Source organism: Cavia porcellus, unplaced genomic scaffold (genome assembly GCF_034190915.1).
Source record: "Cavia porcellus strain 051 isolate PalLab524CR breed Dunkin Hartley unplaced genomic scaffold, mCavPor4.1 scaffold_9, whole genome shotgun sequence".
NCBI classification, from domain to species: Eukaryota; Metazoa; Chordata; class Mammalia; order Rodentia; family Caviidae; genus Cavia; species Cavia porcellus.
In genome coordinates, this window is record NW_026947492.1 from 85,301,310 (window position 1) to 85,445,488 (window position 144,179).

Sequence of the window (144,179 nt, forward strand, 5' to 3'; positions counted from 1 at the left end):
CAAAAGTTTAACCGTTTCACAATGTGTAACCTCAATTAGTTTTACAGAAATACATTGTAAGTTTCACTGGGTCACTTCTAGATTCCATTTCAGATTTGCACCTGTGTTTAGATAACACTGAAATGTTTTGACCCGAGGTAGTCCAGAGCCAGGAGTCCTGGAAGGTGAGTTCATAGAATTTTGATTAATTTTCACCACTATGGATTACCAAGACTTTAAATATTAATAGTACATTGTATACACATTTTAGAAAATTAAAATGACAGATTTCAGATAGTAAAAATGGAAGCGTATCTTCCCTTACCCTATTCTATGGAAGCTACCAATGCTATTTTGTATATATCCTTTCTAAACTTTATGGTTCATATGAGCACCTGTGTTTTTATAGAGAAAAGATAATATTTTGACAGTTATTTACAGGGTTTTTCATATCTCTAGGCATGCAACATTTAGTCAGAACAAGATGTTTATTAGCTGGAATAACTAAGATTTATTTTAAAAAGCATATAAATGCAAAGTATAATACCCATCTTTGTTTTTAAATACTTACCTTCTAAGATTCAAAATGGTATGTGTGGGACTCCAATAGTCTTGAAGTAAAGGCAATACACATAGTGAAAGAATAAGTTTTTATCAAATTCATTTGGATACTAAACAAGAGATTAATTATAAGAATCAACAGGTCCACTTCTAGCCAAAACTTGGACACAAATGTTTAAATTGTAGTTACTGATAATAGCACAGAGGTTTCTCATTGGTAAATTATATGGTGTACATTTTTATGTCATTTAGATGTGCTTCCAAATAAATCCTTTCAGCTTCCATTGAACAAATCAAGAGTTCAGTCTAGGATGCTGCTCACAGATTTCTCCCATAGCACACTGCAAACAATTTAAATTTGTCATTGAAGCTTACACGAGACAGGATTTCATATTAGGAAACAGCAAGGTATAAACAAGGTACTGTTACAGAGAATGGTTATAAAAATGAAGTCAGAAGAGAAGCATGTATGGATGAGACATAGATGGAAAGTTTCCCTTTCTAAGCTTCAGTATAGAGAGCACTCTATGTCCTAATAACACATGAAAAGACAGGCAGACACTGTCAGTCCTCTCCGTCTTACTCACATAGAGGTCTCTTGTTCTTCCAGCAGACAGTGTTCCTAAAGGTTGATAGCACTCTGTCTTAGTCACTTCTGTCTCATTGCTGAGACAAAATACCCAACACCCAAATTTAGAGGGGAAAGGTTTATTTCGCTCACAGTCTGTAGAGGTTTCCGTTGGCTGGCTCCAAGCAGGATGGCACAGCAGACAGGCATTGCAAAGGATGAACAGTGCATGGAGGGCAGAAGGTAGCAGAGCAACAAGGGCTCTTTCTGTCACATATATTTTACCCAGGCAGCTTAGGGAGGTAGCAGTCATACCTTTAATCCTAGCATTGGGCCCTGAATCAATCCCAGCAGCACACCCTCTAGGGCCAGCCACCTGTGAAAAATCCCCACCTAGGACCACATGAGGCGTTGGGTGGACATTGAGGCACAAGCAGCACACTCTGAGTACTTGCATTCCCCTACCTCAGTGACTTTTTTCTTGTTACTTTTAAGTGCTGGTTGAGAAGCTAGGAGCTCTGAAGGATTTTTATTCCTAGAAGCAACTCACAATCCAAGAGTGGCGGAAGTTGGTGGATCATGACTCTGTCTTCTTCATCTCTCCATGTAATAATTCTAAGCTTTTTCAAAACAGTCCGTTGGAAGTTTTCTTTGTTGAGCTGAATTCTATTCTCCCATCATGATACCTCATTGGTTAACATGTTGTTTATTCCTAGAACCCCTTCCTCAGTCCTTAAAATCCCATCCTAAGTAGACAGACATCCTTACTGCAATTTTTACAAATAGGAGAGCATGGAAAGCAGGGAAAATGTTGCTTATCTTTCAATTTTGGAATCTAACAGGAAATTAGGACGTTGTCCAGAGGGTTCATATTAATATAGTCAGCCTAGTACATGTCAGAAGGAGTGAGTGGTTGGATCAGATGCCTGTGTGGTTGTCCTTTGTGAGTCTCCCTTAATATTTTGTGGAGCACGTCTTAAAATGAGAGCCTGAGGACTGATATTGAGTCCACTGGAGAAGGACCACGGTGCTGGGTGGAACATACTGACAGTTGGACACTGAGCCAGGGTATTGCTGGGAACAGAACATAAATGCAGGGGATTTTGGCTAACAAAGTCCCAAGGAGAACAGCATTGACATGTAAAAAATGTTTGTTTATGCTAAGAGGTTTATCCAAATCAAATGAATATACTATAATTTCTCTTGCAAAGAATACCAGCAATGCTCCTAGGGATGCGTGTTAAAAAGCTTATTACCCAAGAAACAGTCAACAGAATCCAACACATTCCAAAACCAGAAACCAGACAGCCATCCTGAACCAGAAACCAGACAACCCCCCCCCAAATAAACTGGAACACCATATTTAAAGCACAAGCATAGAGGAGCATGGACTGTACAAGAAACTGAGCGCTTTCTTCTAAGAATTACTGAAATCCACCTGAAAGTACTTTTCAGTGATTTGGATGCATTTAAGCTGGAAACCATAGCAATTCTAATTCTTCTTGATGACCAGCAGGGGGAGATCATAATAAGAATATTGTAATTACAGACAAAAATTGCTTTTGCTGCTTATCTCCATTTCTAGTCTAAATTAAACAAGCACCTCAGTTTTACCCAGATGCACTGTAATATACACCGAATGTGTGCTCTACAACTTAATATTTTTGCCAAGAAGTACAATTGAATGTCCACATTAATTTTGAGTGACTTGCATTATTCCCCATGATGTAAGGAACCATTTTTCTTTTACAAACTGATGTTAGTTTATTTTCCATATCTGCCTGTTGAAAACATTGCTGCAATGCACAGAGTATTTCCAACATCACTTTTCTGCTCCAGCCACAGCGCCCTATGTATTTGTGTTTCTAAAGATAAGGATATTTTAGTTGGATTTGCAGAGTGAAATTACTGCTCAGATCGTATACAGATTTGCATGTATGCATGTGCTTTTATGTATTTATTTTGAAAATTATCTCTGCAAAAGTAAAAACACATGGCTTAAAAAACCTAAATTTAACAAGTATGACATCTGGTATTCATACACTATTGGGTCTTATTCGGAAAACTTCCAGCCATCCTGTAATTTCATCTGTAAGCACCGAGGATGTATGATCTCAAAATTATATCCTTTATCATACCTAAGACATTTAATGTTTAAGATAAACATTGGAAGTTACTACCTAATGCTGTGGCTATTACAGGTTCTCCTCTGTCTGCTTCCTGACTGGAACATGCATTGGGAAGAGAAGGGTATTGTATGTGTTTTCTTAACATTTTATTTTGAGCATTTTCAAACATACGAAGAGCTAAAGTAGTCTAATGAGGTGACAGAGTATACATAATTGCGTAGGTTTGACTCTTTAATAATTTGAATTAATCATTCTCCTCTGTTCTTTGGTGTAGTTGATGGACCATCTGTTGTTATATCAGGGCTGGCTATCATACTTCTGACTACATCAACACGAACCTTTTAAGAATGAGTTTGTTACTGTTTACTCAAAATATGTTTACCACAATTAATAGAATTAATCAAATTTAATAGATTAAGCAGTGATTAATGTAATTATAATATATCCAATTGTCCATAACATTTTATTAGTTTTTAAAACTTTACATTTTGAGGTAATTTCACATTTAAAGAAGAGTTACAAATATATTACTGGGTTGTTTGCCATTTAGCCAAACTTCTACTTTAAAATTTAACTCACTGTGGTACAATTTTCAAAAGAAGGAGTTAATATTGATACAATCCCATGAATTCAATCACAGACCTCACTTTAACTATCAGTGCCCCACTAGCATCCTGTTGTGTAGCCCAGAGGTCTAACCCAGGACCCACCATGCCCTTTCCTTGCTAATTATCTATGCACGACTCAGTCTACATCCCTTGTGCAGTTTCTGTCTTCAATCATTTTGATCCTTTGGTAGGTTGTACCTCAGTTTGAATTTGCCTGATATTTTTCATGATTAAATGAAGGTTCTGCATTTTTTTGTAGAATACAAAAATATTTTTAAAAACCTGATGTGCTTGTCTCTCTGCACCATGGCGGGGGTACATGATATCAGTATGCATTGTTGTTGGCAATGTTAACCGTGGTTTTTTGGTTATTATTTTCTACTTGTACAAGCATGGTATTGGTGGAGAGTGATTCTTTTAATCTTTGTATATGCCCAGCTTTGTTATGTTCTCCTCTTTCATTTGAGCCTCAGTCACTGTCACAGTTCTAGGTAGGACTGACCCCATCTTGTTCCTCCCACATTTGTTAATTGGAATTTTTCAATTCATTTCCCTGCATTTAATTTATCCAATGATCTATGATATCAGCACGAACTTCTAAATATCAGTGCTGTTTCTTCTGTTGCTCAGACTGTTTCACGTTGGGGCCATGAGAGTGTCTTCAGGTTTGACATTTCCCATAATTTGCTGAGTCCTCTTTTCTGTCAGACCACGCAATACCCAAATCCTTTCGTTCAGTCCTCAGGACCCACTGAGGTGACACTGCAGTCATTTTCACTGACATTTTGTCACTTGCTTGCTCTCTTAAGGGACAAAGCTGGCAAATAGGTGCACGTGTTAAAACATGCACACCGCTTTCTAAATTTCTCTATTATCTATCAATTATCTATCCATCACCTATCTATCTGATTTATTGTTACCTTCAATTTCAATTTGTCATGAAGGAACTCATGATTGCCTTTTCATTTTTAGTGACAATTTCTTTATCTAACAGTGAAAACCCATGTTCTTGTTATCTAAATTATAGTTATTTCCCTATTTCTAATACACACATAAGGCATTTCAGAATAGCCAACTCATAACCCTATGGAAAAACAGATTAACTCTTACAGCACATACTTTGCCTTAAGCCTGAGTATGTAGTCAAATTATGTACTTTTCAAGAGGTACACACATTATAACTTTTTTCCTAAGAAGTTCAGAAATAGTACAGAGATATGCAAATATAGTTGGTGTACAGTACCACACGAAGCTCCCTTCTGCAAATTCCCAAACGCTCATCTCTCCTAAAGGTAACTATTATTGCTTCACCACCACAGAGTAGTTTTTCACCTCTTACTGTTGTATGTGTGAGAAACATACGTATTAGTATTGCAAATGTAACTTTTTACATTTAAGCTTCTTTCAGTGTACTGAAATTTATTCATGAATACATTTTTTCATTGCTACAGATCATTTAAATAATACAATTTAATTCTCCACTATATTGTAATTAGGCTTTCAGATTATATTCACTTTGGAGTTTTAGGAATTAAGCTGCTGAGATTCTTTGTGTATTTGGGGGACACAAATACTTAAGAATTGCCCAGTTATAAGATAAATGTGTTAGGATTTAGTAGCTTGTGCCAATTTTTATAGTTTTGAAACACTGTTCTCTTCCATTAGCAATGCATATTATTTCACTTGCCTTTCATCCTTCTCAACTCTTGGTATTATCAGTTTTTTCTATAGTTTCAGTAAGTACGACCCATATATTTGCCTACTTTGCATTTGTTTCAAAGATGTTGATAATATTGCTACAGTTTTGGGCTGTTTGGAGAGTGTCATTTGTGAACTGCATGGCTAATTTATGAAACACTTCAAAAATTATATCTTTTGTATTTGATTTACAGAATTTTTTATATGTCAGGATATATGCATTTTATTTTGGAAATATTTTCTCTTTATATGTGTCATACATTTTCAAATTTTTAAGGTTCTTTTTGATTAACAGAAGTTTCTAATTCTAAGGAAATCAAATTTATCTACAACTTCTTTCAGGGTTACTCTTTGGCATGCTCCATATTCTCCTGACTTTGGCCATCGATATCTCTTATTATTTACTGTTAATTATACATCAGTTCTGTCAATCATTGAAAATAATTAACTTTTATCTTTGTCACTTTTCTCTGTGTAAGTTCACTTTCTAATTCAAGCATCTCCAGTAATAATATTTTAGTTTCCCCATGTTTTAAAATAATTTTGTTCATTTTCTCCTATATATTTTAGATGTAGAATTCATTGGTTTTCATCATTACTAGTATTATTTACATTCGCATACAGAGTGATTAGCGCATTTTCCAAATTTTGAGATGCATTTACTTTTGTTTTCAAATGTTGTCTAATATTCACTGGGATTTCCTCTGAGCCACGCTGAGCAGCATTATGTAGCTTAAATTTTGAAAATTTGGGAGAGTCTTCCTATCACTTCTTGTTCTTGAAGTCTATTTTAATTCATTATAATCAGAAAACATTTAAATAAGGTCAGTCCTTTGAGGTTAGTTTAATCAGGATATTTCCCTTTTGAAAAATATTTCACCAACACTTGAGAAATAAAGTGTGTGTGTGTGTGTGTGTGTGTGTGTGTGTGTCGTGTAGCCATTGAACGTAGTGTTAACTGTCAAGGAGAATAATTGTATCATTTAAATTTTCTGTGTTCTTACTGAATTTTTCCCTGTTTGGGCATAAATCATTGAGAACATGTCAACACCTCAAAATAAAATTATAGGTTTACCAAAGGCCTTTTAGTTATATCAACATATACTTTATATTTTTCTATATACTGTTACATAAATGCACAACTAGAAGTTACATATTTTATTATAAATTATCTCCATCTCTAGAATTCCATTTGTCATACAACCTACTTTGTGTGACATTTATATATATATATATATATATATATATATATATATATATTAAATATTTTAGATTTTCCAAGAAGTCTTTTTCCATCTTATTACTTTCAGTCGTCCTGAGCCCTGAAATGTGGGATTTTAATACAGGTCTGGTCCTCCTTGGTGAACCCCTACATTTAAATGTTTCTCCAAAGTTTAAGTCTATTGCAAGCTCGGCTGAACTATTCTTTTCTTTATACTATTTGTTTTTGCTTTCTAGTCTCTGATTTCTTCAAGAGGAATACTCACCAAAAAATCATGTTTATTTTTCCTAGCTACTGGTCTTCTGATGTTTCCTTGCCCCTATATTTTCAGATACTTTAATTCAAAATTGTAAATATTTTTACCCGTCTCCCCCCACCAATTGTTCTAAGGTAAAATAGTCTAAACCAAACTCGGGCTATTATTGATGGAAAATGTGACTTTTATTGCAAATTATAAAGAGAGTAGTCTAAATACTATCTTCCCATTAAAAGTAAATGTTTTCTGTGTGCTTCCCAATTTTTCCTGTTAATTTGATTTTTGATTGCTTTTTATTTTTTGTTTATATTATTTCTAAGTTCTTTAGATGTCTGGCTTTCTTCTTTTTTAACTAGCCTAATAAAAGGCTATATATTTTCTTTTTCTTTTTGGTACCAGGCTTTGAACTCATGACCTTGCACTTGCCAGTCAGGTGCTTATGCACTAAATCCCCAGCCATAAGGCTGCCCACCAGATGTAATTAGTGTAATCCACAAAAGAAGGAATGAAATATTTTTGGAAACATGTGAAGAAATTTACCTCCTAAATTCCATTTTGATTACATTTTTGACCCATGATATGTCCTAAAATGTGGTATGGCTTTCCCAGCCACATTTTATCATTTTTTTGGAGGGGAGGTTCTCTTTTTCTTTTTTACTAGTACCAGGGATCAAACTCACAACTGCTTGCTTGCAAGGCAGGTGCTTATGCCATTGAGCTAAATCCCCAGCCTATTTTGTCATTTTTTAAAATTTTATTTTATTGTAGGTAGAGAAAGCTACCTGGTTGATCTTAGGCATTGAAATCAGTTCATTTTGTCTGTTTTTATGAATTGGCATTTAACCAAATCCTGCAAATATGAAGAACATGCATGAAAAGAAATTCCTCTTCTTCAGTTCTGAGCATACTTTATGAAAGCAAATTAAGTCTCTTTTGCTAACCACGTTGTCCAAGTGCTTGCTGACTTTGGCTGACTTTGCTGCGGGTCTAGGAGGCAGTTTCCACAGTGCCCATCTAGGGAAGGTGGAACTCGATTTCCAGGAAGTTTTTTCCTTATGTGACTTCAGGTTACATTTGCCCAAGATGCAGTCAGCAGCCACTTTTTCTGAACACCTTTGAGGATCGGCATGGAAAGGTGTCCAGAGGACTGCAGTCTGTCCTCACTCTCTTCTAAATCCACTTGCTCCTGCCCAGCAGTAGACACAGAGCATGAGTGAAGTTGGCTGCACCTATGCAGCAGCAGTAGCTACAGAGAAACAATCCCTTTCCACACACCGCTTCTCAAGTGCCTTGTTCCAGCCCTGCATCAGCACCCTGGCACCACTGGCTGCCATGTGTCCACTCAGAGCAGTGCTCCTGGAGGCCTCGATGGTGTACTCTGACTTTCTATTCTTCAGGCCATTGCTCCCCAGATTTTCTACAATTTCCAAAGCCCAATTTCCCACAACAAACCTCTATTTCCCTTCTAATATTCATAGCAACTTTCCTTTGCTGATTAAATTCTACATTAAACTTCATTCTAGAGTACAGAAAACATTTAGCATGTGATGCATGCACCTTGACTTCTCACCCATCTGTAGGAAACACAGATGGGTGTTTGAAAATATTTTTCAAAACATATCTCACACAAATGAAACTTAGTATATTGGGAAGAAAAAATACATTTAATCTGATCTTTTTTAATAAGCAGAGACTCAACGTCTAGTGTTCTTAGACAATATGGTTTCAATAAATTTACATACCATAGGACTAAAGCATTTCTGCAAGTTTAGAAACCAGACTATGCATGCCTTGATATAATTCCCTAATAAGCTGGACTGATAAATTGTTTGCACTCAAGATTGTGATGCCTTAGTTTAGGCAATTTATCATTCAAGGAAGTTTCATCACCTCAAAAATTTAATGCTGGAGAGTTTAAAAGCTACTATCCCCCCAGGGGCTGTGTTTTTAGAGCTGGGAAGGGGTCTAGGGGCACACACTGCTAATAAGAGGTCTAGAGCGTCAGTGACTGTGAGTGGGACTGCTTTTTGAAAAGGTGGGACTGGAAAATCATTGGAAATTATTTCAACATGTTGTTTTCCTTCTTGCATCTTTCTGTTCATCCTCATTGTCTTCCAAAGCAGAACAAGCAAGAAACAGTAAGAACAACAGTAAGAACAACCTTTCCAATTTATCTGTGCCATCCAATTTCAGATAACAATCTACAACTGTTTATCAAATATGTAATTTCCTGAGCTCTGCTATGTATGTACATGTATTTTACTGTCTCTAAACAACAAAAAGAATTTTAAAAACTTTTTAAAACATTCAGCCTCTGAACAATTATATTGGCATAACTCTAAGCATAAATTGACTCTATGTGAAAATAGTTTAAAATTATTACTTTATTAAATGACTGAACCTAAACCTCATATTAAGGACATATTACTCAAATCAACTTTCTCTGCGTACCTGTATATCTCTCTTTCAAAAAAAAGGCAGAAGAAAGAAATCAAAATCAGAGCAAACTTAATTTCTAGGTCATTTTCTAGGTCAACTCAAAAACTTTGGAAACATATCTCACACAAATGAAACTATACTGTATATACTTTTTTTTGTCACTTTCCTCAATTTTACATAACACTTAAATAACTATCATAATTAAATTATTATTCATGAAAGTTGAGTAGGAAAATCTGCCTAGAAAAGGAGTAACACAATAGTTAACAGTGATTTCTTGTGGAAGATTTCTGAGCTTGGGCAATGGCGTTTCTTGCAATGTTTTTCTTAATAATATCCTTCAATTGCATCATAATTATCACCAGTAAAAACAAGCATGAAAACCCTTCTCTTAAAACATTAGATTCCAAATTGAACAAACAGTACAAATTCTTTACCCTCAATCGGAGTCTGTCAATGGAGAACCATGGTTCCTACTAATCATGTCTGAAACTACAAAATCACCGGGGAAGCAACGTTTTGTTTTGACCCCTCCTACTTCTCAGTTTGAGATTCCTCTAGCATCTCTCTCACCTCACTAGTGGCTAGTGCAGGAGATCTCACTTTGCTCATACACAGTTTGTACTGACCCAGCATAGAGCTTCTCTTTCTCTTTAATCTTCCTCTTCACTCCCATAGATTGCTTTAGCTTGGCTCAAAGAAGGCCATTAAAGCCACATCCTGAGATGCAGCAGGATGAAGACGGCATTTTATTTCATTACAACAGTGCCTTCTGGATGGAATTGCCTCTCTAGAATGATCCAGAAGTTTCTGCTTCCTGTATACAAACCAAGTCGATGAACACAAGGAAAAGAGAAGATTATTTGAAAAAAGTTATGTGCTCTTTTGGTTTGGATATCTAAAATTTTGTCACACAAGACCTCAAATATCCCTTGGAACATTTCTGGGAAAGCAAACAAACAAATCAACAAAACGTGGTTTTAATGGGAGGTAAAAACAATTGTTAGTTACTGTTAGTAACTGGTGTTTGAGGATCAAATGCTCTTAATTTAGACTTCCTGCAATAATCAGTGAGTTTTATTAGAGGACACAATCTATCTCAATAAATTTGGCTCCTGATTTGGGTTGAAATACTTTCTAATGTCAGTGTTTTGCTGTATAATCCACTAAGCATGGAGAAGTGCAACAGGAAATCATAAGGTGAATACAGACTTGGTCAAGAACATCCTAAGAGGATAGTACCAATCAATCATAAGAATTACCTATTTTTCTTATAAATTATTTTCACTTTTGCTAGTTTCTCTACATGGTGTAGAAATCCAACAATTAGTTTGTTTTAAATTGCAGTGTACATATAACTCCAAGTTAAATTTGTTTTTATTTTACATTGTAGTTCTATAAATACCTTTAAACCATACAAATTAATGCCTATGCCCTCAAAACACAAGTTTTCTATTATTTCTTGTATTTATCAGCACTGAGGAAGGAAACAGAATGAGCTGTGCACTGTGTGTGACATTGTCATCATGCTGAGTTTGATCCTGCAGGCCAGTGAGCCTCCATCGAGGCTTAGCTTGTGATAACTGACAATGAGGAACACATCACTTCTGCATATGAAATCCTACTTCTATGTGTTCATTTCATGTAGAAAAATGTTCATAAAATCCAACCAGTAGTTGATAAATCAGAATTAGAAATACTGGGGTAACTGTTTCATAGCTTTAGAAAATAAATCACTCTTAGTTCTAAGTATTTAATATTGATCAGTAATTAGTACTATGTGTCACATATTAAATATCAGCAGTCCTATAAAATTTATTAGTATTGTATAAAGAAATTCCAGTTTAAAAAATAACATCATAAAGTTTTCTTTGGATGTGTATGATAAGAGAACAGTATTCCTTTGGAATTAAATTCCAATTTGAAACTTGACACTCAAACAATATATAATTGGATTGTATCTCTCACTCTAGTGGAATTTATATATATACACATATATAAATATATATTTATATATAGGATATATATTATATATATATGAAACAGGAATGAGAATTGTTGTGCATATGTGTAAGCCTAAATTTGAGAGGAATAATTCAATAAATATATTTTTCAGTTAACAATCAAGTTTATCACCTTTTCCTTACTTGGCTGAATTTTTAGTGTTAAATTCTACAGAAATGTCTACACTGCATTTCTCTAATATTTGGCATGTTGCAGATTATAAAATTAACAGTCAACACTATCATTTCATACATGTTAAAGGTATAGGAAGAAGGCACTGAATATTATATAAGATGCACCAATATGAAAATTTTGTAAACTTATTCAAAGACTTGGGATTTCTTCAAAGCAAAGAGGTAACATTTTTATGCACAGTTGCTATCTAACTTATACACAGAGTGCTCAGGAAGGCTTCATGATATAAAATAGGCAACATAGGAAAAACCATAATTTTCAAAAACTCAACCACTTATTGAAATGAATAAATTAATCAGTATGTACCACTTCTTTATAATACTTATCATTTGCTTGAAGACTATTTGCCACAAATCTTGAAAATACTGTTACCAACACTCTACCTTTAACAGCCATAATGTTACTTTTATGTTGAAACTCAAACATTTGGGCTTTTGGAGAAAAAATTATGGTTACTGCATGTGCTCAGAAAGAGCATCTGGGATTCTAATGACAGCTTAACTCAGACCACACAATTTCAGGAATAAACTCCTGCTCTGATGTTTATTGAACACTGCTGAATGTGTGAGTTTTCTTATGTTATGGTTCTGATTTTTCATTTGCATAATTTAAAATGCCAGGATTTATGTAACTCAGAAGGCCTCTTTGCTCTGCTTCTTGGAATATTTTTCTTTTTTTGATGTGAGGGAGTTAAAAGCAACACAATAAAAGACCATAAAAATGTGCAGATGTACTGGAAAGTGGAGACACAGCCCAGGCCTGCGTTTCCCCCTGAGCTCATCTGCTCTGTGATTTGTGTGTTCTGATGCTTCGTGCACCCTAAACCCCCATCCAGAGCACCGCGGGAGACAGTATCTGGGAAGGGACTGGCGCATGGTATGGACAGTGGTACTCCTCCAACACCTGGCCTTTTTAAAGTACATAAAAACCGTGAGAGAAAACAAAAAGAAAAGGTAAATGGACACGGTTCCTCTGGCCTCTGGTCCTAACCCCAGAGAAAAAGTGGAGAAACAACCAGCTGCTCCCCCGCTACGCTGATTAAATCGTGGATTTAGCCAGCTGCATTTTGTTCTCCTCGATCATGACATGCTTGGCAAATTCATTAGGATTAAGACCCAGTTTTTCTTTCAGTTTGTTGAGTTCAAAGTCATGAAGAATCCTGACAGTCATTAACTTTTCCCGTTTGATTCGGTCCACAACATCTTTCGGGACATCAGGTATCATCCAGGCCAACAAAAACTTCACCAGAAACACAATGTGCTACAGGGAAGAAAAAGGAAAAGCAGAGACACTGTTAGACTTGTCAAAGTCTTCAACAAGAAGTGCTTACAAATCTTTTCACTCCATTTTTAAAACAGAAAGTACAAGGATAACCAAGAAGCTACACGGTTCCTGTCGTAGGATTTTCATACACACGCTGACATCAAATGACTGAAATATGCTGCTGTAGAAATTGCAAATGAACATGATTATTGAATGTCTTTATCTGTGATCTCTTTCAAAACCTAATAAAATATCTGTATAGAAATTGGGCTGATGGGGAAGAAAGTTAGGATTTCCTCTTGCAGTTGGTGATATGGTAGTTTTTAGTGGGAACTAAAATGACAGAAACAGTTTATTTTAAAAACTTAGGAAAACTCAGGAACAAGGACAGCATGGACGTTTGAAGACAGTACTTTAGGGTGGAATTGAAATGAAGAGAGTTGGTCTAAATTTGTATGAGAAACTATAAAATCACCAGGGCTTCTCCCACCTGTGGCCAGGTATGAGGTTGTTGGTTCCTGAAACCCCACTCAGGACGCAAGAGAACAGCTTATTTTTACACTGGAAAGCTTCACACTCAGGAATGCACACACAGTCAAGGCTGGAGAGGGGCACATACTGAAGACAGAAGTGTTTAAAGCCTTCAGTTCCGCACAGTGAATCCCTGGGACCCGAGTTCACTACCTTCCTCAGTGCACAGGCAGCCAGGAAGTCATCAACAGACAAGAGGTTGGAGGATTTTCCCTTGGATAAAATAACCCACACTTGTAGAAGTGGAAACACAGGTACCAACTTTTTATAAAAGTACACAAGTACCAACTTGAGCTGGTGGACTCCCTGCCTTTCTGTAAAACTCATCAAAGTGACCTTCCAGTGCTCACAGGAAGAGTACAACCAGGATGAGCCGAACTAACAACTATGCAATACATTCCCTAACATGAATATGCAATACAAGAGGAAACGGGAAGGAGAGATGATCAATGCACAAAAAAAAAAAAAAAAAAAAAACCACAAAAAACAAAACAAAACAAAACAAACAAAAAAACACCTTTCAATCTGTATCTTTATAAAAAAAGAGAAAAAATGGTTATTAGCATTTCAAAAGAGGAAGTGTATTATCAAAAGAACAGAGGTAGAACAAAGAAAGGAGATATTCATCAAATAATTCCAACAACTTTCCTCAATTTGAAGTGTGAGGATGTTTTTAAAACTAAGGGTCTCAGGGATTACCTGGGATGACTGTCAAATAGTGGGGAACTTTCTTGTCAGGTTTCATAAAAGCAGGATTAGTGAGAGAATTTTCAAAGTTTACTGAGCTTAAAAAAAGAATGTCACAATCAGAGACTGGAGGATCAGACTCACCCTGCCTTTCACAACACTACAGAGTAAATGGAGTGATGAATTAAAAAAATTAACAATATCTACATGAATTTGGCATGCTTTTTAGGGAAAACAACTTTTGTTGAATTCTATAACTATTACATATAAGAAAAAATTGATATTGAAGATTTCAAAATTGACTATGCCTAATTTTTTCCTGAGAGAATTACTGAAAGATGTGCTCCAACAAAGCCAGCTAGTAAACCAATGAAAAAGTTATATATATATATATATATATATATATATATATATATATATGGATAACGAAAGAGACAGAAAATCAAATTCAAATAAGGGAACTACATTCAGAGTAGTATACATGATTTCTAATTATTATAGGGTTATAACTAGACTTTGACTGACACTCAACTCTAATCCCTTATTCAAAACTCTGATGATGAACAGAAATATTTCAGAGTTGAGAGTGATAAAATATTACAACTGTGTTTGGTGGAGACTCTGTATCAAAACACCTGGATATTTCTGCCACAAAATAAGTAGCAAGTCACTCTAAAGGGAATAAGTAAATCTATCCATAACCTTAAGTCAGGTTAGATCAGGTAGAGACACTTAATAAATTATCACAATTCCATTCTTTGAGACACTCAATTTAAGAATAAAAAAGTTATGAACTTGTACAAGCAAAAACTATGCTGCCATTTTGCTGAGAAGAGAAAGATAAATTTCTTTATGTATATGTGTATGGACATGTGTTTGTGTGTATTGTATGAATGTGTTTATAGTGTGTAAGATCTGCCACTATACCAAGTCAAAAATTAGTATCTAAAACTTTAAAATGAAGTGCATAATATTTAAAATTTAAAAATCTAAACATAATATCTAAAAACACTGCAAGGAAATTTAGCCAGAGTAATCTGTAAGAAAAAAATTAGTTTTGAAAGTTGAGATGCTTACCTTTATAGATAAATTTTTGAGGATGCAGATAGATGTACAAGCCTGTTCTCTGTTATCATGTAGGACTATTTCATTTTTAACACATCTGTTTAATCTTGATAATAATAAAATAAATTCAACAGCACCAGATGGGACTGCATGGGCTCAGGCTAGCATTTCCGATTATCACTGTGTTGGGTTTTCTTACAGCTTGAAAAGCTGCCTGACTTTTATTTCTCTCTCCCTATTGCTCTTGCTGTAGTGTAGTTTGTGGCAACCTCTTGTGAGTCCATCGGTACCACCTTTGCTTTGCTGAGCTTTCCTCCTCTGCGTGTTCTCCACGATGTCACCAGATATGCCACAAGCCAGGAAGCTATGGACAGTAGACACCCTGGCTTGGGCGTGTGGCACGTGTGATTGATACATGGTGATTTTTTAAAGTCACAGCAAAACACATATTGCCACTAACCCACTTCAAAGTATTCCCTTCCCTTTGTAAACACTTATCCTCTAGTTTTCACCATGTTCTGAAGCAGTTCTGGAAGTCCTCTTTCATGAGTGTCTTTAGCTGCTCTGTCAGGGCTGTTCCCATGTCCCGAATGAACTCAAAATCTCTCCGTCATGGCCATTGTGACTGAGGAAGATCAGAAGTGCTGGCAGTAGTGAGTGGGCTAGATGCGGGGGCACTGTGATACTTTTCACCAGCCGGCCTTTCCATGAGATGGGCCATGGCAGTGGCGTTCACAGCATTTGTGATCACGCCTTGTAACAACACCCATGAAAGATTTCCAGAACTGCTTCAGAAAGTGTCAAGAATGACGGAGTAAGTGTTCGAAGGGAGCTGGACTGTTTTTAGGAGGGCTGATGACAAAGTATTTTAATATGATATATTTTATTTAAACAATCATTATCCCTCGTAATATTGCTCTAAAACCTACCTCTGATATCATCTGATCAGATTTAAATCAAATACCTATGATCACTGAGTATCAGATCCAGTTGGTAAAGTTAAACTATTAAGTATAATTTGCAAATTTTTATGAGTTACAATACCTGCTGGAACCAGGACACAATAAGCGTTTGCAAAATGCTCTTCCCTTTTCCTGACATTAAGCAAAAAGGCTGCATTTTCCTCTTCCTTTTCTGTCACCATGGTGTTTTATTCAATAGTAAATAAATAATAGGCAGCCCCGTTGCGCAGAAAAATTCCCTCCATCGCCTTCTATCACAGCAAATAACTCCATCGAAACAGCTTATTGAGATAGTGCTAAATTTCTGCTTCACAGGTAGCTTTACAAACATGTGTCTAAAAGAAGGCTGGAGAGGAATGGGAATAAAGTGAGGAACACTCACTTCCATGATGATGATGAACGTCATCTTGGCGGCCAGCACGTGCCAGAACTGCATGTTGTGAAGGTATTTATTCTCATCCCCAGGAGGATTTCTGTAATCTCTGTATCTGGAGCAATGGGCATAAGTACAATAGATTAGGAGTAGCTTCAGTTAAAGGGAGACTGCACCTACACTCTTGTTATTCATTAACCTCAGAAGTCAGGCAACAGGAATACAACATTACGATGCAGGACATTTTCCTCATCATCTAAAATCGTGGCCACGTGACCCCTGTGTGCTGTGTATCTCTGGAGAAAATTAAAGCTGAAACTTCTCTCGTCTTGCAAAGAGAAACTTCTCAAATAAGTTATAAAACTTTGCAATCCTCCATTTCCTTTCTTTCTAATCCGCAAGACTCTTAGCTCTATTCATCCCTCTGCCAAAAGTGATTATCATCATGCATTAAATGTGACATTTGATTCCTTATCCTGTTTGACTTTCCAAGAATAGAACTGCTATTATTGATCATTTTCATTTTCCTCACCCTCTATTTTCTCTTGGAAGGGTTGACACTGCATTACTCTATTATTTTAAGACTTTTCTTGATACTTAACTTCTAAACTCATTCTCTCCTATAAAGTTTCTAGATGTTGATCCTCTTCAGTGGCCTTAGTCTCACTAGAAAATAATAAAATCTATAAATCTGCAGTAGTGCCTATACTGAATCATCATGCTGTGAATCTTTTATAAACAAATGTAGACCACAATAATGTTTTTGTCTACTTGTCTTATAACTTTTTTTAAAAAAATCATTCTTTTCTGGAATCCTACAGGAAGCACTTGGTGTAAGTGATCTTGGTGTTTGTCTGTCTGCCTGCCTCTCATTTTAAAATTTTGTAGTATAAAGATCCTCAAGTATACTGAATACTAAAACAGCATTTCACAGAATCCTATTTCATATTCCCTACTAAGAAAAAAGAAACCCACATTTAAATGGGATACCTGGTAAATGATCAGATTATTATATAATTGTTTGCTTCTCATTTTCTTTTTTCTTTCTTTTTATTTATTTTTGAGGTTTTTTTTTTTTTTTTTTTTTTTTTTCTGGTACCAGGAAGTGAACTTGTGAACCTGTGACCTGTACTTGCCAGGCAGGTGATTATGCCACTGAGCTAAATCCTCAGCTCATTTTCTTTTCGACGGATACATAGCTAAATTCAAATAATGCACATAATATGAACATGGTGTATGATGCTTTGACATTACAACTTGAGACCAAGAAGCATTTATTGGTGAAGAAATTTTGGGGAAAAAAGTAGAAAACAAGATGCCACAATCATTACCTGTATCTAATATTCTATTCTTTTGTACAAGTAAATCCTTGTCATTATAAGACATGAAGGTATTAAACAGCTTAAGAAACACATTTAAACAGTGAGATTAAAATCTAGAAAAAACACACACCTGCAAGTGACGACATCCCGTTTATCCAAAGGTACAGTGTGGTTTGGAAAATCAGCGATCAGGAATACCGACAGACTGTTGTTGACATAGCCGGCCAAAGGCTCTGTGGTATTTGTGGAGTAAGCATAGTAGTAAACTAAACGGGGGATGATGTCCGACGTAAACGCGACAATAAAAGCCTGAGTGACAAAGCAATTGTAAGATCGTGAGCTGTGAGACGCTAGATCCGTGTATCTTTCAATCCCATGTCCTCCTGGTACATTACAATTAATCATAGTACCATGCCACTGTTTGGTCTGCAGTGGGAAACAGCTCATTTATAGCACTGAATAACTATTCCAAGATCTCATAGCTAAAAGTGGCTAAGTTGAAAATTTAAACCAAATGTGTCTGTCTCCAAAACAAACAAATCAACAACAACCTTTCCTTTTTATATTTCTTAATTTTCCATTTGTGTAGCTATATAGAACGTTCTACTTGTGCTCTATGATCCCTAACTGAATTCTCTCCGCAGGGCAAACTCCCTAAGCCCCAAGTGTGCTGGGTCCTGTTGATGGGAGGGAACAGAAAGACAAAGGCCTTGCACTGGGAAACTTCCCTCAGTCCACTACCGTTTGGCTTCACGGGATATTAATTTCTAAAACTTTCTGGGGCTCTTAAATCATATCGACAGCTTGTTTCCTTTAGAATAGAGGAGTGCATTTGAGACCTTCTCGTTCTACATCTATATTTTTAGTGCTAAAATTTGTAAGTTTATTATTTCTTTTATGGCTGCTATCCATTCACATTATCTATTCCTTCCTGAATGAATTTGGCATTTTTGTTTCCTATAGAAGTGTAATTTCCAAGATACCAACGCTTAGAATAAAGGAGTTCATAGCAGCCTTCCATATTTTTCAAAGTTTTGCTTGATTTATATCTTTTCAACAAATCAATACTTGACAATTATTTTTGGCTCTGAATTTGACTTACAATGTTTATGTTTTTACTACTTTCATGGCTTAGCTCATGTTTTCTAGGATTTCTCTTGTCCTCTGTTTTCTTCTTCTTAAATAAATGCACTTATAAATATGGATTTTGTTATAATTATAGTTTTGCTATTTTACATATGTTTTCATTTTATAAGCTCTGCTTCTATAATTTTAATTCTATTTTTTCTTGAAGAAATAGTAAAAATGTTAAATAGTTGGGTTTTCTCTTTTGATTACCTTCTTAAATTCAATATTTAAAGCATAACTCCAGATGAATATGCACTATAGGATTTGTAGTTTTGGAAATGTAGTATTCTATTTTTATGTAAATGCACTATAGACATAAGTACATGCTTGCTCTCTGATTGTGGTTTATAAATGCACATATAATCAATCTTCAATGGGTTATTCAAGTATTTTACATCAGTACTTATTTTTTACCTTATTGTCACATAGTAAGAAATGCTTTTATGAAATTTTAATAAATGGTTTTATAATTGTTCTTGTATTTTTAAGAGTCTGCATGTCATAGGTTTCTCGTTATCATTCAGTGCATAATAGTTTAGGATGTTTTGTTTATGGTCCACACCGGGAGAGAAGAGCATAAACAAAGTGAGTTAAGTATCATTCACATGTCTCCATTCCCAAGGAAACCCATAAAGTGCGCAGTAACCAGGGAAACAGGTCCACTTACAGGGAAACAGGTCCACTTACATTAGTTGCAACGGACAGCACCGCCAGGCCAGCCAGAATGTCCTGCCAAACTCCGATGCTGTGCGCTTTGGCAGCTACAGGTCTCCTGTACTGAGTGGTAAGTTTCCAGGCATCCACACGGATCTCTACGATATTATTCATGAGGGCAAAGAGAGGAGCCAAAGGGAAAGAGGCCACAAACAGTGTGACAAAACCAAACTGGATCACTGTCGGGAGAAGAACAAGAAATCATAAACTCCTGATTGTAGAGAGAAAGGGATTCTGGTCATGCCTGAATTCTCTCATTGGGAAGAGACCAACACAGACAGACAATTCGTGTCACCTTCCATCCCCCTCCTAGCGAGGGAGGCAGTGGTTTATTTACCTTCTAGAACTGGATGGAGGGACTAAGACCAGAGTTCAGTTCTATTCTTGTTCTGCCTTGTGAGAACCACTTGTCTGAAGAAAGAAGCGGTTCTTCTTTGCCTTCTGTTATGTGCTAAGTTTAAATCCACGTGGGCCTGGTCATTATGTTTTTACTGGCAATTGAATTTGTGTTAGATAATGAAGTATCTCTTCTTGCAAATCTATCCGCTTTTTTGAGCAAGATGACGACTGATTCATTTGCATGCTTTCAATCGCTGGTGTGTGTGTGTGTGTGTGTGTGTGTGTGTGCGGGTGGGTGTAATTTTTCATTTATATACATTATAACCATAAATCTGCACAAACCAAAATGGAATAAACCAGACATAGAAGGTTAAATATCACGAAGTTTCTCTTATGTGAGAAATTTCAGGTATATATAACCTATAAAGCAAAACATCAAAAGGATGGTAGAAAACAGAAAGATAAAGTTTCAGGAGATGGGAAAGGGATGTAAGGGTAGGGGGATGAGGAAGAGGAGAGAAGGGGAGGCAGAAACTACCAAGGTGTGGTGTGTGTGAGTCACAATACCCCTCAGCGAATATATTCATCATGTCTTACAAGCCTATACTAACAAAACATTTTTTACAAATACAAATTCTATGGAATAAGGTATTTGTTAAGGCCCTAGTATTCTACACTCTCTCTTCCTGAGGTTTTTTTTTTTTTTTTTCCTCTCCCTTCATTGCTGACTTCTCATCTTTGTTCTTCCGTTTCTAACAATGCTTGGACTAAGGAAACCCGTGTGACTGACAGCCTGGACTTTCCACACAAGTGAAGGAATAACAAGACAAAAATGGCTTTTCCAGTAAGGAAGAAATTATTTCCACCTACCCTCTATTTTTAAATAAAACCTCAGTATCTTTGGGCTTCAGGTTTTATTGGGAGACTCCATTGGTCTTGTTATTAAGTTACAAATACATATTGACACTTTTCTATCTGGCTTTGTTTACTGGACAAATAGAAAAAAAGGGGATTCAAATCAAATTCTTTAGCTAGAATCTTTGTGGCTCACAGAAACTTAGTTGGATTATCTAACTTTCAGTTTCCTCAAAAAGTAAAATATGCCAAGTAAAGAGTAAACAATTATTTCAAGATTAGAGATGATATAGCAAAGTTTCTAGGATAAATTAATTTAGCTGTATCTCATAAAATGGTGGTAAATCTTATTATGAAAACTTCCATGTCCTGTTTTAATTTCAATATTAATTCTACGCATTTCTTATTTTCAGCCTAAATCTAACTTACAAAAATTTTTTTTAGCTGTGTTTCTTTTCAGCCCAGCCTAAAGGATATACATTGGAAGATTTCAGACTTTGGAAATGCTTTTTTTTTAAACATTTTCTTTCCAAGCAGTAACTGAGGCATAGGGGAAAAAGCTAATTAAAAGATCTTAGAGAAAGAAGTTAAAATGTCATTCTTACTTGAGTTTGTTAAAAAATACTAGTAGTTAATTGATAAGAAAAGATGTCTTTAAGGTGGATATTTTTTGGTGGTGGTGCTGGGAATTGAACTCAGGACCCTGTGGTTGGCAGGCAGGCACTGTACCACTGAGCTACATCCCTGGCCCAAGGTTGGTGTTTTGAAAGTAAACTTTATTCCACATTCTACTTAGTAGGATGTTATGAATCATTCTATTGATCTCCATTCATTCATCTTTTTACCCACAATTCAATGGCATCAGGTAGCTACTGTATACATGGCAGAAAGAAATATTAAGGGATAGAAAATACACTTATTTCATTCAGGTGCTTCATAGCAAGAATTGAAAGTTACCTGTTTCCAAGTACTCGTAGAATAACCCAAGTTGTCCAAAGCTCTGCAGGTCGTGATCTTGCTCCCAGCGACTGTACAGTTTCTCAGAGTTGGTCCGAGCTTTCCGACGTCTCCACCAATTGAAAACCAAGCTGTTGGAAGTGATGAAAGTGAACACATGAAAGAGAGCTAAACTGAAAAACGTCAGGAAGTTAATGTGTTAAAATCTGAAATAACACCAAGAAAAGGTCAATAATTTAAGATCAACCCACAAGGAGATACACAACCTGAACTAAAGTGCAACTCATAATCTAGTGTTCTTTTCATCACACCTGTCCCTCATTTTTTACTTCTATGGTGATTAAGAAAACAAGAAACTCTTGACTGAACTCACTGACCAATACTTACTCAGAGACATTGTTCTACCTATCTGTTTTATGTCAATATCATGCTGCTTTTGTTATGATGACTCTGCAATATATATATATTTTTTAGTCAGGTGTTGTGGTTCTACCAGAATTTTAGGGAACGTCTGGGTCATTATAACCATTCTGAGTCCTTTGTGATTTCATGTAAATTTTTGGATTCTTTCCCCTAGTTCTTTGAAAAATGTCATTATATTTTGATAGGGGCTACACATACTGTGCATGAGACTGGCAGTAGCATCATCATTTTAACAATATTAGGAAGCATGAAGGTCTTTCCTTCTTCAAGGATCTTCTTTAATTTCTTCAGTCTTCTATACATGTTGTTGTGAAGGTCTTTAACCTTCTTGGTTATACTGCTTCCTAATTAAAGCATTTGAACTTTGTAAATGCAATTATTTTCCTGGCTTCTTTCTCAACTAATTAACTATTGGGGTACAGAAAGTCTGTTGATTTTTAAGGCTAGTCTGGAGTCTTGATACTTTGGCAAAATTATCAGATATATAATTTTTGGTAGCTTTTTTTACAATTTTCTAGGTATAGGATGATATCATGTATAATCAAGCATTGTTTGACTTCTTACATTCCTACTTGTATCTTTTTTAGCTTTACCTTGCACAGTCATTGGTTAAAATTCCTAGTGCTGTATCGAATAAGAGTGGTAAAAGCAGATGTATTTGTTTCTGAGTTGAGAGGAAAAGTGTGTTTTTTCTGTTCAATATGATGTAAACTGAGATTTTCAGAACACGCATCCTTATGTTGAGGGATGATTCTTATGTTGAGGGTTTTTCTTATGAAGATATATCGAATTCTCCCAAAGGCTTTTTGTGTATCAAATCACAAGATTTTTTTATCACCAAATCTACTTATGTGGTATATTATGTTTATTTTGACTCATTCTTGAAGTCAACTTGATCGTGGTGTATGAGATCCCTCTTTACATTTCTATTTGTATTGATTTGGGTTTCTCTTTCTTTGGCTAGTGTAGCTAATGGATAATCAATCTTACCATCTTATCTTTTTTTTGGGGGGGGGTACTGGGGATCGAACTCATGACCTAGCACTTATCAAGCAAGTACTTGAGCCATTGAGCTAAATCCCAGCCACAATCTTATCATTTTAAAGGATCAATTTGTTGTTACATTGAACTTTTGTATTTATATTTAGTATCTATTTCAATATTTTCAGCTCTGATATTTACTATCTCTTTCTACTGGGCTTGGTATGGGCTTATTACTATTTTTCTAATGCCTTGAGATGTCCCTTGTATTACTTGTATGAGTTCTTTCTCATTTGTAATGCAAACCCTCAGAGTTATGACATTTTCATTTGCTTTTGGGAATTTTAAAAATTTCCCTGTTGATTTCATCTATGACTGATTGCTCAATAATGAATTGTTCAATTTTCCCAAGTTTGCCTCATTTCTTTAGTTTCTCTTGTGAATTTATAGTTTCATTTCATATTGATCGATATGATATGAGATTATTTCTTTTTTATATTTGTTTGGTTTATTTTGAAGAATCCTCATGAGTTGCTAAAAATGTGTATCCTGTAGTTTAAAGGGATGCTTAGTAGATGTTATGCCCCTTTGTTCTACTATGTGGTTCAACTCTCACACTGGTTTGTTAATGTTTTGTCTGAATGATCCATCTTTTGGTGACAGTAAGAGTATAAAGCCACCCAGTATTATTGTACCGAGGTTTGTACCTATCTTTATGGTAAGTAATGATTGTTTTTTAAAACTCAGCAAACCAGATTTGGTGAATGCACATTTATAACTGTCACATCTTCCTGGTAGAGTATTCCCTTTGCCAAGTGGACTTCATTGTCTCATCTAATTCTGGATGTCAGCCTGTGGCTATGACATCAGCTACGTCTGCTTCCTTTCAGATTCCATTTGCATGGAATACCATTTTCCATCTCTTCCTTTTCAGTCTTTATGTGATTTTCCTGGTGAGGTATGTTTTTTATGGGCACCTGAGTCAGTTTCTGCTGGAAAGTCAATCTTCCAGTCTGCACCTCTTGGGTGAAGAATGGAGACCATTCTCACTTAGGGTTATTACTGAGAGGTATGCATTAATTCCAGTCATTTTCTCGTGATTCTCATGTTGGAATCTTTCCAAATGCTCCTTTACTCATCTGCTCATGCTGGTCTGTGTCTAGGATTTCTTTGGCAATTCTGATTGTGTGTTCAGAAATGTCTTTAGTTTGTGTTCATCCTTTGTTTCTTAATTTCTGAATAATAGCTTTGTTGGATTAGTAAGCAATATGTACAGTTATTTTATTTCAGGATTTGAAATGCATCATTCCATGGCCTTCTCAGTTTCTGCAGAGAAATTTGTAGTTATTCTGATGGGTTTGCCTTTGTAAATGACTTCCCATTTCTCTCGTAACACTTTCAATATTCTTTTCATGGCCATGTTACTGACCTTTGAAGTGTTACATGACATCAAGAAGTTCCTTTCTGATCCTGCCTTTTTGAGGTTCCATCTGTTCCCCTGTCCCTGTATGTCTGCATCTCTTCTCAAATTTGGAGACTCTTCTGCATTATTTCGCTGAATAGATTTTCTGTGTCTTTCATCTATCCCTCGGCTTCTTCTTCCATTTGGGAATTTGTGTTTTTTAATTGTGTTCCAGAATCCATGGACATTTTGTTCATACTTTATTATTTCTCATTTATAATGTGATAATTCATCAGCTTTGTCTTTTTCCTTTTTATAGCTTTGTCTTTTGAGACTCAAGTTCTGCCCTGTGCTTGATTTAGTTTATTGGTGAGGCTGTCCACTGAGCTTTTTATTTCCAAGGTTTATGTTTCAATATTTTCCTGTATCATTATCTCTTTGTTAAATTCCTTTTCCATGTTATTTAATATCTTCCATATTTCATTTAGCTACCTATCTTCTTTAACGTCATTATCCTTTAAAAGTATCAGTTTTATGAATCTTCATCCAGCCTTTCATCCATTTTTATATTGCTGGATTCAGTTATTGATGAGTTTTGAACTCTAGAGGAATTGCAGTGGCCTCACTTCGAATACTGGTGGTGTTTCCACACTGGAATTTGCACATCTGTTGGAACAGCTGCAGCCTCCAGTCTTATGTGAGGCTCTTCTTAGTGAGCAGCCTTCTTTTGAGGGATTGGTACCCAGTATCAGCCAGAGAAGAGAAAATAAACTGCAGAAACCATGGTAACACCGAGACAAACCAAATGCTGAAATGTGAAAATCAATTTAAAAGCAACAACTACACTAAGAAAGTATTGAAAAATAAAAAGAATGTTAACATAAAGTAGCCTAAAATGATAAATTAATTAGGACTGAAGAAATGAAAATAAAGTAATAGTGATGACATGGAAGGGGTAAGGAAAGGGGAAAATCCAAGAGGCAAGATTTTCTTTCAAAAATGCAGAAAAAGTCTCAATAAAGAGATAAAAATTCAGTTAAAGAATTTTGAAAAGTAAATTAAACAGAAGTAAGAAATGAGAGATCCCTCCAACGTTATTCTTCTACATCAGTACTTTGGCTGATCCAGGTCTTTGGCTTCCCACAGAAGTTAGAGAATATATTTATTTATGTTTACAAATTCCTATAGCTATTTTGATTAAATAACAGTAAATCTATTAAGTCAATTCAAGGACAACAGGCATCTTAGCCATACTGTGTCTTCTAAGCCATACAGAACATGTATTTCTCTACATATGATTTTTCTTTCACCCCATTTTGTAGTTTTCAACATACAAATTCTGTATGATACTTAGACTTGCACCAAAGTGTTGTGATTTATTGGTGCTCCAAGTTCTGTGTTGACCAATATTTCTTACACCTGTCACTTTCTTACATCCTACAACTTCCAGTAGATCATTCCATGATGGTCAAATAATGAAAACTATCAGTGTTTTAATCTCTAAAAATGTGTATTTCACCTACAGTGTTCACAATAGTTGCCATGGATATTGAAAGCTAAGTTAAACATTTTTACCTAGCATCTTGAAAATGCTGTCTTTTAATATCTAATACTACTGATGAGAACCTTGTTGGTAGTGGCATAACATGCTTTTGTAGATAGTACATCCTCTGATAGATTTCAAGATTATCTGTTTTTCTTCAGTGTTCCATAGTTTCTTCATATGCATCTGGGTGTCAGTTTAATTCTATCTTATATTATTCTTAGAATTTTTTTTTCATCTTTTTTCTTGTAAGATTTACTCAGTTTCTTTTCCTGAAAAATACATGTACTTTAAGGTAGAAAGTTGTTATCTATCCTATTGCAGATTTAATTATTAAGTTTATTATTGTTATTAATTATTCTGCAGTGTAAGCAGTTAAAAACGGGAATTTTTGCATACTAGGCAGGTGTTCTACCATTGAAACGCACCATCTGTCCTTCAATTTTTAAAAACCATATATTGTATGGTACAATGCAGGGATAGCTTAGTACATTTTCAAGCTCACTAGTTTGTGTTTTATTTGCTTATGCTTGTTTGTTTATTGCTACAGTGTTCCAGCCACACTGCAGACTGACCTTGAACTTTGGATATAGCTCAGGCTCACTTCAAACTCATCATATAGCTCAGGTTGGCTTGAACTCACAATTCTCCTGCCTCAGCCTCCCAAATGGCTGTGATTACATGTATGTGTTACCATTCCTTATTTATTCATTCTTAAACCGTGCCTAGTTTTGACTTGGACTCTGAAATTGTCTCATCTATTGTACTTAGTATTTAAAGTGACATTTTTATTTATATACAACCAATTGCTTTACAGATTTTTTGATACTATATCTGTCCCACTTTTAAAGACAATATCACTTCCTTTTATGTTTTTAATATTTCTATGTAATTTTTATGGGTTTTGCCAGAATCATCTAATTAAAATTATCACGTAGAATGTCTCCTTTTCTAAAAGGTGATTTGGTTAACTCTAAAGAATTAACTGTCACACTGCATTTTGCCAATCAGGTTTGTATACAGGTTTAGGGTACATTTTTTCAATTTGGGATTTTAAAAAATTATTTACCTTCCCCCCCTTTCCTCTTTGTGTATTTACCCCTGTTCTTTTATTTCGTTTAGAGGCTGCTACCATTCTGTTAGCAGTTTCTCAATCTAGAGCTGAGTTAACAATATAAGTTTGGAGTTATCTTCCTAGAACACAATGTATCCAGTCAAGAAGACAGGAGGAGGCCTGGCTGAAGCCTCCCACTGTTGGTAAAAACCAGTCCAGAGCATATCTGCTGTCAGCCCATGAAACAGTATCCAACACAGTGCTCTAGAGCTGTGGGCACTGCCAGGAGATGCAGGGAGAATGTTTTCAACATTGTTTCATAAGTGAGAAAAGAAGCCCATTCCCTGGGTTCAGGGCATTTAACCTGGGCAGTCTTCAGTGGGTCAGTCAGTCTACTTTATCCTGGAGGTGCCAAGCCCTGACATTGTCATTTCAAAGAGCTCTGCAAGACCCTACAACTACGTTTTAAGATTCTTTACTCTTTGCTTATGGCAGTGTTCATCTAATATGTGAAGTCAATTATCATTTTAGGTGTCTCTCTGTATAGTATATTCATGATTGCTATGGCTTTGGATCAGAGAACAACCCTTTCATGTGATTACCTGAAAATTATCCAGTATTTTATTTACAGCAATGTAAATGACACGATGCATTATATCTCTACAAAGTCCAACCTTTTGTAACATTATGAATACAGTGCAGCATGTAGAACAGTCTATAGAGTATATTACATCTATATTTTCTTGTGAAAGGCTTGTGCAAGACAAGGATAATTAGTTTTTCTCAGTTTCACTGAAGCAACAGACACCATATGCAAAACATTATACTGTACTCCAAAATTACATTCAATTGAAAATATAATAATATGTAAGGCTTTGCTAACCATGGATTTAATTAATAAATCAATCAATAAATCAATGAGTTAAAGGCCTATGCAATTTTAATGCATCTTTCACTCCTGATTGAAAATATTTTTGTCAACTTAAATAAATTGTAACAAAGGCACCAGAAGTAAACAAGTTTCATCCTCTTCTAAGGAAATCTCTTGTGCTTACTTAAATCAAATAAAGCAAAACACATGTAAGTCATACGTACGGATAAATGGCTTCCTTAATGTTCGTGAAAATCTGTTTCCCAATCATTATGATGGTCAACTGGGTTGTCAGTTCTACTAAACAGCCTCCAGGGTCACACTAGTTGGAAGCAAAGAGGGGAGAAAAGTGAACAATGGAAGACAGAATTTTACAACTAAAATAAGCCCTAAAGCATTACTTTAAATATTCAAGATTTTGGTTCGGGAAAGTAGATTAAGGAATTAAAGGGATATTTAGCCAAATAGCTCCAAGCACAATCTTAGATCAGTTCCAAGCCAGTCACAGCAGATTTATCAGTAAATTGTCTTTTCCGGGTCCAAGTCCTACGTGCTGAATCTTTATTTGTGACCTGAGGTCAAAGGTCAGTCAGTATATTCTCCATGTAACCTGGTATTCAACCAGGATTGGAAATCACTGACTTTTCCCAGAGTCAATCCCTTCTCCAGAAAGCCATCATGAATCAATCCTTTGTGGGAAGCCACTGGGAATAAAGATACTGCTTACTTCACATTTCCATGTTTTACAACTAATCGACAGGCATCATTATAAATTCTTATACGTAGGAACTCAAAATTCTAACAGATAAAAAGGCTCATCCATGGGCTCTCCCTGCCCAGATTTCTGTTGCAACTTGGTAACATTTGAGTTTGCCCTGGACACACACAAACACAATTCTTAACAATGAGTGACTGAAGATAGATATACAGCTCAGCTCTCAGGGAATCCTTACCTCCTCACTTCTCCACACGTTAAATAAGTACGTGTATTTTCCAGGGTAGCCCACAAACTTCCCTTTAAAGAAAGCTACGTAGAAGCAAGACGAGTAAAAATTCACAAACTGAAACAGGAACATTTTCAGAGTAAGACTGCTCTCATATTCCTGGTAAGTTCGAGGAAGTTCTGTTAAGTAAAAAACATCCAGCTTTAGTGCGTTTTCCAATTTTTCTTGAGTTTCATACTCACTGGGTCAAGGGGACACCCAGAGGTATTACCCTGAAGGTTCATGGAACTTTCCTCGCTCTGATCATAGAATAATAACATGATTAACTGTCAGTTTGTCTGGGCTTTCTGTTGACCCTTTGTGTAAATCTAACCAACGGGCTCTCACAGGAAGCAGCCATGGTCACATTTAGATAATAGGAATGCAGTGTGTTTCTCTGAGCAGATAATTTCCCAACAGCATAAATAATCCAGCCAAATCCTTGATGTTTCCAGAAATACCAAAAAGACAACAAATGATTCTAAAGGAACAGAGAATGCCTCCATTTTTGTGAAATCCTATTGCACCTCTATAAATTCTCTGATAGGAATTCAAGTGATTTTTCACATTGGAAAAAGCTCTAGCTTTTTAGTAAACTTAAAAAATTCATCTGTTATAATTTTCTTGCTATTGTTAGCAAAAAAAAAATTAAAGCAGAATTGAAAGCAAATTCCCAATTGGAAGACGGTTTGTAAGGAAGGTTTGATTTTCAGCAGTGGGCTGGAGGGAGACAGTGTGCAGACTGGGGGAAAGCATGTCTGGACAGAGCACTCAAAGAAGGGGTGACACCTTGGCTCCGGGCTCTGCTCTCATCCCTAATTTAGCCACAGTAAGAGCAATTCTGCTCTGTGTTGTTACCTTGAATTGCATCTTTTTCTTGACTGTGACCCCCTTTTACCTTCCCTCATGGTTTCAGGAGAAATTTTAGCACTGGAAAAGACAGTAACCCTTCATCTCAGAGATGGCAGCTGAAGAGCAAACTAAGTGAGACTTATGTAGCAGGACCTGATGTCTGGGTTTTTCCCATGATGATTTCCAAAGCCAAATACCTTCTGAGAGTCATTCACATGAAATCAAATTCTCAGTGTCTTAATTACATTCAGTTATTTACTCAGGATTCAGCTACAGGAACAGTAAGACAGGAACACTCAAAATGACTTTAGGAGCCCTAATGCTTTCTTTTATTCCTTTTCTTCCTGCTTCCATTAGGACATGCCCGAGTTTGATTCTTAGGTGATTCTGAGGCACAGGGTAGGGGGCTCTACTTAGAGAACAAAGCCATCAAAAATATGCACTTAGGAACTGACAGGGAAAGAAAGGATCGCGGTGGAGGTATAGTATTGGTAGGAATCCACTTTCGATCACCGAGTCTGGCTAGCTTACCCATTTTTGTAATCCATGCAGATATTTTTTCATAAAAGAAATTCAAGATCAAGATGACAATAAAGTTCAAGCAGGATCCCGTGAGTGATGTGGCCAACTGAGGAGTGAAGAAATGTTTGACTTCCTGTAAGGTCGTGTCACTTTCCATGAAGCTCGCAAAGGCAGCGAAGACTGACAGGCGGTACACGATCACAGCCACCATGCTGGTGACCACCAGAGCCATCTGGGGGAAGAGAGTACATCGGTCACGCTGCCCTTGGGATATCTGCCACACCTACAGATCTGCAGTTCATGCCGTTCTCATCATCTTGCGGCATTAACTTCGCAGCCCTGACATCCAAAGTAAAGGGTCAGTTTGTCATTTAACAAACAAATAGATGCTTGGAAATGAACACTAGCAAGGTAATGGTGGCTAAAGATGATTCATTCAGCAGTACCAGCAGATTAAGCATAAATAGCATAAGCGTCCTCATTGCTAGGCCTCTGGAGACTTAGACAAAGATAGCCAGGATGTGAGATAACACCCACAGTCTTGTTTCTTCTTGTAAAGTCCTCTAAGTTATTTTTTGTTGTTGTTGCCTTTATAAAGGTTGTAAAGAAAAACAATCACATATCAGAAACTTTATGTGGCCATAAAAATCCAAATTATATTTGGCTTCTTTACAGAACTGAATCATTTGCTGAATTATTTCATAGCTGCTGAATCATTTTCTAGGAATAGGTCCACAGATTCTGGATAAATTCTGAACATTCCAAATATTTCAAAAGCACATTGATGGCTTTAGATAACTCATTAGAGAATTTTATTTTTAAAGTTGAAGAAGTCAACTTGAATAAAAGCTAGAAACTAAAATAGAATAATCTATTATTCTATTTTATAAGTAGAATAATAAAATAATCTATTATTCTATTTTACAATAGATAATCCAGAATATTCCTTAAGGGGTGTCTTAAATTTATTACTGCCCCCCTTTTATTCTCTCACATCTTTTTGATAGCTATGTAATCTATGAAAACACATTTCTAGGAGCAGTTTTTCTTTTTTTTTTTTGGTACCGAGAATTGAACTTGGGACCTCATGCTTGCCAGGCAGGGGCTCTGCCACTGAGCTATATCCCTGGCACTACAAGCGTTTTTAAAATAGACAAATAATAACTTTAGCAAGATGTGTTAAAAGTAAAACATGTATACCTTGAGGGATTTGAACTACAATCTACAACTGTTAGTTTTTTACATATAATTTTATTTCTTTATTAGTATATTTTTGCTTGCTTATGTTTGTAGTATATGTGATTGCATTTATTGTGGGGAGTTCCTACATAAACCCAACACACCTTAATTCTTTTTTTGTCTCTTTCTTCTCCCATTTTTCCCTATTTCTGCCAATGCTTATTCTTTTCCCATTTGAAAAACTTTCATTAATTTATCTATACTTTCACATACTAACCCCTCAGAAGGTCACACAGGTTCTTTCTTAAAATTACAGATGAAGGGCTCAAATTTGGAAAGGCACTTTCCAAGTGGTGATACAGAAATATATTGACAAAAAGGCCTGCAGAAAAACTGACTCCATCACAACAGAATATATTAACTTAATACTTCAATTAGAAAAAGACACATTTTCTGTTTATTTCAGCAAGAGAATGAAATTTAATAGTATGCACTGCTTATTCATTTGTGCAGATATTTTAAGTAGATGATGATAAAGACAAATGAATGATTCTTTTAAACCTGACCACAGTCTGCAATGAAAATAACTTTGCTATTCTGGTTTCAAGTTATCGCTTAATTAGAAAAATGTTGTGAGATGAGAAGAAACAGGCTGTGAGATAAAATATCCTCCTGTTCCTCTAGATCATTCCCTGAAGTCAAATTCTAGAAAATCCTTGTACTTACAGCTTATTTTATATAAGTGTAAGACAAGATCAAAAGACCAATGAGGAGGAGGAAGATTCCAGAGACACTGCCAATGAAGCTGCTGGATCACTCTGCACGACTGAATCCCTGCTAAAGCCCCGGTAGGATTTTTTAAAGAAATGCTCACCCACAATGTCACCGTGGCTCCTGATAAGAAGTACCATGGAATATGACGAAACAGAGGCATGTGAGGTTCCATCTCCTGTAGTAGGAAAGAAATCACAGAAGGATTCACCACATGCCCTCCAAGTCAGTACTCAGAGCAGCAGGGGCAGGGCAATTTGAAACATCGCCAGGGGCTCCTTGTTCGGCATTCAAACATTCTAAAACTGGTTTCTTCTCCAGGTAGAATCTATGCAGCCCCCTTGAGGAGATATCTTTTTTTAAAATTTTATTACTTAAAAGATGGGGAGATTTTAATTTCATTTTTAATTTTAGTACTTAAACGATGGCAGAAAACGCAGAAAAGAAAAGTGAAAAGCAAAAGAGACAACAATAACAAACTCAAAATAATAACAATATAGGCTTTCAAAGCAACATGATAGGAATTTAACAGTGGTTGTTATATTGCATATTGTTATCTTCAAAAGAGTTGCTTAGATTCCCAGATATAGACATGTAAAGTTGATCTAATCGTATGAGTATTAACTGTTCTTTTCCAAGAGCTAATAGAACTAGCAGTATAGTCATCTTAGCTATCTCATGTATATATGTGTGTATATATATGTGTATGTATATATATAAACTTTTTCTTTTTCCTTCCTTTTTTAGGAAAGAAGGTAGAGGCAGTAGCTTACACATGACAAAACATACAGGGATGCATACGACTTCCTGCTCACAGCTTCATGGAGAGATCAAAACCTCACTGTTGCTATTTAAGTAGACATGATTTAAAAAACTAAATTTTTATCTCATTGAGTTGTAATAAATGCCATGCTCTTTTAAATGTATATTAAGTTGGGATGTGCTCCTTATATTTATGGGGTAAACTTTGCTCTTCCCCGTAATTCAGCAGCTGATCAGATGTTCCTACATTCAGGCTTAAAGTTATTCACGGAAGACATTAATTTTAGGTTGCTAGCATTATTCTCTGCATCAAAGGAATCTAAATTTGATTATTAAATAAAACAGCTATGCATTACTAAAAGCTGCCAGAGAAATATAAAGCATGAAATTCTTCCAAATGTAAGATTTCACAATTTAGGAGACTTCAGTGTACACTGAAGGCAAACAGAAATCTTAAAGGTAGCATAGGTTGTCCATAAGATTACAGAATATCAGAATATGTATGTCTGTACATATGTGATTTTTTGTACAACTCTTCATGCATAGGCATACAATGTACATGTGTTAACGCACATTTGAGCATATATATATATATATATATATATATATGCATATGTCTGTCTGTGCATAAGTGTGTTTATAGTGCCAAAAGCATATGATAATTCTTTTGGTACTCAAACACCTAAAAACCGGTAAAAGAAAAACAAAAACAAAGCCCTGCCTCTTGATTTCACAATCTACAAACCAAGGTGAAGGTGAAGTGAAATGAATGTACACAGCAAATCAATAGTAACTGCTTTTCAACTATTTCCAAAAGAAAACATTTAATATTCCTTTTCTCATGTTAAATTTTTGGCAAAGGCAAGAAGCTTGCTTGCATTTTCTTTTTTGTATCATGAAATAGGAATAAACACTATATCATGTTCCTGTCAATATTCTTTATAATTTCAAACTAACATTCGCATAGTTGATGTGTTTTCTGAGGTTCGTCTCCTTTATTCCCTTATTGATTTGATTTGTGTCTTCCAATGAAGTTTATTTTTTAATTTTTACAGTGTATATTACTACGTATTTTTAGTGTATACACTTAGGCAGGTGATACACATACAGGACACGTTTAATGCTTTTTTCTTCCCCCATCACCTCCACTTCCACCTATGTCTTGGTCTCCTTCTCACTGCAAAAGATCTATTTCCCTTTTTCCTACTGTTTTGTATCTTCCTCTTTATTTATGTTTTGAGTTTCTCTTGTAAGAGAAATCATGGATATTTAAGTTTGTGTGTTTGATTTACTTCATCGTTTTCCTTCAAATGACTTGTTTATTCTTTATGGCTAAGAGGTACTATACTGTGAATAAATACTACTATTTCTTCATTTGTTCATCTGATGATGGACATATTAGCCACTTCCAAGACTTAATTTTTTCGAGTTGGACTGCTATAAACATGTACATGTATATATCACTGTAATATGTCTTTAACTCCTTGAGAAAATAGAAGGGAATTTGTTGGGTCAAGTGAAATTTGTAGTTTCACCCATTTTAGGCTTATTTACTTTATTTTATTTGTACATGTTTGCAGTAGGTAGCAATTACATTCACTGACAGGAGTTGGTAAACTTTTTGAGGAATTTCCATGCTGAGTTCCACAACTGTTACCTAAGTTTACATGCCTACTATATTGTAGCGTTGCTTTTCCCTGCAGCCTCACCAGCACTGGTTATTACTTCTTAAAGACAGCCATTCTCTCTGGAGTAAGAGGAAAATTTAAACTTTTGGTGAATGTATAAACTGTAAAAAAAGTTTTGAGTGTTGATTATAAGAATAGTGTTTTGAACAGAGAAAAGATTGTGTTTGAAAAATATTTTCTTTTTTTGTTGTTGTTGTTTTCCTGGATTGGGGATTGAAACCAAGTCCTTTTCATTGATCTATGACCCCAGTACTTTTCAAGTATTTTTTTTTTATTTTAATTTTTTTAGTACATGTTTATAGTACATACAGGTTACAGTCATTATTGAGAGCAGGTACAAATGCATAAGTCTGAAATAGGGTCTCACTAAGTTGCTAAGGTGGGCAGGCTGGGCTAGATATTGTGACCTCCTTGCTTCTGCCTCCCAGAATGCTGGGACTGCAGACGTGGCTGCCAGGGTCGCCTTCCATCCTTTTCAACAGGAGCGGTTAACACAGAGACTCCTATTTAGGGAAAAATAAGAGACTCTAAGAGCACACAGCTAAGGCTCTGTGCTTTGAAAGCACTCACACTTTCACGTAAGAAAATTTGGTTATCAAGAAGTTAAATGATTCAGTCAAGAAAGTAGTTAGTGGGCTGGGCATTTAGCTCAGCGGCATAAGGGCCTGCCTTGCAAGTGCCGGTCCTGAGTTCGATCTCCAGTACCAAAAAAAAAAGAAAGTAGTTAGTTTTCTAGTTTAGGATTCTTGAATGTTGAATCTTAGTGAGAACTTATTTCACGAAAAAAAAAAATAAATAAAAAGGACTGAGGATATAGTTCAGTGCAAAGGCTTTGATTTCAATCACACTAAAAATTAAAAAAAGAATGGAAGAAAAAGAAGAGAGAGAGAGACAAGGTCTCACACACAGTCTTCCATCTTTACTAATTCAATCACGTTCCCAACATGATCAATACAAAGAAGAGACGGCATGAACAGAACTGGCTCTAATAAAGCATTCATTTATAAACCCACTTGGTACAACTACTGTTTTATTTTTTCACTAAATTAGCATCCTTTCCATTTCCATGTCTATGTATTTACAGACAAAGCAGCCAACAGCGTACACAGGACTTTCCTTGATCTCTTATTAAAGCTAAATGTTTCATATATTCTCAGATGTTGTATTTGCTTTAAACTAATTTATGGGCAGAAAGCTGCAGGGTATCAATGAAAAAGGCTTTCCATGAAATTAAAAAGACTGAAGTTGAGTAATGGGTGTATTTAGAGTGTTGATTGCAGTGTACTTTTGTCTGTACTGGTGTTTGAAATTTTTCTCATATATACATGTAAGAGTATATGTATAGATAAAGAAACAAGTAAGGCTGTCTGAATAGTTCACACGTCGGGGAGTATCTTAAAGGCAAATGAAAACGGACAGCATGATCTGAGAAGCAACCTATGACAGAATGCCCATTAAAAGTTGGGGCCTGTGCCACAGCCCCCCACGTACCTTGGTCACTGCATTCATCTTCCTGTGCTTGCACATGGCTTCGTACTCGGGTCTCAGCTGGTGCTGCTGCTGCTCCTCCTCGAAGTCCACCAGATCCCACTCGTACCCCAGCCTGGCCTGGCGCTGTTTCCAAAACTCCAAAAACAGTGTGACTAGAGGTGAGGAAATGCATGAAAACAAACACGGTCAAGAGATGGAGAGAGAGATTAACGAGAAAACGACTTCCTCTGCCTCTTTCCTCAATCATTCTGGCTGTCGAGGGGCCCCTATTATTTAGGGAGCTTTTTTGTCATAGACAATGAAATGGCCAATTATTAATGTTCCCCTAATGGTAGGTAATGACATTCAAATAATCCCTACACAACATTTACACAGTGGCGCAAGCAAAGACACAGTGACCTAACTCTGCCTTCAGAGTGTAAAATATGCCACCTGAGTATGTTTTTAGGATGAACCACATAGCATATAATATTTAAAAAGCTATTTTGATGGGACCATACTCACCCCATATTCCCATGAATATTGCAAAGAACACTGTTGACTCATTATCAAACAAATGGGCGAACTGTAAAAATAACAGTAACAACACAGAGACACTTAATATCCAACACAGTGCAAAAGAAGGGACATTGCAAGTCTTTTCAGGGTACCACCAGGTATATTTACCTTTGAAGCCCAGCAGGTGGTATTGAGTCTCCAGTAATCACACACTTGATCACAGAGTGGGCACATGATCATCTGACCACCAATGTTAGGGTCGCAGATTTCCATGCTACCCAAGGAAGAGTGAAGGTGTTTCAGATGTGGTGAGGCTGGAGATGAAAATCTAAGCTTATTCTTATCAGGACAACTGTTTTATAGCTTCTCACATGTAGTGGAAGGAGACAGAAAGCTGTAGTTTCTAGAGGGCGTCAAGGCATATTTTCAGGATCACATTTTCACAGCTCATTATTCAAGGGAGATTTTTCATAAAGCACTCAATGAGAGAAAATTGGTGTGTTTATCTTATCCTCAGAAATATCAATTATTTACTGACATAGACACCAGCCAAATGTCAAGGAAATAATAATAATAGACTCAGCATAAGATAAAGATGTTTTCTGTGGATATCATACCATCCTTACCTGCTGGGATTATTGTTCATTGATAGTAAGCCATAAATAAAGCAAGCTAAGCCAACCAAAGCTGCAATGAACAGCATCTCTGTGTAAAAACCAAGAAAGACAAAGTAGATAGCAATTTTTTCTCCATAATAATCCCTGTAAAAGAGAGTGAAAATAGAATCTGAAGTTAGCAGAATGCTTTCATGCAAGGAGCCTTAGCTTTGTGTTTAGAAAGACATGTGTTCTAATTTTGGATTCACTGCCTTCTGGTCGTGTAATTTTGGTAAACTTACTCACCTCTCTGGACTCCACTTTCCACATAACGAACCACAGAACGATACTTATCCCATAGTATAAGAATAGTTGTAAGACTTAAAAGATTAGCGTAAAGGAGAAGCCCTTGAATGGAATTTAAATTTGGGAAAGTAAGTCTGAAGAGCATCTTGAGTTTGAAGAAAGTAGAATTATTTTGAAATAAACTACAGAATGTTCTGAAATGCAACTTTGGTTAGTAAATGAAAGGCATCAAGGTTACAGTCATAACCTGCACGTTTTTTCTCTTTCCTTTTCTTTCTAAAACTGAAGAAGGCACTTTGACCAGGCTCTTCCTATGAATCTCAGTTTACTCCTAGTCTTTGCTATTCATCAGTCATGAAAAGACATTATAAATGAGTAAGTGAAGAATCTTTAAAATACGCAGCTCAGCATTTGTTGAGAAGCGACTGAGTTAATGAGCATAAATGTTCCCCTACAATGCAATTTTTTTTTAAAACTGAGTTCCTTTTAGGAACCTGAGAATGTAGTTTTCTCTGTCTCAGAAAACCAGGTTTTATTGAATTAAACTGGTTCATCCCTCTTCATTGCTATAGAGGCCAGCTAATCAAAATTGTGAGACTTCCCAGTTTCATGCACAGCAGAGATGAATTTCTTTTGAGTTCTAATAGCATATTATATACTTTGATGAAACGCTTAATATTAAATTGTAATTTCCACACGTGCTTTACATAAGGTGATACCAAACAAATGTTTCTCAACAAGAAGCATTTAACTTTGCTATTATATTATCTTAATATTATAAAAGTATTATAGTTGCTGTAAATATATTTATTCTACATAACTATGCAGCAATATATCTATTTCATTTTTAGGCATTAAGAAGTGCAAAATAGATGATATTGAAATAAAATTATATGAAACTATCAAAATGGAAAGAAAATAAAGGAACTGAAAGTGTATGTAAAATTGAAAACTGAAATGCCAGTAGATAGCAATTTTGGTAGTGATCAGTGCCCAGAAAACAGAAAAAAATCAAAGATATGTGGAGGTGGAATTGAATTTTGGTATAGAGATAATGTGAAATATGTAACATTTAAGAATTTTTAATTCCTTATTGTACATATTTAATATCCACTAGGACCCAGAGATGAAGTAAAAAATTTTTTCCTATTCTGCAGTTTCTTTTTCTTTTTGTCACCAGTACCTCAGATAAGATTCTCGATATCATTGGTGGAGATTTCAACAACTCCCCAGGCCCTCGGCTTCATCCTCACTCGCTGGGTGTCCTAACCATATCCCAGCAGCTTTCCTATCCCACGTGGAAAATTCTAAGAGACACCTTTATTTTTATTTTCCCTGGTGCAATAAACTGAAATATAATCAGATACAAAAAATATACTTGGTTTAAGTGCATGATTCAGTAAGTTCAAAGCCAAAGTTCATGGAACCACCATTCCAGTCACATGAGCAGCTCTTGTATCACTTCATAACCTTCCCTTGCACAGATGTCACTAACCCTTTCCTCCAGATCGAGTCCTGGCTCAGTACAATTCAAATTTCGCCCCTACAGTGTTGCATTTTCCAGAATACTCTTAAATAGAAATGCAGTGTATGTTTTTGTCAGTTGCTTATTTTTTCTAGCATAATGATCTTCAGTTCCCTTATTCGTTTTTCTAATTCTGAAAAATTTTTTGTTGGGATGTAAGATAATTTGTTATGTAGTCTTATGTTCAAGAATTTGCCTTGTTTCTAAGGTTTTATTATTCCTAAATTTCCATGAACATATGTTTCTGGGCACAAACGCTTCATTTTTCTGGTTAAACACTTGCAAATGAAACTGCAGGATCACAAGGAAAGCAGGCATTTAACTTTATAGGAAGCTGCCAAACTGCTGTGTAAACTTGCTGGAACATAATGTCCTCCCAGCAGCATGTGACAGATTCCAAGAGCTCCACTCTGCCACCAGCGTCTCCTGTCATGTGTCTTCCTGATTTTCGCTTTCCTGGCAGAGGTATAATGGTATCTAAACAACATTTTCACGTTTATTCCCCTAGTAAATAATATTATTGAAACTTTCATATGCTTATTGGTCACCTATAAACATAGTTCTTTGGTGAAACTATCTCACAATTCTTCATGCATTGTTAAACTCTTTTGTCACCTTACTGAGTTACAAGAGTTCCTTATATAATCTAAATAAAAGTCATTTAAGCTACAAATATATTCTACCAGTCTGTTGTTTGATTTTTGCAACTGCCTCATAAAAAAGCAAACATTTTGAATTTGTTTAAATCAAATGTATCAATTTTTGTTGTGTTTTTTCCCCCTGTCTTATCTGAGAAAATCACACAGAACCCAAGGTCATTTAGAGTTTTCTCCTCCATGTTCTTTTAAATGTCTTTGCAGTTTTATTTCCTATAATCTGATCCACGTCACATTAAAGTTTTCTACAGGAAAGGGTCAGTATTGGTGTTTGCTTTATGGATAACACATGTGAGCCAGCATCATTGAATGAGAGGCTGTAGTTCCTTCACTGAGTTACCAGGTATATTTATTGAAAATTAACTGATCATGAAGGTGTGGATCTATTTCTGAGCTTCCCCTTTTTCAGTCTTCATTTGTAAATTGTTTGAAATATCCAATAGTTTGCAAGAATAATTCAAAGAAAGTCCACAGATGCTTTGATTCTTTAATTGTAAACATTTTGCTACATCTGCATCCTCTCTTTGTCTCTGTCTCTCTCTCTCTTCCTTCCTGCCCCTTTTGAAAACAAATTGAATATACTGTGTTCCTGTACAGACAGTGAAATACTAAACATTTCACTGTTTTTTTTTTTTTTTTTTTTTTTTTTTTTTTTTTTTTTTTTTTTTTGTGGTACTGGGGATCGAACTCATTGACCTCGTGCTTGCCAGGCAGGCACTTATGCACTGAGCCAAAACCCCAGCCCTTCACTGTTCAGTCTTAAGAATAAAGTTATTCTCTTCCGTAACCACTGTAGACAAATTCTCCCCACAGTGGCTCTTCTCTGCATTTGCTGCCACTGTGAATGTAATATTTTCTCTTACGCTTTTTCAGTTACTTAAAGGTTTACACTGTTTTTACTCATTTACATTAGCTTTTCTTCTCCAAACATTTATTCAAAAATTAATTCCATGGTTGAAACTGAAACATAGGATAACTTGTTATACATGGAATTCCAATATAAGAAAAGGATGAAACATTTTTAAAATTATTGTTTAAGCTACATATTTGTTATCCCATGAAGTATCTGAGCTTTGTCTTTGCAGTAAAAGGAAATTTGCAAATATTCCAGTTATTCCAGATACTCCCTGCTGACTTGAGATGAAATGCTTCTGTGTACCGGGATTATGAAAACCAACTTCTGACAAATATATTTAGCATTGTACACTTACAGTAGACAGGTGAGTAATATTGGGTGAACAAATGGTGCAATACATTTTGAATAATGCAAAAGATGCAAACATCCATTGTGACAACTTTATTTGTTTGAAAATATCCTGCAAAAAATATTCTCCAACAGCAAAATACCTACTGATGTTCTTGCCAACACTAAACACAATAGTTAAAAATGTGGGACATCCCACTATTTGTATATAGAAAAATTAATAAATGGAACCAGGCATGGTAGCACACGCTTGTAATTCCAGCACTTGGGAAGCTGAGGCAGGAAGATGCTGTGAGTTTAAGGTCACACAGCAGGCTACACAGTGAGTTCAAGGCCAGCCTAAATTACATAGCGAGACCCTGTCTCAAAACACAAAGAACCCTAATAAATGTCTAGAAATTAGTAAGATTCTACATTGTTTTCCAAAAGTAGGAGACAGATCTTGATATGTTTACTGAAAAAGATACACATAATGTACATAGTGAAAAAAGGAAAGATGTCAAAAATTATGACAGCTACTTTATCAAACAATTACGTTAATAAGTGTCTAATACAAACATCTAACATGCTCTTGGCAAACTGTATTTGTGTATCATTTCTCTTGTGCAAGCACCAAAATCTTAGTGGATACTCCTAGACTTACTCCCAGATGTTTCTTCTTTGGTGTTCAATGAAGGTGGATTTTCCACTTAAAAGTTTGCATATTTCACTATTCCTTACATCTTTTTATAAATTTGATGTTTTGTAACTTAAGAATTAAAGTTCAGTTACATAAAAGAATTGAAACAGGCAGCCAAGCAAAAGAATTTTCATAACGACTTAGAAAACATCAGTATCTAAACTAGTGAGGATTTTCGTTTTTAGATGTCTCTTATTTGCCTTACACTGTTCCTATTGTCGACATTTCAATGTGTTGTGTGGATGAACCAAAATCAGTCTCAAAAATTGGGTGCTGAAATACTGCTGTACAAACACAGCAGTGCAAGAGTAAATGCGAATAATACAACAGCCTCTAGGAGCAAGCGGTCTGCAATTTAATAGTTCCTTTACCAAAATCGCAGTGAAAGTCTCTTAATATCATATACACTCATACATGCTATGAATGTATGGTTCATATAAAAACTGATATGCAAAGATATATTTCATAGTATATTATGCATATATATTTCAGATAAAAATATACAGATATGTTTCATAATATATATTATTCATGTATTTTTGAGATAAAAACAGTATTTATCTTTTCCTCAACAAAACCCTAAAGAATTAAGGTTACAAAACAAATTATTTTCCAGCTCTCTGAGATCATCACATGGACAAATATTAATGTACTGCTTTTCTCCTACGTTCTAAATTCTTGCACTCTAAATGAAAAACAAAACTAATAGAGACAAAATACACACATCTTCCTTAGTTATCAGATAATGCCCAAATGAAAGCACTAATATCATTTCCATCTTACAGAGAGCAAGTAAGCAAAGTGACCACATTTGAACAACTTTTGAGAGGCAGAACTTATATTTCAGAAGCTTTTCAGAAGTCAATCTGGTAAAACGCTAAGGCCTAGACTCTAAACCATCTTGCTGTGTCTGTTCCCTCTCAGAGATCTGGACAGTAATTTTCTGCTCCCTAGTAAAATATTGATCATTGTATACATAGGGAACAGAGAAAATGTAGAATGTAGTCACTGAAAATGGCAGTAAAAAATAACAATATGACGCCATGCTGAATAAGAATAACGTCAAATTTGAATTAGTATGATCTTGTGTAAGAAACTTACCTAATCAAATCCAAAGGCTGCTCCTTGTAAAAGTAGGAAAATCGAGCCCAGTTCTTATACAGTATGTGCCTTTCATTGACAGGATTTGGAGGTTCTGATGACTTCCAGTACTGGCCCTATAAATATTCAAGGAGACAATAACAAGGACAAAGACAAAAATAAAAGTTAAGTAAATGAGCACTCTTTCCTTTTTTTAAAGAGTACTAGTGGGCCAGGATAATCCCCTTTTTAATATTAATATTTTATCATTCATCATGTGAAATCTATCAAAAACTCTATTCATAGTGATTTACTCAGTTCGTAACAATTTTCTAAAAGTTCAAGTTAAAGGTTGAGACTTTGCCTTTGCTTAGCTCGTTCCTTCTGCCCAGAGTGTCCCTTCTTTCCCAATGAAATTTGCAAATGCCATTTCCAGCTCAGAGAGTGGTGTCACTATGGAGCTGGCTGAGGCTGTAGAAATATACCAGCAATTTTAATTTATAGATAGAAAAGTTAAATCTTTAGAGAATTTAAGTAGTGGATACAAGGCATACAGGTATAACAGAAAGAAACACTTGCCTTTACTCATGGGTCCTTATTGCTCCCCATTTCCCAACAAACTCAAAATTTTACAGCACAGTTTATCACTTGAGAGCCATCAGCATTATTTTTTTTTTATGTAATTCTTTGCTCATGGTTAGGTAATGAGCAGCTGTATCCACATCCTTTCATTGTCTAATATATATGTACCATGTACATAGTAGCTACTTTATAGATTATTTTCATTTGTGTAGACAAGTGAACTGCTAAAGGTACCTCTAAGAATACCCAGCGTAAAATGTGAAACTTTATAAGGTATAAAATTTTATATAATGTATCTTCCAACTTCATTCTTCTGCAGCCAGTTCCACTGAATCTTGAAAAATGAATTTTTTAAAAAATAAGAGTAATGTATTTGAGAATCTTGTAGAAAAGCACTTATCAAGCAGATAAGGGAAATTATGTTTCCTACATTTGCCTTCAGAAGAGACAAAGGCAAAAATAAGAGAGGAGAACAATTAGCTATAAGTTACAGCCTTCTCAAATGACAAATGAGTGTCCCTGAGTTTCCAAGGAACACGAGTAACTAGTGACACTGAGAAGCACAGGTTAAAATTGTGGGTGGCTGAGAATTTACCTTTGGTTGCGCAATATTGCACTGCAAGAAGGAAATACAGGCTCCAACACAAATAAATAAAAATTCTCACGATCTTCAAAGAGTAAGCTCTGCTGTGAAAGAAGACTGGCAGATAAAGTGCACCAATGGGTTTATTTATCTACTTTAGAGCTCTCTACGAATGTGCCTAGTATCATTTAGAATCCATGATTCCCTAAGGCTTTTTTTTCTTTCCTGAAGGGGAAAATATGTATGTGGGTTGGATGAGATTAGAGGAAGAAGGGGAATGATTGGTCTCTCTAACACTTAAGTTAGGTATACCTAGCTTGATACTTGTACTGAAAATAGTTACTGATTTTGAAAAATTCTACTCTACTACTCAAAATGCATCAAAATTAATAAGCTAATTAGGGCCAGGGTAAAGATCAGTGCTACAGTGATTGTCTGGCAAGCACAAGGTTCTGAGTTTGACTACTGTTACCAATAGTAATAATAATTGGCTAATTAATATTGACTGAGAGTCAGTTCTCCTCATTTTTATTAACAGAGAATGGCAGTATTCTAAATCCAGGGAAACCCGTGAGATTTGAGCCTCTGGAAGCTACTGCAACAATATTTCCTGCAAAAACCTGGCAATGAATGCCACTTGATTCTATGGAAACAACCATCTCTCCTATATGGCTGAGGAGGGTGCTTTTGCAATGAGAGTATATTGTAAAAAAAAAAAAACAAAACAAAAAACCTCTTCATATGTGAGAAAGAGTAAAATTGAAACAAAAGAAACAAAGCATCTAAAGGATGACTTCCTATATGTTCAGTCATGTGATTTCTACTGCAATGCATGATGGAATCCATACACTGACTATCCAGAAAGGCAAAACTAGGAAAAGCCTTGGATACCAGGTATGATCCCATGGGTGCATCACATAAAAAATCACAACTCTGTAGAACTTACAAGACTGAATACTTTTGTACAATGATATTCCAGCCTCCAGGAAAAAATTCTTCTGAATCTCATTTGTTAGTCTGAATGGTTTGTGGTGAACTGAAATCTCTAATTTGTAATGCACTTATATTCATGTTTTATTTCTAGGAAATTTCTAGCTTACTTATAATTCTGTACAATAACATCTAAGAAATGCATATGTAGATATATACATTATACAAATGATGAAATTAAAATCATATAATAAATGCATGCAATTAAAATTATTTAGAGTTTCAAAACTTTATGACAAAAGACCTGGTTGATGGATTCATTTAGAAATTTCAAATATTATAAATTTTTCAGTGTGGTTATTATTTTTGAAATAGATTCAAAACTGAAATATGAAATACAGCAATACTTAATAGTGAACTTTTAATACCTTCATTGCAAACAGTACCATGTATTTCAGCATCACTTGTGAAATTTTCAGTTGGGAACAAACAGGTCCTTTGAATATTTTCCATCATGAGCAAGAAGTAATCATCTGGATGGGGAATGCTAATAGAGATTTAATTTCTCCAAAAAGGTGCTCCCTGAATATGTAAGGAAGGGGGCCTGCCAGTTCACAGTTGAAATTGTACTTACATCATGGAGTGGGTAGGCAGATGAGTAAGTGTTAGAATTCAGCAGTCTTTCAATCCCAAACTTCTTTTTCCCATCTTCTACACCAAAAGGACACCGTGAAAGAATATAGTACACCTGAAAGGTAAATGCAGAGACACTAGCACCATTCAGATTCTTATGCTTTTAGGTTTTAGCCAGGTTTCACTAAGTCCATTGTGCCTGTGGACACAGAGCATGACTGTAGAAGGAGGGTTCCCTTCGTTATTAGGGGGGAGAAGGAATCATGGGGTTGCGTGGCATATGCAGGAATTTAGCTCACGGCTCTGAGAGCTCCCCATTCTAACGGTGGGTGTGAGGGCAGATGGGCCTCTGTTCCTTTGCTCCCTTGTTCCAGCTCCTCTGTGAGCCTCTCATGCCAGAACTCCAGCAATAATCAGTGTTTCGAGTTGGAGTCTCAAATCATCACTAATGAATAGTTCACTTGGAGAAATGGCGGCCAGGACTAACACTTAGCTGTGCTGTTTTGAGCATTTCTTCAACTTATTATTTGATGATCATATGAGGCCTTTACTGGCTATTATCTTGAGTTAAATTTATGAATACAGGTTATTGTATCCTTGTGACCACTCAGCAATGCCTTGTATCTCCACATCCCTTTTGCCTTGCACTCAGTTCAGGCCGTGGTGTCTCAGCACCCGTGCTTCTATCCACTCGACCTCACCTGCTGCCTGTCTCCCAGCACCTGTTCAGAATTTCAACCTTTCTGAGGACAAAGTTCTGAGGACTTTCAGCACCATCTGAGATAAGTTTGCCTTTCTTTAACACTTATTTCCACTTTTCTTGTACATTTCATCTGCCAAAGTGTGGAGTGGAATGGATTTTGTCTTTAGACGATTATTATCTAACCTGTTAATCCATCCTAAAGGTATCTTAATATTCCATTTCAATGAAGGAAACTTATTTACAGCTTTTCATTTAATGAATAATGTGATAAATAAAAACCATTTTATAGACTTTGGAGTATCTGCTTAAGAAATTCAGAGACAGCAACTCTGAAGTGGATTGTTACCAAGTGGAAAATTTACCCCACCAGCTATAAAAATGCACTATAAACTACAGTAATAAGTATTGTATTTTCAAATAAAAAGAAACCTCAATTTGGCTTTAAAAAGAAAAGAATTTCTTACAAAAACTGTTGTGAGAGAGAGGGAACCAAAGCAAAAGGAGGAAGAGCCAGGAGAGCTGCAAACAGCTGAATGGTTAGCAAGGAAAGGCTCTTGTTTGTAGGTGAGGGCCAGGCCATGTCCCTTTCTGTGTGAGGGCAGTACCCCTCCGGTCAGTGCTAGCACACAGCAAGGTGAGTCACAGTCCATTCCCCACCAGGGTGAGAGGAGCTGACTTAAAATGTAGCCAAGGCAGCCAACAAGAGCTTTGATGGATCAGAGGAGAGAAAAGTGCAACTCACCGCTGGATGAAATAAAGAGAATGCGTATTTGGAAGGATCATTTTGGCTTTTATTTTAGTAACCAAGTAGTTACTAAAGATGCTGTAAGGCAAAGTACAGGCGTAAAAGAAGCAAAGTTTGCCTACCTCCCAAAGGGAAGCCCCCTTCTCCCTTTTCTCCAAGTATTTCCTTTAGAGAAGTTTTAACTGTAAGTTCCTTCTCCCTTTCCAAGAGATGAGTGGGAATCCTTTTAAAAATGGAACAAGCCTTGTTAGTTTAACAACCCAGGAAAGTTTAACTTAAGATTTTAAATAGTTATCCAGAAAGCTAGGATCTTCCCTATATCTCTGTGGTAGTTTAGCTTGGGGACTTAGCTATATGTGGGACTACCAGATGACATAAAGATATGTTTCATATATGTTTTTTATAGTTGATTAACATCATCAAACATTATGATTACCAGGATGGACTACATGTTAAATGGCATTGTAATGTCAAGCTGGCGAGGTGGCAGGAGTGCCTGTAAGTATTCTACAAGTCGTGTGAAGAAGAGTGGCTCTTTTCACTAAGAGTTTCACAGAACAAGAAACACAGGGTATTTATCTGTCTCTGTTTTCTAAGATTTTAGAACACAGGTAAAGGTTAACATTGGTAAGCTGAGACAAAAAGACGTAGAGATTAATAGAGCAGAATAGATCATTGCAGGACACAGTGTGTAAAATAAATGTGAAAACTCTCAGAATAATAATGAAGTTGTTTTGGTCAACCCTAAAAACATGAGAAGTACATAAAAGTGACAGGGTATAAAAGAGAGGATCTTATATATGTTGACTTCATAACAAATACCACAAATATCATAATGAATATCACAAAAGACCATTATGACCATCAGCCTCCAGAAGAGCAGCCACAAACTTGTACAAAAAGAATTTCCATAAAAACATCTGCCCAGCACATGCGTTTTCAACCCCAGGGTGATGCCACACTTGCTAAATCACTGTGGCCAATGATTATTGTTTCACAATATCTGACATAACTCTTTTCATTTTCATCTTTAGAAAGAGCCCCTGGCCTCAAACTCATGGAAAACACCCACAGTTTGCCATGAAGATGTGATTGCCATTGCAATGCTTTGCTATCTGTTCCCAAATAAATATCTTTACTCCTTGACAAAGCTCTGAATTTTTTAAAAAAATTAGATAGGCAATAGATACATGAGTTATGAAAAAGCACCAGCAAAAAAAAAAAAAAAAAAAACCAAAAAAACCCCCAGAATTTGAATGCTTTTAGTAATTACAGCACATTGGCTGACCATATATACTCATATTGTAAAAAACTGACTTCCGTTTGTTACCAAGCACAAGAATTATTAATTACAGGTTGAGCAACAAAAGCTGAAAATACAAAAAGTAAAATACTGCAGGCATACTTTAGAGATACTGCACAATAAAGATCAGACCACCACAATAAAGTCGATTACAAAAACTTTTGTTTCCCAGTGCACACAGAAGTTATGTTTGCACTACAAAACAGTCCATTAGTACAATAGTGGGGTGTCCAAAACAACCAAGGCATATACCTTAATTAAAAATAATGATAAAAAGGCCAACAATCATATGAGTCCTAAGAAGTCATTTGCTGGCAGAGGGTCTATCTGGTCTGCCTGCATGCTGAGGGCTACTGACCTCCTGACCTACCAGAGTGGCCTTGGATGAAGATTGGGCTGGATCTGGCAAGCCCTAAAAATAAGACGAAACTTAAGTTCATTGCTTGATGGACTTTTTATTTCAGGAATGATTTGTCTGTAGCATGTAATGCTTCTTGATCGCATTTTACCTAGAGCAGAATATCTTACAAAACCAGAGTCACCACTGTCAAACCTGACTACTGATTCATCAAATAAGTTTCTGCAATATTCTAAATCATATATTGTCCTCTCAAATTTGTGAGCAGCATCTTCAAGAGGAGTGGTGTCCAACTCCATAAAGCACCTAGTTTATTAATCCAAAAGGAGCAACTTTTCATCCATTAAGGTTTTTGTGTGTTTTTCTTTTTATTTTATTGGTACATGATAGATACATGTAATGATCACATTAATCATCAGGATTTTGCTTCTACCTGTCTGTGATACAGCTTGCTTCTTTTTTTCCCGTTAACGTTTCATCATACTGTTATACCACTTCAGTCCCATTCTCAAGGTTCACTTCTTTTTTCTCTCTTTTTTTGTCTTTTTCAGACAGGGTCTTGCTGTATAGTTCAGGTAGCCCAGGCTGGTCTTGAATTTGCAATGATCCTCTTGCCTCAGCTTCCCAAGTGCAGGGATTATAGGAGTGCACCACCACAGCCAACTCAGGCTTCACTTTTAATTCTGGTTCTCTTGCTACATCAGATACATCTGCAATTACTTGAAAGTAGGAACCAGCCGCTTTGATCTCCTGATAAATGTTCATGTTTTGATCTCCCATGAACCAGGAACAAAACGGCACGTAGAGTGGTGAGTCTGCTTCAGACAATTTTCAATTTACTTTGCCCAGATCCATCACAAGGATCACTGTGTCTAGCAGCTATTGTCTTACAAGATGTATTTGTTAAATAATAAACATGAAGACCAAGTCATCCCTTTTTTCCTTGGGTTGAAGAATGAAAACTGGATGTCAGGTAACCAGCATGAAAATGGGGTTTTCTTCGTACCTCTCCATTATGCCCCTGGGGTTATTAATGCATTGTCAATGATCAGAAATATTTTGGAGATCTATTTGTTTGTTTGTTCGTTTTACCTGAGCAATATGGTCTGAAAATATTCAGTTGAAAATATTCAAACATTGCAGGCTTGTCCAACCTGCAGCTCACAGGCTGCTACTGTCTTTTCTTAAAAACCCTATAACAAAAATACCTGAAAATAAAAGAAATTTTGCTAATTATACATTTTAATTATGCTACGAATTTGATCTGTGACCCAAGACGATAACTTCTCGCTCACAGTGGCCAAGGGAAACCAAGAGGTTAGACAGTGGAGCTTTTTTTTCCCACTGATAGAACACAGGCAAGGATTTTCTGCAAGTCACCAGGGCTCTGGGAGGCTCAGAGCACTAAGTGAGCACTGTCTTCAGCTTTAAATCTGCATTAGCACTTCATGGAGAGCCTGTCTGCCTTCGACGATTCAAGACTCCCTGTCTTCTCTGATTTATCTATCAAACTCCTAGGTGGTGTCTTCTTCCAATACAAAGCTGTATCACCTACGTTAGATTTCTGTCATTTAAAGTATCCGCCTCCTTCTAGTATCTGAGCTAGGTCTTTTGGGTTTTTGTTTTTGTTTTTTGGTACTAGAGACTGAACTCACAATCTCGTGCTTGCTAGGTAGGTGCTCATACCACTGAGCTAAATCCAAAGCCCCATCCTATGGATGAAGTACTTCCTGCATTTGTTCATCAGCATCTGCTACTCTCCCCGGCGGCACTTTTGTTATGGAGAGCCCTCCTTTCCCTAAACCCTACAGAAGCTCTGCTGGATTCAGGCTTTTCTTTACAGTTCCCTGTGCTCTCTCATCTTTCAGGGAATTCCAGGGCATGTCTTGCTCTCAGTTTGGCTTTGCCTTCAGGAAACAATGATGCTGCATGGATCTTCCACTTGGACTTTCCCCAAACCAGCAATCAGGAGGTTTTGAGTTGTTATCACTTGTCTGCTGACTGGAGCAGCACTTCACGTTTCCCGAATCGTAGCTCTTCTCCTTTGCATACATAGAGAGTTCCACTGGTCCAGGAGGCCTGGCTTCTGGCCTGTCTCGGGCTTTGCCGAGCCTTCTTTACTAAGTTCAGTCATTTATAGCTTTTGACTTAAAGTCAGGGAGGCATCACTGTTCCTCTCACTGGAGCAGGCAGAGGTAAATGCAAGGTCGGTAAGTGGCCAGATTTAAAGAAATCCAGACTGCTTCAGGGAATAGGAGAGGCCATGGTGGATGTGGGCAGCCAGAACACACATGTGTATCAATGAAGTAATCTCTGTGGTACCCCCAGCACTACAATAGTGACATCCAAGACCTCGAATCACAGATACACATAACAGACACACACATGTGTATCAATGAAGTAATCTCTGTGGTACCCCCAGCACTACAATAGTGACATCCAAGACCTCGAATCACAGATACACATAACAGACAATATAAAGATGAAAAAGCCTGACATATGGCAAGAATTACTGAAATCACAGAGAAATGAAGCAAACGTGAATTTAGAAAACCAGCACCAATGGATTTCTCGGTATAGGGTGGTTGTAACTTGAAACTTGTAGAAAATGCAATATTTATGCAGCACAACTAAGCAGAAAACAATCAAGTGAAGTACACTAGTATTAAGCAACAAAAAATGTTCCACTTGGATGGACAGAAACTGACTTAGGTGTACCATGAGAGCCAGTTCTGTATCTCTGTAGTTAAACTGATGAGATTGTTTCTTACCTGTTTCTCTCTTTAGACACACAGAAATTCCTTAGCCTATCTGCCTGTCTGCCTGCCTGTCTGCCCGCCTGTCTGTCTGTCTGTCTATCTATCTATCTATCTATCTATCTATCTATCTATCTACCTAAGAAATAAAGAGAAAAAGGAAGTTAGATGTTATGGTGGATGGGCAGATGCTTTGAAATGAGTAAAACTCCATCCTAATGACAATGTCCTTGTCTTTGCATTTGAACACACAGAGACTACAATGTCCTGGTTGAAGCCAGGAGGAAAGGGACTTTTCTATGTTAATCTTCCAAACGACTTCCTAATAGGACAAATAATACTTCTCCTCTATAAATTAAATGATGAATTAGCCTCGGTATTGCCACTATTTATATGGAACGAGAAGAGGTAAGGAGATAGTTATATTTCTATCACAGATCACACCCATAATTCAGCCCTATGCAGGCACTTGTCTTTGATTAGCAGACTTAAAGAAGCACGTGTTTCACCCAGGTCCCGCTGTAACATCAAGATTGTTGTTTCCTCTCTTACAAAAGTTGTCTCATTTAGAAAGTAGCAGAGTTATAACTTGCCACAAGATCTTCTGACTGTATGTCATATACTCGTTATTTCCTTAAAGATTACCTCTTACGCTTTTTTGTTGTTTAATTCTGTTAGGAGAAAAAATGAAAGTTTTTACAGTTTATACATTCTATTTTATATCAAAATTCTAGAAAATATATTTTATGTAGTATTCTTGCAGCGAATTTTTAAAATATTGATTTAGAAACTAGGAGAAAAATAAAATCTTCAGGAAAAGAGACTATACACAATTTTAAAGGGAAGAGTCTTGTGATTGTTGGGAAACAGATAGTTGAATTAATAAATGACTTATGCAGTATTTGAGCAACATGAAACCAGAAATTTTTCTTCTGACATCAGATCAATAGTGATAACACTGACAATGAAATTATTTATACAAGTCAGGTGCTATCCAAAGCTTTTCACATTTTGTTTATTCCTGAGCATAACCTATGACATGGATATTATTCTCTAAGCATAAAGAAATACTGATTTTTAGATGAGAGATTTTTAGTAGGAAATATACAGAACCCAGGATTACAAATGGATAGGAAATATTATTATTGAAAGGCTGTATATAGTTTGAAGTAGGAAAAGGCAAAGTTCCAGGGCTTCTCAAAGTCTGCTCATATGTAAAAGCTTAAAATATTCAATTTTTACTTAGAATGAGCAATATTTCTCAATACACAGTTAAATTATAAAACCAGCTTTTAAAAGTATAAATGCTATTTATTAAATTTATATAAAATTAAAAAAATAACCTCTGCTCCTCAGTTAAGTGCCTTTTAGGACTGCATGGTATCTTTGACACTATTGTATCAACACTGTCACCTCATTTTGCAGGGCACAGATCCCTGGGTTCAACTCACAACCTTGTGCTTGCCAGGCAGGCACTTCTGTCTCTAAGCTAAATCCCTGGCCAGCCTTTTATTTTTAAACCACATTTTGAGAATTAGCGAAATTAACAGATTAAGTGGACCCCATAGACTTTCCAGTGTGCTCAACACAACCAAATACTTCTCTACAAGAACACCTTACAGACTTGTGTTGCTCATGCCCAGAAATAAAGGCACAAAAGACACACATGCCATACTGGAGAGATGGGACCCAGCTCTTTACTACTTACAATTCTGTTTCTCGATGAGGATTTGAAGAAGGTTGATTTGTCGTCAATGAGGAAGAGCTCCTGGCGATGTCTGTTGAACTGGACAGTGAAATATTCAGGACGAGGATACTTCACACTCTCGGGAAGCTTCACAGGTGTGAGCATGCAGTTAAAAGGCTTGTGCTCCGGCCGGGGAATGTCACTCTCCTGAATAGGCATTTTGATCCCCAACACTTCTGCATAGGTAGCTAGTACCTCCCAAGGAGCATGGATCTTGACAAAGTAAGTTCTTCCATCCTCAGAGTCCTGCATGAAAGAGGCCGGAGAACAGAAAACTTGCTGAGCTGATTAAAGACAAGCAAGCCTTATAAAAATGTTCAAAGGTGTCACAGAGTTTTCAGCAAAAATTTAGAAAATGAATGTGTTAAAGAGTTTTCAGCAAAAATTTAGAAGAGTTTTTAATGTGTTAAAGAGTTTTCAGCAAAAATTTAGAAAGTGAAATGCCCAAAGACATATGTATATATGTGTGTAAGACAGAGAGAGAAAAAACACAGAGACAGAAAAAGAGACAAAGACAATCAGAAACAAAGAGATCATAACTTGAAGAATACAGTGCAGGTTCAAGGTACACTGTGCCCTAAATCCACAACTATATATGTGGTTCTGGGTAATAGTTTAAATTTTAGTGCTGAGATACCATTTCGTAATTTTGTAGAGGTTACATACAAACTATAAGATGTTCTTACTCTTCTAACCCAGCTTCTGTATTAGCCTACACGAAGAGAAAGAACTTTAGATAATAAAGGTTAGTTATGTAGATAAATAGTTAAGTAAACATTGTGTGGTACAATATACATTTATTGGTTCAGTAAAGACAGAGAAATAAGAACAAACGTATATTAGAGTTAGTGGTAGAAGTGGCATAGACGGGCAAAATTTTAAATAGGTCTTTGAAAACAACTGCGAAGGAAATTCTAGAAAAATGGTAAATGAAATGAAGTTGAAAGAAACGGAAAGAAACTGGCATAATCACGAACAGTATCCTGGATTAAATGGTAGGTTGTACTGTGTCTTCAGCTTTCTTACTCCCTGAATAGAAGGGCTTGTACATTGTAAAGTCCTACTCAGGTCTATGACCTACTGACCTACAAAATCACAAGCCAGGGCACACACCTGTGACCAAAAGAATTATACACTGCCCCAAACACAAAATCTAGCTAGTCAACATCAGAAGAGAAAACAACAACACTTAATAAGTAAGATTCTTGCATAAACCATCAGATATATTTACCCTTTTGTCTTCAATTTCCAGTTCAAGACCTGATTTTCTGAGATTTTGTTCAAACTCTTTTCTTCTTTCCTATGGCAAGAGAAAAGAAGAACAAAACAGGATGATGTAAAATGCAGTTCCTAGAGCAATTCAAATTCTGCCTACTCACCAAGAGTAGCTGTCCGCCTCTCACTCTCTTCCTCTTGCTCATACCTTCAAATAAATTGTCTTTTATTAAAAAATACTCTTATCTTTTCCCAGTGCTAAGCAAATGCAATATACAACGGCTGTAACTCAAGATTGCCTCTCTCATGCTGTGTATAAAGATTTTCCTTGTAATTTCCATGAACAAGTTTTTACATGTTACAAAACTGAACATACGTATAAAAATACAACGGATTTGTAAACAATCTCTAAGCAATATTCAGAAACTCTCTTCAAAGATACATATAAAATTTTGTATGTTATGTTCAATAACATAAATTTGTATGTTATGTTCAATAACATAAATTTTTAAACACACTCATAAACAGAGATATCCTGCTCCCAGCTAGAAAGACTCAAGCTTGCAAAAATCAATACTCTTCATTCAATAAGCCATCAATGTAATGCAATGGTAAGCCAAATTATCAAGTCAACTTTTTAATCTTGATGGACAGACTGGCTTTGCTTAGAAAAAGCAAAGATAAATTTTACTACAGGTCATTACTGCGGATAATCCTAACTAGGATTTAAAAACAATGTATTGATGGTCAGAATTACCTTTGGCAGGAAAAATTTCAGAGTGACTAATTGTTTTTAAAATCTTCAATATTCTTTCTAAAATATTCATCTTCAAATAAGCATGTCTACCTTGAGATTTCTCTGTACTTTACAAAGAATAAAATTTTATGTTATTATTGGTATTGGGAAGTGAACTCAGGACCTTGCACTTGCCAGGCAGGTGCTGTGACACTGAGCTATTTCCCTGACTCAAGAATAAAATTTTGATATTTGTTTCTCTGCCTCCAATATTAATGAGAATAGGTTTATGGTAATAGTACAAGGTCTTCTCCCTCATAGCTTTTCATATGTACCCTTCTTCAAAATAAGACAGATTGCAATTTTCAGAAAACCAAACAGTTGCTAAATGGGGGAATACTTTCAATGTACTGTTTTCAATACTGATAAAATGATTGGCTCTTTCTTTAATACAGAAACACATGCTTTTGGGGCTGGGGATTTAGCTCAGTGGCATAAGCACCTGCCTTGCAAGCACGCATCATGAGTTCGATCCCCGGTACCAAAAAAAAAAAAAAAAATGCTTTTGTTAATCAAATGGCCACAGCTAATGCAAATATAATCTGACAGATCAATAAACATGATACTAAACATTAAAGCACTTTGTAATTTTGGGATGGAGTCAAGAATTTTAAAAATATTGACAATTTTATAATAATATGTGCATTTAAATCTTCTTACTTACCTGAACAATTTTCCTCTATATTAATATGTTATACTAACCAGTATAGAGAACAATGTTAATGCCCCTCTATCTCATTAATCAATTCATTTATAATGTATTTATGTTTTATATTTAATCATCACTTGGCAGATTTTGTAATCTTTACCATTTGTAATCTTTACCAGATTCAGGATGCTTTACCAACTAAGCACTCATGCCATTATAAAACTAATTCTATGTAAGATCAAAGTTTAAGACTTCAAGTGTTACAGCTGAAGATAATAAAATCATTTCAATCAATATACTATTTTCCTTATATCAAAGTAATGACAGAATGAACAATAATGTGCTTCTGAGGACAAAGCATTTAGATTACAAAAGATCATGTATGGTAAGTAGAATGGGGACTTTAAGTGGAATAAAAAAATAATCAAAATTTCAACTATTAAAGAGTTTCTGCATATATTATAAAATGAATGATAGTGTGTGTCCAATTTCCATGGCATTGGTTTCCTATGAATCCAAACAGAAAAGGAATTTAGTGGAATATTTATAACATGTTTTAAGTCATCCCTTGTAACTACTGAAGTATATGGTGAAAGATTATGCACAGCAAAGATTTATAAATGATTTAAGGTTTTGGGGGAAGTTTAAGGGTAAAACTATTGAGTTCCTGATGTCTGTAAGATTTTAAAACAGAGAAGTATTAAGTTATGCATTTTCATAGAGAAGTTTGGGCTGGAAAAGTGAACTTTGTTTTTACCCCAAATATGGTTTTAAATCTGTGAAGCAGAATGATATCCTCACAGAAATCAATGCAAGTTAAGCTAACAATTAAGAAATATCATCTTCAGCACTACAATAAGGGCTCCAAGAGAAGAAAACATTGAGAAGATGCATATATAATAAAGAAGAATTAAGAGAACATTAGCATTTAAGGAAAAAATAATGTAAATGTAATTATCACCAGTGGCATTTCACCCAAGAAGAAACATTTTCTTTTTACCCTAAAATATACAACAAACTGTTATTGACTTCTGTATTAGGATTCTCTAGAGACACATGATAAGCAGCATGCATATACACATAAAGAATTTTCTATTAAAAATAAAACTAAGAGAATGAGGAGTCTTGGTAGCCAGGGGAAGAACGTACTGAACAAAGAAAGGAAGGATCCAACATGTCAAAAGTTAAGAGGTCAAATAGGGTCAGAGTCATAGCTTGACTTTATATGTGTGTGTACAGTGATCAGGATGAAGGCTTGAAAAGAACGGGTTTAAGAAAAAACTGACAGAAAGGAATCTGAGAAATGGGAAGCAGTGCCACTGGACAGAGCTGCAAAAGATCCCCCAAAGACTAGGTGGAGACTTCAATTTGCCCTGGATAGTTTCTTAACTCGTTGCAGGAAAGTATTTCAGGTACATTAGTGAGAGGCATGGGCACAGTTAGGAAGCAAGAGGAAATGAGAAGAGATAGCCTTAGGAGCAGAAGGGAGAACAGTTCCGATAGAATGTGTCAGAGCTTAAGAACAGCTGTTCAGCACACAGAGGGAACTGGCATTTATGGAGATGGCATAGACAAGGGTATGGTGGATCATTGTTTTAGGTCTGGTCTTGCAAAATGGCTCCAGGAGAACTCCTCTTGTCTTAATCTGGTCTCCATGAGATGAACGATTGTGCTTGGAGAAGTCTATTATGCCAAGGCTCTGCAGAATCCAAGATAGTTGTAGGTCTGCACAAGGATTAGACAATTCTTCACACTCACTGGTATTTTTGTATTCCCATTAAACCCATATCTTGGTGTTTTTGTCTTAAAAAGAGGATGAGATATGTCGTTGGGTTAGAGCCCATCAACTTTGTATTGCCAACCATAGATTCCTCCAGTGATTAATGTGACTGAGCAGAGTTGAGCGGGAATCTCTCACCAAGTTTTAAGATAATAAAAGAGACAGAAACAAAAGAAAATCAAACTTCGTTCTGGTCTTAGTTACCTATTAGGAATCTGTAGGACCAAGTGAAGAAGAATCACTGTTTTTTAGCAACAAACATTTTGGAATTCCTGTTTCAGAAACACACACACACACACACATACCCCACATGCTTTTAATGAGTCAAAGGCCAGGGATCTGACTAGGCTGGAGTCTAACTGGTGATCCTCCTAACTGGTGATCTCCTAACTGGAGATCCTATCTCAGTTTCCTGAGATACTGGGATTACAAACATGCACCACTGTACCTCCAATAGGTTTTTATTCTATTTCTTGTTGGTTTTTAATACAGAAAAATTATATTTTTTGCCTAAGGAAATAGTTTAACATAAAACAGCACAAAATATAATTTGAAAGAGAGGAGTATTGCAAGAACAAAAGTCTTTAGGTAGGTGTACAAAAGCAATTAAAACCAGGTATAAACTGCTCTTCTGCCTGTGGCCTTGGACAGGTGGGTCCTGGAGTCTGGGCTTTTGATTTTCTAGGGGGAACTTGCTACCCTCAGAACTGATAAAGGTGATTCATTTTGCCTGAACACTCGTCATACACTGCTGCTGGAGAAGTTAAGCATATTCCCAGAACATCCTTGCACCCGTTTTTCCCCTGGACTTTACTCCATGACTCTCTTCTCCATGCTGCTTCTGCTTTGCATCGCTTCACTATACTAAAATATAGCTCTGATGACTGCATGCTGAGTCCTGGGAATCTTCTAATGAATCACTAATCCTGACTGTACTTCTGAGGTTCTGCTGCATAGTAAAGAAGAAGAAATAAGACCCAATGCACAAGTGGAGAAGTTAGCTTTGACAGATGGACAAATACTTGTTCTGTGATGTCAAGAAGGAAGCAGATTAATTAGGGGAAGATGCTGGTGGGTGGTAAGATGCGAGGGGAGGAAATGCACAGAATTTCCTTCTGCTTGTTTCAGATTTCTCCCTGAAAAAGAAAAGTGTGGAAATCTTTGCTTGGAGATGGGGAGGAGGCCCTGGAGGTGTGAGGGGAGAGAATAAGTCATTAAACAGGTATCGGGGCACTGGTAGACAAGAGGATAAATGGTAAAGTTGATTCCCAGACAGCATTACAGATCACTAAAGTCATGAGTGCAGGGTAAGGTGAGCAGTGAGCTGCATGTCTTTATTCTGGGGGGTGCTAGCAGGTCAGGAGTTGGTTTTAACTGAAGGTGTTGCTTTGTCAAGTGATTACATTGACAGGGGGCAAGGGATTTGATGCCAGATGAAACAGAGTGGACATAACTTTTGACCATCAGACTTCTGCTGAACAAAGATGGGAAAGGAAGATAAAAAACAGTGAAATGCTGGTTGTGTCTCATCAGGCCCTGGTGAGACTGAAAGAAGAACACTGTGTGCTGGAAGTACCTAGTCAAACAGTTGGACACCTAGGATGATATTAAAAAGGACTGCAGGTTTTAGTAGTTACAAGTTTCAGAACAGTGACGGCTCACTAAGATTACTGGAAAGTGAAGCTTGAAGAACAGAAAATCCAGGGTTCCTACATAACTCTCTTCACATGTATTGAGACCATCCACGATTTCAAAAGAAGTATCAGTGCAGAAACTGACAAGAGCATTTTTTTGTAGAAAAATAAAACTGTTCTTTAGGATAGGATAACAATTACAACAACTCAAGGCACTAATTAATGTGATGAAATTCATAGCTAAGGAACTGTAAAGCAAAGTAGAAAAAAACCCAGTATAATCAACAAGAAGATACAAGAGGGCAATCTGTCTGTCTGTCTGTGTGTCTATCTATCTATCTATTTTGAGATGTTAGTGATCAAAGCCAGGCTTTGTATATGCAGGACAAGGATTCTGCTACTGAGGGAGGACCCTGTGTTCCATGCCAATTGCCACCAAAAACAAAAACCAAAACAAAACAACCCATGAACATGCAAACAAAGAACAGGAGAAAAGGAAAGAAGAAAGATGGTAACCGGTATTGATCCCATCTCATGGAGAGGCTATGGATGTTAAACATCCACTACTTGAGAGAGTAATTTGGAGAAACAAACAAACAAACATTCTGGAGTTACAAGAACTCTTTATGAATGACAATAATGATAGTCTATGAAATTTGGGGGCATGGTAGAATGGTTTCCAGGCAAAAGACAGAAGGATTATAAGTCTGGCATCTTGTGAGGATAATAGCCATAGTTCTATTTATTCATATGCATTTGCTTTTTAAGTATGTCAATAAAGTGTGTGTGCACATACACATATACATATATAAGCTTATACACAAAGATTATTATTTCACATGCAGAATACTTGTTGAGTATCCATTACACACCAATCACCACTCTGGGTGTCTGGGTATATAGCAATGAAGAAAGCAAACAAAGCATTTGGCCTCCTGAATTTAATTCACAAGACAGGAAACAAGTGAAAAATAAGTGAGCACACAATAGAAGTTCAGAAAGTGACAGTTGTTACAATGACAATCATCTAAGGCCAGGAAGGTGATTTCAGGTCAGATGGATCAGCCACATATTCTCAAAAGTAAAATTCCATACAGAAAGTAAATATTCGGAAGCATCCCTCCTATTTTAGAGGTCACATTTAATAACTAACATGCAAAAATAGTATCAACCACTTGCAAGAAGAAAAAGAATGGAATCTCAATACCCCCAAAATAAAATGGACCTTACATAACATCCATTCTTGGCTGCCTATTTTGTGGTCACCTGTGTTTCAGCTTCCAGTCAAACTCCAGATGACACTGCTCCCTAAAATGCCACTTAATGTAGGTAGCCACTACAATTCTACAGTAAGTACTTTGAATATCCCCCTCTGTCTCAGGTAAGCACTTACCGCTTTTATGTCTGCATCTTTCTTTATGTCATCAACATAGGAAAGTACGTAATCAATTTGCCTGATCCCGTCTCTGAAGAAAATAGAATCTTTGCTTTGTTTACTCTTTTGAAACTGCAAGAGACACAAATGACATGATTTTACATTACTGCTTATTCTCAAACAGCAAAAACTTCAGGGCTTTGGAAAACTGTTTCATGATGTGATTTTGTTTTTCGGTCTTGAAGTGAAAATTTAACACAAATAATGAAAGATTTCATGAACAAAAGATTATATCTATTGTAAAAAGCGAAATTCCACTCAGAGGAAGTTAATCATATTAATTGTAAGTACACACAACGATGTCACAATTGCACAAAAACACAAACTGAGTATGTGCAAACACTGGTTCTAGGCATAAGCAGGCAGAGCCTTGTTATCTAAAGACACCTCACATCCATTAGAAATAATTAATGGCAGCTTACTGCCAGAGGAATTAGTGGGATCTCACTGGGATAAAGTAAACGTACGTTTAATGTTTACAGATGTTTTTTACAAAATTTCCACTTTCTAATTCAACTTTTAAGGTATGAAAATAAAATCAAGGTGCAGTTAGAAATTAGAAAGCAGGCAATCAGTCTGCTATCTCATGAGAAGTCAGTTCTCATGGAAATCTCCCTTCAAACTCAAATTCTCAAGGTGGGCCAAATCTTTTGATTAAACTTGGGTGGACACTCTCAATATAATAATCACACTTACAAGTTCAACTTTCATATGCTGTATAATCCATTAATTCCTTCCCTTTAAATATGCCAACCCCCCCCAAACTAGAAAGCCTTAGAAAGATTACAAACCAAAAAGAAAAAGAAACAAAACAAAACTCATTGGTGCTCTCAGAAATCATCATAACATTAGCATAATTTATGAAGTTCACTAAAATTTATGCAATCCAATGAGCAGAAAAAACTAACTAGACTAATTGTAAATAAAGGAAATGTACTGGGGAAGCTCTACTTTGTATGATAAAATTGTCTTTAAGTGACTGGTATTTTTACCAGTGTTAGTTTAGGAAAGCTAAATCTAAGGGAAAGGAGACATACAAAGAACTGAACAAAAATCACATGCAGAGGATTTGAAAATTAGACAATGACAAAGTAGTTAAATGAGTAGTGACTCCGTACTTCTTTAAAGTGAACTATCAAAAAGGCATGTATGACTCCCTTCTGAAAGTCAAGGGCCACCAAGAAAACCCAAGCTTCTGTATTTATGTCAGGCCCTGACTTTAAACTGTATTTCCTCTAAAAATACAGAAAAAAAGTATTATTAGTTTTTAAAATTACCCTAAGATGTAAGTCTTAAGTTGTTAACGAAAATTGATTAAAGATAACTAGGGTGGTTATATGTAATTGAATAAATTAATACACATCAGTCTTTTGTTTTGCTCAAAATGTGACATAAGATCATACTTTGAAAGATGTGTAAGTTTATTATTGTGTTTGGTTTGTCCTTAGAAATGAGCATTTATAATTACACAAGCACCCAATTCTTCTGAAATTCCTAAACCTATTTTGCTGGCAGGGATTCACAGACTCTTAAGCTGTAAATGCTATGTGTATATTTCTGCATGACTGTGCAAGTACACATTTTAGGAAGTGGGTTCCTAGGTCTCAGTAGAGCCCTAGGATCACCACTCTCGCACATCAATTTCCTGGGAAGTAGCTGTCTGTGACCAAGTGCCCTAAATCACCAGTATGTGCTGGAAGAGAAGTGGTCAGAGTTACAATTGAGCCATCCAGAGCATAAGCAGCCTCATTCAGCAGGGTTTACCATAAGACGTCGCCTCAGGAACAAATTGAATCGCTTTGCGGGCTGTGAAACAACCAGTAGAGAATTAACACACCCTGCCCAGCCTGAAGGGTTCCAATAACAAGCATGCCAGCAAGCCAGACCTCAGTACCCGCGCTCTCTGACTACGCATGTGTGTGAGTGAGATTTAAAACGGAAGGGAAGGGGAAGTTAAGAAAAAGGAAAGATGAAAACATAGGAGGAAAATAATAAAATTAAAGGGTATGGAAGAGAATTCCAAATAAATTTCCCTAAATCCCACATTACTTTAAATAATAAATACTTGTGAAACCACATTCATCAAAAAAGAGGGAGAAATAAGAAACAAGACAGGGAGTAAGGGGCATATTAAAAATATATATATTCTATTATATGTTATACATATAAAAAAATAAAATCCCTAATAAATGATATGGAAGTATGCCAAGGCTTCCCAAAATACTGGAAAAAGGAGAAGTTATCCTATTTCTAATGTTAAACTGCTTCTGATTTTCTATTATTATGGTCCTTATTTAAAATCTAAAATATCAGAGATAATCAGTGGTATCTGAAAGAAAACCCAATCTATAGTACAAAAAGGCTGGTACCGTAGAGGTTTCATAGCAGCAGTGAAATGGCAGGTAATGTAATACAGTTCCCTTAAAAGAGCTCAGTTCCTGACTTGAACAGTTTGGATCCCCTTGTTCCCTTCTGGGAACAGGCTGAGGAAACCAGTCTACTGGTAATTATTTCCTGCTCTTTAAACTAATGAGTCTTCTGTGTAGAGACAGAGGGGTTAATACAGACAGAAGAAGAATGCTGGGGTTGGAGGGAGGGGAAGGGATTGGGGAAAAAGAGGAACTAAGATATATCATGTACTGATACAAATCCCTCTGATGCATATGATCAATACGTATTTCTAAACTGTACTAAGAAACTTTACGAAAAAAATGAATGTTAGTTATTACACAAAGTATATTCTAAAATACATTTTCCTGTTGGCCTAAAAATTCCCATGTCAGCCCTCCTCTTTTCCTGAACCATTTCATGAGATTTACAGATTACTGCGTTTCTCAGGTTTATTCTATAAGAGCAATACAGAATTAAGGGAACTCCACATCCCACATGAAGGAGCCATTTAGGGCTTCCTTATGCCCTTCATGTGTCTTGGCCTAACATCCTAAAAAAGGTGATAGGCCTAAACCTAAAATCTAAAACTGTAAATGGAGGAAATATCCCCTAGTTGGTATGTGCAAAACATTTTTTAAACAGAACGTAAAAGGGTTGAGTCACAAAGTAAGAAACTGGAATTCAAAACTCTTTCAACCTGTCTTTCTACAAACATCACTACATGGATGAAAGTCAGCTAAAAAAATTTGGAGAAAATAGTCACAATAAATTGTCTAACAAAGGTCTTGCAAAGATAATCAGCTCAGTGTTTTAAAATGCACAAAAGGTTTAAAAAGACAAGTCACCACAGACAAATCAATGTCCAATATGCCAATGAAAAGATGGTCAAAGTCACTATTCATCACAGAAATGAGAAATGAATTCACAAGATGCCACTACCCACCCATTAGAATAATAAAAATTAAAAGGCTACTACTACCAACTTCTAGTGAGAATGGAAAGCAACTAGAATACTATGTATGGCTGGAAGAAATGAAAAATACCATAATAAAAACACTTCCAAAACAGTTTTTCACTTTTACATAATATTATTCATACATTTACCTATGGTCCAGAAATTTTACTACTAAGAAATTATCTAAAAGATATGTAACTATGCAAATACTTCTTGTATAAATGTTTCCAAAATATTTATGCATAATGGTTCCAAAGTTTAAAACAGTCCAAATAACTTAAGTGGGGCAAATAGATGGACAAATTTTGGTACATCCAAATATAGAACACTACCTAGCAATTAAAACAGCACAAAACAAAAGAAAAAAAAAAAAACAGCTACAAGCATTTCTAACAAGTGTCACTAGAAAGTTTAACAGTTTATAATATACCATCAAATCAGTAAAATTAAGATGCTAGTGCATTCAATTAATCTTATATAAATATGTAATTTAAATGACAAATGCTAAGCTTATATTCATATTGAATACATCTGCTCAATTTACTCAAGATACATTCTGGTTGCTTTGTGTCTATGCCACATCAGTTGCTAAGTACTTAGAATATAATTCCTGAGGTTAACAAGGCTTATATTCCTACAATACTTGATAATGCACATCCATCATTATTAAAGCATGCATCCACTGAATCTTTTCAATTCGGATCTTTCTCTTATTAAGCCCTACATATTTACCAAATTACTTGTTCCAAATACACATATTCACTCTGAAATAGGTTCTCCTGAGCACTGTTGTTCCTGTCTTTATGTATTTCTCTATTTCATGGTTTTAGGGACTGTTCTATACTGATAGTTTAAGAAACCAGTAAGTATTCAATCAAATCTGCTATTGACTATTTCAAATAAAATGCTAAATTGTGAATTATTCTGTGTTAATGGAATCATTAGTAGTCAAGTTCTGTCATAATGATAATGGTGAAAAGACAATGCTTCCATTTTTTTTTTTCAAAAAGAAAATATGTCCAGTGATAGTCTGCTGGACACTTTCGGTTTGTCACAGCAGATCCTCACACACCCTCTCCACCCTGTTTCCTGGTCTCCGCAGTGGACCCTGTAACAATCAAAGTGTTCCCCTGACATCTGAAGTCCACAGATGATGGAGGGCAGCAGGAGGCGCACTTTCTTCTCAAGTCTGGATTCAAGTAAATCTGTCCCCCTCCACCAAAATTCACTGAGCCTCATCAGAATGTCTTCAGAAGTTTATTTCTTATGAGTTCCCACAACTTCTCCTTCCTTCTCTGTCCTAATTAGTAGACCTATACTGACCATTCCTGGATTCTTCTGCACTTCACCTTTGTAAAAGGAAATAGAGAAATGGTTCATTCCAGGAAGGAGGCAGAAATATAGGACGTAAGCTGGAGAAACAGGTAGTGTCAGAAAAGCAGATAATACTAACATTAAAACAAAATAATTGGGTAATTCGAATGCATACAAGAGTTAAGTAGAAATCTCCTGCTAGCCAAAACCAGAATAGAAGGCTATTCTGAGTTGTAAGATGAACAAACTATATTGGCATTATAAACCCAAAGCATAAAATAGCTATTCATGAGTTCATGCCAAGAAAACAAGGAAAGAAAAAGATAGAGGAAGGAAGGGAGAGATAAAAATAAACCTCTATTAAGAAGAATTCCAAATAATTTATTCAGAAAGTAGAGTGTAAACCCCAATTCTTACATTCTGGGTGTACAGAGTAACTTTCTTCCAAAAACTACAATACAGGAAGAAGAAAAGGAAGTAACTTCATAGTGGAGAAACCTGACAACAGTCCTTCAAATCAGGTGATCAAGGCTGAACATCCGGAGTGCCAAGTCACTTTGATAGCACGTACCCCTAAGATTCTGTGACAGCACTTTAACTTCACTATCCTCCTCCAAAACAGATTAGCCAAGTCTAATCATGAGAAACAGCAGGACAGTCACAGCTGAGGGTCATTCTTTACATACGCCGTCAGTGCTCCTCAGCACAGCAAAGGTGATCAAAAACAAACAAAAAAAAGTATACGAAACTGCCACAACCAAGAGAAGTCCAAGGAGATGTGAGTACTACGTGCAACCCAGTGCCCTCCACAGCGTACTGAAACAGAAGAAGGACACTTGGGCAAAGTGAAGAGAATCTCGATGAAGCAGAAGCTTTGGTTAACCATGATGTACCAGCATTGATTTGCTGTTTGTAACAATATACCATACTAATATACAATGCTAACAGCATGGGAAAATGGATGGGTTTAGGGAAACCTGTGTACTATTCTTATAAGAAACTAAATCTAAAAGTGTATTAAAATAAAATGTACTTCTTAAAAATCTATTGTTTAAAAGAGAGATTGTTAGAGAGGAGAAAGAGAACCAGAGAGACAGACACGATCAAAGTATGATACATGCATAATGTGAAAATGTAACCCAATATCCTGTGTAATGACTATGCATTATTAAAAACAATAAATTTTCTGATCCCTTTTAGCATCTGATTGCTTAATCAAAGACAATGTGAACATAAAGAATGATATCTCATAAGACACACTTCATTCCAAGTTTAAAACTTAACAGGATATAAGTACAGAAAATATTTGCAAATTTTATCACAAGCTGAGGCATAGTAATAAATATGTCATGAGCTCAAAGTAAGTTGAAAGGGCAAAACCTGAATGGCTGAGAAAAATCTAGGAATGTGTATGATGAGTAATACAAAAATGTATTAAGATACCATCCGATGTAGAAAAAGTGGAGCATCTTCTGCATGTTGAGAGAAATCTAAATCTAAACCGAGACCCTGAGCTGACTGCAGTAGTTCCCAGCACGTGCCACCTGCCTCACTAACCAGCAGACAGGACAGAAAGCCGGCTCCCTGCAACACAGGGCTGTGGAGAGTCAGCACTCGCACACCGGTCGTACGCACAGGAAGGAAGCAGACGAGAACATGAGCAGCAGGGCGGCATGTGTCTGAATTCCTTGACAGACAAACCTCACATGAGAGACACACTGCAAAAACAGTTTGAAACTAATTCCCAGGAACCTGCTTGCAGCAATATTTGAAATAAATTAGAAGAATAAACCGATCCAAAATGGTCACTGTGGAGAAATGAGAGGTCAAAGAACGTTTCTAACAATGTCACTTTCAACTTGAGACGGATTTGCCTTCAATCCAATAAAATCTTGCAGCCGCCCTTTCAGAGACCTCAGGAAGAGTATTGATAAGACATTGTGCTGCTAAAGGATTTTCTTACTATTTTGCTTACAACAGTGATGGCAAAATTATAAGGCTTCAGACTTCATTAAACCTTATTCCGTGTTCATCTTTAGAATAATGTAAAAGTTTTACATGAGCTTAAAAGGAACAAGCAAATGGAACAAAACATCAAAATTGCAATCATTTTAATTCAGTGAACCCACAACCCTAATTCAGAATACTAGGATTAGTTCCAGAGTGAAAAACAAAATACCACTTGTGTTAAAAACATCAGCTCTATTTCTCCAACTCCCAATCACCATCTTTTATTCACTAAGCTTACTTTGTAAAAGCTTTAAATTTCTCTCCTGCCTCTTAATTGATAAGTTTAATTTTTTAATAAATTGTACTTCATGATTAGTCTCAGATGTGTACTGAAAATTGCAGTGATATAATGGAGGAAGAATATGAAGCATGAGATCAGAAACTGGAGATCTAGTGATGGATCTACATTTTAAACATGGAGATAATTTTGGTCAGGCCATTAAAACTGGAAATGATAAAAATTTCAAGCAAAATACTCTGCTACAAATGTCATTCCACTCCTATGTCTGATGTCGACTTTTCCCTAAATCACCTCTTTGCAAAAGTAAGAAACCCTCAAATACTGTGCATGAGGGCCTGAAAAGATGAATTGAGAAACACAGCATCCTTATGGAAGCCTACAAGAGGTGCCTACGTGCGTCTGGGCAGGGCAGGACGGTACTAGTGGCTGCTTACCGTCGGTTCTTCATTGATGAGAAAGCTGGTCTCTCTGCTACTCAGGCTCTGTTAATGGCACCAGAGGAAGGAAATAATTCTGTTAATAACAGTGCAAGTAAAGTAACTAGAACAAGTAAGTTTCCATAACAAAAATATTCGAGGTTCTCCAAGCCAAACTATTCAACCTGGGCCTGTGAAACACATTAACGTGTGCAAAATTGTATGCATGTGTGTACACATGTAGGTGTAAAAATCTACATGAGCCTGTGTGGAGATTGACAAGGTACTTAAGTGAGAATAAAAATTGGGAGTTCACATTATTAATCAATAGAATAGTCTGTGACACAAGAGATGGGTAAAAACTACTACAGTAACTACTACAATGCAGAGAAATAAAAGAAAAATATTGAATTCTGATCAAGACCAATGAAGAAAAGTGGACTTAAGCTATGCTGTGCCTTTAAATGCTGGTTTGGAATTATGAAAATGAAGACCTCGGTAAAGGCATCATCAAGGACTCTTCAGAATTCCCACAATTATAACCCAAGAGAAAAATCCACAGATGGCTATTAATACATAGAATTCATTTGGAATGACAGCAGTGAGACACTTTCCTCAATGGGTGGAGTTTTCCAATCCTCAGGTTACACAGTGACTTGCTCCTGAGGTCACACCTACTCACTCATCAGCAGTCCCTGGGGACGGCAGAATGTCACAGAGACACCACAGCGAACAGAATTAACCTGAAACTCCTCTCCAGACTGAGAATTTACTTATTAGGTTCTTGGAAAAATCTCAAGCATAGTCACACTGTGATTAGGTGATGCTGGATAAATCAGGTTTGAAAACAAAAGACAGAAAATTTGCTATGGATACAGTTATTAAAATACTTCTGGGCATCATAAGCATAGCTAAATGCTACAAAGAAGCAGTAGTAGTGTTCCTGAGAATGAAGAGAGAATTTTCATACTACTTCATATGGTGTAAGTTATTACACAAAAAGTTGAAAATAATCTACAGCATTAAAGGGGGAAGAGTTGTGGAGGACTGAGAATCTATGAATAAACACATGTTCAAATCCTCCTTCCCTTACACATCCTTCTGTCTTCTGAGGAACCTTCAGTAAGTTCCCTTAACTCACCTAAGAATATCAGCTATCACATTTGAAGTATGTCAGTTCTGAAATAGAAGACTCTAAAAATAAACTGTGCAAAGATATTTCCACCATTAAAACAATAAACCTAGGACACTTTCCTTTGGTAGTAATGCCTCGTAATGTTTTTTATGTTATCCTACAGAAAGAGCAGTTGCCTTGCTTATAACATGGCATAAGGAAAGAATACAACAAATAGTCCCAAAGCAAACCCATTGGTAACTTTACACTCTCTCACTTCAGTAAAAATATCTTTGCTGTAATTTCCAATCACACCTTGTGGTTATGTATTGAGTGTGCCAAGCATAAAATCAAATTATCCAGGTTTCTTCTCCTTTTGGCAACAATTTCATTGTCTCACATTTCACTACCCTGCACCAGGTAAGAGGAAGATGCCTACGTTTCCCTCAACCGTGTCCACGGCTCTCATGTGCCCGCTGTTCCCTTCCTGACTGCAGCCCAGAAAGAAGCTAATGAGACACTCAGAATGGAATGAAATGAGGACACGGATGAGGGACACAGACTCGTTCTAGCAGTAACATGTAGTAATCTTAGAGGATCTATGAATCATCCCAGAAACTGAGGACTTCTCCTGACTACTGTGCACACAGGTAGCAGTATTTGTACCGTGAGATTCAAACGTAAGTACTTCTGTATATACTGGGTGTATACTGTATACACTGGGTTCCTTTGGTATTATTTATATTTATAACATATAACATGATGTTACATAGCAAAGCAGTTACTGTAATAGAACATTAATATATCCATCATCTTACATAGCTGCTTAGGCCTTCCCTTTGGCCCACTGAATGATGAAAGTAGCTGTAACCTATTAACTTAGCAGGTATCCAGAATAAAACACATATGATTATTGACGACATTGCACTTACCTGTATGTACAACACCAAAAAACATGCTGAATTGTTAGATACATTTTTCTGCATGAATTGAGGTTTTATATAATTACTCTGTTCTGTTACTGTGACATAACACACTGATTTAGACATGCTAGATCAGTCTTGCATGCCATGGGAAAACCCCAGTTGGTCATAAAATATTTTTTGGTATCCTGTTGAATTTGCTTCTCTCATAGCCTGCAGAAGATCACATGGTATTGGCCTGTATTTTTCTCTGCAGTGATAGCATCCTCTGGGCAAGCACTCTACCACTGACATAAATCCACAGTCCTTCTCTGCAGTGATAGCATTGTAAAATGTACTTGGAAATTTTCTCTTTATTGCTAATTTTTCAATACATTTAAGAAACACTAGTAATAATTCTGTTTTGAACATTTAATAAAATTAAGCCATGAAGCCATCTGATCCTGGGCATTTCTTTCTTCGAAGACTTTTAGTTAATCCTTCAATCTATGTATCTTTTATTTGTCTATTAAGAGATCTTTTTTTCTGGTTAAATCTTGGTAAGCTACATAAATATATAAAGCAAATATGAATAGACATGAAGGAACAGTCATACAATAATAGTACAGAACTTTAGCACATCTCTTTCAGTAATGAACAGATTAGACAGAAAACTAACAAATAAAAATTATAATTTAACTTCCCTTATATCAAACAGATCTAATGTATGTAAAAATTTCCATCTGGCAGTAACAAAACATGGATTCTTTAATGCACATGGAAAATTCTCCAGGGTAGACCAAATTGTTAGCCCATAAATTTCTGAAGGCTGAAATCATATCTGTTATCATTTGTAACCCAAAGAGTATGAATTTATAAATCAATAATGATGATGTTTGGAAAAATGATAAACACCTGGAAATTGAACAAGCTTATTGAACAATCCACAGATCAAAAGTGGGATCAAAAGGAAATAAAAACATCTTGAAACAAATAGCAACAGAAACAAAGCACATCAAAACCTTTGAGAGGCAACAAACACTGTGCAAAAAGAAAACTTTAAAGCAATAGGTGCCTGCTTTACAAAAGAAGAAAAAAGGTCACAAATAAGTAGTCTCTAACATTACATTTAATAGAGCTGGATAAATGAATGAAAAAAATTACTAGAGGGAAGGAAATAATAAAGATCAGGACAAAAATACATTAAATGCAGAAAGCAAAAATAGGAAAAGATCAGGAAAGCTAAGGTTCTTTGATAAAAAATAAAATCAACAAATGGTGAGAGAGAGAGAGAGAGAGAGACAGAGAGAGAGAGACAGAAGAGAGAGAGAGAGAGAGAGAGAGAGAGAGAGACAGAGAGACAGAGAGACAGAGAGTCAAATAAAATAAAAACAAAAGTGAATATATTTTAAAACAAAAATGGGAGGCCAGGGATATAGCTGAGGGGCACAGTGCTTGCCTGACAAGCATGAGGTCCTGAGTTTGATTCCAAGTACCAAAAAACAAACAAACAAAAATGATCATAATGGAATATTAAAAAAACTATTCACCAACAAATCAGATAATGTAGAAGAAATGAATGAACTTTAGAAAAATGTAACTGGTAGAACGAATCAGAGGAACAAAAAACTTTAACAGACTAATAAAACTTAGTTAAAGATAGTGGCACATGGCAGTGTGCATATATAATTCCGGCTCCCAGGGAAGCTGAGACAGGAAGATCACAGGAATGAGCCCAGTATGGGCATTTTAGTAACTCAGTGCGACTCTGCTTCCAAAGAAATTTGAAAACTAACTACAGATGTATAGTTCAGTGTAACAGCCTTGGGCTTAATCCCCGGGCTGGGGGAAGGGGATAAGAGACTGAAGAATGGATAGTCCAGCAGAAAGGACTGTGGGTTTATGTCAGCAGTAGAGTGCTTGCCCAGAACATGCAAAGTGCTGGGTCAATTCTCAGCACACACACACACACACACACACACACACACACACACACACACACAAAATATAGAAATTAAATTAAATTAATCAATAGAAATACCAACACAGAAAAGCCCAGCAGCAAGATGGCTTCACAGCTCAACTTTACATAAAGATTCTTAAAATAGCAATTGTAACCCAATACCTCAATGAGTATTTTTAAAAAACAGCTATTGAGTAATTATTAGCATTTTGCGAGGTGATTCTGTTATGGGGGAAGTCAGCTTAAAATATCTGTATTTAGAAGTTATTATTATAATTCTTAACACGTTAATTTTACCAGCTAAAGAGATTCACTGTATTTATATACATTCACACATTGCATTCTTCAAGAAATAATACTATGAACTGATTAAGAGAGCAAACTCCGGAAGCAGATGGTCTGTGAATCTCAGCTCCTAAACTTAGTAGATATAGTAACAAACTGATAGAGTTTCATTTTATAGACTCCTCACCTTTTTCTTCGGTTCTGTAAAGCTAATTAGATTTGTAATCCTGACCGTGTTAACCTCCTTCTATGACGACTTCCACACAGCGACATTAAGACAGAATCTCTCAAAAAATACTGGCTTTTGAAGATTAATTTTTACTTTGCAGTCCAAAGACTGCATGACGGATTCACTATCTTCATCCTCCAGTGACAGAACCTAGTGAGCCCCTAATATAGATCATCTATGTCCTCATCACACTTTCTCTTTTAGAATTTCTCTCTTTAGCTGAAGGGATTCTACTTTATTAATCTCTTAAAAAATAGTTTTTTGTTTCAGTGATTTTCTCTAATAATGTCTTAGCTCTCAATTCATTGATTTCCACGCTTATGTTTATTTCCCTCCTAATTTCTTTGCCTTTCTGTTGCCCCACTTCCTCGAGATGGAAGCTGATCACTGATTTCAGACTTTCCCTCATTACTAACTTTAAGATTTTATGCTACAAATTTTCCTAGCAAAAATGCTTCGGCTCCACCTCCCAAACATGGACCTGTTGTATTTTACATTTCATTCAGTTCACTTGTATTTCTCTTTGTTCTTCCTTTGAAAATTTCTTCCATGCTTGGGTTATTTGAAAACAACTGTTGAGTTTCCCATCGTTGGAGAGTTCACGGACTGAGTCCTGACTTGATCCACTGAGATCAAAGAATTCGCCCATTCACAATTCTTACGTTTCCTGAGGTTTGTTTTATAACTCGCAGTGTAGTCTATATTGGTGTTTCAGGAACATCCATTGTTGTCATTTTTTATTTATTTCCTGTTAAATATTTCCCTACATATGCTGAAGACCATACCAGACAACGCTCAAGTTGTTTTGCTTCAGTTAAAAAACAGTTCAAAAATCTCAATCAGAAAAAAAAAAAAAAAAAAAAAAAAAAAAAGTGATGAATACTACACCCTTACTGTTGAACGTGTTGAAAGTAGACTAGGAAGCCGGGCAGGAGAAAGAGAAGGGAAGGGGAGGGGAGGGGAGGGAAGAGAAGGGAGGGAAGGGGAGGGGAGGGACAGGGGGAGGGGAGGGACAGGGGGAGGGGAGGGACAGAGAAAGGGGAGCAGGAGCACTGGATCGAAACGAGATATGATACACACCTGTATGAAAATCCATGTATACAAACATATCAGCCTTAGCATATGATCACAGCACCATTTCAAATTACTGAACCAGAGTTTAAAGAAATTACAGGATACAAAGGATTTTTTTAAAGCTAGACTTCCCACATAACAACTGCTTTAGAAAGACAATTGCCTGCCATTGTTACACAATATTCTTGGGGTCTTTCCGGAAGCAAAACTCCTTTGGTGTTCACTGCATTGAGGAGAAGGCACTGGAAATTTTTAAATAGTGCTAGCATGCTCTGCTCTGGATTTCACTAGGGTAGCATCTGAAGACTTGTCTTTCTTCAGGCTTTATGACTTCTGATTTAAGAATTTCTACTGCTATTGTATTTAGTTTTGCTGTAATATTAAGTTTCTGTTTCTCTCTCTCACTGTTTTCAAAATTGTTTCTAGTCTGGTTTTTAGAACCTGTCCCCTCCTAGGTTTCTTCCTGAAAAAGGTAAAAAATCACACATAGGGATGCACTCAGTTCCGTGATTCTAGCACCACAATTCATTCGATCTTGCAACTGTCCTATTTGTCCATCAACAGATGAATTAACACAGAAAACATGGTATTTGGACATAGTGGAGTACTACTCTGCCATAAAGAAAGATAAATTTGAGGCTGGAAAATTGATACGTTTTGGGATCATAATGTTAAGCTCAATGTCATGTAATTTCTGTTATTTGAGAAATCCACAATATAAATAAAGGAAATAAAAATAAATAAATCTAAACAAATAAATCAATCAAAAACAGAAAATGATAGAAAATAGATACAGATATATAGATTTTTTTTTTTTGTAAAAAATGAAGAGGACCAAAAGATGGAGAGAGGGAGGAGAGGAAGGGAAAGGATAAAAAGTGTTGAGATGTGTTTTATATGTGTACCAGCTCTCAGCAATGAAGATAATCATTACACTCTGCAAACAGACACTAATAAAAGTTTTTTAAAAAGAAAAAAAAATTAAGATTTAGTCTGATGAATGTGAAATTCTTTGGGTTTACACCATTGTGGTTGCTTCTGGTCTTTGAATCTGCAGGTGTGTGGGAGATTTCCAGCTACGATTTCTCCACACTGGCAGCTTGCATCTCTTTAGCCTCTCTTGGGGCGCCCTGGGCACAAATGCTAGACCATTTTTTTTTTGTCTTTTTCCTTTTTATCGGTACCGGGGATCGAACTCACGACTGCCTGCTTTCAAGGCAGGCGCTTATGCCGCTGAGCTAAACCCCCAGCCCCCAACAAATGCTAGACCTTTTATATAGCGCCATGCCTCTCTCAGGCTCTGCACTCTTTTCTTTCCCAGTCCATGTTTTCTGTGATGTCCATTCCATTCTCCATCTTGAAATGCAAGGATTCTTTCTTCTATCTTCTAAATCCTGCCCTTGAGATTTTCCGGTTTCTACAGTTCTTTTCCGTGCTATAATTTCAGTCATTTGTCACCTCTCCTTTTGCTGCCATCTTAGCATGGGCAGCTCTGACTTCCTTCTCCCATTCTCCATGAGACCCAGGAAGTACAAGTCGTTTTTCACAGAAGCATGGATTTGGGGGGCATAATGCTTTGACATTGCTCGCCTTACTTAAATCTGAACCCCACTCTCTGGGGAGGTGAGCAGGGTGGTATCTCAATCTGGAGAACTGTACTTTTAAATCTTAGGCAAATAAAATCACCTCTGGTTGAAACAAGGCTGCATGTTTACAAGCTGAAAGCCCCAGATGGATGCCAAAACTGAGAACACTCAAGCCTCTACCACAGAACAGTGTGGTATTTCCACATAAATGGCACATTATCTTCTGTAAACTTGGAATTACTTTTGGGCTAATTTTAATATGTAACATAATGTAAATGCTGTATATATTGCAATACTGCATTATGCAGGAATAACCATAAAAAAAAAAGTACAGTAGAGATATTCCATAAAGACGCAATTTTCTGAATATTTTTGATCCCAGCTGATAGAAGCCACAGACAGGGGACCCACAGATAGAGAGGGCCAGCCACATTAAAATTTGTTATTTACTGTTTTATTTAATGTATTTCTTTTCTGTTAGATGCAGGAACCCTGGCATAGTTGCTGATAAGAATACACCACGCACTAATAACTGTATTATTAATTCCATCACATCGAACTTCAATTATCTCTTGCCAAGGGTTTGGCTGGACACTGCTGTCTTGCATATGAAAGCCCAGCCTACCTGAGCTTACTTCACAAGAGCCCTTAAAAAATTTAAACCTATTTTATTCTATAATAACATCGAGAAATGTGTAATAATAAATGTGCATAAAGCATAGTATTTGCTTTACTTTTTTAAAAACGAATAGGTGAGAAGACAAAACAGACCCAATATACTATGAGCAAACAAGCGAAGGTTTAATTGCTCCTGTAAAGTGCATTGCTTTCCTTGCCTTCGTTTTTTTGTTTGTCACTTACAGGCAGCCGACACAAGCGTATTTAACTTACCTCACTCATTTGGAGGGTATAGGCAGTGTCTTCACTATTACTTCTCACTAGATGAAATTAGAAAAAGAAACAATGTTATATTGGCCAACTGATCGGACTCTGAAAATCTATGTTAGGAGAAAATAGGAAGTTGATAAGCAAAACAAAAAATAGTGGGAGAAAACATGCAAGACTCCCTAGAGCTAATCGTTTTGAACAGCCTCCAAAAATCACCTCACTAAGGACTGTCTGTACTCTAGGAGAAAGGCATAAATACCGTTGTGTAGGATACATTCCCATCCACTAGGCAGGAAATTAAATCTGACCAATACGGCTCACAGCAAAATTACTGTGGTCACGTTCACTGTACCTCCTCACCTGCACCTGGTGAGAGTTAATATTCTCTTCATTCATCTCCCTGACCTGAAGCAGACCAGATGGGAGAAAAACACTGCTAGAGCATGACCCATTTCTGAGGAGGCCAAATGACTTTCCCCACACAGGCATCACACAGGTGTCTGTGTAAGGCAAGTACAGTGTAGCCACATGTTATACAGCACAGTACATGGAGTATATGCAATACAGTTATGTGTTCAGTCATTTGGATTGAAATATATGTTCAAGGAAGTTTCCAATGCTTAAAACATGTGCCACTGAGAATTCTATTTGTTTATTCTCTAGGCTCTCCAACTTGGGAAAACACTGGGAAGTATTTCCCCACTTAAAACTATCCTACATAACAATTTGCTAGAGGAGGGAAAATACCACAGTAGGAATACAATGAAATGTTTCTCCTACTCAAAGACCATCCATAATAACTATAATTTTTGAAGAGTTACTATAGATTCTAAAAGTATAGTAAATATAAATATCCTATCTGTGTACATTTTTCACAACCCAAGAAACACAATTTATTTCATAAAACAACATTAAATCTGTTAAATGAAATGAATTGAAACCCAAAAACAGAACTCTTTTCACAGATGACCCAAATCACTAGTGCTTAGAAACAACCACAAAAAGAGTGCATTTAACACCATATGACATTTTAAGAGAAACAGACCACAGTTACTTAATTTTATGAAATATATTGTTATAACCGTTCTATTTTATTAATCTTGGGTATCAATCTCTTACTGTATGTATTTATAAATTAAACAATTTCATTGGTGTGACATAAGAAACAAAATATAAGTTGTGTAAGATGTGATACCATTCACAGTTTTAGGAATTCACTGGGGACCATTGATAACAAATTTGATGCAATAATGTGCTGCAGAAACCAAAACAAAATATTCCCCAACCTACTGTGCAAGCCTATGACATGAATTCAGACCTCTCCTCAACCCTACAAATGGCAGAAGGTCAATCAGCGTTTTAGCACTGAGTGAGATATGCTTGTACTTCACACAATAAATGTCAAACCCCTGTTGATGTTAATAGCAGAATTCGCTCTGCTCCTTATTAATTTTTAAAACTGTTGTGAATTCTCTGTGCTAACTTTCAGAGATCAGAATAAAGATGAAATAATTCATTTTATACTCAGAGCACTTCCTTGCAAGAGCTGCTCTCAAACAGTTAATAGTTATTTTTACCAAAGTATGAAAACTAACCCACTGCAACCTTATCCCAACTTTTCTGAACGCAGTCTTTCTCATGTAAAACACAGAGACACTCAAGAACACGTGCCAACTGCACGTGTGAAACAGTGCCCTGCTGAAAGCAGTTCTCCCAGAATGCAATCTTGCTGGGGAACTCCAAACTCTGCAAGGTCCAGACCCTCTCTCACGGGGTTTGTGTATGAAATGGACATTGACCTAACACAGCCTGTACTGTGACTCTGCACAGAGTGAGGTGCACTTTGACTCTGTCCCCTAATGGTTCACATGATTTAAGCTTATTTTTCCTTGAGGACAGAGATTGTCACTTTTTTTTTTTTTTTTTTTTTTTTTTTTTTGTCTTCTTGAGACAAGCTCTCATTATGCAGTTCAGGATGGCCTTGGGCTCACTTTGTAGCCCAGGCTGGTGTCAAACTTGCAACAATTCTCCAGCCTTAGCCTCCCAAGTCCTGGGATTACAGTAGTAAGATTGTCACTATTATATCAAGAATAGTGCATCAATAGTGCATAATAGTATTAACTATAGAAGAATCAAGTAAATACAGGCCCAAAGCTAGGTTTATACTGAACTTTATAACCCTATTTTCACAAAGAGAAAGTTAAAAAATTACAAGCACTATCTCTTGCTTCCTCCAATAATTTTTGTTTCATTTAACATAAAACAAATAGGCAAAACCTTTTTTTCAAAGATTGTGTGAACTTGTTATCACACACTTAACTGAGGACCTGGAAAAGAGACAACATTCAGATTTTCTCCCATCATGACTACTGTAGTCTTCTTCTTACACCGTCACGTTTACACTTTCTGCTTTTTCCAGAACGAACAACCATTTTCTTCTGAGCTAACTCTTGCTTATAGTTCACATTACATTAGTTAAGACATTCTGCTTTCAGGTCTTGCTGAACACTGTCCAGGACACTCATGCAATATTATCAGACACACACTCACACTTGCAGAATATAAAGATGAATTAAATACATACAAATCACCAAGCCTCTCTCAAAATCGGCTTGTCTGAATAGGCGGATCTGAAGCCAGTGACTCCAAGGCCGCTTCTTGGTACTTTCCGACTTTCTCTAAAAGGAATGTAAATGATTGTACCGCTTTGCAGACTGGAAACCAGAAGTTATGAAGGCTTGCCACTGATCACGGTGGAGAATCAGCAATGTGTGTTAAAAAGTAAAGTCATCCCACAGCCTGAGCTCTGAGTTTTCACTGAAAGCACATTACTAAGAATATACTATGCAGAGAACCCAAAACCCAAAAATAGCCCTTGCCTTTACCCAATGTTCTTCTCAGTTTACACGTGTACCAGTAGCACAAAATAAAATACAGTCAGGAGCTCACAGACCAACATTTCTGTCAACAACAGACCACATACAATACATTATTTCCAACAGACTGTAATACAGCCTGGGTATATAGTAGGCTCTATCACCTAGCTCTGTGAAAGTAATAATGAAATCACTAAACGTTTAAGATATCTTGTTGGCAAAGTGCTGACAAATGCATTCACAAATATTTGCATTATTGAAAGGCAGGTGGCTTCATTAAGTACATAGGAACATAGTGTGGTAGTAAAAACGTCCACAACTTTATATTCAACTTTTAAACTGCTTTTCCAGTGCTAAAATCCTACACTGTCTTTTCAGTCCTGACTTTTAAGGTAACTAAAAGAAAGAAAATGAGAAAGTCAGAATTTCCTGATAGTGTCAGCCAGTCAAGACTCCAACACTGACAAGTTACTAGGAGTTCATAGCAATTTAAGAGTCTATACCCTTGAGTTTAGAATTGCATGCTAAGGGTCAGCACACAGTAGGCAAATGTTCAACTGGAGATCACTGATACTTCCTGTTTTTCACTGTGACTGAACAGACTCAGAGAAAATGCAAAAAAAATCCCAGAAACATCTCATTAAGTATTATTTATCAAATGCAAGATGTTAATTTTCTCTATAGAAACAAATCTCATTTACATCAATACACTCTTTCATGTTTCATCTCCAAAGGTGATTTAGGAAAAATGTAAGACTGAATTTTACTTGTATGAGTGATTCACTTGTTATGCATGCCAATATGCAGAAGTGAAAGTAGCTCTAAGATCGATATTATGAGACCTAGACATGTTTAGCCTCCTTTGGCCAGCATTTCTGTACTTAGAATTTGTGTCAATTAAGTTTCAGAGGGGAAAAAAAGCATATCTGAAAGTGAGCTTCCAACCCTGGATGGTCGATGTTAAGACACTTGTCTTCATTCTGATGAACATTCCCAGAACTTTGTGACAGAGATGTAGACAAGAGAAGCAAAACCAACTCAGTAATATAACTGACATTTGGGTCCCAGTCTAGTAAAGTAGATGCCTTTTGATTGGCCTGATCCACTCTGCTGCTTGGCCCCTGTTCTCACTAGCAACACATCACTCTGCTGCTTGAGTTCTGAGTCCAGGAAAAGATACGGACACAGAAATTTGGACAGAATACAGTAAGCAGGCTCAACTGTTAAATATGTTACTCCTCATCCAGAAACTCAGCCTCATCCACCAGGAGAAGAATAAGTAAACTGCAGAAGACTTTGCCAAGAAAACAAAAAGTGAAATTTTGAGAAAAGGTCTAGAGCCATTTGGGGATGGATTTGTGCTGTTTTTGTGACCTCATACTTAGGTCAGATTCATTTTAAGTATAGATTCTGGTAAGTAAAGACATCTGAAGGCTCAATTATATCATATTTCAAACAACTGAAAGAAGATAATTGTTAGCTTCTAATGCTATGCTGAATTTTTTTTTTATTTCAAAGAGAAAAACCAAAGAAATCAAGAGGCAAGCAAACATACATTTTTCTTCATTGTATAAGGAACATGTCCATCTCTACTCTCTTCAACGAAGAATAAACTTTTAAAACACACATAGTTGTATCTCAGAAAAACTAGTTATAAGGAAACCTTGAACGCTTTAAATGGAAAAATAAATTAGACCTTCAGATTACTAAAAGAATATAAAGGATGTCTCAGCAAAGGCCAAAATTATCAAGAAAATATTGAACAAAACTTCTGATTATGTAAATCTGAAAGTTGTTTCCCCTTTTTTGCACTCCTGAACAACTCATTTTCCCCAGCAAATGCATTTATTTCATTCTTTTTCAGAGCCATTTATCATAGCTTAAAGTTTTCAAGGGCTTTATTTTCTCCCATCTTCAAATTATTCTTATTTACAAAGGGCGGAGGGGAACTTCAAGTGTCACCATGTAGAACAAAAGAACAAAGAAAACAAGAATGGAAGAAGATACCTGGAACCTGTAACAAGAGGACTTGTACCAAGAATATATAACGAAAGCCAACAAAACAGTAATGAAAATGTGATTCGATTTTTATTTGTATTTATTTTTTATTGTTTATTTGGTTCTGGGGACTGCACTCACAACCTCACGCTTGCCAGCAGGCATTTACATCACTGAGCTAAATCCCTGACCCGTATAACTTAATTTTTTAAACAAAGAGTTTGAAGATGCTTCTCAAATATATATGGCAATAAACATACAAAATATTCAACACATAATTCATCAGGAAAATAAAAGGTCAAAATCACATTGAGATACCACTTTGTAACCACATGTCTGAAATAAAGACAAACAATAGCAAGTGTTACTGAGAATGAGGAGAAACTAGAATGTTTTCACACTCCTGGAGAAAATGTGAAATGTTGTGGACACTTGGTAATCAGTTTGGTTGTGTCTCAAAATGCCCAGTACTGATATACTACCTGATCCTGCAATTCTCCGCCTGCTATATATGCAAGATAAGGGAAACATTCAGACACAAACTTGGAGATGAATATTCATAGCACTATTACTGGTAGTGCCAAACAAGGAAAATCACTCCAAAGCCCGTCTGAGGGTAGATACGGTATACCTCTACAGTGGGATGTTCCTCTGTATGTCAGAAAGGGGCTGTGAACTGAGGCAGGAATGAAGTTCGAAGGCATGCCTAGTGACAGAAGCCACTGACAGTGCAGCACAGAGTGTGTGATCCGGCTTACCACGTATCACCTGGCATGTGGATGCGCGAAGCTAGGGCCACAGGAAGCAGAGGGGAGGCTGACTAAAGTCGGGGTGGGGGAAGATGGCACAGGAGGTTTCTACTTGGATCTGTGATGCTGTCCTGAAATCACTTTACGATGTCACAAAACTGCAAACGTAGTAAAGACCATTGATCTTTACACTATGAATGAGTACATTTTCTGATACATAGAACACATCTCAATACAGCTGTTTTCAAAAGGGGGCAAAGGAGGGACACATTAGTGCGCTCCATTCCTCGGTCCACTTGAAGACTCAATAGTAAATGGTAAGTTCAAGCTCGCCTCTTTTACTAGTTTAAAAACCTGCCAGAGGATTTAGCTCAGCGGCATAAGCACCTGCATAGTAAGCCAGTTCGATCCCTGGTTAAAAAAAAAAAAAAAAGACGTATCTAGTTTAAAAACCTGTCTTCGGGTTCTGCTCCAATACTAAACACAGCATGAAAATACTGGCATTGAGGGAACAGATAGCAGCTGCAGAAAATAAAATGCACGCGCTTTTAGGAAAATGAGTTAATGACACAGACCCGCAGAACAGGGCTTTGTGCAGAGACCTTCGCGGGACCGCCGCAGCGCTGAGGCTTCCGTGCCGCGAGCCCGAGAGCCGAGGACCTCGGTCCGTCCTCCCGCGGGAAGGACCCCGCAGCGGGAGTCATCCGCAGGGCGAGGCCGAGGCCGAGGCCGAGGCGGGCGGTGACCCGGGCCGGCTTCCCGGGCGCGCAGCCTGGCTCCTCCTCGGAGGGCGGCCCGGCCCGGCGTCCCCCGGAGCCCGGTCGCAGCAGCGGGTCCCGGCTGCTCTCCCGCCCGGCCCGGCCCCGCGCCTCACCCGCCTGCCCGCACCTGTCCCCCAACCCCGGCCCCGTCCGGCCCTCGCCCCACCCGCCTCTCCTACCGTCCTCCTCCCGCTCCAGCTCCATCGCCTCCGGTTCGCCCATCCTCGCCGCGCAGCCTGCGCGCGGACGCCCGGGACGCAGCGGCCACACGGCCGGGGGCAGGGAGCGCAGCGGCCACACGGCCGGGGCAGGCGGGGCCGGCTGCCTGCGCAGTCCTCCTCGGCGTCCGCGGGCTTTGCAGCCGGGCCTCCCCTAACCCTCGCGACCCGCCCGCGCCACCGCCCTCCCCGGCCGGCCCCGGCAGCTGCTCCGCTCCCAGCTCCTGCGGGAACCTGAGGGGCTGGGACCCTGCTCCCCCGACCCCGGCTCCTCCTCCCGGGACCCGCCTCCCCGGACCCCGTCTCCGCCCTCCTGGACCCGCAGCCCCTCAGGCGTCCTGGTGGGACCCCCGGGGGACCAGGCACAGGCCAACCCCGCCCCCATGCCAGCCCCGCCCACGGCCACGCCCCCTGTTGGGGACCACTCCCTCCCAGGGAATCCGCTCCAGGCCTCGGAGACCCCTGCCCCAAAGCCATGTTGGTGAGTCTCCCAGGTTCCCGCGCACCCGTGCCTACCCGCCACCTTCAGAGAAGCCACCTGCTGCCCTGTGCCCAGCGAGGTCTCTGCAGCTGGGGGTGAGGCCCCGTCTGTGGTCAGCTGGACTCAGCCTCTGCTCCTCACAGCCTGGGGCGCCGGTACCCCCACTCCTGGGGTTGTGAGAGGACAGTGAGGGCCTCACCCCAAGCCGGGGGGCTCTGCAGCCTGCAGGGGTCGCAGGGACCTGAGGGGGGCTCAACCTGCAGCAAGGACCCTCTGAGTCGGGGCTGGACTTGGGGACCTAGGAGAGGAGAAGAGAAGCAAGCGCGAGTGTCCAAAGGCCGGAGACCAGGAGGACACCCCATCCCCGGGAGATCGCCGGGGAGGCTGGAGAGCAGGGTCTGGGCCAAGTGGGCTCCTGGAGGGTCAGCCCAGGGAAACTGCCCGCCTCCACTGCTTTGTGTTCTCCTCCCACTCTACTGACACCTTAGCACCGAGTCACCTTTGTTGTTAAAGTTAAAAGATTTATAAACCAAAAAGGAATGAAAAGTATCATACCGAAGTTTAAAAGAAAATAATAGGAGATGGACCCTGGTTAGTCCACCGAGTTATTGTTCTCTTCAATTCACATTACAAGGTATAGGCATGGAAAGAATGCTCGAACCATGGAACGCTGAAAGCACAGCCTTTGCCATGAGGGCACTTGAGGAAATGGGCCTAGAAGTACTCTGGTGCTGGTCATGGTTTACTGCGGAGCTGGAATATTTATTTATTTATTTATTATTTATTGTGCAAATCTGGGGATGGAAGCAAGGACCTTCGTATGTAGCTACACATCCAGTCCTTTCTCAAATTTGTATTTTAAGAGGTGGTGTTGCTAAATCACTAAATTACCCAGACTGGTCAGAAATTTCAGTCCTTCCTCCACCTCCCAGAGGTGCTGGATTCACAGGCATGTGTGTGTCCGCTTGGGATCACACCGTCATCATCATCGTTGTCATCATCATCATCATCATTATGGTCATCATAATTATTATTATTGTATACCATTTTTCTCTTCCCACTAACTTCTAATAATTTATCTGTTCTAGCTAAGTGAGTCCGAACTAAGACATTCCTTTCTTCATGTATTTTGGGAGTTCTGTTTGAAAGGTAAAGGGACATAGCAATGGATACACCTACTTATAATAAGTAGCTAATTGTGACTGGAGTGCTGTACTTTGCCAGGGATATACTTCAGCAGCACAGCACCTGCCTGGCAAGCACAAGGTCCTGAGTTTAAAAACAAAAACAAAAAGAAAGAAATCCTTGATTTTCCCTCTTTATCATTAAGCATTGTTTGGTTTGAATAAAATTTTGATGACATAAAAGTCTATCAACACTCTTATTTCAATATGGTAGGCATCTACCTATACGGATAGTACTTTGATATTGTGAGTGGACAGATAACGAGATTCTTTGCTTTACACACAGACAAAATTACTTTTCTATAGTGTATGGCATTTCATTTCATAGTTCTTGATTCTCTACCATACTTAAAATGTCATGCATAAGGAAACATTTTATATTAAGGGTTTTGTGCAAAATTAAATGGAGTATTTTTATGCTGAATTTTAAGAAATATTTTATCAAGTTTCTTTAAACTTCTTGAACAAAAAGCTACAACCCAGCTGTGTTCTTTTGATAAAGGCCTGCATCTTACCCAAAGGGTATGCTTTTTTATTTTTATTTTTTTTCTTAAAGGATAATAGCTAACACACTGTGTATCCGAATCTTTTTTTTTTTTTTTTTTTTTTTGTCTTTTTCGTTTTTATCGGTACCAGGGATCGAACTCACGACTGCCTGCTTACAAGGCAGGCGCTTATGCCGCTGAGCTAAATCCCCAGCCCCTGTGTATCTGAATGTTAAAGAATGACCAAAATGTTGCTCAGAGTACAAGTTATAGATCATAAAAAGACTTTGTCTGCTACAAGGACTCTCTCTTACTGGTCTCTTTTATAAAAAAAAAAAAAAAAAGATTTAGAAACACATCAATGAACAAGGAGAAACTAGTATAAATGAATAGGTAGTAAAACATTTTTGGACAACTGAATAAGTAATGTGGGAAAATATTTTGACTTCTCATTTTCTACATTTACACTCATCTTTTTTTTTTTTTTTAAGTTTATTTATTTATTTATTTATTTATGTTAAACAGGGTCTTACTATGTAATCCAACCTGACCTTAAACTCATGTGTAGCCCAGGTTAGCCTGGAATTTAGGGCAAAATCCTCAGCCTCCCAAGTGCTGAAATTACAGGTATGCACCACCATAGTTGGCTTTAATTTCTATTTTTGTATTTTCTATTCACTCTATCTTTAAATATATAAATACACATTATCATATAAAATGCACATTATATTATATATACATATATGTCAGTCTTTTTTCTCTATTTATTAAATCTCTAATTCATAGAATAAGTTTCCTCCTTTGGTCTACTTATATACCTAAACAATATAATCTCATGTATTTTCAGTACCGCTGCAGTAGAAATAAAACAACACAATATGTAGGTAGCTTTGTAACAGGATGCAAAAAATCCTTTTTTCTGTCCTTGAAGAAAGAAAATATGTATTAAGTTTCTCATATAACAGAAGCCATGAAATATTTAAGCTTGTGTGTCTGACGTGTAATAACATGTTCTCAAGTTAATCCTTTTGCTTCAAGTTTACCTTTCTTTATGGCAAGTTGCTCTCCACATCTTCTTCGGACAATGGGCATGTGCACTGTTTCTATGGTCTTAAACATGGGTATGTGTGTCTTCCTGTAATATGATGAGTTTAATTCTCTTTCAAAATATCTAGAAGAGGAATAGCTGGGTCAAATGGAGCTTCTATTTTCAGATTTTGAGCAGTCTCCACACTGATTTCCATAGTGATTGCACTAATTTCATTCCCACCAAGAATGCAATAGAATTCCTTTTCCCCATATCCTTACCGGTATTTCTTACTATTTAATTTTTTTGATAATAGCCATTCTCTCTCGGGTAAGATGACAACATGATGTAGTTTTTAACTGTGTTTATGTAACAGTCATCAATAGTGGACTTTTAAAAATGTGTCTATTGGTCATTTGTACCTCTGAAAAGTGCCTGTTCACTTCAGTTGCCCACTTCTTGATTGACTGTCCACAGATTTTTACATCTGGAGAAACATACTGTGTATTCAAATGGCTAAAATGTTTGTTGTCACTTATCCGTTCATAATTTTCAGACCTGTCCATTTCCTCCAGCTCTATACATTGTCTCTTAGAATAGTTTTCAATCATGCAATTTCAAAATAATGTTCTGAATAATGAATAAGTGTTTTTCATTGTAACTGGACACACAGCTAAGTATAATATTGTGACTTTCAAGTCACTATACTAGCTTCATGCTAGCTTCTGATTTTAGCCTTTGATTATTACAAGCATCTGGCAGCACATTTGCCTTTTATGAGGAAATATGCAAAATTACTTAAATGGTTGCAAAAAGCACAGCAGAAGCAATGATCCACTGAGAAAGACACTGGAGACTCAAAACTGAAGGACTTGTTTGCCAGCTGGAGGGCAGAAGTGTGACTTTGTGGTCGGGGTGGGACCCTAGAGGTATGCTACGCAATGTGTGAAAGAAAGCCCATGTGAAAATTACACTGTCCTGACGTGGACTGAATCAGTGGGCCTCACTCAGCCAGAAAGCATCAGTGCATGAGCTAGACTGTGAATACTAGAAAGGGCCTTGAAAAACTGACTGATGAATTTTTCTATTTTGTAATGTTTAAAGCAAATACACGGCACTTCCAGTCTAGTCTAGATCAGTTTCGATTTCTGTGCTTATCAAGTCTTTAATTCATAGAGTAAGTTTCCTCCTTTGGTCTAGTTACCTAAAAAGAAAGTCATTTATTTCATGTGTTAACCTCATCACTGTACTAGACATAAAACGGTGCACAAGAATGTGTGCAGCTTTGTACCAAGATGGAAAAAAGTCCTACAATCTGTCCTTTTCTTCTGCTCTTTAAGAAACGTGGGCTGTGCAGTATCATCAACATGATTTGGCTTCTTTCAAGCTCTGGTCTGCTTTCTTGGCTGAATATTAAACATTTACTGATTGAGTCTTCTCTCAAGGACCTGGCAGTGCCAAATAAATCACACCTGTGAGAGGACTTTGGAAACAATAAAAATATAACAAACCTGAGAAAGTTTTATTGACTACCACAGGTGAAGTAATAGATTTGCTAGCACATAGACAGAAACACTAGGGGAATGATTTTGCTTCTCCCATAAAATACTGCTTCAATATTTATGTGGAACATTCAGGCAATTTCTGAATTTACACATTCACCACTTCCTGGTCTTAGAGAAAGGGCTAAGTTTCTTTATTTTCAAAGTTTGCTACTTTGGATCTTGTCATCTTAGGCTCAAACACATCTAATGCTGACCCATTATGGGGACTTTGCATTTGCTGTTCTGTCCTTCTGAAGATCTACTCACAGGTGCTGGAGGTTCTCTCTGATGTTACTAGTTTCTTCATCCAAAGGCCACTTTGCTGAGCACCCTTAGGTAACAACTCCACTTCATTAACTGCTCCGCCTGTGGCATTGGTATTCAGACCAGGTATTATTTGCTAACATTTTGCATTTATTCACCCATGCTTATTAATTTGCCTATAAACAGAGATTTTTGTCCTTCTCGTTACTTTTGTAACCCTGTGGCACCTGGAAGGGTGCCCGATGCAGAAAAGTTTTTAATAAATATTCGTTGAAAAAATTGTAACCGAGACCAAACCTCATATTTTCTTTTGCCGAGTCCAGTTTATAGCTGAGTTTTCCAACACTTTGGTTTGCAAGCAGGGAGACAGTGTCCGTATTACACTCTTGGAATAGTGTTTGGCTCTGAGAACTGTCAAGTACCATTCAGAAAGCTAATCTTGTAATTCTGAAGGTGAATAGAATTTAAAGAAACTATTTGAGCCATCAGAGTCAGATCCTAAGTCAGGTCTTCACCTCACCATCCGAGTGCCAACCTCTGAGCTCCCCTGGAAGGAAGCCAGGCAGCTCAGGGGTGGCAGGAGGAGACCCCCAGGGACCATCCCCTCTGCGGTGCTACTGCATCCTATTCAGGCAGACTTTAAATGAATAGGAATGTTTATCTTTCTTTTGCACCTGCTCTGATTTATTTTCTCCAGAATCTCCATTCATAGCCTCATTTCTTCTTTTCTACTATTGCTAATTCTAGTTTCTCAAATATTTACTGCTCTGCTCTGCAAATTTCTCAGTTTCTATGAAATCTGAAAGTCACTAATATATTCTAAAATTTGCTAGCACTTGAACAAACCTATAAGAATCCATGCTTGTTTCAGAATAGATCCGCTTCCCACTTCTTCCACTTTCTGAGTCAGTAGATTTAGCTTCAGTCGGTGATTAATAATTATAGTTATTACTATTTGAATCCTTGCTAGGCATCAGGTCTTTATGGCTCTGTATTTTCCTAAAGTCTTTAATGTGGCAATAACTTCTGAACACATGCAATTGGTCACTCTATCTTACCTCCATATTACATTCTCTGATCAACTGCTTTCTCTTACAATTTGATTCTTCCCAGCATGCACTCTTTCTTTCTGGGAATCATTTCCCAAAATAGCATTCCTGTATCTGTAAGTGTCATCTCCTGTTCCACTCTCAGGAGAAATCACTGATAAAATGTCACTATTATTATTACTCTCTCATTTTAAAACAAATTTTTAGAACACTGAACCTACATGGAGTTAAGGAACATCTCAGGATTGTGATACAACTGAAATCCCACAATAGTGTGGGTCAATGATAGTTCAGTTGTACGGGTCATGTTCTTTATCACCATTTGGTACTAGCTTTTAAAGTAGAAACAACTCAGTTTTTATTCAAAAGAGTATAACTCCACTCGCAGGCTTTTGGTCATTTCCTCTTGAATATCTCACTCATCCATTATTGAACGTAATTGCATCTGGTTCAAAGCCACAGTGAGTAATTTTTGGGAGTGATCCAAACTTCATTGCTGCTTCTCCTCTCCTAATGCTGTCTCCTCACTAATTCTTACAGGAGCCTGTTAGTAGATTTTCTTTCAACCAACGAAGCTGTACCACCTAATTGAAATCGACTGAAAATGTGATCATGGCTTGAGAGCTGATTTAGAATCCTAGCCTATTTAACTTTATAACTGTGTGACATATGGTGAGTCTCTTAACTTCTCTGAGCCTCAGTTTTCCTACCTATACAGTGAATAAAGTAATTTCTCCTTCACAAGTTTAGTTGGTGGATTAGTGATAATAATCCTTGTTTGTACTTCTCTCAATATTAAAACATAGGATGCCATTTTAATTTTATGTCTTATGTTGTTGAGTTTAAGCAATACAGTATTAAAGGGGAGAGAACTTTTATTAATATATATATATATATTTATTTCTTTAATTTTTCATAGGGTAATTTTTTATTAGTCTGAACTTCCAGTCATTGAGCAAGTCCAAAGATTTCCAAACTTTAAAATCAAACAAATTATGCATAAATTTATAAATACAAATATGGCTTGAAACAAAGGAAGCAATCTTAAGACCCAGTGGACTCCCATATTGATTAAAGGGCTCCATTAGGCAGCATTCGAGTGATCTTTAGCGCTGTGGCCTTGAAACACAAGCTTCCAAGGCACAGTAGATTCCCATTCAAAGATGAGTTCATGCTTGGGTTCAAACAGCTGTCTGTGGACTCGTATGTCCTAAATATATCTCACTCTCTACTAACACTCTGAAAAGGCCCCTGAAACTTGGTTGAATAGAAAATCAAACTTGATAATATACAGAAGCTACAAGTTAGTGAATACATACACTCTAGTTATGCAGAGATTGGTCAGACCATCCATCAAATGTGTTTAAGAACACACAGTCTGTTGTCAAAGTGCCTGATTTTTGTAGTTTCACCATGTAGCACAAATAGAGTGTGACTGTGTTCCCTCAGTTGCTGCATCTGGGTTGATTCCTCTCTGTTCAACCGTCCTTTGTGTGCTGCGCCCTGGACCACATGGCTCTGCTCAGGGCACGTGAAGCAGCAAGAATGCGTTTGAATGACCCCAAATGATAAGCAGGTTTGTCACTGAGCCCACTGTGGTTTGTAATTTCTTACAAATCTTAAGGGTAAAGTTGTTAATCACATGCTTTATTTAGTTCCTTCAAAGCTAGATATGTATTTGAAAGCAAAACATCTCTCACAAAGAGAAGGAGCCCACCCAGCTTAATTACATATTTGCTTTGCATGGAGAGCATGGTTGTAACCCAGAATTGCCAGAAAAGTCATCATCAAAGACAAAGAAGTAGGAGTCTTTAAAATCTGTTCAAATTGCTCCTAAAATTAACTAGCTACCATCTACCACACTACAGTCCAGGACAGCCCTACAATCAACCTTCATGCAGAGCCTTGGTGACCAGGCTGGTCCACAGGAAGGGGATTTTCCATAAGGGCAAAGAGTTGATGGACTTTGTAAGAGTATGTTCCATTCAGCTTCTGTTTAGTTTTTCATGTCTCTCCACTACTGCACCACGGGAGAGAACAAGTTCTTGTAATTCTCACTGCATTCACCACAAGAACAGTCATGAACAGATGGTCAGTCCAATCTCTTCTTCACTGTTTTGTCCTTGTAGTTTCTTGCACAACTGTCCCATCTTTTCAATTAGACTGTAATGACCTGTGAATGGGGATGGCCACACATTATACTCCTTCATATTCCTTACTGCTGCCTTCCCAAACAAATCAGCGGTAATACCTCAAGGATTTAAATTGCCAATTAATAAGGAAAGTAGAGAAAAGATAGGGCCAGGCATGGTGGTGCAGGTCTTTGATCCCAGCACTCAGGAGGCTGAGGCAGGAGGATCATTGCGAGTTTGAGACCAGCTTGAACTGCATAGTGAGACCCTGTCTCAAAGAGAAAAAGAGTCTAGATCAATAATAGTAGTAAAAGCTTTTTTTTTTTTTTTTGTACCGGGAATCAAAGTCACATGCTTGTGACTTATGCTTGCCAGACAGGCACTGTGCTGCTGAGCTAGATCTCTGACCCACTAAAGGGTTATGGTGATTTCTATAAAGTTTATTTCTAGACAGACATTGAACTATTTGCAATTGCCAAATTTGACTGCTTTTAATTTGTTGCACATGAACTTCATATGATTTGATCTAACTACTACGGTGTCATAAAGGTTTACATTCAAAATGAGAACATGACATATTTTGTAACCAAAGTGGATTTTAAATCAAAGCTCTGCCAAGTCATGGCTTTATAATCTTGCACAAGCTTGTAATTATTACTGGGCCTAAATTTTGTCACTTTTAAGTGGGGATGCTGATCTTTCAGAGAGTTTTTCTGGGGTGTAGATGAGATGAACCCTTCATCTCTAGATTCGTAATAAAAGTAGAACCTCATTTAACTCGTCTTAAGCAAGTATCTTTATAGTTTTTGTCACACATCTGCAAAAGGTATGTTATGTTTTTGTAATAAATACAGTTAAACCATTTTATTATATTATTTAATTCTCCAATAATAAGTGTTATGATTATTAACATTCCCTTTTTACAAATAAGAGTAAGTTCATATGGCTTACATCTGATTATAAAGAGTAAAATAGATTATATTACAGTTTTTTCAACTTTTTAAACTTTATTAGTATGTGTGTGGAGTACATAATGCTTATATTCAGTGTACAGAATTTACATGATAGAATTTACATCATTGTTCCCTTCCTTCCATTCTCTTTCTGTTTTGTTGATATCAGATTCATTTATTTATAAGACCTCCACAGTTAAGTATCATACACAAAGATTTTAAAATCAGATTTTAAATTTGTATTTATTACTAGCACACAGCTTCAGTGCATAATGTTTACATTCATTGTAGAGCATAAGTACGTGTATTTAACATCTCTCAAAATTTTATTATGCTTATTCTCTCCTTGCCACTCCCTCCATCTCTAGATTTCTTTCCCACTTGCAAAATACGTCCCCATTTCTAGTTGTCTGACTTTTATTTTGTTTTTAAAATCCTTGTGCAATGATTTTCTTGTATGACTAAAAATTTAATTTGTTTACTAATTAATAAGTCCCTCAGACAAGATGACACAGACATGACAAAGGAAAAATGATGATGGGGTGTGTGTGTATGTGTGTGTGTGTGTGTGTGTGTGTGTGTGTGTATGTGTGTGACAGAGAGAGAAAGAGAGAGAGAGAGAGAGAGAGAGAGACAGACAGACAGAAACAGAGAGAGAAAGAAATGCCAAGGCAAAATATTCTTAAACTTCATTTGGAACCAGAAGAGACCTAGATTAACGTAAGCAATTCTGGGCAAAAAAATCAAGGGGACATCACAATCCTTGGCTTGAAATTATACTACAAAGCTACTGTGATGAAACAACATGATGCCAGGGAAAAAACACTGAAAGTAGAGAATTAATGGAACAGATTAGAAGGTAGAGAAATGATTCCAAACACACTCAGTCACTTTCTGTTTGACAAATGAGCTAGACACATTCACTGGAAGGAAGACAGAATAGTTCTGGAAAAACTGACTTCCCACATGCCAAATACTAAACTACATCCACATCTTTCCCCATGCACTAAACTGAAATCAAAATGCATCAAATGTCTAAATACCAAAACAGAAACACGAAATCTGCTGAAAGATAGAACAGGTAAAGCTTGAAGACATGGGTGTAGGCAGAGAGTTTATAAACAAAACCCTGATCCCGGGGGAAATGTCACAGTCAGCAACCAGGGTCTCATCACAGCTTTTGTACAGCAGGGTAAACCACCAATAGTGTGAAAAGACAGCTCACAGAGTGGGAAACTTCTAGCTGGCTGTTCCTCAGACGAAGGCCTAATATCTATAACATACAGAGAAGTAAAAGGCATCAGACCTCCCAAATTTAAAGATCCAATCCAAAAATGGGTATCTGAGATGAACACACCTTTTTCAGATGAAGAAGCACAAATTTCAAATAAATATATGAAAAAATGCTCAATATCCATTTGAGAAAAGCAAATTACAATAATGTTAAAATCCCATCTCACTCCAGAAAGAATGGCTATTACCAAGAAATTAACCAATAACGCATGCTAGTGGAGCTGTGGGAGAAAAGGAACCCTTCTCCGCTGTTGGTGGCACTGCAGACTGGTGAAACCACTGTGAAAATCAGTATGGAGATTCCTCAAAAAAATCTAGGACTAGAGATCCCATTTGACCCAGCCATTCTCCTTCTTGGTATCTTCCCAAAAGAATTGAAAGGCTCATTCCACAGTGATATACCTACACCCATATTTAGAGCAGCACCATTTGTAATAGCTAAGTCTTGGTAACACTCAAATGGCCCTCACCTGATGAATAAAGATGATTTTTTATACAATGGAGTACCACTCTGCCATAAAGAAGGATAAGTTTGATACTTTTACGGCTAAATGGATGGACCTTGAGTCCATACTCTTAAGTGAAATAAATTAGACACACATGTTTAAATGCTGCATTGTTTCTCTGGTACCAGAAATCAAAAACGTAAATAAGGTCCAACAGATATACTAGGTATTACAAAATAGAAAGAAATGTTCAAATGAGAACAAGAAAGGGAGGAGCAGGAAAGGAAGAAAGGGATAACAATTAAAACAGAATGGAAAACGAAAATGGAAACAGAGTCTTTGTAAATAAGGAGGAGGAAAGGGATTGAACGGAGGGGAGGGGAATGGGAAAAAAGAGGGATCGAGATACATCATTACAGATACAAATTCCTTATGAGGAATGTGATCATAATGCATATGCAAAATGGAGCAACTTTAAAAATACACACAGACAAAACAAAACAAAACAAAACGCAGGAGAACCGGAGGGGTAGATTTTATGCTGATTTCCTCAGAGAAGCTTCGTGGAGCCCTGGTCTTCACCTTCCCAAGGAGGGCTGCTGTCCGGTGTCCAGCACTGGCCTTTCAGGTTGCCCACGCAGACTCCTTGCCCCTGGCACCAGCCTGTGGACTTCCCAGCACAGACCTTTCAGTGTTCTGTCGTGAATTCATCCTAACATGGACTGGGTCGGGACATTGCCACAGGCTTTAGCGCTCTGGCTGAACCCTGCCCTGCCGTGGAATCGGCTGGATTCTTCAGATCTCTGGCTGTGGACAGATGCCTGCACTCTTCAACATTTGACTCTATGAGCAAATGTTGGAAGTTCATCTTGTCAATTTGTGTCCTGCATGTGATCTGTACTCTTGATATAATCCAGCATCTCCTTCACAGCTGCAGAGGAAGGGGCAACAGCCTACCACAGGTGGAATTATACTCCCACGCCCCTAACGAGCAAAGGTGAAGATTACCCTGGAAGCCAAGTAGGACAGAAATGCCCCTCTTCCTTATTTAGTGCAAGTAAACCCCATCAGCAGTGCTAGCTCCTAAGTTCGTTATGGCAGACAGAGCTTCTACCCTACACTGATCCCGTCTCCTGTTGGCAGAATCTTTCATATGACCCACTGGGATTTGTGGGCAGCAAACGCAATTCCATTGTTGCTATTCTCTAATCTCTTCTTACTCAGGGGAATATCTTGTTCCTCCAGTCCCAACAAGAGCTCTCTATCTGACAAGTTACACAGTTAACACGAAGAGAACTCTAGGCAAAATCTCGGCACACCATCTACCCACCTCAGCTCCACTCCCGGTAAAACGGTTCCTGCAGTAGAAAACAGTGGGAAGGAAGGAAAAGATGGTTGATATATAGAGAGTGTAAGGTGGTCAGAGACAAATAACCTTCAGGTCAGTCCTGTTTGTTCTCAAGACCCATCAAAGACTGGAGCTGGTGTGTGATTTGTTACTGTTAGTGTCTAAAAAGGGGTCTCTGGTATTCCAGTAGATGAGAAGTTTTTGAGGTACTGTTTTTGGACTTTGACTCCATCATCCACCGCCCTTTGGATTAAAAAGGGAAAAGACAGAATCTGGTGGTTGATTAGCCCTGTGAGAAAGGTCCTAGGAAAGTTACCAGCATCCATTTAGACCTGATTATTTGTATCTGTAGAGGCTAAGAAAAGATCTAAAGCAACAGAAGGGAGGCCAATTGCAGCTAAGGCCAAAACCAAGAACAAGGGCAGAGGAAAAAAGGAAGAAAAGGGGTGTGAGCTAAGGTAAAAGAAGGACTTCAAAGTCAGATCAGAAACAGTGAAATTTATGTGTGCTATTGATAATGTGGTTTGAATATTGTTGTTTTACCCCGAATGCATCCTAACACTCAGTCCTCAATGCATCACAATTAAAAGGTTAGCCTTCAGGAGAGGTAAGGCCCTGAAGACCCACCTCATCAGTGCACTAGTGTCTACGCATGAAGGTGGAGGGAAGCTCTTTGGTCTGCTTTGGGCTTCTGGAATGGGAAGACACCTAGGGTGCCATGAAAGGGAAATGGGCTGTTAACAAACTCTGGACACACTGGTGACTTCATCTTGAATTTCCAGCCTCCAAAACTTTTTTAAATTAAACTTCTTTTCTTTATACCTTACCAAGGCTCTAGTATTTTGAGATAGTGACATAAAATAATATGGACACACAACACGTGCAAAAAGTCTACAGGGGGAAATGGTGTTAATTTTCTGGGACTGCTGTAATGAGATAGAACTGACTGCATGTCTTCAATTACAAATATTTATATTCTCAGAATTCTGTGGGCTGGAATCCAAGATCAAGGAGTCTGCAGTGTGATGTCTCCTCAGACCTTTCTCCTGGCCTTGGCCACTCCAGGGGACCTTCTCTGTGTCCCCCGTGTGCCTCCTTTATGTACATACTTGTTCCTGCTATCCCTGGCATGTAAAGTTCCTCTGCATAGAAAGACAAGGGCTCAGAGATCAGGATTCCATCCTGGTGACATCACTTAGCCTTAATTATCCCACTAACGTCCTGAGTTCTAAATACTCACTCTGAAGAAGTAGGAGTTAGGACTTCAATGTAGGAATTTGAGAACAAGGGCATAGCTCAGCTTGTAACAGATAAATATGTCCTGTAATGGACAAAATGGAATTTGATATACTATAAAACTAGTCTTTTTAATTTTCCACTGTCCCCAAAACATTTAATGGAGGCAAATGTTTCTTGGTACTAAAAGGCATTTGGAAACAGTCCAAAAATTTCTAACTTTCAGGGAATTAAGAAACCACTTAGTGTCAAAAACGTCACTGCAGTCCAGCCATTAGTACGTACTCATTTCCAGACAGGGATGGAGTGGCTCAGTGCTTCCTGAAATCTCGTCTTTTTCCACTCATTCCTCCCTCTGCGCTCAGGTGTGTAGGTTGCAGCTGCTTGGCTTCAGAGAAGGAAGGGTGGGGTTGGCTTCTTCCCCTCTCCGCCCTCCACCCAGCTCACCTGATAAACGGTGGCAGAGGGAAAAGGAAGGAAGGGAAGGTGAACAAGGGCACAGAGGTGCTTGGTTCCTCTGGGTGGCTCTGCACTCCCAGAGCTCAGCAGAGGCTGTCAGATTTCCTTGATGGCCGCTGATTGCTCTCCAGCACTGCCCCTTGGTAAGGCTGCATCCTTAATCTTAGTGTTTATTCAGTTTTTTACTATTTGCAGTGTTTACTCATCTACTCAGCTTCTTGCTGCTCTGTCCCCTCAGTCCTTGTAGACTTTACTGGCCAGGACCAGGGATGACTCAGCTTCTCCCCTTGTTCCTGCACAGTTCACATCTGCTCGTTGGGTATTTCTCTCATTTTTTTCTGGAGTCCAGCTGTATCCCAATACACTCCTTCACATGGCCAGCATAGAATACACTGGCTTCCTCACACACAAATCAGCTGATGACCCTCAAGACTGCACAGTGGCAAGGCACAACGTTTATACCTCACATTGGCCTGAGTTGTCTCCAGATTTAGGAAATTTAAAGTAAAGACAGTTTCTCCAAGTCCTGGGTAGTAGAAGTGATCATTCTCAACTCAGAAATGTGTCTGGCAATGGAAATTTCTCAGCTAATTCTGTTTACTCATCAATCCTCCTATACATGAATCAAGACATTCAAATGTCAGTGACATTTAACCCCTGTTGGCTTTGGAATTCTGGTCAAATCACACACACTTAGCCAAAGAGAATCAGTGAGTGTAGGAGGAAGAAGAGATGTCTACTGAAAATACTCAAAGAAATAAGATAAAGATATTTGGACTAGAATAAGTGGGAAGTAAGGAGAAAAGGAAAGAAGAGAAGAGCAAGTCACAAAAGTTATTAAAAGTTTTAAATAAGATTTTATTACTGAGAAAAATAAATTTAAACTGCATATATTTTGCATCTTCCAAATATTGATATTTAATGTAAAAATGACATTTAATATAAAAAGTAATTTATTTAAAAATAGTTTTAGACTTACAGGAGCATTGTAAGGGTGCTAAGAAGAATTCCTATAATACCCTACAACCAATACAGTTTACATTTGTATCTATTACATTATCAAAGTTAATTGGCCAAAATTGACATTGTCATTAAGAATTGATACTTTATTCAGATTTCCTTATTTTTTTTCCTAGTGCCCTATTCTTGTTCTGGATCCTTTCCAAAATATCACTTTAAATCTAGTTGTTTTTGCCTAGTAAGTTTCTTTGGGTCTGTGACAGCTCCTCAGAATTTATTTTTTGATGACCTCCGTAGTTTTGAGTGCTGGTCAGGTATTTGGTGGACATCACTCAAGTGGAAAGTGGAAAGCTTTTTTAATGTTCAGATTAAGGTAGCAGTGGTAGTGGGGAGAATTCCGATAATATTGTATGATCAGTTTCTTCTGTTCTCACATTTTGCATTTGTATCTATTACACTATCAAAACTAATTGGCCCAAACTGGTGCCTGGGAGCTCCGTGAGGAAATGAAGTGTTCATCAAGGTGTATCTATGGAAACGCAGTCTGCTTCTCACCGTGGCTGACGCTGGTCTCCTGCTGAGGCAGTGGGTCTCTTTCTTGTACAGTAACTTTTGCCCATCTTTTCACACTGATTGCAATTCAGGCACACACACAGCTCACGGAAGTGAGGGGTGCTAACTCTGATGAAAAAGTAACAGCGTGTTCAACATTCTGCATAGGAAATATGCTCATCTCTGGTTTATTTATTTGGTCATTTGTATAAGTATAAAGTTATGGATATGTATTGTATTCTTAGGTTACATAATGCTTCATATTTCCAGAGAAAATAAATTATAAAAAACTAAGTGTGACAATACTTTGACTTGGAATGAGTTTAAAATGCATTAGTAAGCACACGAGGACCTTTTGACTGACTTTTTCAAATAAAGTAAATTTAATGAAAAATAATTATTTGTAAAATACAAGCTTCTTAGTAACACAAGCTGAAGAAGAAAAAAGTACTAAATAAATTACATAGACCAATGCATTTTGGGTATTTTACTTCAACTTACACCCTTAATCCAAAAATGAAAAGAACATCCCTCTCCTTGACCTGTGTTTGGCAGGTTGATATATCACAGGAGAATTGTCTGTCAGGGTCTGAAGCTATTTTCTCCTTGGTGCAAGCCCGAGTGTAAAGATACAAATGACTGGTATAAGCACAATGTTCACTCCAAGTAAAGGGAAGTGCAATTAGGGAGTACTGGGAGACTAGGAAGAGCTCTGCAGTGTTGTGTTAGAATTTTCCAGAGTCTTCCAGAAGAAGGAAAAGTACAAGAGGATCATGGAGCCCTCCCTAAGCCTACAAAATAGGGAAGCGATTCAAACAATAGAGCATGGAAAAATGACCACAGGGCAGAGCAGGGACTGATGCAGAACAGTCCTGCTCCTTCTGTGAATTCTGCTTTGCTCTTTTTCTTGCTCTCTCCTGTGATGTCAGGGTTGTTCAATATTGTTTCAAACAACAGCCACGTATACTGATAAAACTATAAGCTACAGCCGGGAATAGAGAGATAGAGATAGAGATAGAGAGAGAGAGAGAGATAGAGATCCTGACAAGAAGTGCAAGATGGAAGGGAGGAATGAGGAGGGGAGAGGGCACCAGAGAGGGAACACCTGAGACTCAGATACAGCTTTGCCAGCAGTGTAAGTTTCCTGAAGAAGACATCATTTTTCTGGGTGACTTTCATGACGTTCTCCTGATAGTAAGGTGTTTCTCTAGATCACAAGAAATATGGATTCCCTCACCCTGAAGCAGTATATCTATTCTATTTAGAGAGAGATTCCTTCAAGAACATATATAGTCTATTATTTTAAGTTTCCTTTAATCCTTCAGGAGAGATCCACTGTGTACACACTACAGAATTGCTGAGATTTTTCCTCAGTATTTAGTGCTCCCTGAGGTTTTTCTTAGAGGTAATAATGATAAATTTTGCTTCCATGGTGGGGGTTGGGGAGCTGGTTAGAAATCATTGGCATAGATAGTATCTACACAGACTGAGCTCATGCCTGGATTTTTCAAATTTATTTTGAGAATGGCTAATGATTCACTAGTTTATTTGGAGTAATGCAAGCATTGAAAATATCTGGGATTTCCATTTGGGAAATGAAGACTGAAAATCACCGGTAAACCCCAATTGCCCGAATGGTTATCTCTCACAAAGTCAGAAAATGCAACTACATCAGATAAAATACACGAAGCCCATTGCTCAGTGATGTAACAAACATTTCAGGGAACTCACAAGGAGGAAGAAGATGAGATGAAAAGGACTCACTTCTCATTATTAGAGAAATACTACACACTTTCTAGGGAATTTTTCATTTTTGCATCTGATACAGACACTTTCCATTAGCCATCTCTGCAGTCTTGGATCATTTCCATTTACCTGGGGCTTTAGTTTTTCTCCTCCGTGTATTGAGGTTTACTTATTTCAGTAACTTTGAGCTATTTCTTTATAGGAAATAGGAGGATTCAACATCTCTCCAAATAAAGCATTAAAACATTTCTAATGTGTAACAAGGACTATCAAAGTTTATCTAGCAGAGTAGAACACAAAGCTGGGGAGGGTTATGATTCCTGCTGCTTAACTTCTCCCCTTATCTCCCCTAAGTTACCTCTGTATAACCTGTGAGGCTTTTCAGTATCTTAAGGAACACCTTTTTTTGGTCATGAAGAGCAACAAATAGAAACTTCCTAAAACGTCATCTCCCCTGGAACAAGTCTGTTCCCTGTAGATGGGATCTTTTATTTCAAACCTTGCAAAATTTATTTCATTCATTGTATGTACTTAAAAATAGTGATAACCAGGTGTTATTTTAAATTCTAAGGACATAATAAATACAGATCTTCTCTGCCTTCCACTAGTACACAGTCTTATAGGGCAGTAAACACGGAAGGATTTCCTAAACAATTATAACATTATTAAAGGGATGACACTGAATGGAAAATAGGTAAATGTTGCCACGGAAATGTGTGAGAATAGACATTTGTGGTGGACAGAAATACTGGGAAAGCTTCCTGGGGGAGGCCATGAGTGAAGTGGATATAAAGACCAGTCCGGAAGTGATTGGGCAGAGCAAGAAAATGTGTACACAAACAGAGCACAGGACAAGAAGCAGCAAGGAGCTTTGATTAACTGAAGTACGATCAGTGTGGTTCTAACTAACAAAGAGTTAAGGCGAGAAGCTGGTAAGTATGAGCTAGGATAATCAGAGTCTTTAAGCTACTCAAGAATTTTGGTCTCCATGCTGAGAAACACAGTAAGCTACTAAGTTGTTTCAAGCAGAGGTGACCCACTCAGATTGTTCTGGCCATACGATGGAGAGTGGATTTGGCTAGAACAGGAGAGATGATGTACAAACAGGATACAGCAACAAAACAGGAGAGATGGTTACAGTTGTATGTTTAGAGAAGTCAGCATGGCCTGGACAGGGCCGTGCCAAGGGAGACAGGAAGAAGTGGCTGTAGATGTCTTTAAGCAGCTCCTTAGGAATGACAATGACTGAAGGTGACCCACAGCATGCAGAGGGCAGGGAAGGGAGGTACGGAGGTAACCTTTAGTAGTCTGCCTTATTCAACTAATGGATGACACATCATTTATCATATTACAATATTGCTGTTGAAGGTGGGTGGCTTCGGCCATGGATCAGCTCTGCTGTTTGGTCAGATTTTCAGATGTTCACATGTTGACTTGGAAATTCATTCCTGAAATAAAAAGCTTCTATTTCAGCAGAATGCATAAATATGGGAGTTGTTCATGGGTTTACAACAAGGAAAATGTGGGCATAGAAAAATAAAACTGTAATATAATAAAATAAATGGAATATTTAATGGGACATTCATGAACTTCAACATGAAAGAGAAAGAAGGCAAAAGCAGACAGCTAAAGCAATTACAAAACAACCAGGTTTCCGGTGTCCAAAACTTGTCACCAAAGAACTCCGGTAAGCTAAGGCAGGAGGATCACAAGTCTGAGCCCAGCATGTGCAACTCAGCAACACCCTGACTCAGAATATAAAGCACTTGAGATGGTTGGTGAGGCAGCCCTGTTTGAAGGCACTGGACCAAATCAAGAAAGCGATATATCTTAGAATCCTGGAAAAGAAAGTGCTTCAGAAGGGAAGAGTGGTCCACACAGTCCAACCATACTGGTGTTTTAAGCAAAATAAAAATGAAATAGGTCTGTGGCCTTCAGCAGGAGGTGATTTGGGGGTAATTTTCATGAGATCTGGTTTAGAGCAATGACTGAGTAGTTTGCAGAGTTGGATATTTTTCCTCGAAGAAGCTGGTTCTTAAATATGAGAAGAGAGATAATCTGTCGCCTGATGAGGATGAAGCATGGAGAGGAGACGTTTATATTTCAACAGGAAAAATAAGAGCATCTTTAAACATCATTGAAAGAGCTCGGGAGATGATGGAGTGTGTGAGAAAGGAAGAAGAGAGCGTCCATTAGCAGCGCAGTGTTCCATAGACCAGGTGACAGAGCCGAGTGTACCTGTAGGTGCTGCTCTTGAGTGGAATACAGGGCTTTCATGGCTGCATAACCAGGCAGAAGCACTATCAGGTTATGAATATGTGGCCAAGTTAGATATTTGTTAAGGAAAGGAGACATTTTTTTGCTTGTGCACATTTGTGTAAATATTTATATTTTCTCTACAAAATTGTGGGAAAGCATTTGTTTAAGGTTTAAGAATGGAAGAGTTAAGGTTGGAGGTCAGGTAGTATATCAAAATCATAGAAGTGAGCTGAGTTAACCAGGCAAATGTGGAAGAGGACGTTAGCCATCTCGAGAGGACATCAGGGTTGCCAAGAATTCATACTGAATCCAATTTGTTTTCCTTGATTGATTCTCTTTTATTCTATTATTCTGTGTATCACAGTTTACTTGGACCATTTGCAATGAGCAGAAAGTCACAGAAATCACATTTGACATCCATTTCAGACAGTCTGCATGGTGCCCTGCCTGTCCATTGTATATAATCACACTTCAAAATTCCCTGCATCCACTCCAACTGTAACTGAACACATACACAGGTAAAATGGTGATCTGATAGGTGGCGAGTACATTAAAATATTTAGAACACAAAGAAAGAAGACACCAGAGACCCTATGACCACAAAATTCAACGAGGCAGTGAGACGTTGATATACAAACCCTTCCTGATACTGGGAAAACATGAAAGAAGAAGAATGCTTTCAAAACATTTTTGTGGAGGCAAATCCATAAGATAAAACATGCAAAGGGTTTCTCAAAGGTAAGAATGCTGTTATAAGCAAGGAAATATGTGAAGATCTAATGTGACACATTTCACTTCTGAATCAGTTTTTTAGGCCATTGTATGAGATATTGGGCCCCAAAGTTGAAAAAAAAAATTCACATGAAAAATAGTAAGGTAGTAAACCGTACAATTTTTATTTCATCTTTGTTTTCCATGGAATTTGTTATTCTCCCAGAGGCACTGACCTTATGTAAACAGTGACTTTGTTTTCAGCAATGTTTACCATGAGTGTAAAACTCATGGTTTCTTTTATTTTAAACCACAGGGAGAAGGACCCCCACTGTCCAGAGCAGTCTGGCCTTCCTTCCTGTTTCCAGAGAGGTAATCCCTGTACCTTAGTGATGACAGTGTCCTTGTGATTCATCGTGGCATTGCTGGTCCCCATCTGAGAATTTCTGGAACCCAGGCCTCTCTGTCCATCTGATGTACCAGTCTCTAAGGAAGGACTGAGTTCAGCATGAACACAATTCTATAAAGCCTGTGTCACTAATAAATCCCCCCAAAACATTCTGGACCTCAAATCCCTGCCGGAAGTCCTTTGTGGGCAATACCCTTCCACATAGTACTGTATAGTAGCAGGAAGAAGAGATGCTTCCTGTCCCTGATTCCACGGGGAAGGAAAGAAGCAACACTCTGGGACTGCATTGCTCTAGCCTCTGCCCCAGGCCTCTTTCCTTGGTGGAAATTTGTGCCTTTTCCCTGCCAGGGAAGGAAGCCCGGAGTATAACAGCTTTCAAGGAGTACTGTGAGTCTTTCTAGTGAGTTACAGAGCCCAGGGGTAATTTTGGGAGCTTCCTGAACTTGGAGCTGGTACTAGAAATCTTGGGAGGCCTAGAGGACTAAGTCCTTAACAACGCAGTTTTGCAGATTCCAGGATTTTCAGAAGCTAATCAAAACTTTGCAATGTCCCTCTGGATTATATGGATAATTTTTAAAATTTAAATTCAAGTTGCTTCTGCATCTGAAGTGAAAGTTTATCGGTCTTTCAGCGTCTCATTCCAGAGTGTCCCTGGGGGAGGCCTAAGCAGGCTTTCGAATATAAAACCTATTCCTTGAAATCGACCAACTGCTGGAGTCATTATTGCTATATTTGTGAGAACCAAAAATTTCCGTGTATCCGCCACTGTTCAATCAGAAGGAAACAACACTGCACAGCCACGGGCTGAGAAAATAAAGAAGAGAAAAGGCTGGGGTCAGCTGCAGCCCTTACTCTTCTGATGAGAGGAAGGGACTGCTCAACCACTGTAGCACCTTTATTTACACCCTCAAGAGGAGGATGTCAATTTCAATCCCTCTGCCAGGTAAATCGCCTGCCTGGCTGACCTGGGTCCCTTGCCTTCTTGGAGCAGGAACAGCTTGTTTATGTGGCTGGTTTTGAGCTCTCTGTGTTTTCAGGGCTGGCCTTGCTTTAGGCCCATACATGTGATCAATCTCCAGCTTCAGTGGCTTCTACACACTGTAATTTAATTAGGGAATGTGGAATCTAAAGAATTATTAGTCATCAAAGGCGACGGAAGCAAGGAGGCTTTGGTGAGGACGAAGCAAAGAAAAGGTGAGGTGTTACAGGGACAGATGTGAAGAGCAGACCTCTCTTCCAGGGCTGACAGGGAAGATCCCATGCCAGCTCCAGGCTGAGACACAGATGACCTGCGTGGAGGGCAGAGGTCCAACCTGGCTCCCTGGACCGCACAGAAACTGCATAGATCCCTCACTAGTTTTGTAATGCTTGGGAATCTGCTCTCAAAGTTGCAGGAAGATTTGCACATTAAGTTGTGTCGCCCTGGGTGCTGGGGGCAGCTGTCACATGCTGGATACTGCAGACTGTCTCCTGCAGGAAGCGCTGCCATAAAGAGCTGGGGACAGTAGAAGCCAGGCATGCCACACAGACCTGAGCGCTCAGCAGCACCCAGAAAACACGCCTCCTTGCAGCGGCTCTCCTCCGCCCTCTAGTGACGAAAGTCAATCACTGTGCCAGCTTCCACAGGAGAAGAATTTCATAAAATGGCAAAAAGGAAGGTATTGTAATACAAAAAGAAATGTAAACAAAAATCTCAGGGCATCACACACATTGATAATAAAGAACCCAGGATGTTATACATAATTAGAAGATGTTCACATATGCTATTTATTTTCAAATTCAAAATGCAATGAGATAAAATAATGTACTAGGTTGATAAATGTATTTGATCTTCATGTCTTGATTTTGTAAAATATTTGTGTTCTTTGAATAAAATCTGTTGGAGACACTTCCATGTGCTTATTTGTCTTGGTTATTTTTTTCTCATTGTTGAGACAAAATACCTGACACCCAACATGCAGGAAGGGAAGGTTTATTTCCTATAGTTTGGAGATTTCAGTCCATACTCAGTTGGCTCCAAGGCAGGATGGCATGGCTAGGCAGCTTGAGGCAAATAGACAAAACAAACAATAAATACATAAAATAAAAGTGAAGTGGTTGGGACTAAAAGGAAAGAAGATGGTAACTAGAAAAAGCTAAAAGACTTTGGTTATACTGTCAGCCCAGAAGTCAGACGATCTACCTGTATTTACAGCGAGCAGCTGAGAGCCCAGCACCCTGACCAAAGCCACCTTTTACAATGAGTTCATGACACTTTAAAAAAAAATTACAGTTACTTTCTTCTGAGATGATTTTCTTTCTTTAAAATGATAACAAAGGAAGAATATTTTGAGGGGCAGTACCTATGTCCTCAAGAAAACAGTGGAGAAGGTAATAATCTAGTCCAGAGATGAAGGACGTGAGGCTTTAGAAAGTTAAGTGATTTACTCCCACAGTTAGTAAGCAAAGGAGTTTGATTCCAAAACTTGGTTCTTATTCCTTGTGTGAGCTGAATCAGATGCCCATAATTTACAGTCAAGATGTGAGTATCTGTTACCGTGGGAGGATTCCTAGGGTTGGAAAGAGACTCTGCACTGGGGTGATGGGTCACTTGTGCAGATGAGGGGAAAAGGTTTAATTAGTGGAAATCAGGGAAACATTGTTTCCCAGAAACTGAGCAGGAGTTGTGAAGGCAGGACCTTAGGAAACAGGAGTCTTCACGAGTCATTAGCGTTCTCTTGTGGCTTTCTTAATGCATGGCAAAGTTTCCCCTGGTCTTTTCCCCTGCTTTCTTAGCTGTGCAATGTAAATTTCATTTTGAAATTTGGCATCAGTCAGCTACCTCGTTTCAGTAAGGGCCGGGGAACGAGTTTGAGCAATTCCTTCAGACTCATGATGTCCCCACATGTCCCAATCTCTGCGTAGAAGCCTCTGGAAAGTTCACCAAGCTCTTCTGGGTTCATGTAGTGTATGTTTAGTATAATGTACTGTGGTTTCTTTGAGTCTTTGGATAATAATAAATAATTTTCAGTGAAATGAATGAAACATCACCAGTGGCTGAAAAAGAAGCATCTTTCTGTTTCAGAATTGATGATCTTTAAACCATCCTGTGCAGTAAAAGCCTGTTCCCCATTCAGGACTGGCCGGTGGACTCAGGCGGGTCACTCCCGAGTCCCCAGAGTTATCTGTGCTTGTGTGTTTAGGGAAGGAAAACAGACTTTCTCACAAATTTCCAAAGAAAAAAATGTAGGTAAGCAGATTTATGGTAGGAAATGGTGTATCGTTCAGTTCTTTTGTGGCCCAAATGAATTAAAGAAGGAAAGGTTTGCTTTGATTTATGGTTGCAGAGTTCTCAGACTAATGTTAGCTGACTGCAAAGTGGGAACACCCTGGCAAGAGGGTGTAGTGGGGGAAAACCCACCTCAGGCATCCAGGAGGCAGAGCCGGAGCTGTGGTCTCCCTCAGCCTCTGTCCCACACTGCTGGATGATGCCGCCCAGGCACAGGAACATCTCCTCCATCGTTTGCTGCCCCTCGTGCCAATCACTTCTGAAGACACCCTGACCACCTCACAGAAGAGTGCTTTTATTAGTTTCCTAGGTGTTTCTCACTCTGAGCAGACTGACAAGATCAGAGAAGTCAGTTCTACAAAATCAGAAAGCTTTACATAGCACCCTGTAAAATAATAGGTTGGGAAAATATCCGAAGGACAGTTTATCATCTAGTCTTAACTTCATGCAAGCAGAACATGAAATCTGTGTTTCTCCTAAAATAGACAACTTTGATTTCACAGCTGAAGCTGTCATTACAAAGACCACAAAAGCAAAACCACAAACCTGCTAAGGGGCGGGACTGAAACCTTAGCTGCTCTCAAAGCATTTCTAAATTGGAAGAGAGCTCTGTCCAGTTGGAGGTTTCTCAGAATCAGCGCTGTAATTTATTTCTTTTGTTTCGTGGTTAGTGGCCATGATATTTGCTACGTATAAGGTTAAGCACTATCATTGATGAGCTTCATTTATTTCCTTTGTAAAACCAAGGTAATAATTTCGCAAGTATTGCTGTAAGGACTAAGTGAAATAACAATCTTAAAAAAATTTCAAACTATAAAGTACAGTATTTTTAATACACATGAAGGCTATATAAGTGTTGTTGCTTGTATTGTTTAAAAGGAAAACGTTTAGATAACTGCAAGTCACGACTTTCACTCAGCTCTTAGAACTGGCACCAAAGAAACAAGCAGTATTCAAAGTAAAGCCACCAAGTACAGGTTACAAATTACTGGGAAAGCACTTAAGCCTCAAATCTATTTTAAGGACTAAAATTTTATGGGCAAACCAAAAGACTATCAATCATTTAAAAGTCATTTTAGTAATTGTGTCCTTAATCTTAGTATCTCTTCCATTATCATGGCAAAAATGCATTTCTCAGAGATGGGAAGTTGGCTGGGGGACAAATTCATTCCAGGGCCCCCAAGGCACCATGGGTGGCTGGTTCAGAGCCTCCACAGGAAGAGTGGCCTGGAACGAGGACCTTTGGGTTCTGGCTCTGCCATTCTCTTCCTCTTTACCTTATTGCAGTTTGTTTCCTTAGAATTTATGGTGTTTCGCATTGTATATTTTTCCTTATAAATATTTAAATTAACTATTCAAAATATATAGAGAAAACTATACTATGTATGTTATAAATTTGCACTTAATTATAATGTGTGTATGCATGTACTTGATTATATATATGAAGTGAGAAAAAAGATTGTATATTTCCAATACAATTTACACTCTGTAGGACAGTAAAATTATATAACCAATAAGGAAATCAGAGCACATTACCCAATCATCATCTGTTGCATGACACGTCCTTCCCTGAGAGATAAGTTTGGGACTCCCTTAGAGATAAGTTTATTTAAAACATTTTTGTGGAATCCCAAGCACGGCCTCTTTTGTATCGTCTTGTGATTCTGTGATTCTGCACATCCTGCTCTGTGGAGCTTCGCAGATCTTGCTTTTCCTACGATTCTGTTGCCACCTCTGTTCTGGGCACACAAGCGCGCTTACAGCTCAGAATAGATTCCAGCATTTACCTGGTAAGATTCTGTTTGCTTTTCAGGGAATTGGGTATGTTCATGGCTGATGGAGGGTATGAGTCAATTAAATTCTAAGTGTTCCCCCTGAGAGGATGTTACATCCAATTTCTGCACTCTGGAAAATGTGTTTCCATGTTTTCAGTCTAAGTGAGGGTGAAACTCAGCTCCTAGGACAGGTCGTTAGAAGCTTTTTCGCTGTCTTTGCCTTTCTATCTGGGGTTAGCCTTTTAGAGGGCTCCCATAGGGCCTTCTTGTAGGCTGTTGTATCCACAGAAAGCCTTTGGTCTCCTTTCTCTGGACTACCTTCTACTTGTATTAGTCCTTGTTTGAAGTATGTGGGGACCATGCTTATAATGGGGTGTTGTGCATGGACACAGCACACCTAAATTTGCTTTGTTCATACTCTTCCTCACCCCCTTCCACTTCATACACTAATTTTTAAATAGTGTGACTCCAATCCTTAGACCTTTTCATTCTTTCTTTAAAAAATTTTTTGATATAATTTTAAATCCCCTCCACACGTAGTTTTTACAACCCAGACAATGTCTTTCCTAAGCTTAGGAGATCCTCTCTCTAGCAAGTCATTATCAACAAACACAGCATCCTCCTCTCCCAGTGGCTGGGAAAGGGCAGGAGGATGCCTCCAGCAGGTGACCTGCTCCAAGCTGTGAAATGTTCTCCTATCAGGAAGATGTGAGAAAGTTTACACTTAATTTGAGTAAGTGATTAGCACACCGGTGGCATGGTGGCCGATGCCGTAAGACCTCCTCCAGCCTGGGCCTTCCAGGCCCCTCACCTCTGTCTCTTCCTAGCTGGAGCTGAGTAGCAGATTGAGGCTCTTTCCTATCCCTAATAATACTATTGGAACAAAATCCACTTCTGTCTGATTGCCCTGCCCAGTGCAATATTTTTTTCTTTAATATCTGTCTTTTACATAGTTGTTTGCAAAAAGTCAGAAGTAATGTAAATGCTCTGAGAGACTCCATCTGGATGTCTCCCCCTTTTCTCCCTTAATACTAAATTTATAGAGTCCAGATTTTACTTTTAGGAATGTCTTAAACTTATCTTGTTTCTTTTAGAATTTCATACTACGGTATTCTAGCTATGACTGCATGATTAGAGATATGCTTCATATTTATTGTTATTTGCATTGGCAATAAACATTTAATAATGTAGTTAAGACTTATGTAGTGCTTTATGTAGTTCTTTCTGTAGTGTTTATGAATAGACAGCTCTTTAAGAATATGCATGTGTTTAACCGCACTCAAGCAGTCTCACTTGAGTGGACTTGATTTATTGATCTCGAGGGTGTAGATATTTGAGTTTAGTTTTTTTTAAATTTTATTTAAAGAAAATAAACAGTAAATGGGTACAAGTAATACAGAATTTCAAAAAAATAAACAGTAAGAAATCACTAGTTAATAGATTACATATTGTCATCCTAGAAATAGTTGTTCAAGTTACAAAATTAAAGCATACAAAATGGACATTCAAACAGTGAGACTGCAAATAGTTGTGTTCCAACAAATACTTAGTAATATGGTCATCTGTCTCACACACCTAAACACACTTGCAGTTGTATCCTTTGGAGCACTTTCTTTTCTTCTCTTTTTTATAATAACAATTACGCATTTTGGGTTTCATTACTCCCACAGTTCTTATTACTTTTTGAGCCTAGTTTTTAGCAAAAAATACATTTATCAGAACTATCTCAGGAGAGAGGAAATGGATAGCTCAGGGAAATTCCACTCAAATGGGGTCACTGGAAAAACAGGAGTATATAAATCAGTACTTGGTAATTAGCTCCTGAGTCAGTGACATGAAGGAAGCTACACTCTTGGCAAGACACCAGAACAGCAAGCTTTCTGAACAGCGCTTCCATTTGGAATTTTACAGCATACAAATGTGAAGCAGGAGAAATGGAAAACAAACGTCAGTTAAGTTATTCATTTACTCCTGACTGTTGGAAACTCTGGATTTCAGTGTGTTTCCCTTCCCCCTTTTCTCTTCCCTGAAGCTTAATGATAGGCTCCCTTTAAGTGAATGGAAGAGATTCTCATGTCAATTTCATTTTAAACATATACTTGATGGAACCAAAGTAAAGGAATTAAATACTATGTTTTACTTCCAATAATTTCAAGTATAGTGTTTCTGGAAGGGGGCTGCTTGTCAGGCTACATTCTTCACCAGAGGGAAGAGCCATATGGTTACTACCTGGAGCTAATGTTGTCATAAAAGTATATTAGTACCAAGCATTTATTGTGTACTTATGTTCCAAGGGCTATGCTGAATAGTTCACATAAAGTTTATTGCTTTAAATTTCATGGTGACATGAGAAGTAAGATCCTATTAGTTTTCCCTTTCCACAGAAAGGGACTGAGCTGGTCACTGGTTTATCCTTGAATATATTGACACACTACACCCATGTCTCTGAAGACTGGGAAAGCATAAGTTTAAGAAGGGATACAGGAGAAAAAAAGTCAAATGGAGTGAGGTAGTTACCTGATAATGACCTTACCAAAGAATACAGGAACCAGGGTCAGAGACTAAGTTAGTTTTAGTAAGGTGGAGAATGTGGTTTGGATTTTATATCCCTATTTGCTACTATGCCAGAATATGAATATTCAAGTGATGTTAAAATAGATAATTGATTAGATTTTCTTTGCTATCAACAGGAATTTCAGTGGGTCTCCTTACTTTGGGGAAAGGTTTAAGGAGGGTACCCCATTTGTCTCAAGACAAGGAGGTGGTAACAGACCTTGGACGTGATGAGACACCCACTGAGAAAAGCGGAAAGGAAAGCTAGCATTTGATGAGAGAGGCCAGTGGGTATGAAAAGTGGGAGACAGGGGCAGGTCTCCCTTAGACTAAGACTGCTGAGCGGGGAAGAGGAAAGGTGCATGGCTCTTGGGTCTGTGGATACATTTTTTTTCCTGTGATTCGGGAGACCTTTGATTATAATCACCCTAATATTTGAGAAAAAAGGGTGACATACAAATGCCCAAGCTCTTACTCACTGTAACACTCCTGGAAACAAGCAGGACTTCTGAGGAGGAGAGATAGAAACTGTGTTCTGAAGAAGAGGGTCCTAATTCTTTTTCCACCCCTAACTGTGCAGATGAGACAATAAACTTCTCCTCCCCTGTGAAAGTGAACAGGAGAAGGTAACTTTGACCTCTGTAAGTCAAAGTCCTCAACAGAAAGTATGAGAGACAGAGCCCAAAGACAAGATCCCCGTGAGAATCTGGTAAGATGCCGGTCTCTGTCTCTCCATCCCACTTCAATGACAAGGAGAGCTTTGGACTTCTAGGGCAAATTCAGCTGTGGGTTGTTGCTTCTAAGGACAAGCATTTGAAGATCTGGAATTTCTTTTGCTGCAATAATATTACTCCTTAGAGGGCTGGTGTGGGGAGAATCAGACACTAGCCTTTTCCTATGAGTCCGTGCCATTTGAGGACTGTGATGGAGGAGAATAAGAAATAAGCAAGAATCTAAAACATCCCTATAAGTCAGCACCATGCCCAAGCCCTGGGGAGAAAACCAGATGCCAGCCCCTTCTCGTGCATAGGCTGGGGGACAAGAAGAGCCAAGCCCGTGCCCCAACCCCTGCCATCAGTGACTGATTGATGAGGTAAAGTACATCCTAATGCTTACGTGCTTAGCATTTTACTGTCTTTGCAGGTATGAGGCTGGTAGTTTGAGCATCTACTCAGAGGATAACAGTATGCAATGTAGTGTCTATGGGGTCTCCTTCTGAAGGTGGTGGTCATTGTTAATTCCAAGATAATTTCATTATCTTGTTTTGAAGTCCTTTTCATTGTTTTGTAGGGTTGGATTTTATTCTGTTTTGTTTGATTTTATTATATCCAATGGCATGGGCAGCTATTTCAGTGATAACAAGATATATTATGGTATCCATTTTGGATTTACTGTTATCTTGTTTTGAAGTCCTTTATTGCATTCATTGTTTTATTTTCATTGGTTCTGTTCTGTTCATTTTACTATATCTGAAGCTATGGGCAGCTACTCTGAAGACAATAAGAGGCATTATATTAATCCTTGTTGATTTGCTATTATCTTGTTTTGAAGCCCTGTATCACTTACACTGCTTTGTTTGATTTGTTTTATTCATTTTATTTTTCTTGGTTTTATTTTCTTTAAAATAAAAATTACAAAAAATAGTACTCTTTAGTCTAATACCCTTGTAAAATCTCTGAGAAGAGACATTTTTATTCTGAATTTAAGCCCAGTATATTGGTAGTTTATTGAGAGCTAGTTTACAGCTAGAGCATTCAGTGTTCCTTATTAAGAGTCCTAAAGCCTGATTAATAAAGATTAATGACAGTGTAACAGACTTTTTAAAATCATCTATTGAGCATTTAGCTGTATGATCTCATTTTATTTGGAAGATATATATATATCTATCTATATCTATATCTATATCTATATCTATATCTATATCTATATACATATATATATATATACATATATATATTAACCCCGTATTAGAGACAAGGTAACTGAGACTCAAGTATTGGTGGTTTTCAAAAAATGACCCAGCAAAGTGGTTTTGTAAATAAGGTAATTGCTATGACTTGAAGAAGGAGTTAGAAAAATACGTTCATGCAACATTTTATCTACCACTCTTCTCCTCCCTGGAAAATCCTTTATGTAGATAGAGAAACAATCAAATCATGAACTACATCCAAACAGCAGTTCAGGCATGGATGAAGACTGACCCCACAGACACTTTGAGGTCCCTGTGAAGAGTGGTGGGGACACACTTCTTTTTGTGGAAGGAAAAATACCAAAACTGGTTGCATAAGCAAAGAGAAGACTCAGAATTTTTTAAATTCTCCCCTCTATATATTTTAAATTCCTTGTCTCCCACTGGCCAAAGTCCTAACCAGTCACAGTAGATAAATAGCAGCCCCTTTAGTAACTTTTCATGTGATCTGGAAGAGTTTTAGTTATAAGCATGATGATAAAGCAAGAGCTGTAAGTGCTATAAAGAGACAAAATTTATTTTCTGACTCATAAGATACAGGGTGGGTTTCCTGCCTATGATTATGCATCTCACATCCAGTCTTCTATTCTATTTTGATTGAAAGGACTAAAATAATTTTAGTCTTCTTTACATCCCAGTTAAAAAAAGAAATGTAGGTGGGGAGTTTTGGTTAGTGGTGCAAACTAGTCTTTAAGTATACATCTTAGCATTACTTTCCCAAAGTGGATGTAAGGCATACTAGTCCCACAAGCTCCACTCTAATTAGGGCTGTGTGGTCAGATTCCTTTAGGGAATGTTGTAGTTAGTACTGTGCTCTGTGTAAGCCATGGCCTTTCCAGCCAGTAACTCTTTGTTTTGTGGGATGGACCCAAGTGTGGGAGGCATTTAATGTCTATATTACTTGGCCTAAGGATGCCAGTATCAGCCATCAGGATGCTCACAATTGCCCTATTATATTTCTAGATAATCTGAGGAGATGACAGCATACCTTCCTGAGAAGCAATGACGCTATCACCTTACAAATTCATAGGGCAAATTACATGTTAGTATATTATGTACCCTGGAAAGATTTTCATTTGTGTATATTTTTAATTAATTTAATATATCCTGAGTAACCCTAAGACCTCCTCTCCCCTACCTTTGTTTCTCTTTAGAGCATCATGTGACAGCCCATGGTCTACTCTTTGGAAAATACTGCTTTTCCAAGAATGATCAGGAGAAGAATATTAAAATAGGAGAAAAAACTAATTCTAATCATTTGAATCCACCTACCCATAAGACGATGGCCCAGCTGTCCATGAGAATTTAGAATTTTATCACTCATGATTCTTTCAGCCACCGGGATCCAACCGTTTCCTACTTTCCAACACCAATTCCCTGGTGTCTAACTATCTGGCTTGGACCAATTGGACACTTTTTAATTATTTTGATACTACTTTATGATGTAGTTTGAGGTGTTCAGATTTCCTTTTACTAACATGTCATCACAAAGCCACAGGGGACCCTTGTACAAGAACTTTGGGAATGATGGTTCTCAGTTGACGGGCTGTGGGAAGGAAGAGTTCTGGCTTAAGCAAATGGGTGAATCCATTGGTGAGTTCCTTAGCAGAATGAACTGTTTGAGGACTGGGCCATGGCTTAGATCACGGGTGTACTTGACGGGGACATCTTTTCCCCAGACTCTCTTCACTGGCTCTTTCCTTTGTCTGCTCTAGGCTGCAAATGTGACGCTTAACTTTCCTCTGCCTCTGCTTGCTTATCTGGTGTTACTTTGTTCTTTAATTTTTTTTTATTTTAAAGAGATTAAGACAAAACAGGACATAACAAAGCCGATCACAACAGAACAATATAAGCAACATAGTATTTCACCATAAGACAACCCGTAATTAACAGTGACTACCACAATGTCTCTTTCTTTGAAATAGTTGAGCATAACTTCATATACAATAGTATCAAACATAACAAATTAGTATAAAACCATTCAAGAGAATGAGAGTATTACAGGGCATTCTGAACCAAGTAACAGAAAACAAACAATGGCTACTATGTTATCTCATTTTCCATAGAAAATTTGTTTATACTATCACATGTAATACAATCCAATAAGGTACAACATGATAGAGCCAATAGAAACAGAAGAGCAAAAGCACGGTAGGACTTCAGAGTAAGATGGTATTATATGAGTACTTGCTATTATAATGATTTGTTTTCTTCAAAATAGCTGTTCATACCATCACATGTTTCTGCTTTGCCAAGAATATAACTCAGGTGGCCAAAGACTAAAATTTCTGAAAGTATGAGCCAGAATAAAGCTTTCCTCCTTCAAGATGATTTTCTCAGGCTTCTTAAAAGAAGGTGAATAGTACACCAAAAGCATTGTGTGTGTGCATGTGCGTGTGCATGCATGTGTGTGTGTGTATGTGTGTGTGTATTTGGCATTACATTGTTTGTTCAAGCTTGGATCACATACAATTCTCAAACACAGTTTGTGAACTCTTTGACTTGCCTTAATTTTCAGCTAATAAGAGGATACCAAGAAACCTTAGATGTCTAGTTGCATGGTAGCCATCAAAGAAAAATGGTGTTTTTTTGGTCTATTCCAAACCCTCATTTTGCCAGTGATAGAAACTAACCCGGAACTGCCCAGTGGCAGAGATGTGACTTGCCCCGGGAACCTTGACTCCCAGGCAGGAATCTTCACCCTGCTCCACTGTGCTGTCTCTTCATTGAGGAAGGATGCTGGTGTGCGAAGTGACACAGGTACAGTGAGAGAAGGACGGAAGTAGGAAAGTGAACTGTGGAAGAGGCTTGCAACAGACAATTCTCATGAAATTGTTACTTATCTATTTTAGTACTTTAAAAAGCTCATGCTCACCTCCTTTTAAATAAACCCTATTTCAAGCCAAATGTATAAATAAATCTCTAACTGCTCTGGTGGTGCCCAGTGTCCATAAACTCTATTATCAAGAAGTCCAGATGGCAGACTGAGGCTTCTTGGGGGCAGAGAATAACAGGAAGGCTTGCTTTTTATTCAAATGTAGCATAAAAGGAGGTTTGGGTTTCCAGAATTCTAGTCTGTTGGGAGCAGGTCATAATAAGATTATATGGTCTTTCCATGAAAGATCTCAATTAGTCAGTCCATTCTGTTCTCAATTATATTCTTTCTCTACTCTGACTGATGTGGATGTGGCTGTTATGAATATGGAATATACCTATATGGAATATATGGATATTAGGGTCCCTCTTTTCACTTGCTTAAGCTATAGAAATGGATTCAGAAAAGAAAAATGTACTGTTACATATATTATTTTGATAGTCTCCTGTATGAAAAAAGAATCTCCTGTGTATTTTTCTCTTGTTTAAATTCCAAATGGTAAAACCTATCTTGTTTTAATCAGTTAAATCTGGGATTAAATTTTCCTAGCATACTTCCCCCCAGGCCTGTTTTGCCTTTTTATGTCAAAATAACAAAATCACTTAACTTGAAAGGGATTGAAGTGTAAAGATATGGGGATTAATAGTGGTTTTCAGAGATAGTGATGCTAACACTGAGCTTCAAAATGAAATTCAGGACTCAAGAGTCTGGTGGGAACTGGTGGGATGCAAAACAGTAGCGTGAGTTAGGCCAAGCATGGGAAAATAGGTGTCCAGTTCTGATAGTAAAAGAGATTGAAGGGAGTGGAGAAGAATGGAAAAGTATGAGAAGCAGGATGTACCATGTACAGGCACAAATTCCCTGTGATGAATGTGATCATTACGTGTATCTAAAGTGTACACATAAAATAAAACTGTAAAAAATAAACTGAAAGTAAAATAAAAGGGAGCCAAGATTCCATCAGCATGAGTGCGACCACAGGGCAAGGTGATGATCACAAAACCCTAGATGTTAAGCTCCATCGAGGAATAAGGAGGTCCACTCACTATTAGCAGCCTTCCAAGGGAAAATGGAAATCTGGATTTGAAATACTGGTGACTAGGTCATAAAAACAGCAAGTCGATGAATAAGTCAAATTGAATGGGCTGTGTCTCACTGGCTCCTAGTTTAAGTAGACACAGTGTTGTTTCCACATCGCTCCGCCCCTCTAAACCAAATCATCCATCAGGGTTAATCTCCATCTCCTTTCTCTCTCAAACTGGTTTTCAGTGTACACTGTTTTGAGCTCCTGAGTTCTGTTAAACATCCAGCAGGGGGAACCCACAGACTGTGAAACTGCAAACTAGCAACCTAGAATCTCAAAATACACCCATGGAAAAATTTTACAGTTTTGAAGACCAGCAACCAACTTCCAGGGGTCAGGCCAGCAATTCGAGTTACAGCTGACACATCAACACTTTCTTCTCTCTGCAAAACACAAACACTGATACACCAGTCACTCTTCCTACACGTGGCACTTCTCTTTCTCTGCATTTTGGGAAACCCAAATGTAGCATTATGGGTTTTTGGTATTCAGCCCAAGCTGCCATGGATTCTGGTTCTAGTTTAATGGGAATTTAATTAAAATAATTGATTGATTAATTAGTTTTGCTGCTGGGAATTGAACTCAAGGCCTCACCTATGCTTAACAGACACTTTGCCACAGAGCTACACCTCCAACCTCAGAATTATAAAAATGAAATGAATCTTTGAGAAAAAGAACAAAGTTACCATAGCTTGGTTTTCTTCATTCTCTGTTTTCCACTGATTTCACAACTATTTCTGTGACTGTGCTTATTATTGAGAAGGGGGATTTATGAGCTGGAAGGAAATTGATTTTTTTCTTTTGTCTTTTTTTCTTTTTTATTGGTACCGGGGATCGAACTCACGACTGCCTGCTTGCAAGGCAGATGCTTATGCCGCTGAGCTAAATCCCCAGCCCCTAAATTGATTTTTTTCATAATTTGAAAGATTATACAATGTTTTTTACCTGTAACAAATCAAAAGTGCTGATCAGCTGCTATTGTCATAGATGACAATGGCTTAGGAAGAATTTTCTTAAATCGAAAGTTTACTAACAACAGAAAGATTTAAGAGTCCTCCATAGCATGACAGGTCTAATAAAACAATAATATGTAGTATGCTTTGAAAGTTATATCCATTATTTCATTTGTGCATTCCAGTAGCTCACATAACATGGGAAGAGTGAGGGACTTTTCCAAGAATAAAGCTCAGAGAAATTCAGTAATTTTCCAAACCTAAACTGGTACTACTACTCTGAACAGTGTCAAAACTACTTGGTGGCCGTTATGTTTTTATATCTAGATATCCTGCTAAAGTTTCTTGGGGTCACAGGCTGGAATTTTTGGTGATCCGATTATGGAGCTTGTAGCTGATTCCCTATTCGAAAGTGGGGTGGGATCTGATAAAGAAGCTCACTGGAGGCATGACCCGGAAGAGGAAGGGCTTGTCTCCCTTCTCAGCTCCTCCTTTCACACTCTGCTTCCTGTTTGCCATGCCTTGAGCAGCTCTGCTCTGCCTCATCCCTCTGACATTCTGCACTTTCTGTATAGCCAGCTGACCTTGGACTTAAACAGAGTAATGGGTGTTAGATACTTGTCTCAGGACAAAGAAGTAGTTTATAGGTACTATATCATCTCAGTAGTATTGTGCTTACTACTTACAGGTACAGACTCCAGACAAAAACACCTGACTTTAGATCTTGACTCCAACCCATATTAACTGAGATCTTGGGAAAATTCCTAAGCCTTATTCTTTTTGCCTGGACTTTCTTAGCTATTAACTGAGGATAAAAGCATTGTCTAGCTCAGAGGCTATTGTGATGCTTATTGAAATAATAAAGTATGAAGAATAGTGCACAGAAGAAAAACTATTCATTAAATGCTAGCTTTCAACAAACATTACAGTTATTTCAGGTAAGAAAATTATGAGAACTCAAGATCCAAAATTGTAACATGGAAGATCTTAGATTTACAATCAGGTCTGTGAGACAAGAAAGCTCCTGATGAGAGTCAAGTTTTTCCATCCCAGCGTCTAAGGTCTTTAAACCGTGTCTCTCTTCTCAGCATATTGATGGTCTCTTAAACTGCTGAATATGCCTCATACAGTCAGATCTCTGAGAAGTATATAACGTACCATTTGATTTTAAGGACATGATAGCCCAATTCTTTATTGGTGTTATAAAAGAAGAATTTTACAACGTATTGGTGCCTGACTACATACAAAGTAAAAAGTTCAGAAAAACCAATGTCTGTTTAGTATAGTCTGGAACATCAGGGAGCCCTCATGACCAAAGAAGTCTGATAATATTGGTGAGGAGGGAATGTATTCTTGGAATGTCACAGAGAAAGCAAACGTATCAGCTGTAAGGACAGACTCCCTAGTCATCATTAGGAAATAGTGGGAAAAAGGATAGGTAAAGAAGGTAGAATCCAATAGACTATCCAAGAGGTAGTCTTCAAACTCAGGCAGAAGGGTACTGAATTAAGAGGTAGATTTTAGAGCACCGTTATAGATTATTGAACATGGATTAAAGTGATTAGAGTGTTTGAGAAAGATTAATCTGTCAAAGAAGGAATGTAAACAATTAGAAAGACGAGAGCTTAGCTTCACTGATGATGGCTTTCTGAAGGAAAAGACAAGCTTAAAACAGAGACCAAGACTACTTAGTGATGCAGACAAAAAATGTTCAAAAGATCTGAGGTGGAGGGTAAGAAAGTGGACCTCAAGACAGATGTGACTTGCGGTCTGCTATACGTTTGGTTTATGTGGATCTTTAAACAATGTGGGAGACTTCACATCAGTAATGAATTTAGAAGCACACTGTTAAAACACAGATGGTGAAGGGGGATTAGAGATGAGGGAAAGGCAGATGGATCGGTGGCATGAAGGGAAATAAAAAAATAATTAAGACACTCTAAGTACAAGTACCTGCGCCCTAAGAGAAAAGTAAATGTTATGTGCCACAAACATACGCTAATGTCAGTGAAAAAAAGAAAAAATAAAAAAACATTTATAAGTCTAGAAGATCTAGTGATGCTGGGGTTGAGTTTCTGCGGGGCCAGCCCTGGAGCTGAGCAGTAGCAGCCCACTTAAAATGAGTGATGCTCACTGAGCTCTCACGCATCCTCCTTCCATGCCAGTTTTCATGCCTGTGGAGCTCACACGAATGTTTGATTGTGTGGTCCCTGCTGAGGATTTGGGGCCGGATGGTGCAGTGATAACAATGCTCGGATATGAGTGGCTGGGAAGAAGAGTTCTGAGGAAGGCAGATTCCTCAAATTCATCTTTGGATTCTTCTTTCTCTCCTTTTCAGTGCCTGGAATTCATAATGCAGATCCCTATATTAAGATGTCTTGTGTCTAAGAAATAACTGCACAAATGTATCCAGACTTCATAGCAATAAAAAGAGAAATTGGCTTCAAAATCTTACGTACTCCTTGCAGACAGGGCATGAGGTCACCCCCTTCCTTAAAAAAGGAAGTAACACCCTGTTAAAAATAGACCGAACTCAGAGCAAAACAGTAGCAGAAACAAGTCCTGCAGCTGTCATGTGATGTGAGAATCACAGAGAAATCATCTTGTTATTATAAATGCATTGTTTATATAAACACTTGTAAGGTTCTAAATACTGTGCTAATGCATGGAAGGTCTTGCCATCTTTTTTTGTACTTAGTGCAAATTCAGTAATTGAATTCTCTCTGCTAACTCAACCCTGTGATAAATGAATGGGAGAGACTTGACAAGGGAGTGCAAATAGGTGCTCTCAGGGCTGAGAGGAAACATATGTAAAGAAGCCAGCGTATGACCTGGTGCTTAGAATACATAAAATTATTTCTGGTTCTCTTTGGGTTACCGTCATGCTTTGACTTGTAAATTTAATAGGCAAATTTTATTGAGTCAAATGAAGCATTCCTCTGACTCCATGCCTGAAGGACAATCAGTGGAGATGGGTTAACACATTTTTGTTACAGCTTTCAGACTTCTTTATTTTTTCTATAAATTCTCTTCAAAATTCATGGAAAGCCAGATATCAAAGTGGCATTTGGGAGCATGAGGTTTATTTTATCAATACTTGATGATATCATACTTGGAATAATTAAATAACTTCCTTTGCAAGTTCGCACAGCAAATTAGTGGCAGAACGGGGAATAGAATCCAAGTTTAATTCATAAATCCAAGCTAATGCACTCAAATCATAATTATTCAAATTTATTCCCCAAGACTTAAATTCCCTGTTATGGTTTGAAATGTTTTTACAAAAGGGAAGGAAATGAAGTAAAGTGAAACTCAAGTATTTAATGTCTTCCACCGAGAAAATTGAAAATTCAACTTTGGTAACACTGGTCCTCTAAGGACATTGGCTTTTTTATTTTACCACTGGAAATGCAGATGCAGATGCACTGGAAATATTCCGTAGCCTTGGAATATTAATCTGAGCACTGACTTTGGTACCAATGGTAAGGATGACTCAGCAGGGCCATTGTTTGTGGGGCATATTTTAGGAAATTGAAAAAGTAAAGGGCAGCAACCTTTGTGCTGCCTTCACAACTGAAATTCACAGTGGAAAATTCCAAATAATCTTTCTTCCATATTCTCCTGTAAAAGGAAAATGATTAAATATTTAAATCTCCCTCAGGGAATAGTCTAGGCTATATGACTCTGCCCGTTAGTGCTTGTCAAGGAAGGAAGAAAAACTATTGTTAGATACAACCTTTGGATATAGCAAAATGGTTAGAATTATTCTGCATGTTTTTGGAGGATAAAAATAGACTCAGCATATTAAAATAAGCAGAAGACATTTTGCTTTGTTTCAAGTAGGCATTTTCTTACGAGTTCCCTAGCTCCAATTATTGGGTATGAGATTCATTAGGCAACTAAAAAACGTTTACTGCTTTCTGCTCCCAATCATCCTCTATTGCCTAGTTACATTATTGTGCCTCAATAAGTACAAACTACTTAAAACAAGTGCTCTAATCATCTTAGGCCATTAAGCCAAAGCCCATTAATAATATATATTTTAACGTTTTGGGACAGGATTTCAGTTATGCAATTCAGGTTGGCTTTGAACTCACTTTGTAGCCCAGGCCAACCTGTAACTCATCGTTCCTTGTGCCTCAGCCTCCTGAGTGCTGGAATTAAAAGCATACATCACCACACCCAGTCTAAAAAAATGGCTTAAACTAGGTAGCTCAGAATTAGAATCAGTGCATCTCTTGCAAATGTCAAAGCTGAGAATTCAGAGATGAAATAACTGGCAAGGTTTCCGCTCTGGTTCATAGACAGGACAGCTTCACTGTGTCCCCAAGAGATAGGCGTGATGAATGAGTCTCATTTGTTAGAGAACTAATCCTCTGTCTGATGACTCTGTCATAGCGTAAGCACTTTCCAGAATTTCCCATCTCTGAATAGCATCATCCTGAGGGTCAGCTTCCTAAGTATGAATTTGCAGGACACAAAAAGTGAGACCCCAGCATAGTTTTCCACTGAGCTCACATGGAAATTGTCACATTAGTATGTGATAAATATTGAGGAATAAACAAGAAAAGATAAAAAGAAAGACAGAATAAGAGTAACAAAGAATTTGGAATTTTTCATTCCCTTATTCAAGATGACATGAGAAATATTTCAACAAAGTTCTTTTATTTCAGATAGGTAATCTCTTTCTGGAGCTGATGTGGACAATAAAATTTCTCATGTGGTAAGTCATACACACTATTCAAAAATCATATATATATATAAAATCACATATATATGTGTGTAAAATCATATATATGTATATATGTACACATATATACCTTTATATATATAAAAGATATAGGTATGTGTGTGTCTTTTAAAATTGTAGTCATTTATACATCTGTTTCACACATGACATTTATTTGACCCTTAAATCAGAAATCTGTTATTCAATTGTCTTAAGAGTTAATGAACTGATCAGCATTGGCTTTAGATGCATTTTTGATAAACCTGGCATTTTAACCATGCTCTGTTAAGGTTGTAGTATTCCGAACACAGGAGGAAGAGTTTAAATTATCCTTATCACAGAAAAGGACATTGGATTTGGTAGCACTTCTTTTAATTATGTTAAATTGAAGCAAAGCCTGGTCCTGACAGTCTGTAATTACGCATCCATTATGACCTGACAGAGAAGAATAGGGAAAGAGAATATTCTTTAATAGAGAGCACAGGCATTCTGGCACACATCTCATAATCACTTCTAGCAAAATTGCTTTAAGGCAAGGTCAAATTTCTCGGTGATTGAAGAGAAGGCTATCAAAGGGCCAGGGCTGTGGTGTCAGAGGGAGCAAGGAGGGGTGAAGGGGGGAGTTTCTGAAGACCCCTGGGGAACCGCATTTTTGAGTTTCTTCTTTGAACCAGTGGCATCCACCTTGGCCTTGCCTGCAGTGACCCAGGCCAGTGTGTGAGCAGAATATTTTGTTATATCTCATCAGGTGATTCACAGTCATCATAAATCATTCATGCTTGACAATACCTCTAAGAAAGAGGAGCAGACACGATAATTCTCTCATTGCCATTCTATTCCACAATCAGTTGATCAGGGCCCTTGTCACTCTAACTTCTTTGACTTAATGCATTAAATCACAGTTGCCCCAACCTTACAAAGCTAGCTCTAAGAGTCATTTTGTCCAGACTCAGAAGTTTTCTTACTCAAAAGAAAGAAGGGGAGAAAGGGGAAAGAAGCAATGGAGGAAGAGACAAATGGAAAGAAGGAAGGAAGGAGGGAAGGAAGGAAAGAAGGAAGGGAAGGGAAGGAGGGAGAGAGGAAGGGAGGAAAGCAAGAAGAAAAGAGGGCAGACAGGAAGAAAGGAAAGAAGGACGATATAGGAGAGAAAAAGAATGAAGAAGAAAGGAGAAAAAGGGAGAAAGTCTCTAGGAAACAAATGGACAAAAGTAACAATGAAAGAAAAAAGAAAGAGAAATTGCTTATTCTTCATTTGGCAAACAGAAAAAAAGTAAAGAAACTGAAGTGGGTAAAAAGTTTTGTCTGACATGTTTTCTTTGTCTGTCCTTCCATTCAAGGACCTCTGAGCTAGCACGGTACTAAGCTACAGTGAATGATGCCACAGTGAACACAGCAATGCTGATATTTCTTCAGGATCCAGGTACCTACCTGCTGGATAAACATGCAAAACTGGGCTCAGGGAATTTTCTCTGTGCTGAGCTGTGCTTGCTTGGAGGACATAGTTCAGATAAAGGAGAGCTCAAATTCTTACCCATTTCAGTGCGGTCACTCAACTGTGCGCACTGAGGTCACAGCCACGTCTCAGATAGACTTGCGCTTCCTCACAAAGGCATTTTGGTCCATATATGGTTGAGAGCTTTGAGTTTCAGTGAGGAACACGGTTAGGTCTTCTTGTCCTGCTGTCGTGTTGATGTTAATGCCACAGAAGCTACTCTTATTTCTTTCTTTCTGTAAGTAACACTGAATAACAGTAATCCTATCCATGGGGTTATTTTAGAATGCTAACTCTCAGAGAAAAAAAATTATGTTTAACTTAACTAAGCAAACGAATCACTATTGTCTTCCCTTCCACACTTATTATCAAGGGCATGGACACTTCAGTGCTGAGAAAACCTGAGAGCAAGGATAACTTTTGCTTGCTGCGTAACACAACTGCTTCCCTGTCCTCTCCCACACCGTCCAGGTGATAAATGTTTTTATCACGGCTCTTGACTGTTTTGGAGGCTTTGCATGGTCTAGAAATACACTATCCAGTGCTGGTATGTTTGCTACAGAGAGAGTTTACGCATGTGAATAGCTTTTCAAGACCTCTTCGACATACGTTAAGCTGTATTTATTTAAAGCTTCCAACTTGGTACGTTTAGATACACGTATGTAACCGTAACAAAATACACACAGTCAATAACATAACCATCATCTCCAAATTTTGTTTGTGCTCTATTTTCCTTCTCCCAATCTTTCATCCTTGTCGCACTTTTGTTTAGGAAACCACTTATTTGAATTGCATCACCATGGATTACTTTCCTTTTATAGGATTTTTATGAATGAAACCAACTATGGCCTACTATTTTCAATCAGCTTAACCATTTGTCTGTAGAATATCATGTTGTCTATGAAGAACAATGTTGGAAATTCTTTTCAGTCTTGAAGTAGGACATTCCTGTCATTGCCATAGGTCACTATGGAGAGCCCCCAGGGCAATGGGAAATAGAAGGCAGTATCACAACTTCCTCATGTTTGTACTGTGAATGATGGCAGTGCCTCGCCACGTCAGCACTAAAGGAGGCTGAGACAGGAGGATCGCAGGTCCAGGCCCAACCTGGAAAACTTATCCAGACCCTGTCTCAAGCATAGACTAAAAAAAAAAAGTCTGGGGATATAGTTACACGTGAATTCTATGTGTTCAGTTGTGAACCACTCCTATTTTTATCAGGAATCTATCCTGAATTTCAATACACATTTTTTTCAGTTTTGGTATATTTGGGTTTTGTTTGTTTGCTAATGTGACAAACTACAATGATTTATTTTTTGGACACGCAGACAAGTTTAGATTCTTGGGACCACCGACTTTGTTATGATGTGTTATAGATTCAATTTGCTAATACACTACTCTGAATTTTCCCATGTAAGCTTATGAGGGATGTTGGTTGAGAAGTTTTGGTAATTTTTTTTCCCTTGGTGTTGATTTCAGGGTAATCCTTGCCTTATACACTGAAATGGAGTTATTCTTTTTTCATTTTCCAGAAGAATTGGAAGAATTTGTGTATGCCTAGTATTTTTTCTTTTTGGAATGTTTGATAGATTCATAAAGTCATAAACTATAGGAGTCAAGATTTTTATGTGGCAAAGTTTTAACTGTAAATCCAACTCCTTTATTAGACACAGGATAGAGTGGTTATGGTTATGATTATTCTTGAGTGAGTTTTATTTGAGTCTTTCAAAAAACTTGTTTGCTTTATTCAAGTTGTGACAGTTCACATTAAATTACTCATTTAACTTACTATAAAATAATGAAATGTAAATACAATTTAAAATTCAGTTTCTTAAAAAAATTCAGTTTCTTACTAGACTAGACTAGAGATACTGAGGACAAATGAATTATAACTACATATAGCTGTTTGAAACTATATTCAGTGGCATGTAGCATAGTTCAGCCACTGAAGAGAAATCTCTGTCAGCAGCTATAGAGATGAATATTAAAGTTAACGTAAATTATACTTTGAATAAACTATATTCTTTTATGCTATGTATTAATTGGGGATCAATATGGGAATAGGTCAGCTCTAGATGAGAAAAATTTATTTGAAAAGTTATTTCTGTAATAAGGATTTTTGTTTTGAATCATGTGTTTGATATGTACAGTAGATATTACAAATCACACACTTTTGCAGAGATTCAGATCACTTTTAGAGTAGGATTTATCAAATGCAGCTTTTCTAGTATTTAGAAGAGCAAGCCCCGGATCATAGCTGGCCTTTCCTAATTGATTTGATAAAGTAAAAGAATGAGGAGTACCATACATTACAAACAGGAACTTGTAATCCATAAGTTCTATTTTTTGATAAAACCCCTGTCTACATTTTATATTGCTGTGAAGTCTTTTTCAAAGAATATTTTCCCAACACAAGGTTGAAAGAGACTGTTTGGTGTGCATTTACATTGAAATATTGATACACAGTAGCTACCCTGAAAGCTGCAAATCATAGTTTCCATGGTGAACCTGTCACTTGTTATAAGGATTGATATCTCACGGGTTAGGGAGACTCAGGGCTGCCCTGAGCAGAATTCTCCTTCGCTTCCTTGGCATTTCTAAATGATTTGCTTCAAGTGGCTTGCTCTGTTGATAAGTGTGTGTTCAAATTATTTACACTAAAGCAGACCTAATCAATTAAATTTAACATCCCAACCTACAGAATAGGTGCCCCCTACCAGGACTGATCTTTTTGAAATAGAAACAAAAGCTTTGTAATTTCATTGAGAAAGTGAGGACTTCGGCTTAAGTAGAAGAGCAGCCTGAGGCTCCTTTTTCTATTAAACTAATTTACATTGCTTCATAGTTTTTTTTAAACGACATACATATTTTCATAACCAGGAGATAGGCTCTTAGCAATCGATTGCTTCCTCTTGATGTTGGGTGCATTTGGAACTCTGGAGAAAATACATCTGAATCTTAATGTCTTTGAATATGCTGCCTAATTAATCTGATCCTCACTTTCTGAACTCCAAAACAGATGATTAAACATATCTCACAAGGACATAGGAAAGCACAGTAAATAAGTGCATGTACCTGGCTGTCAGAAAGACTGGCATCTATAGCCTTAGGTCTGCCAAATTAATTTTGGAACTTGAAAAATGTAAACTTTCTCATTGGTCTATGGCACCAGTATGTACATAACATATGTAATATATATAATACATATACTAACACAATTATTATATGAATAAAAATGAATATATGTTAAATCTTATATAAATAATAAACATAAAACATATATGTATATTATACAATACATATATTGCATATTATCAAATATCATAAAAACAATAAATGCATCATATATTATCATATATCATAAAAATAATAAATGTTTATGAGTGAATTTAGTGATTAATAGATATCTTAAATTTGATATAAATTAAAATGATATCAAATACGTATTGTATGATAATTCTTATTTATAGTAAGTATTAAGTAATGGGCAAATATTGCAAGTAATTAATGTGGTTTTCTTGGAGTTGCAGTCATTATAGGAAATATTTTTTCATTGTATTCTTATTTTTTTCTACAAGAAGAATGCACAGGTTTGCAATATTAAGAATCAACTATGCCTTTAAAGAGAAAGCAGAAGCAGTTCTTGTGGTTTATGCGGACAACAGGTAACCAGCATACTTTTCTGTATGATGTATAGGAAACATGGAGTTAGACATCTTGCAAAAGGAAAGGGGTCCAAGAAGTGGATTAACGCAGGGAAGTGAAGGGATGTAAAAAGATGAACATGTGTTAGGTACATGTCTCTACTTCCCACCCTGAATGCTGTCAGTAGGTTCTGCAAACTCATACTAATAAAAATTAAAATTAAGAAAATATTCATAAAAAGAATACAGTGTGCTCTACTTTGGTTTCCTATATGAATCTTCCACACTTCTCTCATGTTTCCCTTTGACTGGAGATGAATAGAAATTTGAGTTCCTAAGGAAATGATTCTTTCTGATCTAAAGAGAAAAGTGCTAGGATGACTCACCTGAGCGCTGCCCAAACTCCAGGACCCTGGATAGCACCTGGGCTCCATCCTGGATACCTGCATGGCTCTTCCAGCTCAGTTTGTTTTTATAGCCAAGTACTTTGTTATTTCAGCTCATCTTCATGTGGAGAGGAAAATCCTGGTTTTCACAGCGACCCACGACTACCCTTGACATACTGTGGCTTGCATCTGTAATGATTCACCAAACTGCTGTTAAAGACAAGACGTTACTCAGTGAACTTCATGATGCTGGTCTTGCTGAAGCAGGCAAATACCTTCTACTTTGTTAATGATCTATTTAAATAAAAAAATACTTGGCCACTGGCTCTGTTTGGTGCTTGTCTGTGGGTCACATACTGGTGAATATTTTTAGGCTTCTTCAAGCAGCCAGAATACAGTAGATTAATAGAAGACCATCACCATACCCTGTTTTAAATCTTGACAATTGCTGCTCTCTCTGAGTATTTTTGCCAAAGTAACACTTATAATTTCTATCTCTAATGGAGTCATAAAAATTTGATGGCTCTTCAGAAGAGAATTCTTCTACAAAAAGGGAAAATTGGAGTAAATTAGTCAGGGAGTTTTCAGAGCCATCAAATAAAATGTTGTGCAGTGTTGTGACATTTCAGCTTTCAAATTGGTGCTGAAGCTTTGCAGTCAAGCTGATGAGCTCTGTCTGCATGTAAGAGGAATAAGCTAGTCAATACCTTGAAAAGCAGCCTGCAATATCATGGTCTATATTTCTAATCACTGAGTCAAGAGTATATGTTTCCTGTGGTTGAATTATAAATAGAAATGTCAACTGCTTGCAATTGGTTTTTAGGATTTCCTCAATGATGTCTAGAGAAATTTCCACAAATCTTAAGCTTCATCATATACACCTTCACAAAACTCCATCCTTTACCAAATCCTTTCACAACTGGAGCTGTTTGCAATTAAACACTTATGCTGTAGGTTGTTTTTTCATACAGCTTTAGAAAAAAAGATAACTGAGGTGGACAGTGAAAAGGATTACAATGCATTATTGTTAATGTAATTGCTATGTTATAGTAGTGGTAAGTAATTTTGTTTCTGGTCTTTTTTTTCAGTTTATGTTACTAGGAATAATAGTCCAATGTCTTTGGGTTGAAACTTGCATATTTTCTATTATTTCATTCCTAACACTTAAATGTAAATAGAATTATGGCTCCTCCAAGTTGCAAGCCAGCTTCCATTTAGAAATTTTGCAATTCTAAGATATGAATTAAGTATTTAATTCTTCATTCAAGGTGAAATTCCTCATTTTGAAAAAAAATCAAAATTCTTATCAAGGAAAGAAGTAGAATATTGTCAAATTTTCATCTTTTCTCTACTCATCTCTTTTTTCATACAATACTTGAAGGGGAAGAAAGAGGAGATAAAAGGATAAGATGATTTTTAAAACATATGATATATTTTTATTAACAGCAATTATTAGTGATAATGAAACCTAAACTTGGTTTGACTTTTAATCTCTAGACCAGCTCTCCACTTAATATATTCATTGGGATTTCCAATATTCACATTTTTTATGTGTGACAGGGTTATACTATGTAGTTCAAGATGGCCTTGAACTCCCTATGTAGCCCAGGCTGGCCTCAAACTCACAATGATTCTCCTGCTTCAGTCTCCTGAGTGCTGGGATTACAGCTGTGCACCACTGCACCCAGCACAATATCCACATTTAAAATGTTCAAAGCTGAGCCAGTTCACCCAAAAACTACTTACATTGGTCATCTACCCATTTTAGGAAGTCTTTCTTCCAGTTGTTGATGGCCAGATCTTTAAATAACCTCTCATTCTTCTTTTCACACATTGAGGTTTTTAGGAAATTTTGTTGGTGTTTACCTTCAGTATACACTGAGTATTCACCACTTCTCCAGTTACTGGTGGACTCCAAGCCACCGTCATATCTCTCCCATGCATTATCTTCTCATCATACTTCTTTGTATCTTCCCCTATCCCTTTATTCCTAGAGTGCAGTTTATGTAACCTCAGTTAAAATCCTGAAATGGCTCCCATTGCTACTTAAAAGCCAAAGTTGTTTGCAACATCATGCAAGACCTGAAATAATCTGGTGGCAACTATCTCTCTCTTCTCCTGTACAATTCATTTTCCCCATTATGCTCATTGAAATCCCCTGAGATTTTTTGAGTGCCTTAAAAATCTGTCTTGTGTGTTCTCATTCTGACTAATTCTTCTACCTGGAATGCTGTGTTCTCAACTCCATGGATCACCATATCACCTCCTTTATTTCTTAGTCCAAATCTTACCTGCTAACAACAATGCCCACTCTGTCTATCTTGATATTCGTGATCCTTATTTGGACCTTTGAATTCATGCATTTAGTATTTGCACCATAGACAGCTAGATCCTTAGTGTCTACAACAGTACTTAACAGTACCTATCAATGGAGTAAAAATTTATGGGTTGAACTGGATATACTTTCTTACTTTTAGTGGAAGCTTCCTGAAGCTAAAGCTTTTCTTCCTTTGAGCTGCCCAGATACCTCAGAATGGTTACCATTGAGTCCTTAGTCTTAAGAATCTATTTTCCACTTCAACTTATGATGCTGGAAATCTTCAATCATGTATATAGTACTATTCATTGGGACCTGGATGACCTCAGGAGGCGCATATCCGGTTCGTGGGTGTCTTAGTTACCTTATACTCGTCACTGAGACAAAATACCTGATGCCCAAGTTGGGAAAGGAAAGGTTTATTTCTTACAGTTTTTGGAGGTTTCAGTTCACACTCAGTTGGCTCCAAGATAGGCAGGCATGGCTGGACCACAGTTCATGGCAGCCGCCGACAGCAAGCTCGAACCAGCAAAGAGAGAGACATACCTTCTTCCTGCCATTACATCACATCCTGGCTCCACCCCTATGTGGGTGGAGCACTGACACCATCAATCCAAGCACTATACAATGAACCATCACAAATGAACAATGCAAACTCATGAGGCCTGGGGGACACAAACATAAACCATGACAGTGGGTATTATTCATGTTGGGAACCACTAATTCACAATGACCAATTTTGCATACTCCTATAAGAAATGATAAAAAATGGAGGCTTGGGTTATCAATACCTCCTATTTGAGATTTCCCAGTAACTCTTCTTATCATATGATCATCTATACCCTCTGGAGTCATTGTAGGATTATACTCCAGGACAAGATCTTCATAGCATATGATTATCTATGTCCTTTTGGGTCTGAGTCTTCCGATAAATTGTAATCCCTTGCTAGCCTCACCTACCACTGTGTCCCCCCAATAAGTAGTGGCTGCTTTGGGACTGGTTGGGAAACCCAGTTGGAGACACTGACTTCCCAGTCATTGATGCAATACTACATTGTCTCTGTTGGATTTTTCCCCTATTATACTCTTAAGACAGATAATCAGGACTCTTGGTCAGGCTCCTTGATAATTTCCAACAAATTGGAGATGTAATTCAAACAAAGTCCACCCTGCTAATATAACCTACTTTACATGGTCACTTATGAACCAGCTGGCATTTGAGTGTGTTTTCCAAAGAAACCGAACCAATATCTTCGTAATACTTAGTTGTTCAATCTTTACGGCAATGTGATCTTCCTTGAATTTACTGTTTTCCTTGGTAGAGAAGATTTACAGACTTTCACTTTGTCTTTTCTGCACTAATACACAGGTCAGTAAACACATGGGTCAGTTCTATAATCTGCTGAGTCTGTCTATTCCAAACCTTGGAAATGACCACATGCTGAATTTGGGTTTTTAGGTGGAGATAATAGAAAATGTGTTTATTCATTTAAATCAACTGGCTTATGCATATGCGGAGGCTTGGAAAAGTCCAAAATATGATGAAAGTAGAAAGCAGATTTAAGACTCAGGGAAACAAAGCTGGAAATTGAACCTAAAGCTAGTGAATGAGGAAGAACTGATGCTGCAGAGGAAATTTGAAGAAAGTCAGTTGGCAGAGCTCCCTCTGAGCCAGAGGAAGCCAAGATCTTGTTCTACTAAGACTTTCAACTGATGGGACAAACCATGCAAGTTGTGGAGGTCAATGTGCCTACCTAATGTCCATGGGATTAAGTGTAAGTATCGTCTATACACATCATAACACACACACACATCCAAAGTAATATCTGACCAAATACCAGGGCACTGTGAACTAGCCAAGTTGACACATTAGGTAAACCACACAGACTTACTACACCAACTGTCACATGGACTTGAGCTCGAGTTCCACCAATGATTTCCTGCACATTAGCCTCTGCTTAGATAACAGATTGGGGTGGTATTCTGGGTCTTCTAGGATTTGTATTATGTTACAGCCAGCTCTAATAAATCCTGCAAAATTAATTTTCTTTCTACAAGGCACCAACACTCCAGACAAGGCCTATATGTCTTTCTGAGGAAAATGAGTGACATAAATTTTTGATACAAGTAAGGTTCTTACTCAGGTGTGTCTGATCCCTTTTTTTACATGTGTTCTAGATCTATAAATAGGCTCAATTTTTGAAAATGTCCATTTGTTTTAAAAAATAATTCAAGACAGATTCTATTCAATTAATCTAGAACCTTTTCTTTCATAGGTATTGAGCAAGAATTTAGGTAAATGAGTTCTAATGACTTCAAGATTAACTAACTAGTATCACAGATCTCTGAGTCAAATTAGTCTTTTGCCGCTTTGGCTCTGCTGTTCATGACTGTAGTCATGGTCATTTTATCTCTGACAATTAGATACTTCTACTTGGTCTCTGGAGATCCAGTAGCCCCAATTAGATTTCATAGTTATTTAAAAAATTATTCTTAATATTTGTCTCCTCCAGACTGTGCATATCAAAATATATCTTAGTGGAAATTCTCCAGAGAAATAGAACCAATAACAGTGGGGAGGAAGGGAGAGAGAATTTAAAGCTAAGTACAATCATCCTTCTGTCCCTTTGCAGAGTGAAACTTACAGCATATAAAGCCATTTGCATACACACACACACACACACACACACACACACAACAGTTTTTTTACAAACTTTTTTGGATTTCTTGCACAATTTTCTTAGCTTTATCTAACTGTAATTCATAAATGATGTGATATGACCCTTCACAAAAATAGACAGTCATGAATCCACATACATTTTGATCTTGGGTAAATTTTCTGAATTGCAGACAATTATGTTTCCTCTTCTCTTCTTTGAAGAAGGAGACTTTAATCTCACTCTTTTGTAGAGTGTGTTGTGAGAATTCGGTGATGGATGAGTGTGGGTGATTCGCATTTCTGGCTCAAATCCACTATTGGTTCCCCATTTGTCCTCCTCCTGGGACAGAGGGAAATTTTCATCTATGTTTCTATCGCTCAGCATCTAATATGAGACAGAGCACAGAAAAGATTTTGAGTAGCTGTTTGTGGAGTGAACAAATATATCCAGTTCTATAAACACAGAGAAGAGGAGACACTTAATTATAAGTTCATTAAGATAATTGTATTCCTTCCCTTCACCTCAGTACTTGCCAAGCAAATTTCTCATATTAACACAGTTCTCAAGAAAACTTGTCTGTTCAAAAGAAAATAAACTCTCCACTTGGTATGAGAGTTTTTGTATAGGAGGCAATATTCCTACTTATAAAACAAGAAATTAGATTTGAAGTTCCTAATCAGTCTCGAGTGAGTTTCATTAACATCCACTAGTCCCATAGAAGCTAAGAGACATTGAGTACATGAATATGAGATAACTTTTGACAGTGAGAAGTGAGGATCAGGCTTGTAGGCCAATGGAGACAATACAAGAACCACCACAGCTATCCATGACTTTCTTGAGGAAATTAACAAGGCTGAATTTAGCTAATTTTACATCACTGGATCCAAATATCTAAGACACATGACTTAAAGGAGGACAGGATTAATTTTACTCACATTTAATGAGGTTCCAGTGCATTGTCCTCTCACCTCAAGCCTGGGGCAGCATGGTGGAAGTGCATGTTAGAACAAAGCCTCTCATTCGCTGGAATTCAGAGCACAGCGGAGGAGCACTGATGAGAGATCCATGGCTCACTCCTGTTACTCACCTGCTACTGGGCCCCACACTGGGCTATGAACATCAGTGGCTTATTCCACTGACTGTTACAGCATCCTGTTGATCAAATCACCTTTCTAAGCATCTCTAAATTCAGTCAAGGTGACAATCTCGTGTCACACATTGTATACAGAGGAGGTAGTGATTCCCCTATCCTCACCTTTTCTCCAAAGTTGCTAATGTGAATGCAAGGTCTTTGGACTGACATAAGGGTCCTGCCACAGTTGTGTATCACCTTACTAATGGGAGGGAGGACCCCTCAGTACAAAGCCACCATAATAGGCTCCAGAGTGGTCCTTCTTGACTAGATCTGCTGAGCCCTGAAGTGTCTGCATTTTTACCAAACAACTAAATAAATAAAATAATTTTCAAAGCTTCATTCAGGTATGCCGTCTCCATGAATTCCACTTTGATGGGTTCATCATTTGCTTGCTTTAATCTTTAGGTCTTTGGACTTTTCGTAAAAGGAGATGTGATACTACATGTTATGTTTACGGAGCTCATGAACTCATGTACCACACTCTGTACTGCAATGACCAGGACTCATTGTCATGGTCATCCTTTTAGATTTCTCCAAGTGATCCTCATCTTCTGGAGTTCATTTTCTAGCATGATCCTTTCCCACAGTCTAGAACTGAGCCCATGTGACCAGTAGAAGACTACAGGAATGATGATGCATGGTAACTTGGCAGGTTTTAAAACTGTATTGCACTCTTAACCTTGGGTTGTTGAATTTCTGACTCTTAGGGAGATCAGCTACCATGGCACAAGAGGACCAACATGGACCTTATATTCATATTAGCAACTTTTGAGAACTCCATATGGCAATAAACTGAAATGTCTTTGCCAGTGCCACAAAATGCCAGCCGTACAAGCAAATCATCTTAAGTTAACTTAAGGATAAGTTAAGTTATCCAAGAAAATAAAGTTGTTTGCTTCTTTTATTATTCTGCACAAGGGACTTGGCACACTGAAAACTTTCAAAAGATGCTTAACAAATTGTCATGCTACCAAAAGCCTCTTCTAAATAGGAAACTTCCTGTCTCTTCCTGTCATCTTCTCTGTCGGTGGAGTGAGTGATCCTGGACCAGCGAAATCACAGTAATTAATTACAGGTATTGGTAAACTGGAATATCTTCCCATATTACTCAGACAAGTAAGGCCATTTGTTTTCAAACTTTCTTTATTAAACTTTATATTTAAGAAATCTGAGAAAAGTAACATGTGAACTATAGCAAAAAGCAATGATGATGATTAGATATTTAGTACTCCAGAAGATGTAAACTGAGCACTCCCATGTGCTTTGACACCATGTTAAACTCTTCAAGGTCAATGGTGAATGAGAGAAGCTTGACTAGTTCTGGCCTTCCCATGGTGTGCTTTCAACTGTGAACAAAAGCATTGAAGAAACAGTTGTATGAATAATACCTTCGACTGCTATCAAGGAAAATGCAAATGCTTGCTCTTTTTATTGTTTTGCACCAGGGACTTTACACAATGCAAATTCTCAAAACATACATAATAAATTATCTTACTACCAAGAACCTCCTCTCCATGGCAGTCTTAATGTTTCCCTGTTACACACTGATTTTTTTTGTTTGTTTGTTTTTGTTTTTTTGTTTTTTTGTACCAGGAATCAAACTCAGGACCTTGCACTTGCCAGGCAAGTGCTTATGCCACTGAGCGATATCCCTGGACATTTTAGTGTCTCTGTTTTCTTCTAGGTTATTTTCTCTTGTCATTATCTCAGTCAGACTTTTAGTGACTAATGTTTTGATACTACAACCTTGACTTGATACTCTACAGGCTTTCTTAGTCTTTCTTTGTCTTTTCTTTTTTCTTCTTTTCTTCTTTTCTTTTTCTTTCTTTCTTTCTTTCTTTCTTTCTTTCTTTCTTTCTTTCTTTCTTTCTTCCTTTCTTCCTTATTCTCCACAACCCTTAACACAATCTAATATACCACATAATTCTGTTTATTTATGATCCTTTTCCCATTGACACGTAAGCTTCAGATTATAGATTTTGCTACAGAACATTAAACACTGCCTGACACACAGTAGGCACTGAATGTACACAGAGCATAGCAACTAAATTTATAAATTATTTTTGTATGCCAGGCCCTGTTTCAAGACTTTATGTCTTCTTCCCTGAAAATACATATCAAACCACTAAATGTCACAGCCCTGACACAGTCTGTATCAGTAAAGGGGTGTTGGTCAGAGGACCTGCCAAACTCCCACTACTCTGTGGTTCCCTTCATGGAGTCTCGTGGGCTTTGTGACCCTGCTTCAGGAATGCAGCCTGCACTGCATGGAAATAATATTCACGTGGTGTTTGTTTGGTGAGTTATTTCTCCTTGTGTTTGAGAAGGGCGGCACCTGGCAAGAATGAGGTGTGCACTGCTTGAGATCTTGCACATAGGTGTCAGCCTAGCCCTCGTGTTCCTCCCAACCTGTGGTGAGAGTTTACAGGACCTGCTTGGTTAGGTCTTTTACTGCCTTGGCCCTCCTCAAGAGTACCTAGATCTTCAGTTCAAAAGTACTATTTTACCACCCCGAATCCCCCCAACTTGCACACGTTGCTACTCTTGCCTCTCACATATTTCCTCATTCCGCCAAATCTGGAGAAAAAAGTGTATTGAAAAATGTTAACAAGTGAAGCAAAACTCTGTCAGTGCCATCCCAATCATCCTGGACATCAAATACTCCTAGATTTGTTTTTTAAATTTATCAAACCTTCATTACAACTTTCATGATAAAAATAGACTACAGATTACATGTAAAAAATAGAACTTTTAACTATCAGTTCTGTTGCATGAACAACAAATTTAGCAGTGTTTTGTGTCTATTGTGAAGACATTTTAGGCAAAGATGGTGGTGCACACTTGTAATCCCAGCACTCCAGAGGCTGAAGTGGGAGGACACCCACCAGTTTGAAGACATCCCGGGCCACATAGTGAATTCAAGGGGAAATCTTGTCTCAAAAAATAAAACTGATCTACAAAGTAAGACCTACTCTCAACATCCCCCTAATCTGAATGTATGCAGGTGTAGATATATATGCATAGGTGTTTCTATGTTTACACAAATTGTTTTACACTACCCTGCAGTTCTCATTAAACTATAAACTATTTACGAAACTTTTGGATTTTAGATGCTCTGAGATGAACTGAGTAGCTTCTCAATTCATGGTAGATGTTTTTCTTGTTTTACGTTTTATGATGCCCTTAACAACTGATTCTCCATTCCATGCTTTATTGCATATACTACACCTCTAATCAATGTATGCATTATTACCTGTATATTCCATCCCATGTATTCTGTGTACCAGTCCACCTAAGCCCATATCTTCTCTAATAATCTTGTAAGGGGTATGTATGTCTCATTAAAACCCCAAATGACATTGTTTACTTAAATGATGTGTATATATTTTTAAAATATACATGAATATTATACTTTACACTTTTTAAAATCAATCCTGTGCTTTAAAGATCTCTCCATACTAAATGTACTTCTAGTTCATTGCTTTTAACAATTAGTATTCTATAGACTACACTTTATTAAAAAAGGAAAACCTTATTAATATTACTTTAATTTCCACTTTCTGACATTTGTTTTACTTTTTTTTTGATTAATGGAATGAGAACAACACAGGACAATAGAAGGTAACTTTGAGGTTACTTACAATTGGGGTGGTAGATCTTTGACACAGCCATAGAACAAAAAGTTTTGCTCTAAAAGCAATTTAAAGAAAATAAAATCTAGTAAGTCAGAGATTTCTCATACCCTTGCAGTATGACTCTCCTGCTCCTCCCATTAAGAGTGGACAGGAATGTGACCTGGTCTCACACTTTGCAATGAACTGTGCAATGTAGTGAACCAAGGTGCAACTTAGCGGCCCTGAGAGAAATTGCTGATTCTACTTCTTCCACATGACTATCATAGAAATCAGGCCAGGCTGTATCGATACACACATATCCATTAGATTAAGCAAAATTACAAGAACAGCTGATTGCAGCTTAGCCTGCATTGTTAAACCCAAAAGTTGTGAAAACTAAAATGATTGTTGGTGTAAGCCATTTTGTGATGGCTTACAATGAGACAATGACAGCCAGCACAGTCTTGGTTTTACAGTATTTCTGTTTCTCCTGTCACTATGACAACTCATATTCTGTTAGTGAAGAATGTAGAAAGAAGATTTCAGCGTTTTATCTTCCATGTGCCAGGTGGCTTAACTACACCTTCCAGCTGTATTGGGGCCTCGGAGTTTCCTCTGCGTTACCTAAATTCATACATGCAGACACTGTGTGCAAGGCAAGATTTGCTAAGCAAGAGAACTGGATATGCTGGCTGTAATTTAGACATAACTTAACTGGGACATTAACAAACAAGCTAAGTGAGACAAAAACATAGGAAATCCATGGTGGAAGCAGGCTTTTGTGTTCGAGTTAGGGATGTCAGAATACATAAGACTGGGATTTCTACCTGTGCATGCAAACTAATTAAGTTTAAATATTAGATTATTAGAAGTTTAAATATTAGATTATCATAAATTTAAATATTAGATTATCACAAATCTTATTATCAACCAGGTGTAATTTTAACTCATTAATTAATTTCTGATCCTGTCTTACGCATGAGAATATGTGGGTTTTCCACCAGAGAGATTTGAGTTCAAATTCTACCCTAGCAAAGTTAACTAGCTATGCCTTTGTGTAAATAGTATTTTACATACCTCAACTAATAAGGAGATATAACTGTGGAATTTTCTAAAGGATTAAAGGAGCTCAATAAATGTAAGTCATCTTTATACTGAAGTTAATTATAGCAGAATGTTCAACATAACAGTACCTGTGTGGTCCTTTCTATGATCACCAGTTATCACTGTGTAGGGGATAGTTATGTGCAACCTTTTATAAATATAATTAAATTATCTTCTTGTTTTGAAAATTTTAACACATTCTCCAGATTTTCACACGCTGAATTTGAATTTTCTCTCTTTTGTTTTGTGGTTCCTGAATTTTAAGCTGCTTATTTCAATCTTTATTTCTACTCTTTTAAAAAGAGTTTTAAAAAGAGTTCAGCCTTCCCAGAACATTTCTTGGGGAGTTGCTTTACATTCCTACTTGCTTTTAAAGAGAAGCTATGCAAAGACTTCTATTAGTACTGCTGGAACTTCAATTGTTTTTAGTTACGCACCCTGCTTCCACCATTTTTTGCAGTCTATCTTGGAAGGTGACTTCATGATTACAGTTCTATGTTCTGTGTAAAAGGTGGGTAGTAAAGTCGACCCTCTCATATAAAATTCTTTTACTACTTTTGAAAAGCTTTCGTTTACTTAAGAGTGAGCTAGATCAAAGGTATGAACATTACAACAGAACAGTAAGTCTCCTGGAAGAGAAAGTATGTAGACATCTTGATGGCATACGAGTAGGCAGAGAGTTCATGAAAAAAACACACATTGCAAAGGAAGTACTTCACAGAATCAACAGTGGGGATCTCATCTTATTAAAAAGTGATTGCACTTCAAAAGAAAACACCAATAGAGTGAAGAGTAAACCCACAGAGTGGGGAAAAATTTCTCCAACTGTCTATCAGAAGATTTCTATGCACAACATATACAGAACTGAAAAAACTCAGACTTCCTAAATGCAAAGACCCAATAAAAAATGGGCATCAGAGATGAATACATACTTCTCGGAGGAAGAAATATAAATGGCAATCAATGTGAAAAAATATTCAATATCACTGGTCATTCAAGAAATAAATTAATACAATACTGAGGTTTCATCTCACCCCAAAAAGAAAGGCTACTGCTCAAGAAATCAAAATCAACAAGTAATAAACACTGGTGGGGCTGTGAAGAAAAATGTTGGTGGGGGTGTAGAATGGTACAACCACTGTGGAAATTAGTATGGAGATTCCTCAAAAACTAGGATTAGAGGTCTCACTTGAGCCAACTATTCTCCTGGGTATTTTTCCAGAAGAATGAAAAACACCACACCACAGCAATATATGTGTTTATAACAGCGCAATTGGTAATAGTTAAATCTTGGAAACAATTCAAATGCCTGTCAACTAATGGATTTTAAAAAATGTGGTATTTTTACATAACAGAGCACTTTAGTTACAAAGAAGAATACATTCAAGCTATTATAAGTAAATGGATGCAAGTAGAGTCCATGTTCATTAGTGAAATAAACCAGACGCACATATATAAACATCATATTGTCTTCCTAGTGAAAGAAACTGAAAAAGTAAACAAGACCCAAAATGTACAATAGACATTGTGAAAAGGAAAGAAACAGCTCAAAATTAAAGAGCAACTGGGATGGGTAAAAGGATAAAAGAAGGAAGAGAATATATATATATATATATATATATATATATATATATAGTTAAAATAATTATACTACTGATTTCTCTTAGTTCATTGAAAAAGGTTTGTGATCTATTCTTTGATCTATTTGATCAATTATGCATACCTATATATTGTAATCTAATTAACCACTTTAAAGATCAGAATATATATTAACCATTTTCATTTACCCATTGTCTTATTTTTGAAATTTAGCATGTTTTGTTTTATTTTGCTTAAAATGAAAAAGAGTAAAATGAAGATAAAAATAATCAGACCCATCTCAAAAGAGTATTTCAAGGATTAATAGGTTATTCCTAAAGATTTGATAATTTTAGCTTTCTTATACACGTATTTGAATTGTTTTACTTAATGTTATCCATAACTTGAAATATGGAGTCCAATTAGCATGTGGTTAATTATTTCAGTGTCATTTGAAATTTCTCTTCCTCTTTCCCTGTCCGTTTCTCTGTCTCTCTCTGTGTCTCTGTCTTGCTCATTAAAAGATTCTATCAACTGGGTCATAAAACAGCTGATCATACATGTATAAACTTATTTGAGGACCCTCAATTCTATTCTACTTGAAGTCTTTCTGTACTTATGCTAGTAGCCATAGCTTATGTATTATTGTGACTTTGTACTATGTTCTGAAATGAGAAAGATTGATTCCAACAACTGTGTTCTGCTTTTTCAGTATTATTTGGGTCATTCTGGGATCCTTGAATTTCCATATGCATTTAAGAATCAAGTTGTCAATTTCTAAAAAATGATTGCAGTTGTTATTGAAATTGCATTGAACTTTTAGAGACAGTTGGAGAAAATTGTCATTTAAAGAATTTTACATCTCCCAACCCATGAACATGGGACAGATACTTTTTGAACAAAAACAGTGTTTTATGGTTCATTTTGTATGGGTCAGGCACTTCTTTAGGTAAACTTATTTCCAATTGCTTTATCCTTTTGATGTCCTTGTGAGTGGAATTCTTATGTTCTTTCTGGACTATTCATTGCAAGTGTATAGAAATGCAACTGATGTTGACATATTCATATCATTTCTGCAAACTTGCAACTCCAAAAAAAGGAATGACAAACACAAATAGTACACTTACACAAATTTTTATATCATCTTATATCACTACTTATACTGGCGCTTTTATGTCTTCATGAGAATTTTAGTTACTGGTTCGTATCTTTTGTTTTAATCTTTGGGGACTGTCTTTGGTAGGCTTTGCGGCAGGCTTCTAGCAGCAAACACTCAGTTTTTGTCCTTCAGAGCATACTGCATTTTTGTCTTTCATTTTTAAAGGGTAGTTTTTTTCCAAACAGAATTTTGCTGGACAGAGTTTTCATTTAGCATTTGAGAGTGTTACCTGGCCACCTTGTATCCGCTGAGGTTTCCGATGAGAAATCAGCTCTTAATCATATTGAGCATGACGAGACCATGAGGCATCACCAGGGTTGCTTTCAAGATTCTGCCTTCAGTTTTCAAAAATTTGCCTGTTTGTGTGTGAGCTCTTTGATTTCTACAACACGCGGTTGGTGGACAGTCTTTGATGTGTAGATCAATAATTCCTATCAGAATTTTAGCATATGATGCATTCTTCCAATGTTTGCTCTCTCTCCTCTTTCTAGGGCCCCATTACACATATGCCAGCATATCTGATGGTACTCAACAAGTCTTGGGGCTCTGCTTATTTTTCTTTCTGTTTTGTCCTCTTGTTACTTAGATTAGATAATCTTTTTTTGTTCTACAAAATCTCTGATGATTTCTGCTTGGATACATACACTATTCTGCTCCTATAGTGAATTTATATTATGGTTACTGTACTTTTCCACTCCGTATTGCTCATGCATATTTTTTATTCATATTATTTATTTATGAACACATCATATCGTACTTGCCTTTAGTCCTGGAGATATGGTTTCCCTTAGTTCATTAAATATAATTTAAATCACTTCCTAAAATTCTTTGTTTGCTAATTCCAAGGTCTAGAATTCCGCAGAGAGAGAATCTATTGACTTATATCCCCCTGTGTATGGGCCCTATCTGCTCATGTCTTTGCATGTTTGCAAATTTTTTTGAAATTCCGACATTCCTTTCACTTGAGTTTTTGTTGTTGCTTATTGTGGTAGTACTTTTTGTGTGTTTGACTGGTAAGTTTCTGAACTAGTGTTTTGAAGTCTGCATTCTCTGCCATGTATGGCCATTGAGATGAGGCTTACTAGCTTATTGGTCATCTAGTGGTTGAATGGATTTCCCTAAGTGCCTTAAACTAAGAGATACTGTAGTCCCTGCTAAGGGTCTCTGGCTGTGTGTTGGGCCTTTGACACTCAGCTAGGCAATGTAAAATGCTGTCTTGGTTTTCAGTGCCTACTCAAAGAGCCTCACGATCAGAGGCTGAAAGCTGAAGGCTTTCCAGGTCTTTCTTTTGCACATTCTTAAGAATATTCATGACCCAGCAGTGGTGGAAGTTTACAAAATTCTTATGGGCTTCTCTCTTCTCACTTTTCCTCTTAAACCTGCTCATTGATCTACTGTCTGTTCTAACTTGCATCTGTCTCTAAGGGATCGTCAACATCAAGAGCTGATTGTGAGTGTTTTAGATCCACATCCACTGCCTCCATGCCCGGATGAGGCTTTCAGCACAGGGTTACTCCTGAGTCAGGTCAGCTAAAGATAAGCCTTTCATGTGAGTTCTTCCACGGAGCCATTGGAGAGGCCAAAGGCATCATGCCTTTAAAATTAGGCTGAGGCATTGAGTTTTATGCCTGGGCTATCAAGAGCAAACACTGGTGTCTTTCGAGGTTCCCCGTGGGAAGGAAGGAAGGACAGGATGAGAGAAAGCTAAAACCCCGGAGAGTTTGCTGAGGTGAAAGCAAGCTTAGCGGTCACAATTTATCTTTAAAAAATTGAGGCCAAGGCAGATTTAAACCTATATAGATGTAAATCCATATATTTGAATTTTCATCTAACACAATGAGAAATGGGAAATATTGACTAGTTATTTTTTGGGGGGTATGTAATTAGATTCATCTTGTCTATGTCCCAGCTTTGGAATAGATTGTTACACAATTTAGAAAGTTGTTACTCATATTGCATTAAATATGTTATACTTTATTGTTTTATGCTGTATTGGAAAGAAAATGAGATATTGCACGCCAATTTGTTTTATTTGTGTTGGAACATCAATGCATGCTTGCGCTAGGATCCAAATTTATTGGCTCAGATCAACAAATGAGATGAGGAAAGGAATATAACTGGGTCTAATTATTTACAGACTCTTTCTTTTCTTTTCTTTTCTTTCTTATCACTTGCTCCCCACTCCCTGCTCTTCCCCAGCTGAATTTAATTGTGTCATCCTGGACACAGTGCCCCTTCTAAAACTCAGGTTGATATTAAATTAGTGTAGTAGTATGAAGAAGTAGAAATTAAGAGGTGGTTCGGTCATGGGGGCTCTGCTATTATGAAGGGATCCATGGCGCTATCAAGGGAGTGAATATGTTATCTCAGATTGTCTCTTGCCCTCTCATTGTCTTCACACACTTCCTCATCATATGATGCCCTCGACGGCCCCACTAGATGCAACCCTTCCACATCTGCTCTCCCATAGTCAGAACTGTGAGAAAAAGCTATTAGCTTTATAAATTACCCAGTAGGTCAGCTTATAACAACAGAGCACAGATAAGATACATAGCAACTTCTGAGTCTCCTTTCTTGAGTTTCTGCTGCCAGCAAGTACCACACAC

At 37.5% G+C, this 144,179-nt stretch overlaps 1 protein-coding gene and 1 long non-coding RNA gene across 7 annotated transcripts; one reads left to right on the top strand and one right to left on the bottom strand.

Annotated features, from left to right (window-relative positions):
• Positions 1 to 8,664: 8,664 nt before the first annotated feature.
• Ano5 (anoctamin 5) lies at positions 8,665 to 82,631 on the bottom strand. Of its 4 annotated transcripts, none has more exons than XM_013147280.3 (22): positions 82,337 to 82,631; positions 76,142 to 76,188; positions 68,116 to 68,163; positions 62,535 to 62,576; positions 60,729 to 60,842; positions 54,493 to 54,561; positions 53,223 to 53,507; positions 45,651 to 45,764; positions 42,943 to 43,058; positions 37,502 to 37,636; positions 37,044 to 37,149; positions 36,882 to 36,942; positions 36,378 to 36,529; positions 32,540 to 32,614; positions 30,496 to 30,718; positions 29,083 to 29,252; positions 28,354 to 28,451; positions 21,856 to 21,986; positions 19,678 to 19,883; positions 17,993 to 18,171; positions 16,550 to 16,655; positions 8,665 to 12,919 (listed from the first exon to the last, which is right to left on the bottom strand). In XM_013147280.3, the coding sequence occupies exons 2-22, from the start codon at positions 76,148 to 76,150 to the stop codon at positions 12,698 to 12,700; spliced, it is 2,661 nt and encodes an 886-aa protein (XP_013002734.1). In that variant the 5' UTR covers positions 76,151 to 76,188; positions 82,337 to 82,631; the 3' UTR covers positions 8,665 to 12,697. The 4 variants fall into 4 exon arrangements, with proteins under 4 accessions (XP_013002734.1, XP_063112849.1, XP_063112851.1 ...); XM_063256779.1 differs by lacking the exon at positions 82,337 to 82,631 and adding an exon at positions 78,723 to 79,246; XM_063256781.1 differs by lacking the exon at positions 62,535 to 62,576 and having other exon boundaries at positions 82,337 to 82,618.
• A 25,524-nt stretch (positions 82,632 to 108,155) lies between these two features.
• LOC134477593 (uncharacterized) lies at positions 108,156 to 128,326 on the top strand. 3 transcript variants are annotated; one of them, XR_010049603.1, is made up of 5 exons: positions 108,156 to 108,336; positions 122,429 to 122,478; positions 123,822 to 123,904; positions 127,555 to 127,641; positions 128,120 to 128,326. It is a non-coding gene; the product is annotated as an uncharacterized LOC134477593 (long non-coding RNA). The 3 variants fall into 3 exon arrangements; XR_010049604.1 differs by having other exon boundaries at positions 127,558 to 127,641; XR_010049602.1 differs by lacking the exon at positions 127,555 to 127,641.
• Positions 128,327 to 144,179: the final 15,853 nt, after the last annotated feature.

What these genes read in the sequence shown, in the direction of transcription:
- Ano5 (XM_013147280.3), bottom strand. An exon ending in TCATCAATGAAGAACCGACG is followed by an intron (nt 62,577 to 68,115) that starts GTAAGCAGCCAC and finishes GTTGTTTCACAG; the next exon opens with CCCGCAAAGCGATTCAATTT. An exon ending in CTACGAGTACTTGGAAACAG is followed by an intron (nt 19,884 to 21,855) that starts GTAACTTTCAAT and finishes TTCTCCCGACAG; the next exon opens with TGATCCAGTTTGGTTTTGTC.